This window comes from Azolla caroliniana, unplaced genomic scaffold (genome assembly GCF_043228905.1).
Source record: "Azolla caroliniana isolate FFs.n. ecotype wild unplaced genomic scaffold, voAzoCaro1.0.p SCAF_5, whole genome shotgun sequence".
In the NCBI taxonomy this organism is placed as follows: domain Eukaryota; kingdom Viridiplantae; phylum Streptophyta; class Polypodiopsida; order Salviniales; family Salviniaceae; genus Azolla; species Azolla caroliniana.
Window position 1 is genome coordinate 6,694,053 of NW_028230440.1, and position 131,213 is coordinate 6,825,265.

The window sequence follows — 131,213 nt, forward strand, 5'->3', positions numbered from 1 at the left end:
AACTTTGAGAAACATAATAGAATGATTTCTCAAATGGCATAATAATAGAGAAACTAGAATATGCTGGAAATTTTGATATATGGATAAATTATTATTTTCAAAAACTAATGTAGTCAATGTATGCCTAATAGTTTTAATTAGTTTATCAATGATATTGTAGCTTAATCTAATATAAATAGTATACCTTACTTATGAAGCGTTTAATTTATATAGTTGACATTAATTGATTATGAGAACAACGAGAAAATTACCAAGAGCATTTCTTGTATGATGTAAAACATGAAAACCTAGAAATATTCTTGACATTTAGATGGAGTGATACATGTTTTTTGCTTTGGGAGCTAGAATGTGTATGTAGTTCATGTGTGGGTAGTTTTTGTGTTTGCTACTATTAGGACTATTAAAAAAGAGAACTTGCATTGTAATTTGTTATTGTGATATGGCCCGATAAGATTGATTTGTAGAGACGAGAAGGTCATGTGTTCAACCTAGACGTTTTACCATGGCATACATAAAAAAATAGGTCCAATAAAGAGGTATGGAAGTCAAAGCTTCAATCCAAGCCCTCATGGTTGCAGTTTAAAACCTTTTTCTTGATTCACTCTAAAGGGTTGTGTGATCTTGCAATGTTCTGTGAGCCATTCCATTCTAAAAATAGTATTCTAAGTTTTGAACAGAGAAGTATATGTTGCTTGAAGTTTTGTTGTTTCAATACATATGTCTTCATGTTATTCCATGTCTTTGTACTCCAAATATAACATTCCATTAAACGAGATTACTGAACATTTCTAAGTTAGCTAGAATGTAGGCAAGAATATGATCCACGATCGTGGATTGGATTAAATGAAAAAAACATATTACATTCCACAAATTGGATGAATCCATAGTTTAGGATTACGATCAATGTCATGTATTGCTTCACTAAACACAAGGGCTCGTCTTTGAATTGTCTACAATGTCAGGGACACTAAAGATACTATATGATTAATTTCTTTGTTTATTCTATATGTATCTTGCTTCTGCATAGTCTAGGAATTTTAATTGATGTCATTCAAAAAAACATAGGAGTTAAATTTTATGTCATCAGGATGCCCAAAGCGTTACCATTTTCATCTTCTATTTATGTCACTGGGATGCCCATCACCTATATCATGCAATGAACTTTTATGAAAGTAATTTAAGAGAATGAGTTTATGATTGTCACAATGAGATGTTGTATAGGTTTGTCTCATATTTGCAAATTTGGACCGAGGCCCATAAGTATTGGATATAAAGCAAATAATTTGGACAACAAAGTCTAATGATGTTGATAAACTCTCATATAATAGCAATAATAAATTGCAATATGGTATTATGCAATGAAGGCATGGTAGAGGATGAATGTCACTTGTTCTTCACATGCTCGACATATAGTGCAATTCGTTCAAGATATGTTGACATACCAAGAGGGAGTAATAACTTAAGTGCCATACTTAATACACCACTGAGAAGGTTGAGCTCATATGTGTATGCTTTATTCACACATAGAGACTTTGTGCTTCAATGTATGAATACCCCTTCTTAGGAAGGAGACACATATCAAGAACACATGTATACTCTGGTCCCATTGGTCAAAATTGGCCTCTTTATGGACGATAAAAATTCTAATTCTAATTCTAATTCTCTATGTTAACAGACAAAATTATGTCAATTAATGTGTATGAAAAACAGTACATTAGTACCGCAATTGAGTTGATGTCACTACTACATGAGCAGTGGGACATGTTGAATTGACAATAAACAAGAAGAACACTCCATCGATGAAAGAATTTCGACTTAATCAAATAAAAAAAGCACCACATCTCTCTCAAAAGTAGTTCGTATATTAAAATAATTATGACTCATGAAGACAAGATGCCCATAGACTTGGTTGGGACTTGGAAGTTCTCTTGTTGTTCTAGGTAACTTTGTGGTACCACTCCACGCGGACTAAAAAATACAAACTTGTTTTGCATCCCTCAATTGTACCATAGACCCTCTACCTAGGGTAGTCAAAGTGTTGGGTTTTTGAACAAAAGCCTATTCTCTCTTTCTCTTTCGTACTCCCCTTCATTGTTGTTAAAAAGAACACGCCTTGTATTACCTTTATTTTGTTTTTTTGTTTTTTTCCAAAACCACCTTGTATTACCTTTAGTTTGTTTTGTTCCAAACTTGAATCATATACTTAGGAAAAGACTTTGAAATACCTATGCCTTGTTCTTTATTTTCCCCTAACGCCCATAAGTATTTGTTGTTTCCCCTAATGTTGTTAGTCTAACATGAAAAAGCAATTATATGTGCTATTTGAGTAGTTACATGATTAAGTAATCCACTTTTTTTCTCAATTCTATATGTGCTATTTGAGCATTTATAATGTTGATGATCTTATTCACTTTTCATCTCTTTTGACGTTGAACAGGTGCATTTGGTAAAACAAAATAACATTGGGGTATTTAGGAAAATAACAAGTAATATAGAGTTTTGTTATGTATGCATAACATATTTGAGGGTAGGTCATTAATATTTATGAAACATAAGTGAAGGGCATGTTCACTAATGTTAGAAAGGGACTAATATTATTGTATCGAGGGAATGATAGGTGTGTGTAATATCATGATTTTGACAACCAATGGATGGAAAATCTTTTAGAAAAGCACATCTATTCAAGAGGCATAGGAAGAAGCATAGAATGAAGTTATGAAGCATTTGCATTCGAGAATGATTTCAATCAAACGTGTATGATAAATCATCTCAAAGTTGGATTGGAATTATAAGTTGGACAAAAAAATAAAGATTGGAATTTCAAAAAATCACTATGGTCTATATTATATATTGATTGAATCAAATGTCAACACAATTGAAAGTTCAAAACTTCGGAATTACTTAACTACTAAATATTAGAAAACACGAACATAAAAATCAAATAATTCAAAGACATAATTGTATTGATGATGAGCTCATCTTGCAATTATCGATGTTCTCATCTCACAACTAGTGAAGGTATCAATTTCTTCACTTTAGAACTTTACAAAAAAATGAGTATGAACTATGTATAGAGATTGAATCAAAATATGTCATTATAAAATATAATCAAATGTTCAAAAACTCATAAAACATATATTGGAGAATATGAAGAAAACATGACACCAAAGAGAGAGAGAGGGAAAGGTGAGAAAATGAGGATTTGAACCCAAGACATACACGACAAAAGCTCGACAACTTACCACTAGGGTGAACTAAACCCTAATAATGAAAAGCCAAAAAACAAAAACAAAAAAGGAATATGTATTTCTCTTTTCAAACCTTCGTTTCCAAACGTTTGTATGGTTGCACGAACACGTTTATTACGTTCTATAAGAATTATAAATACGAGGTCTAGCTGTCCTCGTAAAACACATCATGTTAGAAGGCTGAAGTCTTGAGACACAATAGTGCAAGCTAGGATTTCATCATGATGATCGTGTTACCTCTTACAAGGAATTGGTTATCCTAATATCCATCAATATAGGATGTCAATGGTAGGTTGGCCATGTCTTGAACATAGCTCAGGCATGGTCGGGAGGATTAGGTTCTTCTATCCAATATATTCACCTTTCTTTTACTTCAATTTGGTCTATTGATTAATAAGAGATTCTTAGTAAGTTACCCCTATATTTTATGACATGATTTGTGTTTTGATGTTTCCACAGACTTACAATTTATGAATAGTGCATGCATTCATTTGTATGTTTCTTGAATGAAAGAATATTGATTATCAAATGGGATTCACTTCTTTTTTACTCAAAGATCATGTCATGCTTATGTTGATAAAATCAACTTACCCCATATCATTTCTTGTCTACTCAAATTGAAAGGCATGTGTAAGTTCATAAAGAGGATTGACTTCGTATAAATTATTTTTAACTTGAACTTCACATCATGCTCAAGTTGATAATGTGAATTTATTGACTTAAATAATAATATTTAATAATGCTAGAAACCATTGCTCGATTTGATTACCCTAGAAAGATTCTTTAGAAGATCATTTGCTCAAATTGTTCAAAATTCAAAGTGCAAAAGAATTAATTCAAAGTTTCAAGTTAAAAAAATGCGAGATAAACTTCACTTCGGTAATTAGCAAAGATGCATAATTATTCACTACATAAAGTGAGACAAAAGTATGAAGTTTGCATCATACACTTATAAGTTCATTGATCTACTAGTTAAGTATAGAATGCAATGTTGTAGTTAGTGGATCCATAGTGACAAGCATTGGTATGATAGGGCCCACTAGGAAAAAACCCTTGGCATGTAGAGGGGGATTGGACAAGACAAGATTGTGAGGCACAACCAAAGTTGGAAGGCGTAACCTTCATACCAAGGTTGAACCCTACAAGCATTGATAAATCATAGTAGTCATTTCCCCAACCACCACCAATGGTGATCTCAATTTGCGTGACCCTTGTGGGCGGTCCAATGTTGCATGGGCCACATCCATCTTTGATTGCACAAAGTGTTGTTGCATGCCAACTAGGTGTGGCAAACACATGCCATCCTTGGCCATGTGACAATACTTTGCAACCTCCACCCACTTCACTAGGTACCCAATACCTTGCACATATTGTCTTTGTTGCATAGTTCACGAAGTGTAGGTTTGTGCATCTCACTCCTAACAATACAAAACATTGCACCATTAATCAAAGCAAAAGTAATCAATATGTATTAATTTTGAAGGAGATTTTCAAACAAAGGAGCGAATTTAGGGTATAGTTTATGGGGAAATGTAATGCCTCAAATTTGCTACAATTTTGACATGCTAAATCCAACCATTCGGAAACAAATCCTCATTTGCAACTACTCATACTAAAAAGGAAATTATGCATGAATTTCTATCATTTGAGTGTAGTTAGTAGTTTTTGTAAGTTTGGGGTAAATAAAGGTGGCACACTCACGAACTTGGGAAACAAATTAGTGGTTAGTTGTTCTAATAATGAGAAAAGTAGCCCCAATATAGCAATAATGAGTGAACCAACCTCAAAACCTTAGCATTCATAGATTTATAATAATGAAAGTGCATCCTACATTGATCTCCTTAACATTAGTTAATATTTATGACAAGTTAGTAGCTAAGCTTATTCCAACACAATAACAAGCTAGTTTTCATAATTTTGAGATAAGATGGCTATGGTTTTAATTCACAAAAACTAGGGCCATGTGTGTGTGTGTTAGAGAGAGAGAGAGAGAGAGATTCCCATGCAGTATCACTATTAACGAAGTAGTGAAGATAGCAAGGGTTGTATTATCATCTTGTTTTAATAACTAACATTGATTTTGAGAGAGAGGGAAACAGAGAGCACTCAATTGGTAAGGTTGCTCAATGGAGACCAAGAAGTCACGGGTTCAACCCCTACATTCCACAATGGTATCTAGTGAATTAAGAGATATGTTTGACGTAATAGAGAAGGAAAAAATCGGGTTTGAACCCAAGACATGGTGCTCATAGTGCAACAACTTACCATTAAACAATTAATATAGAGAGTGCTCAATTGGTAAGGTTGCCTAATGGAGACCAAGAGGTCACGAGTTCAACCCCTACATTCCACAATGGTATCTAGTAAATTAAGAGATATGTTTGAAGGAAAAAATCGGGTTTGAACCCAAGACATGGTGCTCGGTGCACAGGTAAGCTAATTACAATTAATATAGAGAGCGCTCAATTGGTAAGGTTGCCCAATGGAAACCAAGAGGTCATGGGTTCAACTCCTACATTCCACAAGATGGTATCTAGTGAATTAAGTAAGAGATATGTTTGAACTTTGAAGTAATAAAGAAGGAAAAAATTGGGTCTTTTGAATCCAAGACATGGTGCTCGTTAACAATTGGCAACAGTTTGGTTCGGTTTGAGAGGGTTCAAACCAAACTGTTTAAAATTAAACTTGAACCAAACCGAACCGAACCACGAAACCATTAAACCGAACCGTTAAACATTTTTCAAACCATTAAATCGTAAAAACCGCGGTTTCATGGTTCGGTTTCGGTTTTCAACATAGGTCAAATTTTTAATTTAAATTTTTTTATAATATTTCCTTATTTAAAATTTTTAAGATGTTCCTAAAATGTGAGAATAAGGTCTAAAGATGAAAAGATTGTTTAAAAAAAAATTTAAATTTTTTTTTAGAATTTAAAAAAAAAAAACCGTTAAACCGAACCGAATCGTTCAAAATTTTAATTTTTTAAAATTGATAATATTTCCTTTTTTAAAATTTTTAAAATTTTTAAAATTTTGAAGATGTTCCAAAAATGTGAGAATAAGGTCTAAAAATGAAAAGATTGTTTAAAAACAATTTTAAAATTTTTAAAATTTTTTACAATTGTTTTTTAAAAAAATAAAAAATAAAAAACCGTTAAGCCGTTAAACCACGGTTTCGCATTTCGGTTCGGTTCAAACTGAACCGTTGCTGATTGTTAGTGCTCGTAGTGCAACAACTTACCGCTAAGGTAAGCTAATTACAATTAATAAAGAGATAAACATCTTTTTAGATGAATAACTAATCACAAAATGAAGAAAGACAAAAGTGATGAAGAAAAAGCCATTATTGTTTTGGCTCAAAATTGAGTAACAATCGACAATGGCAATGGTTCGGTTTGAACCGAACCGAACTGCGGTTTAATGGCTTAACGATTTCAACAGTTTCGTTTGGTTTAGGTTTAGGTTTTTTAAAACGGTTCGGGTTCGGTTTGGTTTCAACAGTAAAAAACTACGGTTTAAATGGTTTAACGGTTTCTATTTTTTAATTTTTTAAATTAAATTATTTTTTAAAATTATAAAAATAATAATTATTTTTTAACAATCTTTTCATTTTTACACCTTATTCTCACATTTTAGGAACATCTTGAAAATTTTAAAAATTCTAAATAATGAAATATTATAAATATTATAAAATTAAAAATTAGACCTATGTTGAAAACTGAAACCGAACCACGAAACCACGGTTTTTACGGCTTAATGGCTTAACGGTTTGAAAAGGTTTAACGGTTTCAAGGTTTGGTTTAGGTTTCAAAAAATTTAAACAATTCGGTTTGGACCCTCTCAAACCGAACCGAACCGAACCATTGCCGATTGTTAAAATTCAGCACTCATTTGAATGCCTTATGGACTTATGTGGTGTTTAAAAGCATTGATGAAAAGAAGTGGCACAATGACAAATTATGTAAGGAAAGGTTGCAATGGTCCTCTTTCTTTTCTTTTCTTAACAAGTGAACTCTACTCAATTCTCACTCACTCACACTCACAAATTTTAAGGGTACAAGGAAACACAAACGATGAGTGAATATTTCACTAGTACCACCATTAGTGTTTAGGAAATTTTAAACCTATGTTACTCCTATAAATGGGGCTATTATGTACGATTGTAAAGAGAGGTGAACAATAAAATAATGAAGAAATACGATAGTGATGAAGAAAAAGCCATTATTGTTTTGCCTCAAAATTGAGCACTCATTTGAATGACTTCTAAACTTATGTAGTGTTTAAAAAGCATCGATGAAAAGAAGTGGCACAATGACGGATTGCGTAAGGAAAGGTTGTGATGCTCCTCTTTCTTTTCTTTTCTTAACAAGCGAACTCTGCTCAATTCTCACACTCACAGATTTGTGTTAATTGCTTTATCTTAATATGCATATTCCTCTTGTTAATAAAAGCTTTCATATCCAAGTACTTATTAAGTTATTAGCTTATTCCTCTTAAAAGAGGTTAATCTCTCTCTCACTCTCTCTCTCATATTGTAATTAACTTACCTTAATGGTAAGTCTAAACTTGGTCTCCCTTGGGCAACCTTACCAACTAAGCTACATCCATTTGGGCTCTCTCTCTCTCATATTGTAATTAGCTTACCTTAATGGTAAGTCTAAACTTGGTCTCCATTGCGCAACCTTACCAACTGAGCTACATCCATTTGGGCTCTCTCTCTCTCTCTCTCTCTCTCTCTAGTGAAAACACACAATAAACAAACAAACCCACGTAGTCATAAAAGATTATGCACTAGAACCTAAAGGTTGTGGGATTCAAGTCTGAAGTAATAGGATTTCATTACAATAATCTATTATATTTTAGTTTAAGATTGTGAATGATCATAGTTCAGTCCTAAAAAGAGGACGCCACAAATCAGTAAATAGGATCTTATTATAATAAGCCTATACATCCATTTCTCTAGATATATGGCTTTTTTTTCCCCAAAAAACTCCTAGAAATATGGCTTTATAATCTGCCCAAATCTACAACATGACCAATGTTAAAGGGAATGCACCTCTTTATTTGGTTCCCCTGAAAATACAGCAGAACATGACCAATACTAAGAGAATTACACACTTTATTTGGTTTCTTTAGAAATATATCATATGACATGTTTTGTTGGCACCAATTCCATGCAAAATAATGATAGCTATCATTTACAAGTAAACATCTACTCAGAGGATTTCAAACCTCATATTGTTAATGTTATCACATTCATATTCTTCATTGTCAATAGTGCTAACATTCGGAGAGCATTCAAAACTCAACTCATGACTATTTGTAAGGTATGAAGCATCATTGTCACTAGTGATTGAAAAGGATCTACAACATATGGACATCTATTAACTATTAACCATCAAGTTCCTAAAAATGAACTCATAAATTCACTTTCCACAACACAAAGGTTATAACTTATAAACAATAGTGTTTCAATATTGACATCAAGTCTAACATGTTACATTCCTCAGGATCCAAAATGGTTAGTTTAGACTTGAATCACCCACAAATTAACGACTTAATTCATAAACAATTCAATTTGGCTTGGGGATTCAAGGGTTCAATTAGAGCCTTCATAAATTGATGGTTTGCATTTTACCCATATTCAAACGGTGACTTTAACAATTTGGAATAATTTAAAAAATGATATCAAATGTAACATGTATTATAAGTTTTAACTTTGAATGTGTGCAACAATGAAATATATTCTATGTCAAGTTTTTGATGCACCATTACAATGATCAGAATTGACAAAAAAGAGCAATTGACATTATGAAAATGATCAAAATTACCTCTAGGCTTCAAGAGTCTTACTAGCACCCAACCTATGTATTAACCATACATTAATGTGCTATCATTTCATACGAAGGGTAAATAATATAGGAACAACATGATTTACTATCAATCAATCATGTTGTGTTGCACTCACATATTGTTGCTTGTGATAACTTGCACAAAAATAAGCCCCGACACTAACAACAAACTAAGGTTACTTTCAAGATACAACACATACCACATACAAGGCCAAACATTTTAACAATAAGACAAAAAAAACAAAAAACAAATCATTCATTGGAAATAGATTATATATGTTCACAAAAAATAGGATTAATCCTCCTCCAAATTGATCGAATCTTTAAACTTCCCATATAGGATTGTCTTCAATTTAGACATTTGTCCCAATATGGCATCTTTCTCTTCCTCTAGTCGATCCATCTCCTTCTTATTTTCTTCCTTCAACGTTTCAAGCCTTTCTTCCACTTCTTCACTAGGCATATGACAAAATACCTCACCAAGTTGATACCTCACTACATCTTCATCAACTAAAATCAATTCATTTGTCGCATCTTCAAGATTTTCCATCAATTCCTGCATTACAGATGTCGTCATTACTCAAGCAAACAGTATGCATATGTTAACCAGGATCTAGTCAAATTGGTAAGTGCTACTTCTGTAAGTTTTTCACAGGGATAAGTATCGGTCTATGATTGGAAGCTTCTTGAGAAACAATGAAACACTTGTAAGCTTTGCATTTGCATGTTGATATAGTAGTATAAAGATTGAAATGCAACCGATTTCCCACCTTTGTGTAGACAATTATTTTCATGCCCACAATCTCAATGTCTCGAGCAAGAATAGTTATCAAGACATTTGGTGCTTCATAGCGTTTAAGTGACTGAGAGGTGAATTCAATATATGATGACATACAAGATGAAGCCATCAAAGAGATATTACTTGATCGCAAAATACTCAAAGTTACCTTGGTTGCTCCATTGTGCTTGATAGGGACATCAAGTCTTAGATACATTGTTGTAAGTTATTGGAGAGATAGACAAATTCATTATTTTCTTTGTAAGTCAAATAATATGAACCTATGAGACCAAAAATATAGCATTTTCACATAGTACATGTCAAAAGTGAGTAGCAACTATCGATGTTCAAGAACTTTACTAATGAATGTCACAATCAAGAGTACGGATTGTGACTATGAGAGAAATTCATACAAGGATTGGGTTTGGTTGAAGATATGTGGAAAGTATAGTCTAATGTGATAAAAGGCATAACATTGTATGAAAGTTTGATAATTAGACTCCTGAAATTGTTTAGGGCACACTATGGCAAAGTGTACATAGTTGACTACTCTCATCACTTGTGCCCCAACACCCCGTCTCACATCATGAGTGTGAGCTAAGTTGCATGGAAACAATAGTTTGGAGGGCAGACAACGGGATCGGCTCTAACATGTATCGATATGTACGGTTTCCCCATTCGGTGAAGAATATGGTTTTGTTGTTAAGTGCTACATGTGTAGTATGATGGGTGAAACATGAGCCTCCACATTTTTCCCATGTCATAATACATTGGTGTTACAAAAAGGCCTCATTCCTAGAGGAATCTATTGATGCATCATGAAGAAAGTGTATTGCATCCCATTTTTAGAAAACAAAATTTTGCTTGTTTCTAATTTGATTCTAGTGAGTCAACACGAGGGACTTTATAGAACCTTAAGCATGTATTCAACAACGCTTTCTATAGCAATGATCTCAATGGGTAGTAATACCATCTCAAGTAGGAGGGTATATGGCATTTGTTCCTTGACTTGGAAAAACATTCTAAAAAATGCTCTTGAACATTTTCAAACTCTTTCAAAGTGAACTTAGGGATGTTATGCCCTATACTTCCACCCCATAGAGCATTGGTGTCACTGAAAGTGTCGAAAAGGTATTTCTTGAGGACCCAACACTTAAGTTTTCTGTGAGTGCATGTGTTCTCAAATGCATAATATGCTCTCCTTCTGGCCTCTAAGCAACGAATACCTCAAGGCCAAGATATTTAAAGATTTTAGTGGTTTCAATGGCTCATTATTGTACGTTATGCATGGTTTATTCTTATATTGGCTCTTCCCAAGCGTAATCTTTTTGAGAGAGAGAAAGAAAAATATATTAACATCTTTTAAGAGGCCAAAATGGCCTATAAGACCAAATAAGCGATTACATCTTAAGTGTTGTCTCATCTTTGAGAACAAATCAAAAATAAAATAAATATTACACAGTAAATATAAAAGTAAATAACATGAAAAGAAAAGAAATAAGGGAATCTGGTTTTTGGCACATGTGAGATCCTCAAGTTAGGTATATTGTAGCTTTTGTCTTTGAAAGATCTCTAGCATAGGTCAATCCAAAATGGAAATGTCTCCGGAGCGAGGGAAGCAACCTACGATGGCGGGAGATAATGGCTTTTATTTGTCGATGACAAGGGTGTTGAGGTCGTGGTACATGGGGCCGAGGCCTACGTGCACGGCAAATTGCCATTGCCCGATCAATTGTAACCCCTTTGTTATGTCCTGCTCTGAAGCCCATTTGTGTATCCCGGGGGTGACTTTTAGCATTAGGAGTGATGGGGCTAAAGAAAGTTGTGATTGTTCTTTGTGGATGAGCTTGTGTGGTTGTATTCTTCAACAAATTTTCCCGATATCTCTTGCTCTAGCAAGAAAAGTCCTAGGCATCGTTGGTCCTCATATTCCATTACCTTGTGTAGTGGGCCAAAGCCTTGTTTAAAGAGGCAATGGTATCTCCCTCTGATTTCATAAAAGACACTACAATGACAAACATAGTGTTCTTCAGATTCCACTCCTTGATGACACAATTGGCAAATTCTCTCTTCTAGAGGTAGTCGTGTATATTTGACTACCTCAATCTGTAGCTGATGTGATGAAGTTCGCAGCTGCCCTATCACACTACGCAGCGCAGAGAGAAAGAAACAAAACAAAATGTCATATTGAAGTCTGCAAAAAAATGACCGATGTGACTAAATATATGTTGGTACATCCTCAAGCAAAGGTTCATATCGAGGTGGAAAAATGACTCCATTGGATAATTATTCCAGTAAGAAACCTTCTGCCACAGATTTGAGGAAATTTGGTTGCATATATTATGTGCATGTGCGTACCTCACAAGTGAAGGACAAAGCTTGATTGTAAGAGCAAGAGCGTAAGGCCTATGGATTCTATGATCCAATTGGAAAGAAGATTGTAGTTTGGTGATAGTCCATATAAGTCAAATAATGGAAGATTTGGTCGCATATGTTATGTGCACGTGCCTCACATGTGAAGGACAAAGCTGGATAGTAAGAACAGGAGTCTAAGGCCTGTGGATTCTTTGATCCAATTGGAAAGAAGATTGTAGTTTGATGATAGTCCATATAAGTCAAATAATGGACGATTCTAAATAATACTGTAAAAAACCCCAATGTGGAATATGGCTGGGGCTGGAATAGGTGAATCCTTAACCCAAATTGGCTTTAAAAGTAACATTCCATTCTGAGTGGACAAGTTGGCTCTACAACACTGGATTGAGTTTGTTGATTTGAGGATCAGGCAGAATGTTGTGGCAGGTCAAGGAAAATAGAAGCACAAGCATTATAAACATCATGTGGATTGAATTGACACCCTTGAAGAGGATGAGGATCCAAGTTTGATGAAGGTGGCAATGAAAGCATCTAAGTGGAAGAAGGTTACGGAGTCTGAGCTGAAGAGTATTTCAAATAATAGACACCAGGAACTTGATTGACTGCGAGTTCCTGGTTGGACAATCTCCTTCTTGTAATCTTCTTGCAAGAATAAGAGATTGACCAGGCTATGAGGTTTTCACCTTCTAGTGTGTGATATTACTTCAAACAAGGAGCCATTAATAAACCAATTCCAACTTGGCCTATGCAATGAAATAAAGAATTTGTTCCTTACTTTTCATGAAGATCCCAAATCCATTACAGAGGCTATTAGTAGAGCAATGTGTTGAGAAAATTGACATTTTGAGCAGCATTCTAAAAAACCAACAACAAAATATTATATCCTATATCAGTGCAAATTTTTGTCTCCGCGACATCAACCTGACCTTCAAAGTCTAATCAAGTGCCCAAACCCACTCATATTGACAGACCTACACCAGTGAATATCATGGCAAAATGTCATTATGGATCTTTGTCTGAAAAAAAGATGTGATGACATTGAGCAACCCATGTTTGTTTGTATTATGATGGTCCAAGAGATATATCGATGAATTGACTACACAGATTGAAACGTGAAATAAGCCAAGCAAGTGCTAATGATAAACTTGATTCCAGATCTCCAGTTAGTTCTAGGGGGCTAGTAGGCCAAGCGAACAGCCTGAGTTTGTTGGACTTGAATTTTTGAGCCAACTAGAAGATGTACAATAAATGAGTAAGTTAAACTAAAATTGGAGCCATTTGGTTGGGCAACCAAGGATATGTAGTGCTTGTTCGTAATATTGGTTTAGTGTTCCCAACACTGGCTGGCATAGTTATTGCAGCACAAGTAGAGCTTAGCACATCTAAGTACATCTAGGTTGTTTGTCTTAGATTCATGAGGCAACTCTAGTTTTATGGATCAAGAATTTGCCTTGATACAAATCCTCTTGAATAAGCTTCCCCATCTAGAATCTATAATATTCATAGATAGATACTCTATTAGAAGTGAGGGATATAGTTGAAGAGTTTGAGCTAGTTCCCGTGGTTCTTGGTGATTTGACATGTGTGATTTCTCTCAATGTGATTCACAAACCTCAGCATTCAATTGTTCTTGGTTTGGTTTGGTTTAAGCTCCATAATCTAGTGATTGATTGGACAAAGGAAATAATCAAGGACCCTCAAAGAAATACCACTCCAAAGTTGCTCATTTTGATAAACCAGATTCAAGACCCCATGAAATCTCGACTATTTCTCTAAGAAGGGATACACAAAGAGGGATTAAAAGAGGAAATATTTATATTTGAGATGTTGGCAACTGAATGCTCCAACCAGCAGAAGTTTGAGGCTAGCCTGCCAACAAAGTATCAGACATTCACATTTGTTCTCCTAACAGTATTTTAGGACACTCCCAATGCATCAGCCTTATGATTGTCCTATTGACATACACCGAGGGAAAAAGCTACCATGGGGGGGATTTCATAATTTGTCGCCATCAGAGCTAAAGGTTCTTCAAAGATATATTGATGAGAATTTCACAAATAGGTTTATCATAAACTCTAGATCGCATGTTGGTGCACCCATCTTCTCTACTAAGAAGAATGACGGTTCTCTTTGTTTGGTCAAAGATTATTGAGGATTGAAGAAGGTCACCATTTGAAACATATATGCTTTTTGGTCTCCTGAAAGCACAATGATGCCTTTTGGTCTCATGAATGCGCAATTTTCTTTTTCGTCTCATGAATGCACTAGTAGATTTCAAGATATGGCAAATGATATCTTTTCAAGACCCATTTAGACATCTTCACCATAGTTTATTTGGTGATATCTTTGCTCTATTAATAAATCCAAGTCGAGCACGATTTCCATGTTAGTCTTATAGTGCTCATGGGAATATGGATTCTATGCCAAACTAAAGATAGAACCTCTAGGGTATGTAGTCTCAGCAAAAGGTATCTCTATGGATCCAATGAAGGTCGAAATAGTTCTAGATAAGCGAACAGCACATTTGGTATGCGATATGTAGTGTTACTTGAGATTTTGCAAATTTCTACGACAAGCTCATTATGAATTGTTTGAAGATCATGTTTCCTCACACAACCTACAAAACCCTAAACCAATCAATTACTTCAACTTCAAGTGCAACCAAGGCATATGACAACTAAAGTTGGTGTTTACATTTGTCCCCATTTTAATCCACATCAACCTAGCTAAGACCTTCATCATGAAAGCTGACACGTCTGATTTTACACTTGGAAGTGTTTTGTCGCCAACCAAGGGTGATGAGCAATGGGTAAATGCATCCAATTGTTTCTCATTCCAGAATATTCAAAGATATGAAAATCAATTACATGATCCATGATAAAGAGATTTAGATTACCATCCATTCTTTTGAGTGGTGGCACCATGTCTTGAAGGGTTCTCCCTAGAAGATAATTGTCTTTACTGATCATAAGAATTCCGCATATCTCCAAAATGCTCAAGACTTGAATAGAAGACAAGGTCATTGGACCCAATTTTTGATAAGTTTAAGCTTTTTGATCATGTATCGCACTAGGCTACAACAAGCAAAACCAAATGGCCTATCTTGCTGCTCCTATTTGGCACCTTGTTGGCCTCCTTTCATTGATGGAACAATTCACAAAGAGGCACATTTCCTACCTTGCACCAAGTCTATCAATTGTAAGGAAGATAACATAGCTCATTATGTTTGACATATTCAGCACTATGGTTTATTGAATGAAATTTCAATGATTGTGCACCACAATTCAACTGAAAATTTTGGAAGCATTTGAAAGATTTTCGGTTTTCTTGTAAGAACTGTTAACCCAATATCCACAAAGTAACATCCAAACCAAGAGTACAAGTTAGTAGTGCATTATCTTAATCATTTCATCAACCACCACCAGGATGATTGGTTTGACTTCTAAAAATATGTGGTGTTTGTTTTCCACTGAACATATTCCATTCTGGCCAAACACATATCATCATCCTTGCGGGACAATGCTTGAGAATCCAGAAGATTCTATATCTAGCAGTTGTGGATTGTCTAAATCAACTCTAGGAGATTTAGGTTTTGCTTTCTCATCATTTGCACAATGTTAAGGCTGCACACAAGTATATTGCTAATCATCACCCCCTCAATTCCTCATTAGAAAAACATAGGTTTAGAAATGGAGTTCGTGATTAGTTGTTGCCATGTAATGTGAAGATCATCAATCCAGCTGACAAGCTCGTTTACCAATGGTCCATTTGTGATCCTTGACCAAATCAATGATGTCACATTTTGTCTAGATTGTTTCTATAAGGCAACCAGCTATGTAGAGCACCAAGTTGTGGTCTAGGAAGACCTGAGTGGAAATCTAAATTCCAATTGGGAGATTGATTCAATAACATGCGATAACCAAGTGTGCTGATATCATGAGAGAACCTCGTGTCCCATGTCAATCATTGAAATCCAATACCCACTTCATACAAGAGCTCATTCAGATGAGAAGAAGCTGCAGTAATGTCGATCAAGGGACAATTGTGTAGATATCTTTATGAAATAAACAAGTACTTAGGACTTGTGCAGATAAAGTAGCTATGCCAGAACATCCAAGTGGTGCAATAGCAGAAAGCAGATGAAGAAGATACAAGCGACAAAGGAATTCAAACCGAATAATGAGGCAGATCGTGATAGGACTGTTGCCTACAAAGAAGCTATTATGGAGCATCCAATGGAAGAATATCGGCAGACGAAGAAAATGCAAATGATGCAGGAATTGGATCAACCAAATAATGTGGGAGCTCATGGAATAAAGATAAAGCTAGAGTTTGGGACACCAAGCAATGCGGATGATGCAAATATAATGCTTAAGTATTTGTTTTAACAACTGCCAATAGACCATTCTTACAAAGAGGGTAGAAGAGTTAAATGTAGGAACCACGTTAGTCCTTATGATAAGCAACATAATATATTAGAATCTTAGTTTTGAGATCTTCAGTTCCAGTCCTTGAGTTGAGTTGTATCTATGTCAATAATCTTCTTAGGAGTACATGAGCTATTCGTTGTATCCCTTTAGTGTAGTGGCACTCTGGCAGTTATACTTAATATATAGCATCTATTTCCCCTATTGTATTTTGGTGTTGGTCCCCACAACCATTATCTGATATGATGCCAATGTCAGATTAAAGGCTAAAGCAAATAAAGGAGTAAAAATCCTAGACCTCTAGAAAGTTCATTTTTGCGGGAGGGCAAGTGAGTAATGCAATGATTCATGTTTAGAGTGTTTATAATCTCACACATGTTTATTTTCCACTATCAGAAAGGGGAAATTTTTTTATCTTGAGCCTTGACTGCATTCCACAGTGCACATCAAAGAAAAAAATTGTTTCTAGGAACAATGAAACAATTGTTTTCTGGGTAGAAGTCTTGCAGTGAGAATGCGTAATGATTTGATACTCAACAAGTCCAACGCAATTTACTAGAGGGAAAGATTGTGGATTATCGGAGGATGGCACACTGCGTGAACTTATTCCAACAGGGATGGATTTCCAGCTAATACTTAGGCCTATATACAGCTATTGTTTCTCCAGTGGTTCAGTAGTGTTCTTCTGGATTAGTAAGAAGCAGGTGTGCATGTGTAGTGTTCTCTTGGGTTAGTGGTAAGTTATAAGTGTTATTGACACGTGTTAGCATACATTGAATCTCATTATATTGCATCTAATGTCTTGTCCCCCACAATCACAAGTTTGAGTGAACGCATTTTTCGATTACAAGAAAATACTATATTTCCTACATTTTATAATTACTTGCAATTGCAATTTCTGATATGTGTATAAAAGACAATACTTTCACAGTTGAGAGATTTCGAGCATAATGCATAGTGTCTATAAACAATACACAATTAGAGTGTATGTGTTTTAATATGAAGAGAAAATCCAAAATCTCCTAAAGATTCTATTCTACAACTGAAAAGAGAGAAACAAGGAAACAAGGAAAATAATTAACCTTTTTCAATTTGATGTCATCTTCGAGGTCATGCAATTTATTGTTTAATCGACCAAACGTGTTGATATTCTGCTGATCTTCCCATGTTACCTCTGTCTCTTTTCCTTCACCCTGAGAAGATAATAAAAACTTAATAGTCAAAATTGAAAGCCTGGATATGGCAAAATCCAGAAAAGAAAATATAGATCTTAAAGCAAACAAAACAAAACCCTAGACATGGAAATAACAAAAACAAACACTGGATTAAGACTTTAAAATAGACACAAAACTTATAAAGCAACAAAAAACAGCAAATTTTGAGGCCAAAAACGAAAGCCCAGACATGGAAAAAACGCTAGATTTTAATACAAAACAACGAAACCGGCAAATACAAAATAGAAAAGAAAAAGGTGACTGGAGGAACGAAGAAATCAAAGAGCAAAAAGAAGAAGAATGAATGAAATTTCGATACGGAGAAAGCAAAAATGCAAAGGGAGGAAAGAAATCCCTATGTATGGAGAAAGCAAGCAAGAGAGAGAGGAAAGAAAAAAGAAAAAAGAAAGAAACAATGGCAAGAAAGGCCAAAGAAGCAAAAAGAAAAAGAAAAAGAAAATGGAGTCAGAGAAGATGCAGGCAAGGCAAGGGGATGGGGATGGGGATGGGGATGGGGATCCGTTTACCTGCTGCATTCTTGCGAAATGCAGAATTCGCTCCTACTTCTGACTCCTTCTACCTCTCTCAATATTACGCAGTGAGGGGGAGGATGGGGGGGGGGGGGGGCTGCTATATCACACACAAACACTTCTAGACATACATACATGCATACATATACTGTTATACATATATGTATATGTATGTATGTATGTATGTATGTATGTATGTATGTATGTATGTATGTATGTATGTGTATGTATGTATATGTATGTATATGTATGTATGTATATGTATATGTATGTATATGTATGTATGTATGTACGTACGTGCGACTCGTGTCTACCTGCTACCAAATAATAAAGAGGGCTGGCGAGGGAGTCGCGGCCATGGATGGTGCAAGGCACTTACTTGGTTGAGGGCGCCTACGATCTGGATAAAAAAAAATGTCACCAGACACCTGACCTATCATGATAGCGAGACAGATCAAAATCTGGAGTTGGGAAGTATGGTGTCCTTGTCTCCGGTATGTCCAATGCAAGGATGAATTAGGGCATAACCATATAGAATCATCATAAATCCTTAGATGGTTTTGAGAGAGTCAATGATGTTTTGAGGACTTTGCAACTAGCGAAGCATCAGATTTGGACATCACATATGCCATTGGAAGGTGTTGATATTGCTTATTGGGGTGCTTATGATGGAAGGGGATGTTTTCTATATAGGACCCTCAAACATCTTGCCACACCATGCCACCCATGCATCATATCTATCCCATGATGTGAACTCTTACCCTGCTTATATACCAAGCTTGCTCAATTATAGTGTCATATGCACAATAAGGATCTAGGATGCCTGAAAGACGCCCTTTTTGGCATCAACATTAACAATCGACAATGGTTCGGTTTGAACTAAACCGAACCATGAAACCTTGCTTAACGGTTTAAACAATTCGGTTTGTTTTGGCGGTGAACGGTTCAATTCGGTTTTTACGGTTTGATGGTTTGTAAAATTTAAATTTATTTATTTTAAACAACCTTCTCATTTTGAAGCCTAATTCTCACATTTTAGGAAAAATCTTTAGAATTTTGAAAAAAAAGAAATCAAATTTGAAATTTGAAATTTGAACTAAATTGAAAACCGAACTGCGGTTTAATGGTTTTAACGATTTGGATTTGTACCTCATGGTTTGGTTTAATGGTTTCGTGGTTCGGTTTAGTTCAGTTTAGGTTTCAAAAAATTTTAACTGTTCGGTTCGAACCAATTTTGTTTGGACACTCTCAAACCATTGCCGATTGTTAATCAACATTCATCACCATTAGATGGCGTCCATAGTGATCTCCATTCTTATAGAGCTCCTGATAGCAACTCAAATAGTATCATCTAGGGGAGAACCAATAGAAACAAAAAACTATTGTGCCATAATTGTACAACATGCTTAATGTATTTATGTAGTGTCGACATGTAACTTGTTACGTGCTTTTATGGTTCAATGTTTATTTTTCACCTGTGCTTGTTTATGTGAGTTTTATCAACAATTAATTATTGTGAAGGCAATGCCAATGTCCAACTGATTTTGTATATCTTCATTGAATTAGAAGAAATAGGGAATGATTCCTGTTGCAAAATGGTGAGCCCCTAAACTTAATGGGAATGGTTTAAAATTTAGGAGGGTGACCCATAAATTTAGAAGAAATAGGGCATGGGGTATGTTTTCCATATTGAATAGTGGTATCTCTTTACGTTTAACGGAAAATATAGTAAATATCAAAATTCCAAGAAATGTATACTTGCACATACAAGATATGGATTGCTATTGAGAATTTTGCGCTCATGAAAAATTTAAATTCGGAACTAGAGAGTGCTGGAATGAACATAGTTTATGGATTTCAGAGGATTTTGGCATGTCCTCAGTAATATTGTTTCCATTCTTTTTGTGTATGATTAAATGTGACAATTGCAATTGTTTCCTATTATGGTTTATAATGTTCGATATTTTTGTTCATATAATGTATCAAAACTCTTCTCTCTTAGCTCGTCATATGGTAACTTGTTCTTCATTTTAATTTTAGTATACTATGTTGTCTTTCATTTAAATTGTTTATATTTTCAAGCCATTCAACGGAAATATGTTTTAATGGTTTTTTGTACAAACTTGTGTGTAGAGTGGTATGTATTTGTTTTTTATAGCAAAGTGTTTACATTTACATATTATGTAATTTTTTAGCAAATATTATGTGGTTTTTCGCGAAACTTTATTTATACCAATTTATAGACAAGTCATAAAATGGATTGTGCATATACGTATGTGATAGAAATTAACGTTCTTATGACTTGTTTGAAACATATATTTATTAAACAAAGAATATTTCCACGAAACAAGTTATTCTTGGTTATTTTTGTAATGTTTTAGAGAATCTTTGGAAGGAAGTTTGTAACACTATGTTCCCAATTGAATTATGTTTGAGGGGCTTATTATGAATATAATCATTAATCAACGAAATTTACAAAGTCTAGATATAATGTATCATTAGTTCCCAAACCGATTTATGCAAACCGCTTTGGAACCGGTTTAGGGACCGGCAACAGTCGGCAACGGTTTAGTTTGAACCGATCCAAACTGCGGCTTAACGGTGTCGTGGAGGATTCTAGGCTCAAGGAGAAAACTTGCCGACCGCGTGTGAACGAGGGAGTGCACGGATGCACATGAAAGGGGTCTTATGTATAACCAATTGTAAATATTGAAGTAACAATAAGTACAAGATAGAGCATTTTAATAGGTACTTTTATAATCCACAAAAGAGGGGAATTATAGTGAGTGATGGGAGTGAATCGTGGGAGAATCAATGACAGAAGTAGTTGTCATAACAACCTAATGTAATGTTGATCCTCCCTCTCCTTGGAGCTATAAAAAAGGAAGGGAGGGTGTTTGTTGGGGGACAATTGGTTTTAGAGGGGAAGGTGTTGCCGGATTGGGAAGTGAAGTGTTGTAGGTTTTTTGCTTTGTGCATTCGGCTAGGTAGGGTGAGGCCTCTGCTCGTGTAGGAAGCCCGTGTGCTCCTGACCAGAGGCTCACTAGTCTGTGTGTGTCTATCGAGCTCGAAGCTCTACTAACCGGACGAAGGCCATGTCTTTGTATTCTCTCTCTGTCTTTAATTGGTTTCTGAGTTTTTGTTGTATCCGGGGTGCTTTTTGTTGTTCTGCCCTTTGTGTTAATAATCGAATCCTTGTTTTTTGTAACTGGAAAGCCAACATCTTTCCCTCCTCTATTTTGCGCTTACTCGTTCGTGCCTGAGAGCCCGTGTGCTCATATTCCGGAATATAGGACAGGGTCGGATCGGCCGCTGCAAGCCTCAACTGCTGCTCATTCTTAAGCTCCTTGGTCCGAGACCTTGGTGGTCCCACCCTAGCCAACCCGCAAGCCACGAACTTCCACAACAACAGTTTAAACGGTTCGGTCGAGGTTCAAATTTTTTTAACGTTTTAGTTCAGTTTCAATAGTTAGAAACTATGGTTTAAACGGTTTTATAGGTTTTTTAATTTAAAACATTTTTTAATTTAATTTAATTTTTTTTTTTCAAAAGAAAGTATACTTCCATTAGTATTTAGAAAAGTCATAACAACATACAAAAATTTCCCCAAAACATCTTTATAAGATGTTGGTTGAAAAAACAAAAGTTTTGACTCCACCATAGAGTAAAAGTAAACAATTAATCTGAAAATTGTTCTATAAAAAGCTTCCACAAAGGTCTACCAAACGAGGTAAAATGCAATCTATACCCTTTTGTTATGCAATCAAGAACCTTCAATCTCCATAACATGTTGCAGGCTGTAAATAGCCATCTTCTTTCACCCGTTCCGGGTGATATCAAGGGATGTTCCATTCAAGATCCCAATACCCTCTGTTTTTCTCTTTGTTTGATGCCTCGAGAAGATTGTCAAGGCCTCCATACTGAATGCAAACTATATGTCCCCCTGGTTTAAATATTGTGGCTTGCATACTTCCATTGTCCAGTGTTATAAGCGTGTAAAGCCTTTGTCTTTTTTTAACCCACAGAATTGTTTGATAAGTTGGCACTGTCCATAAACATTCTGTATTAACACAAGTAGTTAATCTAAAGTTTTCCTCACCCACTCTCTATAGTATGCTTCGACGCCACCACCATCTTCACTCATCCTCATAACAAGAAAAATGCTTCATACAATCCACTTCAGCCATCTTGACGATTAGCATGTTGCAGCATCTTGCCAAAGTCCACTAAAATCTTGCATAATCAACAGAACTCAGTATAAAAATTTCCTCACCCACTCATGCTATTCAACTTCGACCCCACCACCATCTTCACTCATCCTTATGTCATAAAAATTCTTCCTTTAGTCCACATCAGCCAACTCGTCGACTAGCATCTTGCCAATGTCCACGCAAAACCTGTAATAATTTAAATTTTTTTTAAAAACAATCTGTTCATTTTCAAGCCTTATTCTCACATTTTAGGAAAATCTTTAAAATTCTGAAAATTTAAAATTCAAAATAATGAAATATTTTAAAATTTAAAATTTGAAATTTGACCTAAGTTGAAAACCAAAACCGAACCACGAAACCGCGGTTTTAATGGTTTAACGATTTGAATTTTTTGAATGGTTCGGTTTAACGGTTTCGTGGTTTGGTTTGGTTCAAGTTTCAAAATGTTTAAATTGTTCGGTTTTGACACTCTTGACCTAACTATTGCCGATTATTAGGGATCGGTTTGGAACCCCAAATAGGTTTAGGCTTAACCGGTTTGGCTTGGATAAGGCCAAACAGGTTAAGCCTAAACCGAACCATTGCATATTCCTATATATAAGGGCAACACTCTACACTTAATACTATAGATGAATTACCATGGTACAAAGTAATTCCTTGGCTTTTTGCACATATTGCGTAACATTCTTTATAAGGTCAATCAACAAATGAGATGAATTATTACAATAAGAAAAAATACTTAATAGTATAGATGAATTATCATGATAAGAAGTAATTCCTTGGCTTTTTGCACATATTGTGTAACATATTTTATAAGATCAAACAACAAATGGGATGAATTATCATGATAAGAAAAAATACTTAACAATATAGATGAATTATCATGATAAGAAGTAATTCGCCTTGGCTTTTTGCATCATGTACACCTCCTCGCGCGGACAAAGCACATCAAAGTGCACTATCACTTCATCCGAGAGCGCGTTCTAGCTGGCAATGTCGACCTACAACACATTAGCACCAATCTTCAAACGACCGACATCTTCACTAAAGCCTTAGGAGCCGACAAGCTATGGCAATTCATGACCGATCTCGGATTGATGATCCCTGACCTACCAAGCTTGAGGGGGAGTACTGAAGACATTGTGCAATAACGCATGGATTCCGCAATAACGCGTGGATTCCGCAAACCGCGCACACTACGCAATAACGCGTGGATTACGCAATCGTGCAACGAAGTTGCGAAGAGCCGATCTACCACGCAAAGCCGTGAAGAAAGACGCAAGCCGAAGCGCAGACTTCGCAACTACGCACAACGCAAGCTGGAGCACGGATTCCGCAAGTCCGCATAAATGCGAGTCGACGCGGACTCCGAAACGCGAGTTGAAGCGGATTTCGGATACCGTCTGAAACCGACCCGACTTGACCTTATCCTTTACTTTAACAATATAGAAGATTTATCATGATAAGAAGTAATTCCTTGGCTTTTATGCACATATTGTGTAACATTCTTATAAGGTCAATCAACAAATGGGATGAATTATCACGATAAGAAAAAATACTTAATATTATAGATTAATTATCACAATAAGAAGTAAATCCTTGGCATTTTGCACATATTGTGTAATACTCTTTAAAAAGTAACGAAAAAACGACCCAAGGTGGAACTACCAGCCCCCAAGCTCCCACGCTGGTTGTTTCCAACCCTCACCTCCCACCTTCCCTCCCTCCATTGAAGGCTAGAGGATCGGGCTCGTGCTAACCAACGATGTTTGCGACTAGTTTATAGCTCTAGGTACCTACTTACATTAAGTAAAATGTCTCATATTCTTGAACTTGGCGGGGGGTGATTCTCCGATTTATATATAAGCCATCTTGTATAGTCTTCCTATAAAAATCTCTCCCAACTAACTGGAAAGTAACTCCTTTTTGGAAAAAAAAAGTCAAAATCACCAACATGGTGACTTGTTAAAAAATGTCACCATATAGTTGATATTGTCTAAAAAATATAAGATGCATTTGTTGTTCTATGCTACCTTTTTTTATGTGTTGGCTATTGAAAACACATCGAATATTTTAGACCATTGAATGGACGAGTCATGCTTAGATCCTTTTGTGCAAAAAGACGGAAAGATCTTTTACTATCTTCAATCTCTCCATATGCAACAATAATATGAATCTGATTTGAGCATATATGTCAATACAATATGATACCATCAATTGGCCAATACATGAAACAAGAAGAAATCCATAAGTAGCACTTATTTTAATATCGTATACACTACACAACTTTATGATATACAAAATGTGCCAAAGAGTATATTCATATATAGAATGGGCCACTTACAAAACGGTTAATGCATATAATTTTTTTTGCAAAAGAGTATATTCATATACATGATCAAATTATACAAAATCTTCCTAACTAATGGGAAAGTAGCTCATTTTGATACAAATGAAGTTGCGAATCTCAATATGAAACTCAACATATCTTTCCTAAATCCCTAAACCAAGATAAATACAAATAAACAAAAGAAGAAAGTACATACAAGGTGGAGGTTTAGGTGCGGGTGCGGGTGCAGTTGGTCGAGTGTAGGTGCAAGGTGGAGGTTTCAAATATTCAAAAATAGGGGAAAAAGTAAATGTGCAAGGTTTTAGCAATGTTGCAGTTGTGCCCGTGTTAGGTGCTCCACGATCTCGGGTTAGGTTCAAAGGACCGAGTAAACTTTATAGAATTACAAGGACCGGGTTAGGCGCAGAAAATTACACTGCCCGGGTTAGGTTACCACACTATGGGTCAGGTAATCAAATGGCATCATCATTGCATGAGTTAGATGTGACAGAGTCTCATTAGAGCTTGGTTGGCTTTTAGGCGCACACTTTTTATGGATAGAGATCGAATAGTGCAGATCGCACATGCCATTTGAAATGTGTTGTACACTGTCCATGACCGTGATATCCTCACCAAGTCTAATTATTATTTGGTAGCAAATAGAAACGTGGATGTATGTACATGCATGTATGTCTAGACATTTGAAACCCCCAACCACACCTCCCCTTCCCAATTGGTTACTTTCTTTCCAACAATGTGCACTTTGCATCTCTCAAAGAAGAATTACACCATATCTACCATTCATATGATGATACCATAATGGATGTCACACACTCTTTGGGGACTGTAATGCATGATCTAAGGATCGAACAAACAACTTTGTTGGATGTGAGCACATGGGCTAAGGAGAAAGTCGTAGTAGAAGAAGTTGGCGGTCAAGTTGATTTGATTGAAGTAACACAACATAACAAACTACTTTCTGCTGCCCTTTGTGGCGCCCATGGATTCACGATATACAATTGTTCATCCTAATGTCCAAGATTGAATGCTTTCATATATTGGAACTACTCAGGGAGGTTCATGATTACTTGATGGGATCCCCATCTTATAAAAGAGTTCATTATCTCCCGTTGTTATATTGGCTTGGCAAGAGATCATGCATATCCATGCCTTGAGGTGAACAGGGATGCCAAAAGGATGTATATATGCTAAAAACAAGATTGGCCATGTGAAATAACAAGCAAGAACAATATTCCAACACCTTGTGAGGAAGAAGATGGTATGATTCCCACAATTTCAAGAGTTTGATATCAGGTCCTCGAGGTTTAAAGGCTAAGCAAAGTCCATCAATCATCATTTGATGCAGCTCGATACACAACCACTTGAAGTTTCATTCCAAACCATCTAATACACATGCTAAGAAGTTGGCCCAACAACATTCTTTGCTTTTGTGCCATCTTATGCATTGGTCTCAACCATTAGTTTAGACCTTTGGCCTCAACCTTTGATCTTGAGGGTTGAACTTTAGGATTTGACTTTGTGAGGATTCAAGATAATTCTACTCACTAAACAATTCTTTCAGCACTCAACACATATTGAGTATGACATCGATGTTTGAATCAATGATCACATGTCTATGTAGGTTTAGTGGATCGAACCTCCATTTTTAGAAGGAGTAGATGTAGGACTATCTTGTGGGGAAAGGACTTAGGTCGAGTGCAACATATCCTTAAGACAAAGATCACATGGCATAGGGCATATCAACAATTGTATCTCTCTAATGACAATTACATCCCACAAATTTTGGAGAGATTCAACATGCATTCGACCAATTTTGCAATGACATTGCTACTAGCCAACCGTAGACTTTCTGGAAAGATTGCCCTACATCAAGTTACGAAAGTGGGATCATTTGAAGTCGGTACCATATGCACCAATTATTGGCTATTCAACTGTAATCTGACTAAACTTAGCATGTATCTGACTAAACTTAGCATGTGTGGTGGGCATAACTATTAATAAGCAGATTTATGCATAGCCCCAACTGACCACAATGGGATGCAACGAATCATAACTTCATAAATGTATTTGAGAACATGGTATGTATGTGCTTTGCTTGCCTGTCCATCGTTTCTTCCAAGAAGACGAAAGGAAGAACAGAGAGAATGAAGAGTAATCAAAGAAAGAAGCAGAAGAACAAAGAAAGAAAGATCAACACAAATAAGAAAGAAAGAACAAATGGACTTAGAACCAAAGGATAGAAAGTCAGGTTTTCTCTGAGGAAGTATGGTGGATTCTGGAACTTAGATATGAGGTTATTATGCCTCCCTCATCATCCATTAAAAACACTTCCTATGCTCTCATCATTTGTAGAAAGACAAGGAATCATGTATGTACATTGCATTTGTATACCTATATATCGAGAATTGGTCTCGATTCTCACGGATCTCTACGAAACGACCTTATCTGGATGTTATCTGATGTTGATAGTAGGTACGAGGCTCATCAACTATTCAATCAATCTGTATACGGGAACACATTTTCGTGGAATACCCTCATTCGTGGTTATTTTAGAGGTAAAAATCTGCAGCTTGTCATACATCTGTATCGACAAATGCAAAGAGATTCATCGTGGAATCCTAATAATCATACTTTTGTCGCTTTGTTAAAAGCAAGTGGAAAACATAAGGATTTGCAACTAGGCATGGAAATACATAGTGAGGTTTCTTTGGCAGGTTTACTCGGAAAAGATCACTTTGTTTCTAGCTCCTTGATCGATATGTATGTCAAATGTGGTTCAATCACAAAAGCACAAGAGGTATTCAATTCTCTCTCTTGTCGAGATACCACTTTGTGGAATGTGTTAATCACTGGATACATTGAACATGGTTGGAATGAAGGTGCTCTTGGACTTTATGATAAGATGAAATATGAGGATATCGTGCCAAACTCAATCACATTCCTCTGCTTCTTGAAAGCTTGTAAAAGTATAAGAGACATAGAGAAAGGTCAAGAAATACATAGTGAGATTGGAAGAAGAGGAATGATGGACAGCAACCTTTCTCTTGGTAGTGCCATGGTTGACATGTACTCTAAATGTGGTCAAATAGGAAAGGCACGTGAAGTATTCGAAAAACTTACCATTCGAAATGCGATTGTATGGACTACGCTTATAGCTGGATATGTAGAGCATGAGCACAGCGAGAAAGCTCTAGAGTGTTTCGAACAGATGCAACGTGAACATATTCATCCTGATGCCTTTACATTTGTTTTATGTCTGAAAGCTTGTGGTAACATAAGAGCAATAGACAAAGGGTGTGAATTGCATGATGATGTTGAAAGAAGGGGCTTGTTAGAAGGCAATGTATTCCTTTATAGTGCATTGGTTGATATGTATGCTAAATGTGGATGTCTTGCAAAAGCACGAGGAGTGTTTGACAGAATCCAAGCAAAAAACACTGTTTTATGGAATACATTAATCTCCGGTTACGTTCAAGTTGGAGATAATGAGGAAGCCTTACAATGCTATGAGAAGATGCAACGTGAAGGCTTGTCACCCGATGCAACAACTCTCTTATGTACCTTACAAGCTTGTGGTAGAATAGGAGCCATGGAAAAAGGTATAGAAATTCATAATGAGATTAATAAGAAAAAGCTTTTAGAAATGGACCATCTTGTTGGCTGCGCCTTGATTGATATGTATGCAAAATGTGGCTTATTGGAGCAAGCACAAGGATTGTTTGATATGCTTCCCAATCATAGTACAGTGTCATGGAATGCATTAATCGTTGGGTATGTCGATCATGGATATGGGAACAAAGCAATAATTTGCTTTGAAAAAATGCAACGTGAAGGTCTCTCAATAGGACTCGCATCATACTCTTGTGCATTGAAAGCTTGTGGCAGCATAGGAGCTATAGTAAAGGGTCAAGAAGTTCATATGGAGATCGAAAGAAAAGGTTTTATTGAAAGAGATGTTATGGGTAACTGTCTTGTTGATATGTATGTAAAATGCGGTTGGCTTTCAGAAGCACAAAAAGTGTTTGATAAGCTTTCAGTTCGAGACACTATCTCATGGAATACAATGATGACAGGATATGCTCAATTTAGTGAAAGTGGAACCATTTTCCTTGTCTTTGACACAATGTTAGGAGAAGGTATGAAGCCTGACCCTGTTACATTTCTTCTTGTCCTCAATGCATGTAGTCGAACATGTCTATATAAGAAGAGCCAAACATATCTTGAGGCAATGAGTACAGTTTATGGTATGATTCCAGCACAAGAGCACCATTCTTGTATGATCAATCTTCTTGGCCGAATAGGTCAATTAGAGAAAGCAATGAAGAAAATTGGAAACCTTTCTCCTCCTAATCTATCAACATGGCATGCTTTATTGGGAGCTTGTAGAAGTTGGGGAAATACAAACTTTGGACTGAAAGCTTTTCAATATGCAGTAAATTTAGAGCGAAGTGGCACTTTGGCATCAAATATATGCCGGGTCTCGTTTTCAAGCAATACTAGGCAAGGGGGCAGAGAAAGACATGTACAAATATTTGTGTGAATAAGTGTATACATTTTTTGGTTAAGTGCACCCAAATTTTCTTCTCATCCAAAATTGGGTCACATTAGCTGACCAAGATATACAGGTGATCCCAATCCATGCATTCCATGATTTTATTGGATCACACTACGCACACCAAATGATATGTGCATAGAAGCTCTCCATAATTTTTGTTTACAAGCATGCACACTAATTGTTCGCTCCTAAAAGGACTTCATAATAGTGTCATTGACATGGCGAAAAAATGATTGCCTTGTCATAATGCTGATAAATAAATGACACTACTAGCTAAAAAAAATTTCCATTCCATTTGTATAGATGATTTTGAGATGGACATACATTGATTAACTGTTTGTTGACCTTCATAAATTGTGAGTCATGATGTCTTTGCAGTCAACCATGTGAAATGCAATTCACCTCTGATATACTTTTGTTAAGAGATGAAGATCTTGCATGGCTTTTGACATACTTGTACTTGTAAGTCCAAACAATAGTGTATTGTTTTTTATCCCACACATTTGATGAAATTACCTATCCAAATGTTAAGATAGTTATCTATCAATACAATGGCTTGTTACTCTATATGCTTGTAGAATAGGGAACATGCTATCTTTAAAAGGAAAACATGAATGTGCTTGAGAAAAGTACATATTTGTTTGTGTGATAAATATGTCATATCTCATGGGAACATGTTATCAAATAATTATCCTTCCACTTGTTAAGCCTTTGTAAGTTGTGTTTGTTATCCATTGATAAAGGCCTTGTTAATCTATATGCTTGTGGAATGGGGAACATGTTACAAAAAGTAAATATCTATGAATGATGAATGTCATATATTCAAAATTGGACACTTCCACTTATAATTTTCTAAGCAACCAACCACTTAGCCTTGTAACTCTTTATTGTACTAAGGTCTTTGCCGCTTAGTGCTATTAATTATTTTACTCATTTGGACATCATGTTGCTTGAGCATAATTACTAGCGATTCTAGAAGTTCACGCATGATCTTAGTTATGCTTTGTGAGCAAAAATCTTCCCTTATTCTTCTTATGTGTGGGATCACCTACATCCATCCACCTTTCACTCAATTGATGCCATACATATGTTACATACATGTGTAAGTGTATAGTTTGCATATAGCAAGACTCTATCTTAGCAACCATACCAACCATATGGCCCCAATAGCAAGTGACTAAATGAATCATGTGTTGTAATAGAATTAAGTCTATCCATCCATTTTGACATCTTGTCTGCTAAGTCATGGTATTTCATTAGAGACTTCAAATTATCGCGCAAAGATGTCATCTCGTTTATAAGAGAGAGGACTCCACCACATTTTATCAATTTGGTGTCTTGATATGGAGCTTTATAAGAGTTAAAAGTCATGATGAGAAACTAGACATGATTATTAAAGGGAAATGGATAAGACTATAACACATGTTGAGGAAATGATGCAAATATTTTAGAACGTTGAGATATATACAAATCTTATAATGTAAACCATGATTGGCTACTCTCAATCACCCAAACTTTAAGTGTGTTCACATCATAGGATAGAGTAGGTCACTATAATAGAGATAAACAAAGAGAGGACTCCACCACATGTTATCAATTTGGTGTCTTGATATGGAGCATTATAAGAGTTAAAAGTCATGATGAGAAATTAGACATGATTACTAAGGGGAAATGGATAAGACTATAACACATGTTGAGGAAATGATGCAAATATTTTAGAACATTGAGATATATGCAAATCTTATAATGTAAACCATGATTGGCTACTCTCAATCACCCAAACTTTAAGTGTGTTCACATCATAGGATAGAGTAGGTCACTATAATAGAGATATACACGGACAAACATATTACAACACTCTTTGTGCAGAGTGTATCAGCCACACAAGGCTCTTGGCATCTAGTATCACACAATTGTAGCGCCGCCCATGCTCTCGCAACTTTGTTCCTACTCTTTGTTACTTGCTACTTAGAAGCTCTATCAACCCTTCGTTATGTTCACCTCAAATTTTCATAATGTTTGCCCTAAGTGTATTTATACTCATACACATATCAGACTATTTACAAATGTAGCTCTTATTATTATTATATAATGTATATAATAATTAATTGGGCCGACCCGACTTGTCGACCTTGTCTTCACTTGGAGCCTCCATCAATGTAGTCGACTATAATAGTAGATTCTCTGTTTCCTCCAAGAACCAGTTGACAACCCTGTCAACTCGCTCGTCAATCCGACTGACCATCTAGTGTTCGGCTTGTCTTTGTTCGACTGCCAACTTCTCTCATAGACTTCAATTGTCGACTTCTCCCATAGAAGGGACAAATTCCTAACAAACTCCCCCTTCACTTCTATGGGCAAAATCAACTAGTTCCGTCTTCTATCGACAGACTCTGAGTCTGTCCATAGGTAGGTTCTTCGTGAGCACGTCGGATCCATTATCATCAGTATGGATCTTCACAAGGGTAAACTCTTCCTCATCCACCTTCTCTCATAACTAGTGATACCTTCTCTGTATGTGCTTGGTCCAAGAGTGATCCGCAACGCTCTTCGCTAGATGTATGGCACTCTGATTATCATAGTGGAGTACGAATCTTTCTTGTTTCATTCCTAATTCATTGAGGAAATTCTTCATCCATATTAGCTCCTTTCCTGCCTCTATCATAACCATATACTTTGCCTCTGTGGCCGACAACACCATGTAGTCTTCTGCAGTCTTGAATGCCACGACACTACTCCCCCTGCATAGATCATCACATAACCTGATGTGGATTTGCTTGAGTCTACATCCCCCGACATGTCTGAATTGGTAAAACCTTCGAGCACAAGTTTTCTAGAACCATACCTTGAGGTGCCTTTCAAGTACATGAGTATCCACATTACTGCTGCCCAGTGTTCTCGACATGGATTATTCATATATCAGCTCACTATTCCAACATCAAATGTTATGTTTGGTCTCGTACAGACCATAGCATACATTAAACTGCCAACGTCCGTGGCATATGGTACTTTCCTCATCTCGGCCTTGTCCTTTCCCCTTTTGGGCATTTTCTTGGCATTCAACTTGCAGTTTGTTAGCAATGTAGAACCGATTGGCTTCACTTTTGACATGTTAAATCTTTCTACGACTTTTGCGGCATACTTCTCTTGTGACAACCATAGCACCTTCTTAGTTATGTCTCGAATTATGTGCATCCCTAGGATTTGTTTGGCCGAGTCTTTCATGGTAAACGATTTGCCTAATGCTTTCTTCAAGGTCATGATCTTCTTTGTGTCCTGTTCGACTATTAGCATGTCATCTACATATAATAGGAGATCAAGAAGTCAGCTTCACCATACCTTTTTACAAACACACAATGATCAACATGTGTTTTATGGAACCCATGTTCCAGCATGAAGGATTCAAACTTCTTGTACCATTGGTGTGGAGCTTGTTTCAAACCATACAAGCTTTTCTTTAGTTGACACACCAAGTTCTATTTTCCTTTCTCTACAAAGCCTTTGGGCTACAACATATAGATTTCTTCATCTAATTCTCCATGCAAGAATGTTGTCTTGACATCCAACTATTCAATTTCCAGATCCATATTGGCAGCTATGCTTAGAATAGTTCGGATGGATGTCATCTTCACGATTGGTGTGAAGATCTCATCAAAATCGACACCCTTTTTCTGTTGAAAACCCTCCACCACAATGTGGGCCTTATATCTAGGTGTTTGTTGTCTTCTCCAGTTTTTACCTTGTGGACCCATTTGTTTCTAAGTGCTCTCTTACCTTCCGGTAGCTCAACCAGGTCACAGGTGTAATTTTCATTCAAGGAATCCATTTCATCTTGCATTGCACTCAACCATTTCTCTTCGTGCTCATCAGCTATGCCTTCATCATAACATTCTAGCTCACCTTCATCAGTCAAGAGGATGTATTGACTGGAATATTGTGTGGGTGCTCTCCTTTCTCTGAGTGGATATATCTCATGCCTCCCATTGTTGGCTCAGGTTTGGATGTTCTTGCTGACTCTTCATTCGGCTCAGGTTCATAAGTGTCAATCGGTTGTTGAAGATCAACCAACTACGACTTGTATTCCTCAATCGACTTCAGTAGGTTAGTTGACTCCGACTAATATGTATTTGTCAGTTGCTCCAAGTTAGCTAATTCTGATTTGGCTTTGCCTATTGGATGTCTCCTCGCAGTTAGCTGTGTCGGGTCGACTATTCCTGTGTTCAAGTTAGTGGGAGTCAAATGGGAAACATGTTCTGACTTTTGTTGTTTCTAGTCCTCAATTGCCTTGTCTTCCATGAACACAATATCCATACTCCTCACCACCTTCTTATCAAGAAGATCCCACAACTTGTACCCGACTTCATCCTCCAAGTACCCCAGGAATATGCATGGTTTCGACTTATTGTCGAGCTTTGGCCTATGATTCTTAGATACATGCATATATACCATGCATCTGAACACCCTCAGGTGTCGGTAACAGACATCTTTACCTGTCCACACCCTTTGTGGGACATCACCTTTCGGAGGCACTGAGGTAGACCTGTTGATCAGATAAAGAACCGCGTACATCGTCTTAGCCCAATACCATTTTGGCAGTTTTGCATGCGACAACATGCTCCTCACTCTTTCCATGATAGTTCGATTCATCCTCTCTACAAGCCCATTCAGCTTAGGGGTCTTAGGCATTATGTTTTCGAGCCGAATACCTTGGGACTTGCAATACTCTTTGAACTGTTCTCTGTACTCACCACCATTGTCGGTTCGAACAACCTTCAACTTCTGACCCGACTGTGATAGGACACCCTCGTCCTTCCTTCTCATCTCCTTAATTAGGATACTTGTCTTTACCACTTGTAGAGACATGTTTTCTTCTTGACATGAGGTACTAAGAGATACCACTAGGTTCTCCCAGCTGTCCGACAAGGTACATAGCAGAAGCAAGGCCTGCATTGCATCATCCAATGGAAACTTTGCTGCCTTAAGTTGATTCACCAACCCCATTGTTGAGAGAGCAAGCTCAACATGATCTGGATCGGCTAAATATGCCAAGAGTGTTACCCGTTACTTTGGGTGAACACCTTCGATAGATCTGCGACTATCGGTATTCAAGGGCATGGTACGTGAAGGCTCGTAACAGAGACGTCGAGAGAGAGAGACAGGGCTCAGAGAGAAAACACTAGCGGGGTCTTGATAGACGTGGCGGCGTTGAACTCATCGGTATGGATCAAAGCACAGACTCATGGAGCAAAATGGCACAAATAAGATCTATTAATATGACAGAAAAAGATTACATAACACGGCCTATGGCCGGTGACCTTACAAGTTTATCTAGTTACGATGACCTAAGCTAGTGCTTCCGCCTATAGTTTAATTCTCCCTCTCTCTAAGGTACTGGTACTCGTTTAAATAACTTTTTCCCCTAATACACAGCCGAGCCGTCGGTGGCTTCCTAATTTTACATTTCTGTTCTCTGGACAACACCTGGCACGCCCGTGGGACAGGACCTTGTCCGTCGAACCCACGACTTACAAAATACTAACAATATTACAAAAATTGCCTTTTAGGCGTGATCCTCGTTTCATTCCTCTTTTAAGATGTCGAGGATGCTTTCGGGGTCCGGGGTGGTGGCAGGGTGGTCTGGTTGGACTGTCGGTGCGGGGGGTTGAGTTTGGTCCGGGGGTGGCATATCTTCTCGGACGTCCGCCTCAGGTGCGGCCGATTCTTCTGGTGGGGGTGTGGGTTCGTGGGCGCTAACCTCTACTTCGATAGGATCTGGTACCGTGTGGGCGTCCATGGGATGTCTGTTGGCCGGGACAAGGGTCTCCAGTGCCGTGTCCGTGATCTCTTTGCTGGAAGGTTCTTCCTTCTGCTCTGTGGCCGTTGGAGGGCTGGTGGGGATGGCTGCGAGTCGTTCTCGTTCGAAGGTTTCTGCTTCTAGGCGAAACAACATCTGACCGTCATTGAAGTCCTCCATTATTTGCTCGATTGCCGCGGTGTGAGATTTTGCCAAGGACTCGTAATCCTCAGTTAAATCTCCTTCCATCGGTTCTCGGCATTGGCGCGTAAAATATGCAATTCGGCAGCTGGGGCTGCCCATTCGTCTCCTGCGCGACTTAATGTTTCCTCGACCTTTTTGGTAAGGTGTTGGCGCTATTTCTCGATCAGTATTCTGATGCGTGTCTCATCCATGCCAGGTTGTGCTCGGATGGCTGCTAATTCCTGTTTTAAGCCGTCGACCTCGGCATGAATCTTCTATGTTCTTAGCTCATAGATGGCCTGAGTGTTCTTTGCATCCGCGGTTACGAGTTGGAGAGCCTGCTCGTAACGCTTGGTGAGTTCTTCGGTGGCTTGCTCCTGTTCTTTTTGACACGTGGCCCGGATTTGTTCCCGTTCGACGATTCTCTCTTCTTGTAGGGTGAAGTAGGAATCCGATAATGCGTCTTTTTGCTCCGAAAGTAGCTTGCATTTGATGACAAACTCGTCAGCCATTTTTAAGGGTCGTACGCTGACTCTGCAGCTCGGCATTCTCCGCGATCATCCTCTCCTCCCATTGGCGATTTCTTTCCTCCTGCCGCTGGTTCCAGTCTTTTGCATTGTCGAGCGCGGCCTGTAGGTCTAGAACCTCCTTCTCTTTCTTCACCACTGTGGCTGCGTATTCCTCCAGCTTGCTTTTGAGTTCGGCTTCCTTGCCCGCGGCTTGCACTTGTACCCGGCCCAGTGCTTTGTTCTGCTCGTGTATCCTTTGGTCGGCCTGGGCTCTCATCTCGGCCATCTGCTTGGAAGCTTCTTCTTTTAGGCGAGCCATCGCCTCTTGATGCCGTTGTTCGTGTCTCTCGGTTCGCCGTTCTTCTTCTTTAAGCTCCACACGGTAATCCCGGAGCGGGGGTTCTGTCTGGGTTGCCACCTCCTTGGGTGCACGAGGTGGTGGTATCTTGGTCTTCTCCATGGGCGTGGGCGCCTCGGTTGTTGTGCAGGCATCGACCATTTGTAACGAGTCTGTTTGTGTACTGGCATGTACCGTTAGCATTGAGTCGGTGATGGTGCTTGCATCCATCATTGTTATGCGTGGAGGCGCTGGGAGGGTCTCGGTGATCGTTACCGGAAGGCTCAAGAGTTGTTGTTCCGGCCGGTTTTGCTCCCAGGCTGCCAGCTTCTGGTTCGCAGCGTGCCATAGTTTTGTAGCCATCTTAGCCTGTTTTTGGGTTATTTTTATCTTTCGGGCCATGTCTTTGGCTGCCCGCGTAGTGCGATCCAGGTCCCGATATGCCTCGATAAGGGCCGTGTTTAACTCGGGAACCTCCATGAGGAGAGCGGCCTGTTTTGCCTGCTTCTTCCTCCCGATTTTTTGTAAAGCCCTGTCCTCCTGGGGCTCAATTTCACCTATTAGCGCGCATTGAATCATTTTTGTTTCGGCGTGCTCTTCCGCCATTCGAGCGGCTGCCACGACTTGGGCTCTGGCGAGGAAGTTGACCAGCTCGAATGACGTACCGAGGCGTAGGAGCGCACTAAATTCGTAAGCCTCCGCGGGGAGGTCCTTATACCCGAGGACTTCATCCTCCGAGATCTGCATTGTTTGCCCATGCTCGATCGTGCCCTGGTTCAGCGATGCCTCCTCAGGGGTGATGGCCAGGTTGCTCTATCTGACCACTAAGGCTTGCTCCTGTTGTGGCTCTTTCTGTTCTTCCGAGGACTCACGGTTGAGTCGTCTTCTCTTGCTTGGCTGTGTTTGGGGTTCCGGGGCCGGTAGTGTCGTTTCCTCCGCCTGCTTCCTTTTCTGGGGTCGTGGTGGTGCCGCCTGCTGTGTGTTGGGGTGTGGGATAGGTCCTGGGGACGTTACCGAGGGGCGCGACGTTGGGTGTCGAATGGTGACGTCATCGGCTGTGTTGTCTTCCGCAGCTACCTCCTCCCATTCTTGGCAGGTCTCAGAAACTGCCCGTTTTTGTTGGGGTTGGGTGGGTGGTGGTGCAGATGCGGGTTTTTGGTCGGCGGCAGGAGATGAAGGCGATGTGGGCTCCTCCCATGCTTCGTGGCTGATGGAAACGAATTTCTCTCTCTGCCTTCGTGGTGGTGGTGGGGACGTGAGTGTGCGAGGGGAAGGAAGAGAAGAGGGTGGGTATAGAACCATCAAAAAGTGGGTAAGAACAGACAACATCTTCTTACCGGACTGAAATGAAGCTAAGGTGGCGCAGAGTCCCTCACCTATGATGATTCCCCAATCAATTCTGTTTCCTTCATACGCACTGATGATGATGGCTACCTTGTTCTGCGGCATACTCGTTGGGTTCGTATTTACGAACGCATACTCCATTAATATACGAGCAATCTCCCCGAAAGCTTTGTTGGGACCGCCATACGTGCGATATGCCTTCCCTGAGGCTGAGTACTCACCGAAATACGCCTTCATCTTTGATGCCGGGGGTATGTCGACCTCATGGTCCCCTCCCCGTTGTAGGTCCAAAACAGCCCGAAGCACGTTGTTGGTGATGGCTTCGGGACTTATACGTTTAGCCATAGTTTGGGCATCTGGGTGCGCGGGGGCATCGATGATCTTCAGGTAACTGCCCATTCCTCGTTCCTGGAGCCAGGCGCGGGTTTCTATTGAGGCGGTAAGAGGCATGTTGGAGATGGAGACGGGGTTCGACTGTGTGGAAGCGTGAAAAAGAGTGATGAGGCGAGGGCGAGACACAGGAGGAACAACAGGCAGGGGAAGTCCAGCAGAGGGGTTATGAGAGCGAAAGAGAGGTTGAGAGCAAGAGCGTTTAGCGTGGTGAGGGCGAGACGAGGTTTCTGAGCTTGACAACGATGGAGATGGGGAGCGATAATGGTCTGTGCTGCGTTTTGGAAACGGTTTTAGTAACTTACTCCTAGGGTTTTGTGCCTGAAGCAAATCCTGAAGATTCTAAGTCGTGGGTGCCATAATAAGTGACTAGCACCACGTGTCCTGAAGGTGAGTGGGGTGCTTCTAGTGCTTTGCATGTGCTTAAATAGGTACTAAATGAGTGGTGGTGAGGGGTGCTCCTAAAATTGTGGGTGCCTAGGTGGGTGGTGTAGGTGTAGCTAATCAGTGGCTAAACTATGGTTAATCCTACCTACTACTACTTTTATTAATTTCAAGAAGGTGGGTGAGTTCTTATTCAGGGGGACACGTGGCGTCCTCCGTGGTGGTCTCCCGAAACTCGTTTGTGCCGTGTGGCTTGGTAAACGGGTTGGGTGGTGTAGTCCCTCGATATGGTCGAAGTCAGAAACCATTGGCCCAGCTTTTGACAGTGTCGCCGGCGAGTGTGCCGAGCTGGAACGTCCCGTTGAACTCGTCGATAATCCAGAATGGACCGGTCCACCGAAATCTTAATTTTCCCGGCATTGACCCGAGTCCTGTTTGAAACAGAAGAACTGGTTTGCTGATGGTGAGCTCCTTCTCTAGCCCGTGTCGATGTCGATCCACGAAAGCCTTGCGTTGCCATTGTCGTTGCCGTTGTTCGAGTGGGCCATACTCTCTATCCTATCTTCGCTGAGTTCGAGGAGTTGTTCCAGCCAGGATTGCTCGGATTGGGCCTCGGGGAGCCGTGCTTTGACTTGAACTCGGAGGCTCGGGACTTGGAACTCGACGGGCATTACGTCTTCTAACCCGAACGCCATTCGAAAGGGGGTTGATTGGATGCTTGTTTTGAAAGTCATACGATACGCCCACATCGTGCTCTGGAGTTTGTCATCCCAATCGGTCCTGTTTTCATTGACGATCTTCTTCAGTATGGTTTGGAGGATTTTATTGGTCGATTCCGCCAAGCCGTTCGCCTGCGGGTAGTATGGTGTGCTTTTCTTGTGCACCACCGCGTAGTGGTGTGTAAGCTCACGTATTATATGATTGATGAAGTGCCCACCTTGGTCACTAACGAGCTCGATTGGGCATCCGTAACGGCACCAGAGGTGCTCGTACACGAATTTAGTCGTGAATGCCGCCGTGTTATCTCGGAGTGCCTTAGCCTCGACCCATTTGGTGCAGTAATCCGTGGCAACGATAATATACCTATTCCCTGTTCGGGCCGCGGGTGGTTTGAAAGGGCCTACAAAATCCAAACCCCATTTTTGAATGGGTCCAACTGAAGAATCGGCTGGTGTGGCATCCGTGACTATTCCATTGGTTGCCCCAATCGTTGGCACAAATTGCACTGCCAGCAAAACTCGTGAGCGTCTTTCTTCGTTGTCGGCCACCACAATCCACTTTGCCAAACTTTTCTTGCCGTAGAATCCCCGGCGTAGTGCCCCCCAACTACTCCTTGGTGGGCTTCCTGAAGAACGGCGTTCTTCTCGAATTGCCGAATCGCTTGGCGCCATATGCCGTCCGAGCCTTTCTGGTAGAGAATGTCTGAGACGAGGCAAAAATTCCGGCTACGCATTGCTAGGCGTTTTCTCGTGTCAAGGGTCATGTGCTCGGGAGGTACACCGGTGGTGAGAAAATGGGTCATCTCCGTGATCCATTCATCTCCGTTATCGTCTGGTATCGTCGTCAGGTTAAATAGGCTGGCGTCCGGTAGCTCGTCGTACGTTGTTTTCGCCGGTTCTCCTGACTCAAGATGGCTCAAGTAGTCGGCGACGGCATGTTGTACCCCGGGTCGATGTTGTACCCCGGCAAAAATTCCGGCTACGCACTGCTAGGCGTTTTCTCGTGTCAAGGGTCATGTGCTCGGGAGGTACACCGGTGGTGAGAAAATGGGTCATCTCCGTGATCCATTCATCTCCGTTATCGTCTGGTATCGTCGTCAGGTTAAATAGGCTGGCGTCCGGTAGCTCGTCGTACGTTGTTTTCACCGGTTCTCCTGACTCAAGATGGCTCAAGTAGTCGGCGACGGCATGTTGTACCCCGGGTCGATGTTGTACCCCGGCAAAAATTCCGGCTACGCACTGCTAGGCGTTTTCTCGTGTCAAGGGTCATGTGCTCGGGAGGTACACCGGTGGTGAGAAAATGGGTCATCTCCGTGATCCATTCATCTCCGTTATCGTCTGGTATCGTCGTCAGGTTAAATAGGCTGGCGTCCGGTAGCTCGTCGTACGTTGTTTTCGCCGGTTCTCCTGACTCAAGATGGCTCAAGTAGTCGGCGACGGCATGTTGTACCCCGGGTCGATGTTGAATCTGGAAATCAAACTCTTGTAGTAGGAGCATCCACCGAGCCAACCGTCCGGTAAGGCCTTGCTTATTGACCAAATAAAGAAGGGCCGAGTGATCCACGTGAAAGGTAAATTTTCGGCCCAAGAGGTAATGCCGAAATTTATTGATGCTATAAATCATACCGAGGGCCTCCCGCTCGGTGGTGGAGTAATTCTTTTCCGCGGTCGAGAGCCGTCGGCTAGCGTAGTACACGGGCCTATACCAATTCGGGGGTGTGCATTGCATCAGGGCACTTCCGATGGCGATGTCCGAAGCATCTACGAAGACATGAAACAGTTCGGACCAAACCGGAGACTGGACCACCGGGGCATGTGACAACATTCGTTTCAGGGTCTGATAGGCCGTGTCCTCAATTGACGTCCATTGGAAAGGAAGGCAATGGACTGCCGCGTGTAAGGGTGTCGCGAAATCGGCCAGGTGTCGTATCATTTGGCTCTGCCACCGGATTTGTCCCAAAAAACAGCTTAGTGCCTTAGCGTTCGAGGGTGCGGTGGCATTCAGGATTGCCTTTACTTTATCCGGGTCCATAGCGATGCCTTCTTGACTGACAATGTGGCTGAGAAGGTTGCCGTTGGTGACTAAGAACGCACATTTCGCCGGGTTTAAACTCAATCGAGCTTGGCGACATCGGCCCAGGCAGAGTCGTAACTGGGTCATGTGTTCTTGTCGATGGCCATACACGGTGAAATCGTCGAGAAAGACTTGCATGAACGTCGGGATGTAGTCATGAAAGATTTCGGTGATGATGCGCTGGAACGTAGCCGACGCCGTTTTTAGACCGAACATCATAACTTCTGCTACAAAAACACCCCATTCCGTGACGAAAGCGGTTTTCTCCTGATCCTCCGGGTGCATTCTTATCTGGTTATAACCGCTGAACCCGTCGAGGAAACTGTAGCATTGGTGGCCGGCTACCGTGTCGAGGACCCTATCCGTGAATGGGAGAGGGAAACCGTCGGTGACTGTTGCGGCGTTAAGCTTCCGATAGTCGACGCAGACGCGGATTTTTCCGTTCTTCTTTGGGACCACTACGATCGGGCTCAACCATGTAGCCCGTTTAACAGGGCGAATGAAGCCCACTCGGAGTAGTTTGTCAATTTCCTCTTTGACTTTAGCGGCATAGTTGGGGTTCATCCTGTAGCGCCTCTGCTGAACTGGCCGAGTGTCGAGTAAGATGTGAATTTGATGTCGGTAGTATTCAGGATCCAGCCCCTTCATATCGGTGTAAGACCAAGCGAAAACATCCTGGTAGCCGGTGAGTAATTTTACGAGGCATGCTCGTTCTCCGGTTGGTAGATTATTGGCAATTTGTACCGTACGGGGATTCTCGTCCGAACCGAGGTTTATTGTTTCCAGGGTTGATGCTTTCACTCGTTGTGAAATGGCGAGTTCGCGTTCGAAAGCCTCCCGAGCATGACGTAGCTCGGCAACCGTGGTTGCATCTGGTTCCTCCTGGGGTGGTGACTCCTCCGTGACTTCCTCGTCTTTAGATGGCTCGATGGTTGGTAAGGCATTGATTTCGAAGAGAGGGATGATCGTGGGATGATCATCTAGGAAGTCATCGACCTCCTCATCGGCCAACCCGCCGAGCATATGGACCCCTTCCGCGTATAACGGCGAAGTGTTGAGGGCGACGGGCACTCGTTCTTCAATGATAATTCGGACTTTTGTCTTTCCTCTTCGGAACGAGATCATGTTGCGTTGCCAATGTTGCTTGATATTCATTGTACGCAACCATGGTCGACCTAGTAAAATTGGGTAGGCGCCTTGTGTCTCCAGTCTTAGCACGACGGCCGAGATCGTGAACATGTGGCCTCCGAGTGTGAAGTCGAGATGGCGGATTAAACCAATGGGGCGAACTGAGTGGGTGTCGGCCATCCGAAGCCAAAAGGGGCATGGTTCCCATTGATTCAGGCCGAGGTTGAGACACGTTGACTCGCTAATAACGTTTACGCCGGATCCGTCGTCGATGATGCATCCGTGCAGGTCTTGTCCCTTAATGATGATTCGCACGGCTGGGTTCTGAGAATCCATGAGTGGTGGATTGGTTCCTGCTTCGGTGAGGTGTACCGGTGGCGTCACGGCCTTAGTATTGGCCTGGAGTGCCGCCAGGGTGTCCCGAAATCTCGGCATGAGTGGTAGCAGTTTATGTAGGGGCAGCGAGATGTGGGAGTTGGTAAGAACATCCCATAGCTGGTCGTCCTCCGACGACGTGGATGGTGCCGAGGTTTGTGGTACTTCCCTGGGCCCATCCCTCATGTCAGTTTGCATGCGTACGGCATTATTTTTATTGGTTGTGTCGACCCATTCCTTTGTTGCCTGACGTACGTCATCCTGGATTTGTCACTGAGTAGTCTGCGCTTTACTCCGGGTAGTGACCGTTTGAACATCGGCCATGATACTGTTCACCGCGGGTGCCTTGCCACAATTCGTTGTCGGACATTGCGTGGCGTAGTGGCTTGGTTGATTACATTTAAAACATGTCACATTGGTTGAGCTGCTGGTGTCCGCTCTGTCTGTGTGTGGAAGCTGTTGTTGTTGATTCTCGGTCTCGTTTGGTGGTGGGTTGTTCCGAGGTGCGTTGGAGTTGCGTTGATCATTTTGAGGAGCGTCCCGTTGGCGGTTGTCATTAGGTCTTCTATTGTTGCGTGTGTTGCGGTCGCCGTTTCGCCGATCAATGCGTGAGTTCCTTTGGTCATACCGGTCATCGCGATCGTCATCATATCGAGCATAATCGTCGTGCCAGTCATCGCAATAATGATCACGGCGGTTATCACGTCGATAGTCGTCGTCTCGGCGCCGTCGATACGGGGATCGCAGTTGCTCGTTATCCTGGTCTCGATAGATATATCGCTCGTCCTGCCGAGAGTATGTATTTCGTGGCTCGATCTGGCGGACCGGTGCCGCCGTTGTGCGGTTCAGCATATTATATTCGCACTGCTCTACCGTGTGAGCTCGAGACTGACAGATCAGACACTGTGGTCGGTGGGGACATTCGAGGGCCAGGTGCCCTAATCCTGAACACGCAGTGCATTGGAGGGCTTGGCGAAAGCGATTGTCCTCTTGGGGAAGAGCGTTTTGCAAGGATGTCATCGAGAAGGCCGTGTCGTGCTGGTTCCGATCGAGGGTGAGAACGTGCGTTATGACTTGTTCGATAGTATGGTTGGCGAAATTTGTAAGTGCCAGAGTCGTTCGTAGAGGCTCTCGTAAACTGGATAGGAAAGTGTCCGGTATATGTTGTGCCGAGACATCATTGGCCACTTGTCTGTAGAGATCCTGGAACCGGATTGTGAACTGCGCGACCATTTCGTGCGGTTCCTGGCATATAGAGAAGAATTGCCGGAGCAGTTCCCTTTTAGGCACCTCGCGATGAAAAAGTTCAAGGAACTTTGTGCGCACGATTTGGAAAGTGGTGGCCTCTCCTATTTCGAGGCGAGAGTACCATCGTGCGGCCGGTCCATCGAGGGAGAGTGTGAACTCGGCAATCTTCGAGGCATCGATTTCGGCCGGCGTGAGGCGGTGTGTGGAGTGGTTAGCCTGCCACGTGGATATGAAGGCACGGACATGTGACTCCACGTCTGGTCCGTCGGTGTATCGTGGGTATGGGTACGACATGATGTCGTATTGTGGGTCTTCTGGTAGCACCGGAAAAGGGTTTAGTTCCGGTTGATTGACCTCCGGAGGGCTCGACGGGGGTTCTTGTGGTGAATCAACTCGCGATCGAGTGTCCAGTGGCGAGGATTGCACTGGACAAGCCTTTGATTGATTAGGAAAGGATTGGTCAGTGACCGCCGAGTCGGAAGTTCCTTCGACTAGCTCAGGGCGTCGGGCGGGTGGCCGAGACCTCGTGGTGCGAGAGGGCGCCGTAACGGCGGCTGGTGGTTACCTTCAACGAAGTTCGCTGTGCACTCACAACTGTAACCGGGCGTGCCAAATTGTGTTACCCGTTCCTTTGGGTGAACACCTTCAATAGATCTGCGACTATCGGTATTCAAGGGCGTGGTACGTGAAGGCTCGTAACAGAGACGTCGAGAGAGAGACAGAGCTCAAAGAGAAAACACTAGCGGGGTCTTGATAGACGTGGCGGCGTTGAACTCATCGGTATGGATCAAAGCACAGACTCATGGAGCAAAATGGCACAAATCAGATCTATTAATATGACAGAAAAAGATTACATAACACGGCCTGTGGCTGGTGACCTTACAAGTTTATCTAGTTACAATGGCCTAAGCTAGTGCTTCCGCCTATAGTTTTCTTCTCCCTCTCTCTGAGGTACTGGTCCTCGTTTAAATAACTTTTTCCCCTAATACACAACCGAGCCGTCGGTGGCCCGTGATACTCGGACTCGGCGTTTGCTAATTTCCTAATTTTACATTTCTGTCCTCTGGACAACAAAGAGCCGGATCGGTGTTTGGAACGAAGCCAAGTCAGTGTTTGGTAAGGTGAGCTGGAGCCATGTGCGAACTGGTAGGTCATTGGAGGCCTACACTCCTAGTCTAGTACGTAGTTATGGTTCTAGTAGTTAGTGTCAATAACTCGGTACAAGCATTGACTTACTTGTCATTACTTCTATCAGTCCTTTTAAGGACTTATATAATAGTGCCCACTGAGCACATTGTATATACAGAGTATTGAGTTTATTTTGAAATAGAGTTTATGTTCTGCTCTCTCTGTCACTCCCGCGTATTGTGTATTCTCAAGCTTCCATTGAACCTTCATTTTTGTCTTTATGTTGCTATTCGGCTGAGCCGGTTGTGTCTACACTTCTACACATAACTTTTACATGGTATCAGAGCGCGGGGGTTATAACATCCTCTGATGCCGACAAGACCTTTCAACACATACCAAGACCTAACACCCAGTAAGAACAGACAAGAAGAGAAATGGATAGAGGAATGTCTAGCTCGCTTCTGATGGAGAAGCTCGATAGAAGCAACTACGCATCTTGGTTGTATAAGATGCACCAATACTTGCTTGGACATGGATATTGGAGTTATGTCGATAGACCGGCTTGGGAACAAGCGACAAGCAAGGTAATGTACTGCTTTGCGTCCAGTGTTAGTGATTAGCTACTTAGCCACATCCAGGACAAAGATGCCAAAGGAAGCGTGGACAAACTTGAAAAGGGTTTTTGCTACAAGCACCACGGCCCAGAAGCTGCAACTTAGACAAGAGTTGAGCAATGTCCGGTAGAAAGACATGTCAGTGGCCGATTATACAACCCAGATCAAGGAGATTTGTGACTCCCTTGCCTCCATCAATGTGACCGTCGAGGAGGACGAAATGGTGCAGGTCTGTCTCAGGGGCTTGGCATTGAAGTTTGGAGCATTCTGAACGGCGGTTTGCACGAGGGAGAATACGCCTTCGTTTTTTGACTTACAGTCAAAGCTCCTTGTAGAGGAGAACCATGCGGGTGTATCGACGAGTACGCACACCGACAACAAGTTGGTCTGCACAGAGGAAGATAGGTCCCATGGTCGTGGTGGACGAGGTGGGTCGGCACCCAACGGAGGTGGCCGATAGGAGAAAAACCGAAGGCATAATCAAAATGTTAACAACAGTTCTAGACCCTCCGGAAATAAGGGAGTCAAGGTGGCGCCGAAAACCGGCAAGCAAAGGCCGAAATGGAATGTCGGTCATGTGGTCGGAAGGGCCACAGAGAGAGCGAATGCTGGAAGAAGAGCTCTGATTTGAACAAACCCGGATCAAGTAGGGGTGACACTGATAGGCATCAAAGATCGCACTACGCCGAAGGCTCGGGAGGAGCCAAAAATGGATCGGGCTCAACCTTTGTGATGAAGCACAAGGCTAATTCGATGAAGACAAGCACCTCAAAACCGAACGAGGTATGGTATGATGATTCCGGAGAGTCGAACCATATGACGAGCCACGAGGAGTGGTTCTCATATTTGGAGAAACCGGAACAACGGGGGGGTCATCGAAACCGGTGACGACACCCCACATACTATCGAACAAGTCGGTGAAGTTCCCTTAAACCACGTCGAACAAAAAGGGAAGTTCATGAACGTCTTGCACATCGCAACAATCATGAAGAACCTGGTGTCGGTGGCAAGGTTGTTAGGTACGTTAGATACGGTGCGGATACCATATGTGTATAACGTATTAATACGCACATAGCACCTCCCAATTTAAAAATATGTTAAATACATTTTTAAAATTTTAAAAACTTATAAAATACATATTTTACGTATAACACGTTAACTACTTCTAGAATTTGAAAATTATTTACCTTTCTAAAAAATATTTGTAATATTGTAAAAAGCATCTATGTTTTAAAATTTACATTATAGTTCTACATCCTAAAATACCAGTTGTAATAATATGGATGTTGACATTTACTTATTCTATAATTTAGTGTAAGTGTGTAGCACGATGTTCTACTTCAAATTGTAATTATTTGTGATTATGCCTTCATATATTGAGGAATCGTCTACGATTATCACACTTAGGATAGGTTTCTATCTTCTTTTATCTCTTCTTCTTCTTCTTCTCCTTTTATCTTCTGTGATAATCACACTCAGGAAAGGTTTCTATCTTCTTCTTCTTCTCCTTTTATCTTCTGTGATAATCACACTCAAGAAAGGTTTCTATCTTCTTCTTCTTCTATCTTCTACGATAATCACTCTCAGGAAATATTTCTATCTTCTTCTTCTTCTTCTTCTTGTCGTCGTCTCTTCTATTCTTCTTTCTTCCTTCTTTTTTCTTCTTTTTCACTAATTTTTTTTTCTTTTGCTTTTTGTTACAATTTTACTTACATTTTTTTATAAATACATATTATACCTGTTTTTTCAAATGTATGTTAAATACCGTATTGGATAAATGTACATGACAATTGACTGAACCAATTATGTATAGTCGTACTATACCAATTAGGAGGTATTATATGTATTTAAACATTAAATACGCGTACGTAAACAACGTTGCCAAACATACATCTCCCATGCCAACAATTCCACATGCCCGTTCATTTCCCATCTTTAAAGATCCAAGATCTCTGTCTCTATAAGATGAAAAGCATTTCCAGTCAGGGGTTAGGTGGAATGACGCACCTGAATCGACCACCCATGTCAATCCCTCGCCGACAAGGTTCACTTCGTTTTGCTCTCTAATGAGCAACAACTCCCCCTCACTTGTCATGATCGTCGAGGTGTTCTTGTTGTCTCGTATCTTCTTCGGCTGAACACCATCGGATCCCCCTTTCTCTTTTCGGAAGTGACGACAATTTTTCTAGAAGTACCCCTACTTCCCGCAATAGAAGCATGTGGGCCTCCCCATTGACTTCGACCTTGTCCCTGACTTATCTCGATTTTGGGGACTTCAATTTTGGCCTCTTCCTCGATTCATGTCACTTTCCGTGACTAAGGCCTTTGGGTCAACAATGGACTCCATATCCTTCCGGCGAGCTTCCTCGTTTAGTAAGGTTGACTTCACCTGCTCTAGGGATAGATGTTGCCCTTCCCGTTCGGCATTGCCCAATGTGACAATGAGTGTCTCCCAGTTGTTGGAAGAGATCCCAGCAACAATAATGTTAATACCTTGTCGGCAAGAGGTACTTCTAGAGAGGTGGTTTGATTCATTGGTCCTTGGAAGGCATTAATATGCTCCGCCATGCTAGTACCATCTTGATACCAGAGTCTCACGATTTTTTTGAAAACTGAGACTTTGTTCACAACGTTCTTGTTCTCAAACATTACGCCTATTTTCTTCCAAAGGACGTTGTCACTCGTCTCATCATCAAAGTTGTTGTATAGACTCATGTCTATAAAATACCTTATGTATGCGACCGCCTTCACATGCATGACTTCCCAAGTTGATGCATCAATCTTGTCTGGCTTCGTCTTGCTGTATTGAACCGGCAACCATAAGTCTTTGCAAACAAGCATATCCCGCATCTTCGACTTCCACACTGAATAGTTGAGCCGATTAACTTGAACAATCCACCAAAATGTTCGTCCATCTGCTCTGATACCACTTTGTTAGGATCGAAAACTTGCCACAACCAGTTTCTCGTATGTATATTTGGGTGCAAAGATAGTGCACAAACAAAAAACAAAAAACAAAAACTGAAAGAGACACAAGTATTTTAACATCGAAAACCCAAAAGGGAAAAAACACACACACACAAAGTTTCCTTCCGTTGCACGAGATCACCTACACTTGGTATCAGAGCGTGTGGTAGTTGAGTCATGCTTGTCACTTGTGCAACCTTAAAAAGATCACAACTTTGGCATGCATTTGTGAAGTCTAAACTTTTGCTTGCTTCCCATTCAATTCTAGGTAATCTAGGAGTTTACTTTATTTATCTTGAATATAGTTGACAACTTTGTCCAAACGCATTTTTTTATATGACTTGGCCATCTCAAGAAGTAAGAGCACGTATAACATCAATATCTTGACTTGAAATTTTGTGATTTAGTGCTTTTCAACAATTTCAAACTTTCTAGTGTGACTTGGAACAAGCACGAATAACCTCATCTAATCAATGGAAAGGAAGTGCATTGAATATGGTAAATGGGTTAGTCATTGAGTCTAACAAGCTAGTGTATAAGGGAATCCTTAGACAATATTTTAGTGTTAGTCACTTTACTTACTAAGCTACATTACTATATGCTCCCTTTCGCGAATATAAGCTATCGTTCTTGTTGTACCAACCTTACTATTATATATATATCTTCTCGGATTCATGGTGTATCTTCTTGTGATTTGTTTTTTTCCACAAGTTAACACTAGCTATCCACGAGTTATGGAGTTTGTTGTGGAGGCTGTGACTACCAAAAGAGGTTTGGAGGTTGCTTGGATGGTGGTAGGACAAGGCCACACTTACCAATAATGTTGGAAGGGAAGCTTGACAAGATGAACTATACACTATGGAAGTTCAACTCCTATGAGCTCTTGAACATTCTCATATTGGAAGTTGAGCTGATGGGAGTAATGGATCCAACCATGAAGGACACAAACACCCCATCTGCGGCAAAATTGTGACAATAAAAAAGCTGAAATAAGAACGCTCTTTCACCACAAGAGTCAAAATCTAAGATGATGGGAGATGAATATCAAGAGTGAGATAGTAGCCAAGCTATGAGATGAGTGTCAAGATTGCGGGAGAGGGCTAGTGAAGAGATGAGTGTCAACAGTCAAGAATTAAAGGATGAGGATCGAGAGACGAGAGATGAGAGGAACAATGACACCTATGACATGAAAAATATAAAAAACAATGCCATAAGAGATGCAAGTGGAACCTTGGGTTTGAGTGAGTTTGTGGAAGTAGGGGGGTTTGCGATGGTGGATGGAGCCTTCAATTGGAGTGGCTTACAAAGGTAGATGAAACATTAGATCAAAGTGGGCTTCCATGTACCATTTGGACCATGACTTCATCACCCTGGTTACCAAAAATTGGTGCTTTCCTTGGTTCAAAGATCTCTCTGTCTTGGAGTGGCCCATGTTGGAGAACTTTCAAAAACTTTCGTAAATAGACGATCTATTTAGTGATATTTATTTTGGTTTGTTGTAACCTCTTCTTTGATCTTATTGACCATTTTTCCCATTAAAAGACGTTAACATAGCTACCTTGTTGGTGACGACCACCTACTAGCAAACATAGCCAATTGCAGCGACGAATTCATTGACGATGGTGACAGTGGCCCCAAGCGAGCTACAAGCCCCTTGACAATGGCAAGCCCCATCACAACCAATGCCCAATGGCAACCACAACGCAATGGCAACTACATCATTGATGGTATTAGGATATTGACACATTAGGGTTCGGTAGTGGCATTTTGTACATTGGGCATAATTATTTAGAGGTATGAGATAACTATATAGTGACATAACTATAAGAGAAAGGAGAAAGATATATCCTTAATATAACATGATCAGTCAAAAAGAGCATATTCTTGATGTAATATTGTAAGATGGGAGGGCAAAAAATCAACCCACGATCCTACATCTCTCTCTGCGGTCATCAGATGACAATGGTCTCACTACCATCTTCCTCGTTGGTGATGGCTCGTACCCTAACTTGGAACATGCATTCCCATATGTAATAGTTCGATTCTTTTCATCTACATTATGTGGTTCATTCCATAGGGGTGGATTCACCGTTGCTCCACCCCCAATAGTGGCTTAATGAAGAAAAGAACGGAAAGAGAGAGACACAATATGATATAGGTACAAGTGGGGGAGACTCAAAAATTACAAAACAGTAACATTTTATAATCTATTATATATTATTGTTACACCAATCATGATGAGATAAATAATACCAAGAGAGGCGCATTTATTGCAAACTCCTCACCATAAAAAGAGCACATCTAGAGCTTCAACTATTCTAAAACTATTTGTCATAGGTTCCACAATACCCTGAAGTCCATCAAGCAACTTGGTCAAAAGGGATAAAACTAGTACCTTGTTTTCTAGCAAGGCTAATCTAGCAATGTCAAAAACACATTTTCTAGAACATTGTGGAAAGCATTATGGAATGTTGTAAAAATTTCTAGAAAGTTATGGAAGGTTGTAGAACAATATAGAAAGGTATGGAAGCTTCAAGCTAAAAGTCTAGTGAGAAATGTGATCATTAATGAACGTTTATAAAACCATAGGAAGAGAATTGTCCTATAGTAGATTACCATGAGATAAATTCCCTTTCCATCATATATGATGACAAGAGTATAAAGACAGTTATTAGGGAGCAGATCATCATATTTATTGATCATAAATAATTATATTAACATGATGTGAGTATATTTATTCGACATCCAATATGAGATGGTAGGAACAATATATGTTAAAACAAATCAACAAGGAGAGAAGAGAATTTCAAAGCTCTATAGATAGTAGAATGTACACAACGGTCCAAGTTAGAGAACTCTTCTTACGGAAAAACAATGTTGACAATAAACAAGGCAGAGGTGTGACCAAAGGAAGCAACCCCCCTAGATCACCAAGTGACAAAGATACCAAAGAAATACAAAATAAATAAGTCCTGATACATGAAACAATGAGTATTAATCATACTCAACCCTTGTTCCAAATGAAACAAACTTGAGGTGTAACAACAATATCAAAGACCAACTGTTTTAATCGCCTAAGTAAGTGCATAAAAGGTACAAAGGCAGTGAATCAGGTTGAACATCAAAGGTGGCAGCTCCACTGGCAGAATGCTTTCAAAACCAATTTACTCAAGCAGGACAGAGGTGAGTGGAATCTTGTATTTAGGTATAAAATCCAGAGATATACAAAGGTCTCTACCGAGAAGACAGCTTTCTAGGTCTCTACCGAGAATGTGTTTGTAAGCTAATTTTTGCTTCCCCCCACATAGACATTGATCAGCCATTTCCCCCCACAGATGGCATGTTCTTGTCAGTTCCTCCCTCCTAAGCAGAACATAAAAGGTTGTGGGTTCAACCCCTATATTCTGCAGTGTTTAGGAATTTCGGGCAATGATGAGATTTGAGCCTTGATGCATGGATTAATACACATATGTTACTATTACAGATGTACTATCTCTAAAAGAAGAAAAAGAACTATGAGACTGGACAAGAGATACATTTGAAAATGTCGTATCCTCTATGGAAGATTAAAGAAATGATATGTGTATCACTGAATTCAACTGAAGTGAGCAAATCTGCTAAATGAAATTGAAAATTATGCCTTCCAAACCTATCAGTGGTCATGTAACCTTGTGTTGTGGATTGTTAAAGAAACAAAGAAATTTTGTCAGCTATGTAAATGAAATGATATATAGAATAATATCTACAATTGCTTTTGTAATGGTGATAATATCCAGCATATTGTGCACCAGTCCTAGCAATTCTACAAAAGCACATACATTCGGATGTGTTCTTAGATCATTTGCAGACAGGCTTGAAACATGGATTCACAACTCTACAATGGGTCATCCATGTATGAGCTATTTGAGAAGAGGAGTTGAGCATGTAAAGCAGAATAAAAAGTACCTGAAGTGAGATTAAGCAATCCGCGAAAACCCATACAAGCATCAATACATCTATGTTGAGTAACACTATTCTTCCCTATGTGCATGCATGCTTTCTCGTCTTCAATATAACCTCTTCTTGACCCGAAATGTAGAGCATCTTGTTTGGTGTTGTCACACACTTTTCTATATTCCCCTTCACGTCTAGGCTTTTGTATATTCCCAGCATCCTTACGCCGCTTTACATGTCTTTCAACTTTTTCTTGATCCCTTTTCCTCTTTTGTTTACTCATGGATTTTTTATTATTATCACATTTGTTTTTCTTGCCAAGAGGTCTCTCTTTGGATTTGGAACACAGGCTTCTGTCTCTTCTTCCACCTTGTATCTCTACTTTTTCTTTGACTTTTTTTACTCCATTGGTATTCTGTTTTTGTCCAGAAACACTCGTCTTATTTCTTTTCCATAAATTGTAGGCAAGTTTTCTGTTCTTCCCATCCTTCAGCTCTTTTTTCATGCCAGCCATGAAATTTCTAAAGACATTCTCATTAATATCATCTTCATGCACAATCTTCTTTTCAGAAACTTTGCTTTCCTAGAAGGCTCATAAACATTTGGAATGTGTTAGCAGTCTAGTCAATAAAATAAATTAATGAGATTGAAGAACTCATCATTACATACCCTTTCTATATCATGTCCCAGTTTACTGCAATGCTTCATGAGATTCCTTGATGCAAAATAAGAAATCCCACATGTCCCACATTTGTAAGGGTAAATTGAAGCTGGCCTCCCTTTGCTTTTTGACGGTCCTAAAGATAGAAACTGTGTAACATTCAAGAATATACCAATTACAGATTATTGCACATTTATTTATTTCTAAGTTTTTTTTATACTAGAAATCCTACCTTTGGATCAGCCGTATGCCCAGACATGGATATATGCCTTCTTAAGGAATACTTATTAGCAAATACCCTTCCACATGTAATGCATAAAACTACTTCTTTTTCATTTGATTGATTGAGAGTACTTGCATATTGATTTTCCTGCGAAATACATTATCAACTAGAAACTTCATGATGAATACAAATATAAACATATTCAAACACCAAGGAAAGTGGCATACTTTGCCACAAGCTGGAGTTTCTAAACCAGCAGTTGGATTTAGATCAACTTGATCCAACTCCTCATGAGAACCATTCATGTTGATGAGAGAACCAACATAGGCAGTTTTTGAGAGATTTCTGCAGTGACAATGAACCTTGACTATCAAATACAAACAAAATAATAGTAGTAATAATCTTTTGTTTTTCATAAGCAATCAGTATTACTACAGGTCAATTGGCCAAAATCGACGTGCTTGCAAACATAGCAATGTATGAGAAATATTACAGAGATCTTTAAAGAGTCTCTAAGTGATATACATACAAGAAACTGGTGTTGAGGAACTAGGTCAAGCTTGCAACATTCGCATCACGCAGCAATATATATGACGTATTTCAAATCATAAACAGTCTTTCAAAGTCAGTACTAGAAGCAACTGTGGAGGCTTACAAATGCTACTTTGTAGCATCTATATAACATTTAAAGTGCACAGGAGATAATCATCCCTAAAATTAAAGAAAATGACACAGGTGTTCTTGAGCAACACAAGTACCAGTAGACACATCCATAAGTGAGTTCAAGTTCTAAATTCACAATGAGGTATCCATGCTTAACTCTTAAATGTTCAAAATGCACTAACATATTTGTACAACACAAGACAAGATTTAGCCTATCTAGGAAAGTTCATACTGGATCCAGAAAGGAATTGATGAAAGCCAGAGAAATTCTAAGGTACTGGAGGAACCAATCAGATTTTGATCAAGTTTGCCTAACCAAGGTTCTAAGAAGATAAGATTACATAGATTTTGGAGGATTTGGGGGACAGAAGCTAACCTCCACATTATCTTCCTCTCTAAGAAGCATTGTAGTGTATCAATGTTGTGTAAATCACAGTTACATGTGTGTTGGCATGGAACCACCAGGGTTCTTAACCAGTAGAGAATCATAAATTGGAAGCAATTTTCATACGACAATGTTACAAGTAGAATAGTGCCATTCAAATAGCAATCCTTAATAATATGAGATATAGAATATTACGAGTCAAGGTGGCTCAACCCCTTAATATTCACAATCCTGAGAATTTAAGATAAGAAGGCCCAGGTTACAATAAGTGAGAGCTTGATTATAAGGAAACCATGAAATTCAAATGAGAAGAACATTATTGAAACTTCTGCATTTTGTAGGCCATTGTAATTAGGTTGAAAAGGAAGCTTGAACACCTAACAAGAATATTAGATTAATCATACAAGATGATTTGTAGATCCTCAATCCACAATCACTGAAGATTAGTAGTCTTTTTTTCTGTTGCCAATTTTCCTCCTAAAACTAAGAAGAAGCCATGGGAAACTAGTCTAACCCCTTCTCTAAAAGCTTTTTCATATTGCTCTTTTGTATGTTGTACATTTGTAATATTAGAATTCATTGCAAGATTTGCATGTACGACGGTTTTTTTGTGCTTTTCTTATGAGAATATCTTTCCACTTTGTCATGATCACATCTTCCGTTGCTTCAAGTGTAGATTTCATTCCCAACATTCGCCTTCATTAGCATCACTTTTTCTGCTTCTAGATTCAGCATTTTTCTTCTATTTGAAGGGAAGACGTAACAAGAATTTTAAAACAACCAATGCATTTACGGACATGAGAGAGTCCTTGAGGCAAAACCGAGTCCTGCATCCTAAAATGGATGTTAAACTAACACTAAGATCACTTGCACAATTATGTGGGTGTGAACATTCATGCACACACAACTTTGTTTAAGGTCATGCGAGACATGCCAAACATCAAGGATAATCTAATGGAATTCCAAAATAGTCATGATAACCAACAAACAAGAAATTATATGGGTCTATAAGCCTTAGCTAATGTAAGGCATATTCTGTTCCCAAGGTAGCATGCTTATTCATGCACTACATGTCATAGTTTATAAGGGGGCTTTCACCCTAGTTGATCTCAAGAAGATCAACATAAGTATTTGGGTAGATTCATAGCTCTGATCGATACATTTAGTACCTCGTTCTCTAGCTTTTTATCTATTATCCTATTCTTATTTCCGTGTTCGTCTTCCATCTTGTACGTATGTTCCATGACCATTTGATCTTCTTCCTTTCTAGCTAGCCACCACCATGTTGAATCATAGCAGTTCTACAACAAGTACAACTCGGGAATGTTGCACCTCATGAGTCCCAAACCACATTCAATCACACGTTCTAGGGACTAAATAACTCTTTCGGGAAAATTTGATGGCACAGGCCCACCTGCAAGGGTTCATCAATCAGATGTGTCTGGTCTTAACAACTTCAAGCGGGTCAAGGTCATCAACTCCCTCCTAACTAGACTAGTGTAAACATGGTTTGCCCGGATGGCATATTCCTTGCTGCCGCTAGAAGATTTTCATGCCTCCCTCACCGTGTTTAGAGCCACCTTTCATGAGTTCAAAAAACATCAAGACTTGGTGAACAAGCTCTACAACCTAAAACACGTGGCAAGCACCTACATGTGTCATGCATTGGAGTTCTCCCAACTAGGATGCCATGTAGATTGGGACAAGAACTCTCTTTGACTAGTTCCAACGAGGGCTTACAACTTTGGATAAGATCCGTTGTAACCTAAACCCTAAACCAAAATGGACCCTATCCATGAAAATCAGGTCAACAGGGTCATAAGTGGAGTTTGGAGTTCAAAATGGTTTTCACCTCGTATTTTGGACCCTCATTAAGCTCAATAGGAGGTGGAGGAACCACATGAAGTATTGAGGTATGTGTCGGTAGGTAAACTCCTTCCGAATTCCTTCTTGTCAAAGGTATGTTGTGAAGGCATCGGAGTACTCTTTACCTCCACCGACCGAAGGCATCGTAAATGCTGGCTTGTTTCCTTTTTTACTCCACTTTTGAAATTTTGGAAGTGTGCGAACACTTCACTCTTTTGCCACATTGGGAAGATCCAGGTGTGCCTGGCGCAGTCGTTGATGAACGTGACGTAGTACCAGCATCCACCGAAGGTTACGATTTGGGCTGGTCCCCATACATCTAAATGTATTACATCCTTCGGGAACGGTTATCGATGTTGTTTGTCGAATTGGCAAACTTCACATACGCCTACAATCTCCTTCTTAGTCAAAGGTCGGGGGTCCAATGATGACTCCTTTCGACTGTATGCCCTATAGCTTCTGGAGATTGATGTGGCCGATTCTTTTGTGCCATAGTTTTGCAAACATCGGCTTTATGGCCCTTTGCGAACATGGCCGATTTTATCTCATTCGACTCGAGGATAAACCTTTGGCCTTCCCTTTGACCACGAGCAATGAGTCAGCCTTCCTTCTCAATAAAGCAATTTCGTGGTTGAAACGAACTTGCATGCCTTGTTCCACGATCTTGCCGACCGAGACCAGATTTTTTGTTATGGTTGGCACATGCAAAATGTTTTTGATGTTCGCCATCTTTCCCGATTGGAACATTGCCGCCATGTTGAATGGGGTGAATTGTGCCATCCCTACTTTCCACATTGTCGGGTCGTTCGGGCTTTCGCAACTCTCCGAACCAATCTTCATGCAACGTCATGTGGTTGGACGCACCAAAGTCGACAAACCATACATTTTTTGGACTAGAAGTGTTTGTTGAGCCAAATGTCTACATTGAGTTCACTTTGTGCCTCATTACGAACATTCCACCATAGTCGTCGTAATCTAGGCTCCAAGCCAGTTGGAAATCGTATTACCTTTTGGAGAACCAATGTAACCAAAGTGATACTTGTGGATGGGAAGTAAAACTAATGTTGTTCAATGCCATGGTAACTCAAGTATTGCTTTATGGAGTAGAAGTATGGGGTGGCACCATCTCTCTTCATGCATGGAATGAGATTGAGAAAATTCAAAAGATGTTTTTAAGGAGGCAATTAGGAGTTAAATGCACTACCTCTTACCAGGTTATGCTCTTGGAAACAGGTGTTCAACCCATAGAAATATTGGCACTCCAAAGAGTATATAAATACACTACAAAAGTCAAGAATATGTCGAATCATCGATTACCACATCTTACTTGGAATGTTGGATGTAAGCTACAAAAGAATCATAAAGGAAAGATTCTCTCATCCGGTTGGGTTGTTGACATAAGGAAATGGTTTAGAAGATGGGGTGTGGATGATCTTTTAGAGCTTTCGGGCAATGCTATGTATTATGTAGTGATTGAGGAAAGGTTGGTGGAATCATTAAGGATGAAGTGGGAAGATGCTAAGAGAACAAAGCTAGAATACTACATTGAAAATGTCAACCCTGAATGTTGGTCTCAATATAAAGCAAGAATGTCTATTGATCGTATCCAACCTTATCTCATTACCAATATGAGTGGTAATGTTCGTAGAGCCCTTCGCACTTGATCTCACAAGTTAAGTATTGAAGTTGCATCATGGTTTCAAAATGTAACGAATTTGAAGACATGTAAATCATGGTATCAAAATGTAACGAAAATGAAGTTATGTAAATTACTTGACATATAGTGCAATTTGTTTCAGATATGTTGACATACTAAGAGGGAGTGATAACTTAAGTGCCATACATATTTAAGACACCACCTAGAAGGTTGAGCATGTGTATGCTTTATTCACACATAGAGACTTTGTGCTTCAATGTATGAATACCCCTTCTTAGGAAGGAGACACATATCAAGAACATATGTATACTCTAGTCCCGTAGGTTAAAATTGGCCTCTTTATGGACGATAAAAATTCTAATTCTAATTCTTATTCTAAGCAAAGTTTGAGGCATAGTTAGTGAGTTGTCGACTCATAGACGCGGACTCACTCATAGCGACCGACTTTCCCATAGTATCCACATTCGATGGAGTTGTTTTGTCAACTTGGTCCAGCATAATGGCTCCCCCTCCTATTGAACATTCCTCGTGTGTTTCCGACTTCTTGCCGGTAATGGGAGATGTGTTCATGTATCGGACCTCAATCATTTCAGCCTTGGTCGAATCGGCTTCTTCTTACATGACCACGCCCTCTTCCTTTGTTTGAATTCAAGTAGAGCATATGACATTCAGATGTATTGCCCCTCGTTCGAACGTGGTTTTCTTCGACTAGAGGGAGGATTCTTCCTTGCGAGGACAGTCGTCCTTATTGCACCAAAACGGGGTGCTAGGCCTCCAAGACATATTTGCACCATCTCATCATCGCCAATGTTAACATTGATCGAGTCGAGGGAATCGTAAAGCTCCTGATCTTCAAGGTGTAGGTCGTGATCGACATGTCCTGTTGTTGAATATTATTCAACTCTTGGTGGAGTTGAAGTTTCCATGCATTCGTGTTGGCCGCAAAGATCTTCTTGAGGTTCCCCCACACCTCCTTCGACGTTTTGGCCTCTCGGATAGAGCCGAGCATGAGATCATGAACGCACGATGCTAGGCAATACAGCACACGGCTTGCTACTTGTTCCCATGCTGGGTAGTCGGCGTGTGCTGGGTTGGGTTGAGATTCTTGTGCTCCTTCAATTATAGTTCCAATAGTCTTGGCCGACAAAGTTGAGTTTTTTTTCCCCTCATCTGAGCCTCACCTAGCATCTAGGGAGGAGTAGAAAGACCATGAGCATCTACTTAAAGCTGCTGCAAATTGTCCAGTTGTAGCCCACGAGGAAGATATCCATAGCCTCACATGCCACCATTGTTTCATCAACCACTCCCCAACTCCCCAAAGAGTCCATCTTCGATGGGAACAATTACTTGGATCGGGAACTGCGGATAAAGACCTTGCTATAGTACCATCATCTATGGAATGTACTCAATGGTAGTGAGAAAAAACCACCGGTAACTTCATCTTCTTCATTCATATTAGTTGTTGGCTTCTCGTGCTCATGCTTTCCTCGTGTTTAATATTAAACCGAGCATCGGAGACAACCAATGAACTATGGGCAGCCATCAAAAACAGGTATCATAGAGCTAACCATACTCAAATGATAGCTATTGAGAGCCAACTAGCAAATCTCAAGATTCATGACACTCCAAACATCAAGGATCAAATCAGTAATTTATTACTCTCCAAAAGGAGCTAGTTTCCTTGGGAAGCAAGTCAACCAAAGTTGAGTTTGTGCATCGTCTAATGATCAAGTTGCCTGAATCATTCTCAGCCTTTTGTGACACAATTTCTCTTCTTCCCAACACACCTGATATGATGTCTCTTCCCAAGAGATGGCTCGTACAATGCTATCTCAATCTGATCTTCCTCTCTCATTTTGAGGTGAAGTTGTCAACATAGCAGTCGACATCATCAACTACTCCCCAACAAAAGCAATTGTTGCAATGACTCCTGCAGAAGCATTTACAAGTGTAAAGACCTCAATTTCTCATTTTAAAGTCTTTGGTTGTGATGCTTATGTTCACATTTCAGATCATAAAAGGACTAAATTTGAGTCCAAAACCAAGAAATGCAAGTTTCTTGGTTATAGCACACAATCTAACGCCTACAGGTTATGGGATTTAGAATCGAAGTCCCTAGTCATCTCTAGGGATGTTCATTTTGTGGAGTTTAAGCTGGATGACTCTAGGCTTTCACCTGAGTCTAAGCAGCAATGGAAGTTGAACTTAATTCCATTGAGCAGAATCATACATGGGAGCTGGTCCCTCGACTTGAACATAGGCAAGTCATTGGATTGAAATGGATTTTCAAGACCAAGTACCATGTTGATGGTACTTTGGATAAGCATAAGACATGTCTAGTTGCAAAAGGTTACTCATAAGTGGAAGGAGTGGACTACGAGGAAACTTTTGCTCCAACAGCAAAGTACACCTCTATTCGATGTGTGCTTGCACTTGCTGCTCGCAACAAATGGCCCATCTTTCAAATGGATGTCAAGTCAGCCTTCCTTAATTTTGACTTGAAAGAGGAAGTTTATGTAAAACCTCCAAGTTTCGAGATTTCAAAGCGGAAAAACATGGTCTACTACACAAAGCCTTGAATGGCTTAAAGCAAGCTCTCAAAGCATGGCATGACAAAATTGATACCTTCTTTCTCTCTCTTGGGTTTCAGCATTGTTATGTTGTCTTTTCCCAAGATAATTTGTTATGCTTGTCATATTATATGTTGATGACCTTCTAATTACAGGGTCCCTTCTAAAATCGAGCAGCTCCGCACTAACCTCAAAACCACATTCGAAATAATTGATCCAAAACTTCTCCATTACTTCATAGGTATGGAGGTCTATCAATCACATGGTGATATCTTCCTCAACCAACATAGGTATCTCGGGCAACTCCTTGAGACCTATAGCATGTCAAATTGCAAACCACTCTCTTGTCCAATGGATCCAAACTCAAAGCTATCTTGTGAAAACAATTCTCCCATATTTGAAGATATCACGAGATATAGAAGGTTAATTGGGTCTTTTCTTCACTTAACTTACACTAGGCCTAATTTGTCCTATAGTGTGAGTATTCTCAACCAATTCTTACGTGCTCCAAGACAAAGTCATTGGCAAGTAACTATTCGAGTTCTTAAGTATTTAGCCAACACACTCCACTATGATCTCTCTTTAGAGGCGGCATTGAGCTTGTTGGTTACTAGGTTGTTGATTGGGCAGGTGATATTGATTCTAGATGGTCCACATCTAGCTATTGTTTTATGTTAGGCTTAGGCCTGATTTCTTGGAAATTAAAGAAGCAAAACTCAATTTCGATTTCATCAACAGAAGTTGAATATCGAGCCTACTTGGATACTTGTTGTGAGTTGCAATGGTTAATGCAATTGTTTTGTCACATTGGCGTTTTGCAAGACTCTCCTGTTGAAGTTTTCATCGACAACCAAAATGCCCATGCATTGGCACATAGCTCAACGTTTCAAGGTAGAGAACAAAACATATTAAAGTGCACTACCATTTTGTTCGTGAATTAGTGAAATCACAAGTCATCAACTTGGCATTTTGTCCTACTAAAGAAAATGTGGCTAATTTGTTTACTAAGCCACTTCCAAGGCAAGCCATTGATCAGCTCCTCAATCGTCTCAATGTTGGACCGTCGTTCTGGAGCTGAGAGAAAGGTGTTGGAGGGTGGCAGCTCCAAACCTGCACTCTCTTTCATCTTTATTATCTCTTTTCTACATTCTCTCTTCCTAAATTCTTCTCTTTCTAAAATCTACAACTCTTTAAATGCCTTCTCTCTGTAGTATCTACAATGCTTTAAATGTCTTCTCTCTATTCCACTTTTTCCAAGATATTCCCTCTTATTCCTAGTTTATTGTACATGTTTGGTAGTACAAGAGTCACTTAACTACCAAACAACCATTTCACCCATGTTCCCCAATTTTGTATAAATAGGTTATACCAGCCTCTTTTGTAAAGACTTTATTTTTGCTTCTACTTGCAAACAAGCTCTACCCTTTGACTGTGTCTCTATTCTTTGCAGCCAATTTTGCTACTACTGTCTAACAAACTTCTCATAGCTTGGTTATGTCTATTTTGTTCCAACAATTGTTCCACTATTGCTATTAACAATTTTTCTCACAAATCTATTATAGATGTTATTAAACACTGCATTCCAAAACAAAACCTTCCACACTGCTAACAATCCGCTCAACCATATTGGTATTAGAAAGGTTTGTGTTCCAAATTTGTCTTAGGTCAAAATGAGATTTTATTTTTTGTACCCTCACATTGATAACAATCCGCCCAACTATATTGGAAAGGTTTGGGTTCCAATTTTGTCTTAGGTCACAACAAGAATTCATATTTTGCACCCTCACATTGCTAACGATTCGTTCAACCATATTAAAAATGTTTGTGTTACAAATTTGTCTCAAGTCAAAACGAGAATTCATTTTTTGCACCCTCATTAAGGCATCTTAGAATAAGTTATACACTTGTTAACAACTCTACTATTTTCTTTAACCTAAGAAGCATCCTAATATTAATGATTATGTGACTATCAAGTTACCAATAGATATAATGAATGACAAATATTTCCACTAGTAAATTTTTTATTAAATTTTTCATTATGGAACTAGAAACTAGCTAGACCATGGGCTCCATAGACCAATGAAACAAGTGTTTAAAAAAATTGATATGATTCTAGCTTATAGGAATAATAACTTCCTATTATGGAGTTTTCTCCAAACATATATCAATTGGAAATAGTCCTTTGATATTGATGCCGTATTTTCGCATTATTTTCGCCACAAACCTTGATCAATATTAAAATTCATCTTCATGAGTTATACATTGTATAAACTATCAAAGAGATATGCATATGTTTGCACTAAACAAGTTACTATTTCTCAATACGGAGCATGATTTTATGCCAACAAGCCTTGGCAACGTCATGTATTTAACTCTAGACATATAGTATTTCTATTTATATTTCTAAACTCGTTTTGACCTAAGACAAATTTGTAACACAAACCTTTCCAATACAATTGAGTGGATCATTAACAATGTGAGGGTGCAAAAAATGACTATTAAATGTATTATCAAACAGTCAAGTGTAAACACAGTAGGTTTTAGGGTTCCTACCTATATGTATTAGAAAGGTAGTTATCTTTTTAACCAGGAAGGCTTGACTTATATTAAGACTATGTCAATGTGGCTATGACTATTGTTAAGCACGTGTGATTCACACGAAATCCAAGGTACAACAAACATCAACCCTCAATAGTAAGGGACATTGAGGAGGTCCAATTTCGTCTCACATCATTGCTAAGGGGTGATCGGGTAGTTTCACACCCCTCTTTCCTTTATTTGGTCTATATTTCTTTATGTTTTGTTGAATTAATTAGTTACACTCTTAATACTTGTACACCACCACCTCTTGCATGTTGAACCTACAATGGGCTTCATGGACCAAGAGTTTATTTCCCAAAGCAATGCGGATGTATAAATACAATTGTATGCACATGCACCCTATACACATATCATAAGAATACATACAAACACATACACAAACATGCACACATATACATGTACCTATATATAGAACATTAAAAATAGGGTGTGCACACCCCCTATATGCATGCCATACACTTATACACATTGTATGCATACACATATGGAGGATTTCAAACTTTGTTCATCTGAAAGTTAAACTTACAATATTATTGTTAACGTTGCATAATTCTTATATGTGGGTGGGTGTATGTACGTAGCAATGGGCACGATTCAATTTCCAGGCAAAGAAACCAAACCAAACCGTTTATGAACTCTCAGTATTTAAACCAAACCATTTAAGAAAAAGTTTAAACCAAACCATTTAGGGAAAAGTTAAAACCAAACCAAACCATTTAATAAAAAAATTTAACCTAACCACTTAAGTCAAACTAATTAAATATCTAAAGAAACAAAAATACATTAAATTAAATCAGCATTTAAGTTAAATTAATTAAATCAATAAAAAATCATTAATTAAACCATTACGTCAATAAACTATTAAGGTAAAAAAAAAGTTAACCAAAGACCTTTAAACCAAACCGGTAAACCTATAAACCCGAGTTTTAGAACCGAACCGTTTATCGAGAATCCAAACCAAACCATTAAATTTTTTTGGAACTAATAAACCGTTAAGCCATGGCTTAATGGTTCGGTTTGGTTTGAGCTGAAACCGTGCCCATTGCTATATGTACGTAAGCATATAAATATTAAATTATTATATATAAGCTTCGTTTAGAACAAACCTGAGATTTTGTTGAGCAAATGTGATGATGTTAATCTTCTTCTTTGCAACAAATTTTGGTGTCTCTGTGTTACTTCTGCAAACCCTACCCATGGTTTTTTGTCTATTAGAATGAAGAAGAGTGGAAAGAGGATTGCTATCATAAGGATTATTAATTATGGTGTCATTTCCTTTGTCTAAGTTATGAACCTTTTTGCAAAGATGAAGGATTAAGTCCCGAGGAGAGAAGGTGTGGTTTTGTAGGAAATGCTTAAGCTCTTCAGAAACAGATGTGGAAGAAGAAGAAGAAACAAAAGAAGGTCGGTAGTGGATACGAGTTGCTGATCTGGCATAAGTTTGTTTATGACTTCCTGAGCTTTTATTGAATAAAGATTTGTTGATGGAAATGTCTAAAAGAATCTCATCTTGCCATGAATAGAAGAACGGAATGTGTACAGAAGAAAAAGTGGATGATAATGGTGATGGAGCCAAAAAAGGAACAATGAATGAAGGTGAAGATGAACCATATGAAGGAACAACAGAAGATGATGATGATGATGATGATGATGATGATGATGATGATGTTGTTGTTGTTGTCTGATCCTCATACATTAGATACGACAAGCTTCTGAGCTCGTCTTGGATAAATCCTCGCAAGTCCAAAATGTGGATTATATCTGCGACCAAAATCTCTTTTTGATTTTTCTCTGTTGGTTCCTCTTTTTCTTCTTCTTCTTCTTTTTCATCTATCCCTGTATTGACCCACGCCTCCATACCATTAAACTTAAAACGAGTCTGTATAATTTAAGAAACCACATTGATCTGGCGCAGAAGAAGAAGAAGAAGAAGAAGAAAATAACCATGTTAAGAAACTGTTTGAACTAAAAACATGCACAGATGAAGAAGATGGAAAGATGGAAAACGAAGTATGAAGGTGAAGAAGAAAACGCCTTGTCTGATGCAGAATATTCTCAATTATGTTAAGAAAACATCCACATATATATACAGAGGACGAAGAACAAGAAATGCTTGATTAGTCAAAGAAACCGTGGGCATACACAAGAAGAAGAAGAAGAAGAAGAAGAAGAAGAAGAAAGGCTCCATTATGCTAAGGAAAGCATGGACATACACGGAAGAAGAAAACGCTTTAACATGAATCAATCCACGACTTCGCACCATTTAACCTTAAAAGGCAACTATTTCCTGGCAAATCTATCTGTATGTAAACGCAGAAGAGAAAGGAGGAGACCGAAGAAGACGCATTATGTGGGAGGAGCGGCCTTACGCTTCGTACCTCGGCCTGCTGTTCTCCTCCATGCACCTCCTGCATCTGCACCTGCATCAGCACCTCCCATGTTTCTGTGTTCTTCTTCTTCCGCCTCCTTTCGTTTTTCTTTGTGAAGAAGCGCTGAGGACAAAGAACACTAAGTAGTCCTTTGTGGGGGAAGAACCAATAAAAGCATCAACATATGTATGTATGTACATACATATATATACATATGTTACTATGTACATATGCATTAAGATGTTGCATAATTCAATCAATCAATCAATCAATCAATCATCCACATGAGACAAATTCGAAGACCCTGCCTTCCTTGTCCACGAATCCATTCATGCATTCCATGCAAATGGCTCGTGGATCAGTACAAGAGGCACTTTAGGTATGAGACACGCATTAAAGAGACATATTGACACATAGAAGGCCAAAATGCGCCAACCCTAAAAATAAGAATTACAGATCTCCTGCATCCACTAAAGCTACCAACCTTCGTAGGCTGCTTCGCGTTGACAATAGTATTAGCTTTGAATACATAGCACCTTCGTAATGAGAATCGAACATTTTGTTGTATAGTCCGATGGCAAATGTAAGCATGGTGTTGTGAAGTTTATCTTTGTGCGTTTGTGCATTGTGAGATATATATGAGTATATGGATATATTATTAATTGTCCACATGAGACCGATACAATCTAGAGAGAGAACTATCATGAGTGGGGGAGCATGTGTTGTGGAGAGTGAAGAAATCAACATTAGCGAGGGTGTGGAAAGAGAGCAAAAACAAGAGGAATCCATGGAGGAAGAATATATCATAGGAATAGTCCACGAGATGATAGGAAAGAGGAAGAATAAATCAAAGAGGACATCCATATTACATGCAATATAGACTGAGAAAGAGGAAAATAAGTTATGTTGGAAAAAATGTACGACAATGTAGAGCAATAGTTTCTACCATAAAGATGAACCACAAGCAACTTGATACTTAACTACTAAAATCAATTGAGGCATATGATGGAGATTTGTAAGTTGCAAAAAAGGGCACAAAGGGAAACTAGCAACGAGGGAGGACATGTTCAATGCCCAGAGAACGTGAGGATGTTATTCTTGGAGGGTGATGTGGTTTAGATTGTGACAATGATACAATGCCAAGTAACATGGTTGAAAATCATAGTCAATGTGAAGATAAAGGACACACTACCGATAGATTAGATGACCCAACACAATATCGAGAGGACAACTACAATGCAATGGAGAAGGTGCAAAAGGTTGACGGAAGAAAAAATGGACCGAAAGGAAAATTAAAAACTAAAAGGGTTGTAAAAACTTGCATGGGGATTTGCTAACAAATGTCCAATACTTGACGCCATCATTTTATGGTATGTGCCATATAAGCAACCCCTTCACCACCAACCAAGCTCTATCTTCAATTAACACATGTTGGAGTCCATCAATGTTCATCACAAGTAATTTTTATTTCCCATCAAGTAAGCAATATTCCCATTATTCATCTTCCACCAAATCTCAAACAAGGGCCATAGGAATAGGATATAATTATTGCCAAATATGGTCGTATGTAGGAAATATATGAAACTTCACTGGCACACTTTTGAAGGCCACTAACTTACCCGTGTGACACAAAATTAGCATTTTGCACACTTCCAATCTAGGCTTCACACATGATTGAATTCAATCTTGAGACTTTCTTTTCCACTCCAGCACAATAATCATGAGGAATATAATTGATTTATCGTTCACACGTCCGCAATAGCCACTCGAGAAATCTCAACTTCATTGCCATAAGAGTGCTAGGTGATGAACCATGACATTTAAATGACCACAGGCTATTGACCACATCCCACAATGAAGTTTCAATTGTGGTTTTATGGTGCATGATACCAACCTTTTATCCACGACAATGTATGATCTCCTCCCAAGGTTGAGTCCTTCTACGCATGTATTTTAAGATGACGAATTGTTGATCACCATATCAATATGATATTCCTATTTTAGTATTGTTTCCCCCAAAGTGCTTACGTGCATACATGAGACTATGCAACCCAAGACAATCATGGTCTTGATTCATTCTCCCATGAATTATACTTTTGTGTCCTTTGTCAATTAATCAAGAGATTTCTTGGTCTATGGTAGCAATGGCAAAAAATTAAAAATTGCGAGAATCATTATCACATATTGTTGGCATAAAAGGCCGACTCCTTCCACATTGTATCCTTAGTGTGAACACATTCTCTAGTTAGGGCTTGAGTTTATAAGCTCAAACATAACATTGTAAAGAAGGTCTTGGAGTGAAAGAGTGAGAGAGAATAAGAACTTCCAGTGAAGCTTTGAAATTGTGTCTATCTTCTGTTTCTTTTCTTGTTACATATCAATGTTGTTTGTTGTACATCTTCTTGAAGGTCCTAATACACATTCTTCCACATATCTGACCATACACTTTCAACACATATATCAATTCAACTCGTCCACTAGCAAATTGTCAAGCTTGAGACTTCCAATATATAAATTTATAGATAATTTTACCCAATATTGAAGTTAGTCCTTGAGAGGGTAAGACATCGACATGAATAGGATAACCTAAGCAATGACAAACATTACATGGTTCAAGTATTTGGCCATGTCATCTAGTTAGCAAGTGCCTTGAATGCATCATAGAAACACAGACTTGTGTATATTAACGTATTACCTTGACACTGAGGCAAATACATTCTACAATTCTATGTCTTTAGTTATATAATCAACAAGAACTTTCAAGAACATAAATTGAATCATATGCCAATGCTTGAGGCTTGAGCCATTATTCATTTACCCAACAGGAACAATTTCCCCACATTATGGCATGTTTTGCATCCTAACAAGAAACATGTCAATAGTTGTCTTCTTCGTTTATGTGTTGGAAGTGTACATGAGTTGTTATAAATCATATTAATTAAACCACTAAAAAAATGGGCTCTCGTAAAACCATGTTGAAATGTTGGAAATTTCGCCATTTCTTAAACAAGGCGAAAGTGACGAATATTTGAGTAGGAACCACGTACTACACTTTAGTGGTAAAGGCCTTTTAACATTTTTCTTGTTATAGCATAAAAATGACTATTGTTGTAAAAAACTATCCATATTGCATCATCAAAATGATGCTTATGCAACTACTTTGGCCATTGAAACCTTTGGAATAAAGTCCTATCCAAACAATGCTCGAACATGAAGGTAGTGGGATGTAGATAGACATTAGATAGGAACGATGCATCTATTATGATACCCAAGTAGGGAAGAAAATGAGAATTTGAGCCAATTGTATTTGTAAAATTAAATCAAATTCATGCATATATCATCAATATGTTAACATGTCATTAGTTGTTCACTCAATTTGGACATTTGAGACGCACATTCTTCGATACATTCTCTTACAAGCTACTATATAATAATGATCATTATTCAGAAATATGCTCAACTTAGATAAGGTTTCAAGATGCATAAACTATCACCTTCATGCATCCATTTTGCATTAGGGAGACCATATCAAATCAACCATTTAATCAATACAAAAACTGACAACAAAATGGACATCAAATGGAAATAAAGAAAACACTCATGTAAAACATGCAAAAACAGACGAGATGACCTTTGAACCTCAATTGAGATCCTACAGACTTAAGAAGCCGTAGAATGACAAGGCAAGCAGACAAGGTGCACATGGTGTGCATTACCAACTCACGAAACTCGGGTCTTCATAGGCGATGAAATCTCGGAGGTTTCTAGGCAATGAGATATGGTAAAGTGCCAAACGTTTCCACTGACTAACATGCAGTTTTTGAACCGCGGAGATGGTGCCTCAAATATGAAGGTGTCATTATTCATACAACGAACATGCCATGAGACCCCGCAAGAGCCCATAAAAAACTAAGACTATTTGAAGGTACACGGACGAGAACTCGAGTCGAGACGTGAGTAAGAAGAAATCCAGGATTTGGAATTGGATTTGGAATTGGATTTGGGGGAGTCCAGAAAACAAACATATGGGCGATTTCCATTTCTTTGTGAATTCTGTTTTGTCTCCGAGACCCAGAGAGAGAGAGAGAGAGAGAGAGAGAGAGAGAGAAAGAGAGAGAGAGATCTGCAAGCTCAAGAGTTATCTGAAGAGAGGCAGGGATGGATCAATTTGCCTCTTTGATCGAAGACTTATCTGCGGAAATTCGAAAGCAATGGGTGCAGAGTTCCCCCTCTCACTCTGTATCCCATGGGAGCATCAAGGATTCCATTCTCGCATTCTTCCATGCCGTGGATTGGACGGTAAGAGTACACACACACACACACACACACACACACACAGAGGAAATAACCTCGTGTACCTTTTTTTCATTCCTTAAGAATCTATACATTACATGTTCGAGATAGAGAAAGAGAGAAACAAAAATATATTTACTGTCTTTTTAGAGGCCCAATGGTTTATGCGTGAAAATGTGCTATTGGGGAACAAGCAAGTTGGATTTAAATATGTAACAGTGTTCATAAGATTGGCTTGAGGTACCATATTTTCCAGTAATCCAAAGCATGTTATTTTGCTGTGAGCTTGGATGGACTGAAAATTTTGTCCTCGAAAGATCTCTGAAGCATATGTCTTAAGCCTTCAAATATCTCCAACATATGGCCTAATCCAAGCAGGAGCGTACTCTGATTGAGGAATCCACCGTTGGTATAGGGGGATAAATGGATTAATTTGTTGATAGCAAGGGTAAATTGGTTGTTCAGATGGATGTGCACTAGGATGTTTTATTGGCTGATATATTGTAACCTCTTTACTGAATGTTTTAGTTGAGTTTGTAATTGCGTAACCACATTTCATAACATAAACAATATAAGGGAAAGTTTAGTATTCCTCTGATTCCACATCTAGATGGCATAATTAGCAGATTTATTCCTCCATAGCTTTGTGTTCATTTTTGCACGTCTTGTGGCTTTCATATCACATTATTGAGTGAAAGAGAGAGAGAGAGAGTTGAGAGAGAGTAGAAGAGTGCTTTGTGATTAATTCATCATGCTATTCATGTAAAAATAGCATCATCATCCTATGGATTGGCATTATGGTGCTGATGCTTGTTCTTTCATTTTCCATTTTGTTTACGTTATAACTTTTTCATAAGGGCGAAATTGCCTACCAGAAAGAAAAGAAAACGTTCCATGAGATAGATGTCAACATTTTTACAAATGTATGCAACTTTCATAATAGTATCTGATTGAAAATATGATAGATGGTCTATAAACAAATTAAATAGAACTCATAAATTAAAAATAAACATTCTTGATCCAAAGGGTTACAAGGGGATGAGTTATGAATCCTAGGGCATATAATTATGAATTTTATCTTTTCGAAACAGTCAGGTCATGATGAGCTCCCCAAGCACACGAGCATTTTATTTGTCAGAGTTTTGTTGCACCAAAGTGTTGTAGCTATTTACAGGGTGACTCCGCTAAGGCTTATTTGTGTGTTGAGGTATGGGGATGGACGTGGATAAAGCTGCGGCTATGAAGAAATCAGTGGTGATTATTTAGCTGGCTGAGTTGGCTTGTCTCCTATCCCTTAGAAGATGTATTCCACTTCTTCTCATGAGTTTCTCCTTGTAGAGTTGGAGTTTGATCAAGAAGAGTCTCTCAGGCACCTCTCGTTTTTAAAGTCCACGATTTGTTGTAAGGGTCCCAAACCTTCCCTAGATAGGCATCGGTACTTGTCTTGTTTCCTTTCGTTTCAACCTCTAAAGCTTAAGCCCATTTGGGAAGTCAATAACCTTCTACGTTTTTAGGCTAGTACAGTTTTTTAGGGTATATCGTACATCACTATGTGAATAGCAACAGTTTCCATCATTGAAAAATTCTGGGAATTTGGTAATGATATGTTACCTTTCCAGTTAATGGAATATTGATCTCCTACATTGACATGACGTAGCAATGTGTTTACCAGGGTTATTTGGGGAAATACTGAAAACTTAGGGTCATTTGGAAATTTCCCTATTACTTTTGTCGGCGCTACCTTGGATGGTGTTACCAAAATAAGTCCAACACCCATGGACAACTCGCATCCTCTTCTTTCTTTATTCTTCCTGCATTTGATGCTCGTATACATGATTGTAGTGTTTTCTTGGTTACCCTAAGCAAAGAATATTGCAGTCTTTTAATGGTATATTCTGATTTCAATATTGTATTCTAACGTGTATGAATATATTCTATTTTGAGTATAACATCACAATACTACCGTTACCGGTTCTGAATGTTTTTTGGCTACCTTTATTGCTCATGAAAAAAACATCAAAACAAGAAAGTAGTTTTGCATAGTAGTGTTGTCTTCTAAAAGAATGTAGTGACATTTAGGTTATAAAACATGCTATATCCACATACAAATTATTTTACACAAAGATGTTAATACTATTTACTACTGTATTTCAAATACGTTGTATCTACATACTCTTGGGTTTCAAGCTAAAACATGATATAGCTAGTTTGTATTGTTCTTATTTTGATTCTTTGCTTTCCCAAATATCCAGACTGATTTGCATTTGGTTGTCAAATACAGGAGCCCTGGTTGATATCCCTGCTTTGCTTCCATGTAATCGTATTTATCACAGCAATCAAAACAAGGAAGAAGAATGACATCCAAACTGCAATATTCTTCGCAGCTTGTAACATTTCGCACACTCTGGTTATATGCATAAAACTAACGACAAAAAAAAACACTGGAACACTGCCTTCAACCTTTTGGATATTTACCAAGGATACCCCTATTGAGTAGTAAAATTTTGAAGACTGAGGAGCACATATATTCTTATAAATATCCAAAAAGTTATGGTATTTTGGGTTTTTCATTTTCTTTATTAACTATCTTATGAACATTATGTTACTTATAATGTTTCTTTGTAGTATCATGTGTATATATGGCGGAGAGGTTGAATAGGTGGCTTGCGCATAGATGGACATTGTTTGCACGACAACCCTATTTTGATCACCACGGAATTTTCATGTCAACTGTCTGGTCGGGCCCTTTATTACTTGTATCATGTTTCATTCTGGTAAAATCATGCTAACTTTTATAATCCCAATGTTTTTGAAAATGATGTTACAGAAGGAAAACCATACAAACATGTTTCAGATTCTCGGATATTATAAAAGCAAACTCGGACTTTCCCAAATTTGCATATTATATGCTCGGGCAAAAACTGTTTCCTTGTTTAATGAAAAAGATGGGTAGAGAATATGAAGGATGGAATAAATAAAAGAAGATTTAGCGAAAAAGCCTAGAAACATAATATCACATGGTAACCTCTTGTAAACAAACACATGAGAGGTTACTGTAACACAATGTAGAAATATTTTCATAAACTTCTTTTCAGGTTAATGGTAATGGCCAGAATGAGAAAAGCTTTGAAGATCAAGTGAAAGTGAGTGGAAAAACATAACAGAATTGTCAAACTAAATTTTAGAAGTGAATACTATACTAGAGAAGGTAGAAGAATATCAAGGAATCACTTTTTACCAATCATTTAAATATTATTTTGACAAAGATCTAGGATACTACTTTAAGCTTTCAAGATCAAGTGAAAGTGAGTGGAAAAACATAACAGAATTGTCAAACTAAATTTTAGAAGTGAATAATATACTAGAGAAGGTAGAAGAATATCAAGGAATCACTTTTTACCAATCATTCAAATATTAGTTTGACAAAGATCTAGGATACTACTTTAATTAGTGAAAATCAGAAGCATTGTTATGATTATATGGATTTCCCAACGATATTCTGTAATTGTTTCTCTAATCACCTTTTTTATGAGATTAGGGAACCCCTTTGTTACCAAGAGTGTAATATATATATAGAGAAAATTTTAACTAGAAGCATATTTTAAAAAAATCCGCCATCAATAAAACAGATTGACCATGATCAGTGCATGTTTATTTATTTATAGGTGAATGGCTTGTTATCTGTATCATCATTAATGATCAAGTGGAAGAGAGCAGAGCTAAAACACAGAGCTCGAATGGCCACCCAAAAACAGGATTGATGAGACAGATGCTATGATTATGAAGTTCTATACATGAGATGCTGGCATTATGCAGCTGCGTACTCATAAGCACATCATCTTTTCATTATCGAGCTTTCATCGAAACATAATTTTTGTTAGAAGTTTGATGTCAGAGTTGGATATGTTATTGGAACTCGAAGAAAGGAGATGCAATTATTTAAAGTACGATAAATTGATCGTAAGGCATGTTTTTGGTTGTTAAGCATAAGAGATTTCTTTAGTAATATAACGAAGAGGCTAGGCCATGACATTGTTGAAGAACTATCTGTTTTCTATGTTGTTTTTGGAGAGAATCATAGAATAGAGAGGGCTCTCAACAGAATACTGAAAAGCAATTTGAGAACCCTCATTCTTGTTACACCAACTACATGACAAATTAATCAATGAAGATTCCTAACTTTAATCCAAGGGCTCTCTGGAATGTGTTAATGTTAATGCAGTGTGGATAAAAAATGTATGCTAATGATTTGCACTAGTAATATGATATATTAGTGTGCATGTTAATGTGAACTTTGATGTAATATGATATAAAATTATTTCATGAGTTAATTTGTGGGTTGTGGGTGCTAATGTGTTAGCATAATTTTTTTGGAAAAGAAGAAGGAGAAGAAAGTGTTAGCATAATGTGTATTAATGCTAATGTTAACATGAGTGTCAGTCATGGATATCACTATTAATACAATGTGTCAACATGCATTTAACATGGGTGTTGCAATTTATGTGAGGTGTGGAATTCTTAACGACCTTGTTATTGTAGTGCTACTATCAAAGTAAATATTTGTGGTGTTAATGTAAGGTATAATTCCCAAGATCCTTTTAGAGTTCATACTACAATAATCTCAATACTAATAAAGACAATATCTTGAACTTCAGCCAAACAATACCTTTTAATATCCCAATATCTTGAACTTCTACCATCTATCCACGCCCCTTTGATGATGCATTCAACTAAGCTATTTAATTCAAGTTTTAAAGAGGTTACTCACATTATGTGTATACCTGTAATTGCAAGTTGAACGTAAATTTCAGACATAAATGGCAAAGAGGTATACATAGTCACTACACATGATCCAATAATTGACTAATTGATGCCAACTACGCTAATTCCAATGGTTGGATAAGAAAGTTTGCACCTTATTATTGTCTTGACATATGTGCCTAATTACAAGAATGATCCAAACCCCATTAACTTAAATGAACAAATTGGTTGTGGTTGTTCAAACCCATAGACCTTAAGGTGCGGGGATTAGCCAATTTGCATATTTATTTAAGATGCATGATTTAACAAAGGGACATAGCCATAAGAAGCCCTGAGGGAGTCATTGGTTGATTATGAGTGATGGATGTAGTAATTTGATAGCAAAAATGGAGAAACATAAGTAATACGTCGGTAGGTGAAGAGATTATGGAGCCAATTTAATGTCATTTGAGTAGATTAATATACTAGCAAAATTGACAATAATTTAGAGATTCAAAATGCAACATGCCACTTAACGGATCAACATATGACTCTAATGATGCTGATCTTGATGGTAAGAGTTGTGAAGAGTAGTTAGGCTATCTCTTTAATAAAAGTTGTGAGCATGATGATGTTGGCGTTGATGGTAAGATTTGTGAATGGCAGTTAGGCTATTTGTTTAATAAAAGTATAGAGGGTGATGATGTTGACATTGATGGTAAAATCTCTCAAGTGTAATTAGGTTATTTGTTTAATGAAAGTAGTGAGCGTGATGATGTTGACCTTGATATTAATATTCGTTAAGAGTAGTTAGGTGATTTGTTTAATGAAAAGAGAGAAGTTTTATCACCATCCATAACCATTGCTTTATTTCTTGATACTAAGAGATTTGTTGGTAAGGAGCATCAACCGATATTCATCAAAAGTTGATTGATGATCTAAAGCAATTAGCAAGGTAAAAAAGTGAAAGAAGATGGCAAATTCACAACATTTGTGAGGTGGATATCAATGGCTATTAGCTACATCTAGGTTCTCTTTATCTAAAACATGTGCATGGAACATAACAAGATATAAAATTCAGCTTTTTAGGCATGCAAAATTAGCAATGTCAAGATTTTTATCAATAGATCGTCCATTGAACTCTAATTCACTACACCTAACATTTTGGTGGCACTATGTGACATCCATTGGTTTAGTTAGGTGTCTTTGGGAGTATCATCCCCATGGCATACCTCATTATCATGACCTCACTATATTAATAATTGGGCTACCAATGAAGGGAATTCATCCACACAATCATATTGCAAGCATACCATAAGAATAGAACAACGAAATCGATAACAAGGTGATCTATTTCTCGAAGTGCACGCTTTCTCCTCTATTGTTGCTTCTCCTTATAAGTGCATGCAGTGATTTTCATGTACTCTCCTCCTCATTAGACCCAATCTCTTGTCTAATGGTCAAGGTATCCTTTGTTCCAACACACTAGCACTCTCATATTGTGTATTTCTAGTAGTAGATTTTATAGGGCCCAATTATATAAGTGAAAAAATAGTGAAACATCAACTCCTCTTTGCATGACTTTATCTTTTCAAAACTTTTGTTTTCCTCTTATCGAGTTAGAGTACTACTCATATTTCAAAAAGTCGAGAATAAATATCTTGTTTCTAATTGAAAATCATTATATGAAAACATTTAAACTATAAAACTCAAGACCGAAGGAAAATTGCAACTACTAATGAATTTGGTGGGCCAAAATCATGGTGTTACACAAATGTTGTCACATGATAAAGCAATGCTTTTAAAATGGAATGATGGATAATTAACACGACAAAAAGCTAACTCTTTGTACAAGAAATGATCCTTTCTACACAGATTTTGGAGATACTTGATGCATCAAGATATACAAAGAAGAATTTAAGTTGTACAACCAATTAAACACTAGTGATGGTGAGGGAGTATAACCAAGAAATATCATGGAATATCCTTCGAGTTGATGTTCAATCCTAAAGGGTTTCATTAATTTTAGAATAAATGGAGGCGAAGAAGGTCAATATTATATGCTAGTTTTAAAATAAAAGTGCAACTAAGTAGTGAAACTTTATCTTAATATTACACTATTACTTTTGTATAATATCTACAACACCCTACAAGAACAGAAAGGGAACAAATTTTGATTGAGCACATGGGCATACCCTACAAGAACTTGAGAAGAAAAAGGAACAACTTATGTTGAACACATGGGCATACCCTACAAGAACTTGAGAAGAAAAAGAAACAAATTTGATTGACCACATGGAGAAGAGAAAGGAACAAATTTGGATTGACCACATGGGCATACCCTACAAGAACTTGAGAAGGAAAGGAACAAATTTTGACCGTGCGATTGGAGTTTGAAATCATTGTCACCTTTTTGAAATATATATAATGTGGCATAGGAGTTGATTGGAGTGTTCTTGGCTTTTTGCCACCCCTCGAAAGAATGAATGGCCATGTTTATGGTTGTTCACTGGGTTGGAGTTTCGAATTTAGTGTAATTTTAGTCTGTACAATCAATGTCTTGCCCCCACATTCATACATATGTATATATAGATATAGATATAGATATAGATAAACTCTTAATGTCTTTTCACTACCAACTGAATCTCTTTGTTTTAAGTTCAACCGATCTCAATCAATAATTAATTGCAAGTTCAACCAACGTCAATCAACCGTTATGCACGACCTTATAGAACAACAACACTATTATTTAATAAGGTCAAGCTTGCTTCAAAAGGGAAAGTTGAGTACAATGACGGGTTTTCATGCCCATGTGCCTACCCTTGTTTTCATCTGAGTTCACACGCTAGATGGACAATCTCCCTCAACAATTTTTGCATGAGTAGCTCCTATCACCCCTCGAGTTTTAACTTTTCGACAACAATGTGATAGTTCATAGCATTTCTCACCTTCATGACCCTTGAAGAGCTCCTTCATGGCTCTTTGGGTTTAGGAAATCCCATATTTTCTCAACTCTCCAAGTCGAAGATTACGTCATTTTTGTGCCTTGAAACCATATGAAAACTATATTAATTTCGCCCAGTTGGGTACCAAAACCATATTAATTTTCACGATTACGTATTCGAGGCCTCCCGGTCTTTTTTTATGTCTCCCTAATTAACCACAAAAGGCAATAATGCTTCATCCATGAAGTGGGTTTTTTGTACTGGCAAAGTGCACATCCATGAATTTAGATAGAACCTAGGCCTCGATAACAACACAACAACGAACGACCCTTCGATATGCATGTATTTCACAATCCCATGTAGCCAATGACCTTCAGTGAGACGATACCCCCCCCCACCCCCCACCCCCAAAGGATCAATCTAGGTCCTCAGCTACATAACCTCTCGTCTCTTCCGATAGCCAAGTGTCGGAATGATTGATCTAGGACCTCGTGCATAGCCTCTCGTCTCTTCCAATAACCAAGTGTGGGAATGATCAATCTAGGTCCTCTCGCGCAACCTCTCGTCTATTCCGAAAACCATGTCATTCTACGTTCTCTCACATAACCTCTCGTCTATTCCGACAACCATGTCATGGTCCCTCATGGTCTCTGCCCTCCTCCTATACATTTCTTCCACGCGATTTGTCATGATCGGTTCTAGCATATTATTAGATCAGGAAAAGCTCGTTGATCGCCATTGCCAAATGCTGACACGACCACAACTGTTTTTTTTTCTTGGGGGGGGGGGGGGGGGGGGGAAGGGGACTCTTTTCTCATCTTTCACGCAAAAATACAAATATTTAGCTTATATTCTCAATAAATCATCGTGCCCATCAGACAGATCTGAAGCTCGCCATAGCCATAGATCTGTGCAATCAGTGTCGGATGTGATTTGACAATAAAAAAGAGAAACTGAAACAGGCGATGCCACCATAACCACACTAGCCAGCAAATAATCTACATTCATTAGATATGATACGATCCAAATACGAAATTAATCATAGCAAACTTTCACTCATTAACTGAATCAACAATTAAAACAGAAACTACATGCATTCAGCAGGCAAAACCAACAGACAGATCACCATGGCCAAGCCTGTGTCTAACCATTTCTTACATTAACGAAATAGAAACGAAGATGAGATAGAAACCATGTCAGAAACATATTCATGAATACAAAAACTGTGTCTGATTAGCAGAAGTCATCAATACAACCCTTGTCACCATCATCACGAGGAGGTAAGTCAAGATTATAAATAAAAAAAGAGCTCACACGTCCTCTTGCATAACAGATGAGAGAAAGGGCATCCATCGCAGAGTGGTATCACAGGCCGAGTGTTTTTAATCTTGTACAAATAAGCAGCTGATACTACTCTGATTTTATGATGATTGGCGAAGTTCAGGCGTCCTTTACATGAAGTGGTTACAGATAAAAACAATGAAGAAAGATAGAACGAAAAATCAAATCTAAAACAAAGAAATGAGAAGTAGGCAGGCAGATCTCTGACAGGACCTTGCTCACGCCATGATGATGATGATAAATGAAGAAAACTGAAGAATTGTGAACTGCATAATCGTGATGAATGACAGATGGAGATGGTGATGGTGACGATATTAAGATGATGGATGAAGATGACAGGTGAAAGAAGGACGGCGCGGTCTGTGACCTGCGTTAATGTGTGCAGAGATTTAAGTTATATTCCATTCATCTGCAGAAAAACGTCTCTTTTTTTCTGGTCCACACAAAGAAGAAGAAGAAGACTAAGAACGCCATTGATCCTTGGTCTGAAGCTCCCTCACTCACACTTGAACTAATACTTGGAACACGTCTTCAAAGCGCAGATGTTGAAGCAAGCCATTTATTACACTGCAATTGCTCAGATTTCATAACATTTGCGTGGAATGGTGAGCAATGAGGGGGGAGAAAGCATGGATTCGGGGGAGAAGAAGAGTAAATACTAGACACGGCAGGTGATTGAGACGATCCCCCCATATCTGACGACGTACCTGCGGTACAGAGAAAGTAAGAAGAACAAGACAAGGATGAGCAGCAGCAGCAGAAGAAGAAGAAGTAGGAGAAGACAGAGAATTGAATTAATGTAAACAATGACGGGTTAAATCAATACCAGGAGGAATGAATCGTGTCTGCAGAGGAGCTGCTGCTGCTGCTGAAGAAGAAGAAGAAGAAGAAGACAGCGATGGTAGACGAAGATGATGATTGGAGCTATGGCGATTCTCTTGTTGCATGCCTTCTTCTTCTTCTTCTTCTTCTTGCATATCCTGTGTGGTTTCTCCTCCTCCACCACCTCCTGGCTGTGCGATTTGATCTTGCAATGGGATTTGGTCTTCTCGACTGGTCGGATGCTCTTCGTCTTGAATTGGATTGAGGATGGGCGGGAGATGCTGTGGCGTCTGATGGCACAGAGGATGCGTCTTCTTCTTCCTGTGGGCGACCAGGTTGCATTTGAAGGCGAATTTCATGCCGCAGCTGCAGACGAGCGGCTCCCCGCAGAGCTTCTGGTGGTCCCTCAGATCCACCTCGATGTAGAAGCGCTTCCCACACTTGCTGCAGGCGTGCGCCTTCTCCCCCTCTGAGTGCTTCCGCCCGAAATGCCGCCTCAGCTCGTACAGCCCCACGAACGCCCGCTTGCACAGCGGGCACCGCGATGGTATCTTCTTGTTCTGCCCCGCCTTCAGCGATGGCGGCACTGTCGCCAGGGAATGATGAACCTCCACTGACGCAGGAGCAGCTCCATCGCCCCTCCTCATCCCGCCCACTCCATCGCTCAGATCCTTCCTATTGCCACTACTGCTCTTCTTCTTGCTGCTGCTGCTGTTGTTGTTGTTGACGCCATTGCCGCTGCAGTGCGTCTTGTGATGCATCCGCAGTGTCTGAGGATTCTTGAACGTTTTCAGACACCCGCCGTAGCCGCATCTGTACGGCCGTCGGTTCTGTATAAGGTGTATGGGCACGATCGACGCGCATTGCTTCTTCTGCTCCATCGACTGCTTCTGTACGAGCTTCTGAAGGTCTGCCGAAATGGCCGGGTCGCACACGTTGAAGAAGGCCTGGAGGGAGCAGCGGAGGGCTAAGGAGTCGGATGGCTTCTGATCTATCCGGTGATGCTTCCGCTTCTGCTCAACAGAAACGGCGTGGCTCTGATCTGAGCCTGCGAAAAGCGGTTCCAAAGGGAGAAACGGCAATGCATTTCCTTGCAGGGAAGAAGACGACGATGACGAGAGTCCATACTGTACAGAAATAGATTCGAGAGGGGGACCATACTGTGAAGAAGAGGGAGATGGAGAGGAAGATAAGACGCCATACTGAGCGGAGAGAGAATCCAGAGAGGAACCGTAGGGTGCAGGAGAAGGAGGAGCCGAGGAAGCTTCTGGAGCCTGATTGTGAGCGAGATGATCTTGGGGTGAAGAAGGGAATGGGCAGATGATGGATTTGAGGGTACTAACCAGGTTCGGGTGCATTGTGGGTGTGGTGATCTGAGTTCCCTCAGAGGCTTGGCCGACGGAGGAGCCATGGATCTGGGATTGTGCAGAAGCAGCGGCTATGGAGGCCACCATATCCAGGGACAGGGGGACATTACTGTCGAAGAGATGGTGAGGAGGCATGACGAGGTCGGATGGGTTCAAAGGCACGGAAGATTGAGGGGCTTCTTCTGCAAGGGATGGGGGAGGAAGGGGAGGGTGGGATTGGGGGGAGGAGAAAGAGAGGAGGAAAGAGCAGGAGGAGGAGGAGGAGGAGGAGGAGGAGGGATGAGAATATGAAGAAAGAAGAGGGGGAGAAGACATGAAAAGGAGACAGAGCGGCGATGGCGATGGCGATGGCGATGGCGGAGCTAGCAGTGTATGAACACAGAGACACAGTCACAGACACACAGAGAGAGAGAGAGAGGTCATAGAAGAAGACGAAGAAGAAGAAGCAGAAAGGAGAAGAGAGAGAAGGGGAGAAGGAAAATGCGGACTAGGCGCCGCGTGGCAGCAGTAAAAAAAAATATTTATTTTATTTCATTTTCTCGTTTTATTTTTATTTAAATTTTCTTCTTCTTCTTTTTTATCTTTTAAAGAAATGAAAAAATGAAAAAAAAGAGGAGAAATAAATACAAAAAATCTCTGCCCTCCGACACGAGCCCCGATGCCGTGGCCTCCTTCCTTCCTTCCTTTTGGGTTAAGTAGTAGTGGTGGTCTTGTTTTCTGTTTTCTTTTTATTTGTCGCTTTTCTGGTTTCACACTGTGTCCGCGGACAGCTCGCCCGCTGCTTGTGAATGAAGAGGGCACGAGCTCTCTCTCTACACATATATACAAAATAATCAGCTGCGTAGACAGAACAGACAAATAGACAGACAGACAGACAGACATCAACCATGTCATGTGTTGTGTGTGTGTGTGTATGTGTGTGTTTGTGAGATCCAATGATGCCTTAATTTCCGTTATTTTATTTACTTCTTCCTCCTTTTTTGTCCTCTTCTCCATCCACTTCTATGCCATGCCAGTGGCCACCACCACCTGGTCCCTCCACCACCATCATTGCCCCACAAGAGTTCTCGATGCCCGGCATAGCCCGAATGCCTGTCGGGGCTACGCTGCCTCCTTATGGTTGAATTTCACTTAGCATGCATCAGGCTCAGCACAACACCTTCCATGTTGGTCGCACTGGCTTGCTTCTTCCCTTCCATCTGAGACAAACCATGGACAACGACTACATAATGGCCTACATCCAACAAAATGCCCCTACGAAAAAATCCATGCAATTCCAATGGGTTTATCTCATCTGCCAACTATGAATGGGTTGGCCACTTCATATGGATATTCACATAGTCATCATGGGTTGTTATGGGTCAAGAAAACGTCTCTCATGCCTAATATTCGATTCACACTCAATAATTGTACAAAAATCAATGCAGACATGTTCACATGTCCTTGGGAGCCTTTTGAAAAGTCCATGTTCATGATATGAGGACTTCTTCATGCTCGGGTTACAATTGAACTCCTAAAACGATATCCATGAAACATTGGGGTTGGTGGTGAATCTTCAATTGATCTAAAACAATCAAGGTGGCCTACTCAAAAAGCCATGTATATATATGACGGGTTTTTTGTTGGTTGGAACAATTTAACAACTACCTAAGTTTTAGTTTAAAAATGCACAAATGGAAAACATGCACATGCAATGTTTTTTCACTGGTCACATAATCAAGACGAAGCAAATTACCCTCTTTAGCATTCCATGCAAATGTCTTAGGCCAACCCAAGACAAGTAAGGCCTGACAACAAATGTTTGAGTGAGTAAGAAGGAAATATACGGCAAACCCCCAGTATAACCATAACGCTATTGGAAAACCTTTTGAAGTAGTGAATTTGATACCTACACATTTGGATGCTTGTGTATCTATTTAATTGGCAGTTGCTTGCATCATTCATGAATGCTCTACCACTACCCTTTTAACCAGTAGGTTGGTGTGATCTAGACAAAGTGACAATTTAGAAAACCTTTTGACTCACAATGCAAAGTTTTGTCTCTTCTTCAAACACCCAAACATCTCCCGACCCCTTGCCCCCTTATCTCACACACACAAACAAACTTGCTAAACATCCAAACATATTTTTACGATTTTTGTTTTGTTCTTTTTACTCTTCAAAATATGAGAGCCATAAGAGACAAAAGGCACTCGTTGCATGTAGCTTGTGTTGAAGACACGACAATGACACATAACTCTCCACATTTATAGCCATGAGAAACGTGCAGGTGCCCACTAGCCACTAGCCAAGACTCTCCCTTAAGTCTAGACTCTCAACCTTGCGGACACCTTCTTTCATGAGTCCTCCTTTCCCACATTGTACTATCCATCCCGATATATTCTATTTAATTTCTATATCACTCAATGTTTGACTTTCTACCGGCTTTTTGTCATGTCTCTATTAGTTTAAATTTTCAAAACGATTTCATAGATTGGGAAACATGGAGTTAGTTCTTTGTGGTTCCAATGTCAAAACTTAACATTGGTACCATTGCATGGTAAAACGTAATATGAACATGATCCCTTTATACGTAATGAAACACATATCGGACATCCTTGTCAACTCAGTCTAACAAATTAGCGCATAAAATTGCAATATCACATGAAAGGACATTTGTTAGTTTTGGATGAATGCAACTTGCAGTCAATAAATGGTTTGGAAGATGGGAGTTGTTATGCTTCCTTTATGAGGCCTAGATCGATTTCTAAGTGAGTGGTGCCTTTTTACAATGCCAATGTATCACAAATCACAACCCTAAGTGATTTGTACACATAAATAATAAAAATTAGAGCCCAAACCTCTGCCTACAATTTCATGGCATCTCTTCCATGTGAATTAGCTCACATTTTTTGGGTGTGAAACAAGAAACCCTAAAAAACAAAACCCAATGAACACATAATTGTGAAGAGAGAAAGTCACGTTTTAGCTCTTTTTTGTAGTTCTCAATCTTTCTAAGCTTGAGTTTAGTTCTTCTAAACTCTCTCCCTGCTTTATCCACTTGATTACTCCTATTTAAACACAAAAGTCTTAAGTTTCACTCTTAAGGACTTGGATTCTCTTGTATTAAGTGTTGTAGTTTACGGTATCTGATCAAAGTGTGTTTGGTCGTCCGTGTCTTATGTGCCTTTTAAATTTAGCGCATAAGTAGTGTAAAGAACCGCATATAGAGATTTGTGTTTGGTCGTCTGTATCTATTTTTGTGTAGCGGAATAGAGATGTGTGTGTGTATGTGTACGTGAGAGAGAGAGGGAGGGATATAGTCGACACACGATAGAAGTTACATCTTATAACACATAGTTATGTTAAATAGTGGTGGTGGTGTGTCCACACACTTTGTAGTCTTAGGAGGTGTTCACACCATAGGGAAGTTGAGTTTGATTCTCAACAAGTACGTCTATTGACTAAATTTGTTAAGTAGGTTAGTCTCAAGAGTAGTTAGGAATTATCGTTTAGTGGTTATATCTTACATCAACAAGTAGATGCAAAGGAGAGATCAGAAGCATAGTAAAACACCAAGAACTATAACACACAAAGTTAGCCATTGAAGTACAAGTGATTTAGTGGTGACAAAGAATAATAGTAATTAACAAATATTAGGGAGTCATGAAGCCCAATAGCTAGTGGCGAAGGGCATTACTATTAGGATGAGAATCATATATTCCTTTTGGAGCAAAGGTTTCATTTGGCTAGTTATGGTGGGTGGATTGTCTATATGAGTTGGTTTGTGATGAAGGAATATCACTTTGAGTATATGTTATTTTTGTATAGTTATAGAGAAACATAGTCATTGTATGTTTACTAGTTACCTAGTGGCAAGATATATTTAGACACTTATACGAACAAGACATGCTTCTCAAATTGGAGTGTCAAAATCCCGTTTCCAATGGTGTTTGCTTAAAGTGATGCATTGAAAAGAGAACATGTTCTTACAAAAGAAACAATTTCTTCTGCGAAGTTCTCATAATTTTTTGGTACACCAAGATTTTGAATAACTAGTTCATACATGAAAAGTACACACATGTCAAACAACATATTAGAAATCACACTTGAATGTTGTTAACACACATAAGATTAAGAATGGATAATAATTTCTTAATGAAAATTTAACGATTAAAGAGCAAAGAGACTATTTGAGAAAACATGGCATCAAGACCACAACCAATGATAGGATAGAAATTGTGAAACGTACATGTAATGTATGAGAGAATGGCAAAACTGATTAAGTGGCACCCAAAGAAAAGAGAAGAGAAGAGAATGGCAACATGTGAAAGAGGAATGAGAAAGGCACCATGATAACGCGTAAAATTATAAAGAGATTTGCACAAGAAAAGCCGCAAAAAAGATAGAAAATCTATGCAAGGGATAATATAGAAAAAGAGAGAGGGGGGTAAACTAACTTGGTTTTTGCTTATTTTCCTAAATGCCCCTAAGGTTTTACATATTTCATTAGAGTGATTTGTCATCCACCTTATGATTGGCAAGATAACACTAGCACAAGGGGGTGGTGGAAGGGCATAGGAGACGTTACGAACATAGGGGGGTGATCAAATTGTTTAGCATGAACAAAGAGCTATATTGTTAGAAAATGATAGATATGGATGGGTTCCAAGGATTAGCCAAAGAGCAGCGGGGGCGACACAACACAATGTATTCACGGGGGCAAACATATGCCTTATGGGTCTGGAGTACCCACCTACTTCATCACATGTGGGGGGGTTCGTAAAAAGCAAACGAACAGAAATAAATAATAATAATAAACGGGATAGAAGAAAAAAAACGAGAAGGTATGTAGTGAAACAAATAGGGAAAATAATGATTTTTAAGGGGGTATTTTTTAACAAGCAGATAAGAAGAATGGAGGGGGGAGAAAAAGAAGACGCAAAAAGCAAAAAGCAAAAGAGAGAGGAGGAGAGAGAAAGTGAAGAGGCGAGTCCGTTGAGTTCCCAACCGAGAGAGAGAGAGAGAGAGAGAGAGGGGGGGGGGGTGACAGAGAGAGACAGAGAATGGCGCGCTGCTTTTCTTGCTTTTCTGGCGGGAGAGCTGACGTGGCGGGGCCCGTCGAAGCATCCGGCGACGCACATGCAGCGGGCGGCGAGGATGACGGCAGCCCGCACGTGCGGGACCCGGCGGTGGAGGCAGAGATCCGACGGCTGGTGAAGGAGGAGATGGAGGAGGTGCACGCGCGGATGGAGAGGATGAAAGGCGACCTGGCCAAGGAAATGGGCTACCCACTGGCCACACGCCTCATACACGAGGTGTCCTCGGTCTTCGATGCCACCGTCCATAAGACTTCTCTCCGGAACCAGCCCAACCCCTGGGGCTGGCTCCAAGGTAGCTACGAGTTTAAACGTGCCCTCCACGACCAGTCCGCTGCCCACATACCCGTCGACATGAAGTCGGTCGAAGCCATCTCGTACAAGGCCGCCCAGATCATGGCCCATTCCAATAGTTGAGCATCTTCTCTCTTTTCTTGGACATTAATGACATTACGCAACGCCCGTAACGTTAGACTTGCATCCAAAATACACCTTCACCAAGAGGAGCTCGCGACCATCAACGGCACTATCTTTTGATGCGTTTAGTTAGTGTTTCGAATGGGGTTAGATTTTCTATGGGGTTGAGGTTCTTTTAGAGTTTTGAATGCTTTAAAGCTTGGAGTTTTTTGTTTGCGGTTATTGATTTAGGATTAAAATTTTGTTGTTAGGCAACCACGTTTTAGGGCCTTAATGTTTTCAATATTTCGAGGTTTAGGAATATAATTTTCACCTCTTACTATGAGAAAAATTCCATGTTTCTTTCTTGAAATTTTACTCCCAACTTGTCATGACAATGATTTTTGACCCAATTACTAAAATTTAATGTTCTACAGAGAAAATTGTTAAGAGCTACCCTGAACAACTCTACATGGAGATCAAGAGCTTTAGAGACAAGGGTTACATGGATGCACTTGAGAGTAGTGACCCGGATCTCCAAAGTTTCCTCAAGCTATCCAACTTTTTCGCAACAACATTTATTGCAAGGCCTCGACTACTACAACTCACAAGCTTCATGTTGCAACGGATCAGGGAAGAACTCTCCATATATTGGCACACATGGGATAAGCTTCCCTTTAGTTGGATGGAGAGGTGGCATGAAGGGGAAGCTTGGTTCCAAGCTGTTATGGAGTGCTTCAACGAGATAAATGCAAAGGGAGAGGTTGAAGTCGGAGGTCGCCTACCAAAAACAATAATTGATTTGGTTAGAGAGTTTGATTGCGTGGAAGAGAACACGAGAAGGATTTATGGGGGTAGGTTAATGCATGTATTTTAAGTGTGAATGGCCACGAAGAAAACACTTCTTTGTCCAGATAGTCATAGGAAAACAACCCCTCATGTTCATATGTGATTGGTTGTTGAATGGGCAACGATAAAAATCACAAGTGACAAACAATAATGCAAACAACAACAAAAATCACAATCTACAAATAATCTCATCGACAACAGGAAATTGCTTCATGTATGATTGGGCAGGAACACATTTGTACCCTGTGATGCATTTTTAGACTATCTAGAAAGAACATGAGCATGAAATGCTTGAATGGAAACATAAATAGAGAGAGAGATGATATTTTCCCATCATTGGGAGGCAACAAACTTGATATATGGGATCCATAAAGAGGGTTACAAGGATGTTCCCTCTTTTGCTCTAAATGGTGTAGTGGCACATCCTTTTTTTTACTTGTAAACCCCCTAAGAGGGGGAGTGTGTATATGGTTTGTGTTCCACATCAACATGTATCCGAACATTTGTGTTGCTTATGTATGATTTCATGGATTCACGCGATGACTTCGAGAATTTCCAATCATTACAGCCAATAAGAGTAAGGAAGTTGGCTCCTTTGAGCAAATAATTCACCAATTTGAAGAGATGAAACAATCTGAGTTGCTCACGCCTCAAGTTGCACGACTCAATTTTGTTTGCTATGCTCTTCTTGACAATTCGTACGAGATCAAGGCCCGATACATTGCCTCGACAAAACAAAAGCAACACGAGAGGTATAAATACCTTAGCTTTTATAATATGTAACAAACTCCAATATATGTTAATAATAACGGAACCTTGAAGTTTATGTAAATGTATAGAATTGTACTATTATAACATCCTTTTAAATGTTTGATGTAACTATCACAATGATTCATATATTTACATAACATAGGAAATCGTCTATATCCAAATCACTCAATTCTATTAGTGGAGCCAAATTGAGCATTAATTCTCGATCGTCGACCATGAGTCTTCCAAGCCGATGAAACAACTCCAGCTCACGGTGAGTTACATCTTGTCTTGCTTTGAGAATTATGTTTGTAACGTATTTGACAATAACTTAAAAAAGAGGTTGTCTTGTAATTGCAATGCCCTCAAATCAATCCATTCCAAAATATGTGGATTTTGAGGGGTTCGATGATTAACGCACCTATAAATCCCTCATCCCACCCACACAATTTATATGTTTAAGATACAATTTGAAGAAATTCTCTCATTCCTAAATATTAGGTAGATCACTCACGAGAATCTAAATAACCATTACACACATGTCGTGATTCAAGCAAATGATTGTATGAGCACTATTATCTTTTGGATGATCTCGTTGTGAATACATGTGCCCATGCTTTTGCTAAAAGCTCACACAATGGCGATCGACTACATATCAATACTTTAAGTTGTGCCATTTGTTGTAGCAAGAATTGCACTTGTCAATAAATATATAAATGAATACCTACCATGTTCGTCCATGTTTGAAGGGATGCCAAATATATAATTGAATCATGTTGAGTATTTGTGATTTCATATATTTTGTAATTGACAATCGATTCCTCTTTGTTGTGTGAACAATGTACGGTAAAAGGATGACAATTACTTTTTTGTAACATGGAAAAGATGATACTTTTGAAGTGCCTTCGTATCTATTGCGGGATATGTGACATTGAAAAACAATAATATAAGATAAGAAGAATAGGTCTAAAATGGAAATTAAGTTCCTATGTTAGACTAAATATGACGCCTTTGAGCCGATGATTCTTCAAACTGGTTGTGTAATTGTATTTTTCATCTATGACTTTAAAGTTTAAACAGAAGTATTCTTCATGTACTATCCCATGAAAATCAACCCAATTCTTCTCCACACTTCTAATCAACGACATATACCCACTTACTGAATAAATGCTATTAACAAAAAACAAATAGAATGTATAACTATTATTGATGCTTGAATAATATATCTTGTTGCCCTTTATGTGCAACTTCTTCGTTTTCACTATATGTTATTGAGAATATGTTAATATGCACGACCTCAAACTAAGGTTATCTAGAGTTTTAATAACATTAGTTGTCGTATAGCTCATTGGGCACATTCACCTTCGCTTAAAAAAATGCAAACATAAATCTGTTGAATATGTGTTTGTGTGTAGTTTCCCAATGCTCATAGATAGCTTGTAATGATTATTGAGAACAACAAAGTATTATAGAAATAATCAATTCACATATGATGAAAGCATAACCTTTTTTAACATAAGCATTGAGTTCTTCTTTGTCATGGAAGCGCATAACATCATTAAACATGCTTGATGAATGGAACACATGAAGAAATATGTAGGGAAAACAAGACACTCAGTCAAACACAACCATCACAATAAATGTTGTATGGCCAAAGAATGTTAGTTGTAAACCTAATCAAATTGTGACAATGCTAAACATTATACTGAATTGTGACAATGGTTCACTCCATACATGTATTCCTTTCACAACACAACATTCCTCTCAACTATGATATTTATTGGTGACCTTCTTCAACATCAAGAATCGCATGTGAACTCATCGCCTATTATGTAAAAATGAGTTGGTTTTGGTTTCATAAGTCATACTTGACCTTCGAGGATGACATTATACTATATGTATCTCAAACATACAAATGGAGTGAGATGCCTCCATGGGTTATCTCACTCACATGCTCTCACGAGAAAAACAAAATATTTCAAAACACCAATCCTCCTTAAGTTATATGAATAAATGTTTCATATAGGAATATATATAGTGGGAGCCTGAGAGGAACAATGTGTGTTAGAAAAAGGGGACTATCCAAAAGAAAGGGAAATGAAGGATAAAAATGCACGAGAACTTATTAGCACAAATGTACAAACTTATTAATGAAGTGTCAAAGAAGAATTAGGAACTAGTTCCATATTGGTCAACAATCTTGTCATTAAGAAAGAGCACTAAAGAGTTATTGTGGGGCACAATGTCCCCTACCCATTGCATTATCACGAAAAGAACAAAACTCATGGTCCTTTAAAAATGTGATTAGTGAGCACAAAAGAGAGAGGGGACCCACGAGAGAGAGAAGAAGAAATATGTGAAGGCATGTTGGAATATGATGTTATCCTCGAATGCCTAAACGAAAGGCCAAATTTGTGTTCTACTTGATAGTTCAAAATAGTAGAGCTTGAATGGGCGTGTTGAGATAATAGCCTATAGGCTTAACCATGTGCACGATACACGCTCCTTAGAGCATGTGTGTGTAGAAGTACGCCATTGACTTGATGAATGAGAGATACATTTGATTGAGTGAAATAGATTCCTAATATATTCCACTAATTTTTATGTCATTACTATATTGTTCCTAACTTCTACATGTAAATTCATAAAAGAAGTATATAACCAAAGCCACTCTCATGTATAAAGTGGCTTTCCTTGATCTGTAGTTATGTTTGGCATTATTTGCAACTCGATTTGTATAATCATCTCTAGTTCTTTTGCACAGTATTGAGGTATGAGGGTTAGTCTTTGACATATTTTCTTCATTGTTTGTGTTTTATTCTTGTAGCTGTTTGTTTATATAAGAGCCAGCTTATACATATTGACGTGGTTGACCATTGTTATCGTAGTGTATTTACATAGCTCATGTGTGAAATAAGTTCATTGTTGTTCACTAGGAAGGTGAAAGGAGGAAGACGAAGAGAAGAGAGAAAAACTATCAATAAAATGAACACGTAAGTGGAATGGACACCTTAGATACCCCACTCACCCTCCCTCCATTACTAGATTGTTCATGGATTGTTTAGAAGTTCTATACAATCTAAGTCCATTTGTTATGTAGAGTGTTGGTTATCTTGGAATAATAGTTGTTTTATGTTGAGTAACATATTTAGCTTAATTGTATAATCATCTCCCATTTTTGCTGAGTCAACACATTTTGTTAAATCTTATGTATTCTCTTTTTCTCTCCTCTATATAACACACAACACGAACGCACATATATATCTTATTTAATATATTCTCTTGCGTAGGACTACATTATATAACTATTGTCACGCTAATCTCCTTTGGAGTTTTTACATTAGCCTTGAAAGTGGAACAAACATAACTGAGAAGTATGTCTCCTCCAATCTAGGATGCAACAAATGTTGATGCTCAAAAGTCCACTCAAATAAGCGACTATCACATCAATCACCTCTGGTGCAAGTGATTTAGAGTCTTCATGGAACATAAGAAGCAAGTCTTTCACATAATTGCAAAGTCCTCGTTGAAACTGATCCAGCGGTGCTTCCTTGTCCAAGGGGATATCACATTACAGAAAGGTGAAAATATTGTGTGTATGTTGAGCTTGGATAATCTCCTTGTTGTAACCTCCATAGCTCGTTGATTGTTTTCATTACACTATCAATATATGTCGAGCACACTTGAAACGCACTGATAAACCCCTTCTCCATTAGTGGAACAAACCACAATGATGTTATATGAGTTAGCAAAGATCGAATTGTTCTAACTTGAATTGTGTTGGCTGGGTATCAACTGAGATGCAAATGAATTACTAAATGCATATGGATTAGAAATGGTCGAAATTGAGACCACATACGAGTTTAAAGTTTGTAAACTTGTTTGGAAAGCTTGTCATGTTGTCGTGTCTTCTCAATACTCTCCTTATTGTAAATCTTCGAGAAGCTTATGGTTCTCTTGTTCTAATGTCACAAATTTGGTTGTGATGCAATCTAGAACCCTAAAGTATTTGTTCCATTTGATATATTCCAATGGCTAAAGAGCGAGCATGATAGTCATGTTGCTTCATGTTTGGCAAAGGGTCTAGAAGCCCGACTCAATATAAACCTGACAATGTGCACACATTCATGGTTACTATGGCATCGTTCAAGGGTGAAACCTGGTGGTGTAGCTCAATGTTGCACTAGATGGATGATGACTTTCTATCTCGATGTGTACGTGGAATGCATGGTCCATGGGACGACTTTCACATGGATGGAGGCAAGAGAGAAAACCTCCAAAAATCCAGGATTATGTCTCGAAAGGTCTAATTAATTGTACAACTAACTGGATCAGAATTCCATGGTTTTGTTGACACTTCATGCATTAGGCTCAACGAGAGCCACTCGCAACTTCGCTCAATGAAGTGAAGCAAAGAAGAAGAAGAAGAAGAAGAAGAAACCTTAACGAAACCCTCATATAACTAAATACATAAGAACTTCGATGAAAACTCTACCTTCAGGCTTCAACGAGTCTTTAGTTTTTTTGGAGATATTAAAAATTTGAAATTTTAAGAGAGAAAAAAAGGGAAGAGGCATTAATTTTAATTTTCTCCTTCTTTCCGGTCATCATCCTCAGTACAGGTTCCATGGAAGCTTCGCGAATAGGAAAGAATCTTTGCAGATTTGTGAGGCACAGAACTGCACAACGTGTCGGATCGGTCTCTGTCTCGGCTATAGGTAATAATGGTTTCTTCATCTTCTCCGTTATTTCGTTGTCGCATCTCAGCCAAAACAAATGGCTCCTTCTTCTTCTTCCTTCACAATATCGGAGAGAATACTTCCTGTTTCTTATCAAAACGAATCGAGAAAGACTCTTTTTTTTTCAACAGCTAATGCCGTATTCTTCATTTTCTTCTTCCTTTGAACACATCTCAAAGAAAGGCATGTTAATCGCAAATACACTTTCTCAGCTTCTTCTTCTATCTTCTCCATATCTCTCTAAAAAAATTTGCTGCCGTTTTCAAAAGGAAACAATAAACTCATTTTAATCTCGGAAAATGACAAATCCTTTTTGTTTCCAAAAATTCAGGAAACTAATGTTTTTTTCGTTTATTATTGTTTATTATACACGTACTCTACGGGTCATCTCCGAATCTATCTTCTAACTTCTTTTCCGCAGGTAATGGTTTATTCCGTCTTCACCAGATCTCGTCAGAGAATGCATTTTTCTCTCTTCGGCAGGTCTCTCAGTTTGTTTCTGTTTCAAAGGGAACAAAGAAAGTCATGTTCGTAGATACGCTTGCTCTGGTGTGCATTTTTTCTTTCCTTCACATTTCATCATATAATCCATAATCCATTTGTTTTCACCATCATAATCCGTTCGACTTCATTGTCTTAAACAATTTGTTTTCATCATAATCCTTCTATTTCATCATAGTTCATATTTTCAATCACATTGCTTTTGTTTTTTTATCAGTCTTTTATGTCTACTTTTTTTTTGCTTTCTCTTATAAGGTTCGACGTCTCGAGTCTCAAGGATTAAATCCAAAACAAGCTGAGGCCGTAACTGCAGCCATTATTGAAGTTCTGAATGACAGTATGGACAACGTCTCACAGACATTTGTATCCAAGCCAAATATGCAAAAGGTCAATTTCCAAGTTATTTAAAAACATTGATGTTCAGAAATAGCTTGAGGTTATGCTAATATGGTACGCTATCGTTTTACCATTTGAAAATATTGTCGTTGTCAAAAGGGATCGTGGTTATGCCAATGTGAAATTTTCATATCATCATTAGAAAATATTGCTGCTCTTAAAAAATCGATCAAGTTAGGATTCTGTGGTACATTATCATATATTGTCATTTGATAAGATTGTCGAAATATTATCATGTGATACATGTTTGTATGCGCATTATAAAAGACGCTTTATGATTATGCATGAAATGTGATGATTCAATGTATATATAATCTTGTCACTATTTGAAAAGATTGTAGATATTCAGGAAGAACTGCAGACGTGTTCTGAAATATGATAAATGATATATCATCATATGGTCGTCTGAAATATAGATATGCATCAGTTATATTATCATTTGAAAATAGGATATGTTATGGAGTGATTATGTGATACGTTTTCATAAGTGGATACACTATGAAGTATGACTATGTGATACATAACCATTTGATTCGTTGATAAGATTGTAGCTATTTAGAAAAAGCTTCGGTATATGCTATGAAATTGATGTCAAACTGACTCATATGATGATTTGATACGTAACCACATTATCATCCAGAAATAACTAAAAATTATGCTCTAATGTATGATTACATGATATGTTTTCATGTGTTGGGATGCCCTATGATTTATCATAAGAATTGTGACTTAGAAGAATCATTAATGAAGGTGTTTTTACTGTCTTGTATTGACGAAACTAGTTTTTTTGGAACTTGTGAATGACGTTTGCACTTTAAGTAGCCCACACTATTTTTGAATTTAGTTCGTGTGTCATGCAACAGAATGAAATGATTCAAGATGCTGCACTCGCAAAGCTCACATCAGAGATTCGAAATGCCCAGGTCTCTCTCTCTCTCTCTCTCTATCGCATGTGTTTGTTTTAATCTCAATATATCTGTTTATGGTTTTAAAATGTTTAGAGGAAGTGATAATGACTAAACTTTGTTACTTCCTATAACTCCCTAAAATTCTTTGTTATGTTATCTTCTTTTCTGATCCTTTCACCTCATTTCTTTGATGTCCTATCAATGATATACACATTCGTGAAGTACAGGATATTTCTAGGTGTACACAAATTATGATCCTCCTAGGGTGTAAAAGCCACAAGCTGGCTTCGTGGATATTATGTTTGTGCATGTGAATGGACCCTTCACGGATTAAAACCATAGAGTGTAAATATATACTTTGTGCACCAACACATTGCAGGTAGATACACACCTTAAAAGATTAGCTCTCTCTCTCTCTCTCTCTCTCTCTCTCTCCTTTTCATAATCATTCCTGCAATTTATATTGCTTATTCTCTCGTGTTCATTGCTGTCACTTTCGATTTGCCTTTTTAAGTGGTATCAGAGAAAGGGTGCTGTAGCTTATCCGTGTGTGCCTCAATCAGCTTGTTGGACTATAGGCGGAGCTATTGGTGATTGTGTGGTAGAGATGTGCAAAAATTCTATTAAACGAGCTGAGCCGATTTGCTAGTGCTGTTGTGTATTGATTGGTTTGCTGATTCAACTTCTGTACTGTCTGGTTGTGTTTAAAATGATAGCGGTTTATTGCTGTTTGAATTATAGCCTCAAGTGTATTTGTGTTATATCCGTGATTTTGACAGAATGGCTACTATTTCTACCATTTATAACACAAAGTTTGATGGTCAATGTTTTGATATTTGGAAAGATTAGATGCAAGGTATTCTTTTCTTGAAAGAAGACGAAGATGCCTTGCAAGTAATTTGGGTTGAACAAATATCTGACTAAGATTGGGCAAAGATAAGCAAAAAAGCATTTTGACCTATATTGAAATGGGCGTCACTTATAATATCCTAACATATATCAAAGGCTTGTATATTGGTTATGCTAGATGGGAGAAGTTGAAGACTATACATATGAAATCGCTACACTCATCAATCAGGTGCATTAGATGTGGAAGCTGGCTAGCATTTGATCGGATGAGTCCAAGCTAACCTATTGCAGTTAAGAGTTAGGTGAGAGTTATTTTCTTGATTATGACCCTGCCAGACTCATGGGAAACACTAGTGGTTCTTTGGGCAATAATCCTAGTCTTGCATATGATGGGTGTGAGAGGAGATATTCTCAATGAAGAGATTAGACGAAAATTCAGTAGGAAAGGCAATGAGTGGCTCAATATATAATGTTCTGGGCATGGTTGATAAGAAGCAGAAGTAAAAGTAGAGGAAGCAAAAGCAGTGCAATATTACATGTTACAAGCAGCCTGATTGTTGGTACTCTAAGAAGGAACATGAAAGAAAGAAAAATGCATGAGACTAGGAAGACAAGGTTGATGCATCTAGGAAGGTCAATGTGACCTCTAGTGTTGTCAATGAAGAACTGCTTGATGGAGATGGTAATGCATGTTGTGCTAGTTGTGACGCCAAATAAGCTTGATGTGAGCTCTACAAAGGGCACCCTTATGGGATATGGGGATGGAGGTCAGATGGGTTACAATATATGGTTACCTTAGTCCCAAGAATTTTACACAATCGGCATTTAGTGTTTGCTGGGGTTAAGTTGCTGAAAAATTCTTTGGTCTTTGATGCAGAATCTAAGCGAGTCAAAATTTAGTGTGTACAGCTACCCACGATGTTAAGGAGAATGAGCTTCATGATGCTTTACTGTAGGCTGAAATAGATGATCAGCCAGTTAAGAAGTTGGTCAACAAAGAGGTGCTCCTGAAGGTGCACTGGACAGCAAGATGCAGGTTCTTGTCAACAAGATGAAGGTGCTAAATGGCATGAACAACATGCTAAGCATGTTTTTGCAGCATCTAGAAAATGCCAAAATTGATTAGGTTATCAATGCAGGCAAGCCTCTTACTTATGAAAAGAGGGGACTCAACAGTAAGGGGGAGTTTGCAATGTTAAGCTTGGTGTGCAGCATCCAGAAAATGCTGAAATGGAATTGCCTCTTGATATGGAGCTAGTGTTAGAGAATTTGAGTAATTGGGTATATGACCTTGCCCCATCAGAGGGCAACTGCATAGATATGACCCCCCTTTGCATTATGTAATACCATCAAATGCAGGTGAGCCTCTTAAGAAAAAGAGGAAGTCAACAGTAAGTGGGAGCTTGCAATGCGAGAAAAATTTAGATCTTTCTATCCAAATGATACTTGAGATCTTGTGCCTTTGCCTAAAGGAAGTACAAGGCACGATTCATTGCCAAGGGACACATTGACTTCTAAGAGATCTTCTCCTGTTATGTCTCAACAGTAACGGGGAGATTGCAATGCTAAGCATGAACAACATGGTAAGCATGGTGTGCAGCATCTAGAAAATGCTGAAATTGAATTGCCTTTTGATATAGAGCTAGTGTTAGAGAATTTGGGTGATTGGGACACAACCTTGCCCCATCAGAGGGCAACTGCATATATATGACCCCGCTTTGCATTATGTAAATACTGTAAAATGCAGGTGAGCCTCTTATGAAAAGAAGAAGTCAACAATAAGTGGAGGTGTCCAATGCGAGAAAAAAGAACGTCTTTGCATGCAAATGATACTCGAGATCTTGTGTGTTTGCCCAAAGCAAGAACAAGGCACGATTCATTGCTAAGTGACATATTGACTTCTGAGAGGTCTTCTCCTGTTACGACTCAACAGTAAGGGGGAGTTTGCAATGTTAAGCATGAACAACATGGTAAGCCTGGTGTGCAGCATCTAGAAAATGCTGAAATTGAATTGCCTTCGATATGGAGCTAGTGTTAGAGAATTTGGGCAATTGGGTACACAACCTTGCATAGATATGTTCCCTCTTTGCATTATGTACTACTGTAAAATGCAGGTGCTCTTATGAAGAGATCTACATGAAAAAGCCTGAGGGGCATTTAATATGCAAACTGAAATGCAGATTATATGGACTAAACTAAGCACCACACCAGTGGTATCAAAAGTTTTATGCTTTTATGCTCTCTCATTAGTTAATCTCAGCCATGCAAACTGTTGTTTATGCATGAAGATGTATATTGAAAGAGCCCTGTTGTACTTGATTTAGATGTAGATGATGTATTGCTACTTGGAAGGAGAAAGGCTTGTCTTGATTTATTGCTCTCACTCATTGCTAAAGTCAGTCTTTCTATTTGAAGTATTTGGGAAACACAGCATAATCTGGATATGAGGATCAGCAAAAATAGAAAGAAAAAAATGCTGATTTCTTATTATGAGAAATGGACATTGAAATAGTACATTTTACTTGGAGATCTTTTGCCTTCAGGTATATTAAATTGAATAAAACCAATAGCCAAAGAATGAGATGGAAGAGAATGCAATGAAGGGAGTTCCTTATGCATCAGCTTGCGCTCTTTTATGTGTGCTATGGTTGCCACTCTTTTGGATATTGCTCATGTAGTGGTAGTTCTCAGTTGCAATATGTCTGATCTTGGTAAAACACATTGGGGGCTGGCAAGCTCACCTTTAGATATCTTATGGGTACACAGAAAGTCTGTATGCTGTGGGCAGGTTGCAGTAGGCTAGCAGAGTTACTACGATGCAAACATGGCAGGCTACATAGATACTCTTTACAGTTGCCGGTTGAGCAGTGTCTTGGTTCTGTAGATTGTAGAAAATCTTAAGACGGTGTACAAGTGAAATTGAGTATATGTTAGCTATTGAAGCGCCTAAGGCAAACTGCTAAATGTCTTGCATGTTCATCAATACACTGATGTTGAGTTATGAAAGATGGCATAGTTGGATGGAACAAAATCAAAATGTAGATTAATTCTGCATATGTTCTCCATTAAATCCATGTCAAGGCTTGCAAAGATGGATGGATGTTTGGGATTTGATAAACTCAAACAATAACTCAAGTACAATGGCTATTGTTTCTCTAATGCACAAGTAACCAACCATATCATATCTTTCTCTCATTGACAATCCACCCGACCACTAACAAACCATACCAAATCCATGATAACCTAAGATGGATGGACATTTTATGAACCTTTATAAAATATTTAATGATTTGATGAACATGAGAGAGAACTCCAAAACAATGTTTAATGTCTCAGCCCTTGAAGAAGACTACAAACACTATTCAGTTATATGGGAGTTGACAACCTCAAATCCTTGGACATCCACCAACAAAATAATGTATACCATGGGTTATACAAACACACAAGGAAAGCAAGAAGGCTATAGACTGAAATGGGCACATTTTTATCAATGGCTAGATACAAGTGGATCCAACTCGGGCCCTAATAGACATGAGTTTATTCATTGTGCTATGCGACTTCCCTCCCAAAGGATCAAACTATGCAAAAGTCTAGGAATCATGCTGCTGTCTGGTCTGAGAGCATTATGCAATACTCAAGTCTAGGAAAAGTATACCGCATAGAGGGATGTGTGTATGACTTGAAAGACTTGGCAGTGATTCACATGTCTTTGGAGAACTTGGGATCATGTAGGAGCTCCAATGATTCAAGATCAAACAACATATTGCATTGATTTTAGTGGTCTTAGTGGGAGAACATCTGATTATATCCTTGATGCAAACAACTTCAGCCCCTCATTCAATCGGCTGCTTTACCCACGTATTAGCAGATAATCATGTCCAACAAGGACTCTACCATCTAGACACCATCAATAGTTTTCCTTACCACACATTGCCCAAATGCCAAGTTCTTGGAGTATGCCACAAAGTTAGTAGGATAAGGAATGTAAAGATGCGTATCAACTACTTTATACAAATCTCTGCCTTATGCAAAGCTTATGAGCCCTTACACCACAAATAACTTGAAAGCAAATCTGAACCCTTATGTGCCAATATTTAGATTTATTTAGAGAACACCAAACCTCAACCTCAATGAGAGATCCGCAACTATGACATTTTCATGCAGAATTCATGCATCATATTCCCCACCCATCCACTTTACCACAACCTTTGCCCTACTACCTTTACATTTTTCACTTCATACAAGGTTGAGAAGGCTGTATCCAAGGTTGAGAAGCAAGGATGCCCACTCTTTCCTACCCTCTTTGGATTGATTATCAACAAGCAGCAGACTACATCAAATGTAGAAGTAATGAAGTGATCAACGTATTAGGTACACCTGCCCACATTCTTTTTTATGTTGATGACATAGTCTTGGTGTTTGAATCTCATGCATGTCTATAACATCATCTCAATGCTGTAGATGGTTTTTGCTGTGAAAATGGGCCCACAGTAAACTGAAGGAAGACTAAACACACGATTTTCCACTCATCCGTTCCGACTTGCAGACAAGCTGTCTGCTTGCTATATGTTGCAGTAGTGGATTCCTATGCATATCCAGATTGCACATTCCTAAGGATGAATGGGTGCTTCTCTATCACGCAGGCCATCAACGATCAACTTGCTTAGGGGTATGCACCTCTAGACATGCGCACTTCTAGTAGCCTGAGAATCAAATCATAGGGAGTCGATCCACACCTCAATTGACAACATGTGAAGGAGTCACACTAGAGTGGGCAGAATAAAGGCAACTACAATGTAGTCCGCGGGTACCTGGACATAACGCGCCTGAGACATACTATTACCAGATCATGGAGATACATTGCTTGATCTTGTAATTTGTCATAGCCTTGTTCCACCGCACAAATGCAATATCCTGTCATCAATACTGAATCCCGATACATATTAGTTATGCACTTCATGCTTCTGACTCATCGTTATGGAGCTTTATGAAATGTAGAGCTTTTATTTTTGTTTTTATATGAATACCATGGAGACAAAAACCTATCAGGCACAAGCCCTATCAATCACATTCTTCCAGATGTCCCTCTGTAGATTAAATTCTTCTGTAAGGGCTTTATACATAATTTAATCAATGCATAAAAATCAATAATGATGTTTAAACTATTCAACATCTAATACTTGTGATTGCTATTTTTGTATTCATTCACCAACAGGAGTATAAAGTGTCATTATTACATCGTGAATTAGAGAGAATACAAACAGATGTTGAAAAAATGCGGAGTGATTTAAGGTCTGTTGAATATGTGGAATCACCACATCTATTATAGCTCCTTTTCCCTCTCCTTGAATAGTGTCCTTGATAATCAATGCCAGGTATGAAATCGACAAGGTCACGGCAGCCCAGAGACTAGACATCAACCTGGAAAGGGGGTAAGTTATCTGATTATCTTACTGCTTTATCTCTTAACTTTAATGTATTTAATGTCACATGAGAACTCTGGTTTTTTCAGGAGAACTAGAGATGATTTAGCAAATCAGAGTGCAGAAACATCTGAGTTGACAAATAAGCTTGATAGAGTAAGAAGTTTAAACAGTGTAGTAAAGAGTTATAAAAACGTCTAATATTTTGTAATATTCAAATGTCAATGGTATGAATGAGCAGGAAATCAATGCCTTGAAGACCCAAGTTGAGGCAGCGAAATATGAAGTCATCAAATACGGTCTTGGTAATATAACTGAACTCCAACTAGCATTCATATTTAACTTAACAAACAGGTTTTGATTTACTTTGCTTTTGTGTACAGTATTCTAGTTCAATTCCAAATTATCACTAAGAGTTTTTCTGCAAATGCCCCTGGTCAACCCCATAAAAAAGAGAAAAAAGCAGACCAACCATACAATTGCTCAAATTATCATTGCTGTAGAGGGGGGGGGGGGTTGACCAAGAGCATTTGGGAAATAAAGAAAAACCTGGGTATTTATAATTTCTTTCCTTGGTTTTATGTGTCTGGAGTATCTGGTTTGACTCATGTTTCTCTGGTTGGGATACGTGTAGGTACCATTGTCTCTTTAACTGCAGTTGGCCTTGGTCTATTGCGCATTCTAATGTGATAAAAATTGGTTCCATAAATATTGGGAGCTGTTCATTGATTATCCATTTTTTTCACCGATTTGTATCTAAATAATTCTGAATTGAGGGCATTTTCATGATGCTTTTGACAAAAATACGAGATTACATTTTGTATGATTTTATTTTATTTCTTAGAAATGGCACCCATTGCGAAATGCTTGAAAGTTGAAGCACAACTTCTTTTACAGAAATTATAAAAACATGCTTCATAGTTTCTTTCCGGACATTCCAAAAAGTCATATGCCAGGTCATATTGCTAAATTGATGCCTATAAATTATTAACTGTAAACAGCCAAAGTTAAATCAATTTATAATCTTTGAAAGTAAGATGTCCGTTAGACATTTGATAATCTTTTTCATTAGCATTTTAGAGATTTGCTTTTAAGCAAAGCATATGAACATACAAAGTTTAGAACTGTTATCAGCGTATAGCATTTTGTAATATCTGAGAATGGGATGGTATATATTTCTAATTTCCGCTTTGTTTTGTAGCTCATGGTTTGCTTGCACTGTCATAGAGTCGTTTTCATTCTATGAACGAAGTTCAATGGAATTTTGTGTGACTTATATCGTAAAGAATATGATAAGGATTGGTGCTTGGTGAGAATGTGTCATGCGCTCATAGATGCATCCAGCTCGATTGAGGTCCAGGATATCTATACGTTTGGAAGTAAGAGAGATATTGCACAGATTGTATGGCAAAACCAGATAATGAAAGTAGGTGGTGGGCAGCCAATGGCACTAGAAGGATTTGGGTAACATGAGCATCATGATGTTATATTGATTCTCCAACCATAATAAGGGCGCTATAGTATCATCATTGAGGTAATGTGATGTTATAATTCTCCTACCGTTATGCTATACACTGCTAAAGTCTAGGTCAAGATTGTCAATTATAAAAAATCTCTATTAATAAGGAATAACAGTCCATGTATAGTGTAGGGAAGCTGAAGGAAATTACACTCTATTAAAAAGGTGACAGTGGGATGTTGGAAGAAAAGGAAAATTGTGATCTCGTAAAAATAAACAAGCAAGCTAGGAAATAAACCATAAGAGAACCTGAACCTAAGAATTAGATGGAGGTTGCTGTAGTTGCACTCTAATTAAACAATATCATTATAAAGAATCAATGCTGACAACCATTTTTATGAAACCAAACTTTTTCGTAATCATAGTTTGTAATACATCTAAAAAATTTGCTATTCGACACAATTCTAAGTTTAAAGCTTAGGAAATCTCATGATAGAGTCTCTCTTGCGACCCATTCCAACATGAAACGAGTGTACATATAGTTGGTTACATGTTCCAATGTGTTCCAACATGGATGTTGTATGGGCATGGATGGAAAACAATTGGAGAAGCTGGAAGGTATTAATATGAATTGGACCTTTGCAAATTGAAAGTACTAGATTATGGAAAAGGTGATAGATGAGGAACCCCATTAGAGTACGGAACCCCTTATGATATACTACAAATGCAAGGGTACATAAGTAAGGGCATGAAATAATATGAGTACCATAACAATCTACTTGTTGAGGCTTGATTGTCGATTGATTTTACGTAATTAGCTTTTGTTGTAGGCTATGTTGACTCAACATCCTTGTAGAATAAGCAAAGGGATAATATTTGAATAATCCACACATATTGATGTATAGTTTTGGATAGATAATCCAAATTATGTTTAAGAACTTTGTGAATCTTGATAATCATAGGGAACATAATTCAATAATTCAGATCAATTTCTTCTTTGCCATGAAGTAAAACATGTGAATTGATTTCCACTATAATTTGCAGTGTATATAATGTGGAATTATGGGTTATTAAACTTTTTCCCACATGAAGAATAGTACAGGATATCCGATTAGTTTAATTGTAGGATAAGAGAGCCACACACATTAAAGTTTGAATGTTTATGATTATTGAAGCGACCAAAAGATGTAGCAATAAATTACCTCAAATATGTAGATTGTTAAATAGACTGTTTCTTTGTTTGTCAATGGTAAAACGCTTAAGAATGAACAAGGTTAGAGTAAAACATCTTCATTATACAAAAAACCTTCATATGAAAATTGTAGGCTTCTATAGTCAAAATTAGATTAAACTAGAAGCCTTAACTTTGACAAAACATATGTAGGTAATTTTGAAAATAAAGAAGCATGCCTTTTTGAATTTGAACTTTGATTAATTTCAAGACCAATGTACCACAAGTTTACTAATTCATGAATAGTTGATGGGTGTCCATGTGTGATCCATTCATGATTGTCATAGAGATTGAAAGATGGGAATCAAAAGTTCTTAATCTTGTTGAGATTGGTGAGGAAAAAACAAAATTCTACTTGACATGGTTTGTAAATTAAAATTAAAATGAAACAAAGACAAATACAGTCTTTGCAAAAGGTTTTTGTTTTTTATGAAGTCAAAAGCAAAGAAATGATCATATGTGGAAAAGGGTTCAACCAAAAGACATCATAGATGATTGAAGAAATTGTGTCATTTCATCATCGATGACATCATCACCAACTTGCCTCTAGTGGCCTTCCATGCTTTTCACTTTGGTATGAACACAATTGTTTCTTATGTACAATTAACTAACACCATCTTCATTATCTTTGAAATTAATAAGTTGGGTTTATAACATGACCCTCAACCATTGTTTTGTTGGACATCGACTTCAATAATAAAATGGATTGTTTCTTCCCCTCTTCAAATATAGCCATAATCATATTTTCCACATTTCTATACAAATTTAGGGAGCCTAATTGCATAAAGTGGTTCATGCATTCCTAAAAAATTGACGGATTTTTTATTTGCAACCGCCTACTACCCATTCCTAACCCAACCTAAGTGTATAGTTTCTAGATGTACGACCTTAAAGTCAACCACAAACCATATTTTGTAGTACCTTTTTTTGTACTTGTTTGCTGTGATAAAGTTGCATGCATATCATTTGCAACCAAAGAAAAATGTCACATGGACCGTATAACCCACTGCCTTTGTAATGATAACATACGAAAGAAATCTTCCAATACATTAGACTTCCACATCTAGGCTTCTATTCATAATCAATGATGTGTCTTTCTTTAAGATCTTGCCTTAAGGAGGGCCATCATGGATATTTTGTAATGTCTACTATCCAGCCATTTAAATTGATATCGAGGATTTGTCGTTTTGCTTAATTCCTTCATATCTGGGTTTCTCTCCTATCGTTGCCCTCACAATTTTAAACAAGAAGACAAAACAAAATATCTATCTCTTGGTCTTTGGTCTTCACAATACGAAGGAAAACAAAACTAACAAATTATTTGAGACAATCAATCTTTCTCATTTTTATATCTTATCCTTTGATTGAATGGTCCGTTACAATAGTTTATAGTTTATAGTGGAAGTTGCAATCAACTCACCATTTTCTTAGATTGTTCTATGATAATCAGTTGTATATGTGTAACCTAATTTGGGGTTGAAGTATGTTGTTACCTTTGAACCTAATTTATATTATGGATGTTATCTTAGAACAACACATAAGCTAATCCAAATTTAGGTATAACATTTAACATTGTTTTTAGCCTAGAAACAATTCCCAATTTTGCAATGAATGAGAAACAAGTGTCATTCATTGAAAGGGAATGTAGTACCCAATTTGCGGCAATGTGGCTTTTTCCATGAAGCTTAGGAGACTACCAAGCATGTCCTATGGTCTTGTCCCTTCACTCAACAAGTATGGAATAAAGTCATGTCTTTATTCCTAACAATCAATGTCAGTTGCCTATTCTCATGGGGATCAACGATGTGGGGAGTTTTACATTCCAACTTGATGTTGTATGAGGCAAACGATGTTCATGAGGCAATGACAGTGCATAATAGAAGATTGATATTAGCTGGTCCCTTTCATTAACCTCGAAAACAGGTGCGATCTGTCCACAGTAATGTTATGGGCATTATGGAAATATCGATGTAACCGACTTTATGATGCAACATACATTCATCTCTCAGATGTGCTGCTTGAGATATGGGAGAACTTGCTGGAGTAGTCTGTGGCCAGTATGATAATATGCAACAACCTCGAAAGCAGATTTGGAAAACAGTGACCACAGTAACGTTATGGGCATTATGGAAATATCGATGTAACCGACTTTATGATGCGGTAGACATTCATATCTCACATGTGCTGCTTGAGATATGGGAGAACTTGCTTGCAGTAGTCCGTGGCTAGTATGATAATATGTAGGGTTCACTAGACAATGTGAACAAGAGAAGGAAAAAGCTTCTTCACTTATGGAAAAAGTTGCCCCTGTTTACAATGTCAACTCAAGAGCCGCAATGGCATTATCGACTTCCATAGACTCTTTCTTGAATATCAACAAATGTCAACACCTTCTACAAAGTTCGATATTTGGTCCTAGGATTATTTTACATCATTGTATAGGAAAAGTTGTAACCTCTTGGGCAACTAGGTTCAAATTGTAACCTTCAGGCGTTTGTTCTTAATACTATTGAAGAAAATCTTTAAAAAAGCGAGATGAGTAATTGACCATGGATGTCAAACAAGGTGAGAATTTTGGTGTAAACGATTTAAAATGTAAGTAGATACATATAGCTAAAAGCGGTGCCCTTTAGTGTCAGTTAGTATGAGCCGACTCCTGGGGCCTAAAACAAAGGGAGGGAGGCAGGTGAGAAGGAAACAACCAGCGTGGGGGCTGGTAGTTCCACTCTGGGCCACTTCCTCCTTGCTTCACCATAGGCGTGTTCTGCCATTTCTGCTAAAAACACAAACGGGCAGTGACCACGTCATTGGAGTGGCTACAAACCTCGCCCAATTACCCTCGTATGCAGTTGATAAGCGCGAACCATATATCCATGATCACTTCCTTCGGGGGCTGTACCAGATCTTGGAAGACCTTTAGGCATCGTGCTTTCTAGACATACCATAGGGTGAAGCCTACGATCAACATTCAAATTTCAAGGAACCTTGGGTATGCGAACAACAAGCCTCTCTCAAAACGAATCTTGACGATTTTGCCTCTCATGCATACATAGCACCAACTATCCGCATTGAAGGCGTCCGTCCACCTATCAACCGAGAGATCAATCCATGCCGCAACGCTCCACGATGTTGTTCCTTCCATTTCACATGCTGCAATGGATTTGTTTATTATGATATCTATATATACATTAAACTTGTCATTGCATATATGCACTCTCAAAATGGAGAATGGAGATTTGAATGACCTTTCGAAGTTTTGAGAATACTAGTAAGAAACATGTCCCCATGCACAACTAGGTTGAAACATGGCAACGATGCACATATTAGCCCCAAGAATTTATCGATTATGTTGCTTCAATCGTTCCATGAAAATTGTAAGTTGGTAAATGGACATATTTAAAAAATCACCTAGATCTTAAACCAAAATTTAATGCTAATGTTTATTTCTGTTGTCTAATGGGGTTTATGGAATACCATTTATGCATACAACATACAAAAGTGGATTTGTACTACAAATTTCATAAGCAACATCGACTAGAAGAAATTTAGCAATACTTTAAAAATTGTAAGGAGTTGATTCGAATGATATGATAAACAAATGATCTCGATTCACCTCATCGTAATTTGTAAGGATCTAATATATCAAGTTGTCTCTTTCAACGTGAACTTTGAATTGGGTAAATATATATATATATATAGCGTGACAAAGCTACCATGTGTTTTTTCTATCATCACAACAATCTAATGATGCATGCATTACATCTATTGTCAATAAAGTTGTTTATGCTCTATGATAAAGACGTGTCGTTGGAAACAACCAAGCAAAACATGAACTTGTTGGACATTCTAGTGCAAAACAAACTTCAAGTCTTTGTTGTGGATGTTGGCATCCTAAAGCATGTAAAGAGGATGTTATCACATAGACTCATAAAACACTCTAATGCAAGACATATCTCAAGGGTTTGTTATGAATGGTTTGCATCCTAAAGCAAGTAGAAACTATATTTTCACATAGACTCATAAGACACTGTAATGCAAAACATGTCTCAAGTGTTTGCATCCTATAGGCTATAGCAAGTGGAGACAACTTGCATACTCATACAAAATTGTTAAGAGAAAATGGTTAGAATCTCGCATTAAGCGAAAACCAATGTGCAAAATGAGTAGAGTCATCTCATATTCATTTACATTATTGGTGGCATTATAAGAATAAGGGAGAGAAAAGGAATAAATGAATTTTGTTTAGTAGAAAATGTGGGCAGTGATCTCAAAGTAGTATTTTTGCTCCGAGAAAATAGAGCATTATTGAATACCTACTAGCTTATACCTCATTACTTCATTTTATGTGCAAATAGACATTTATGGAGAGAAAAATAATTGTGGTTTACTCTAGTATTATGCAAAAGTGTCTTACAAATCTAAACTCAAACATTTTGCATGTGCTAGATATACTATTAAGGCAAAGAGAGCTTCCAATGAGGGATGATAAACATTTGGTTAATTGCATTTATGTTTCAATTTTCAAATCACTTAGATAGATTGACTGCTTGAGTAACTTCTAATTAGTTATGAGAAAATATTGATGGTATGAACATTTAGAAAAAAATCCATTAGCATAATATCTAAACCTTGTTTCCAAGTTGGTTATGTGATCACACTTGTCTTTGTAGTGGTTTAGGAGTTGTTCCAACTTCATGCATTACTTCTCATTTGTACATATAATGCGTAATAAATGTTTTCCCTAATTTTGTGGTTCAAACTTCACTATATGTACATATGGACAATAAGATGACGCAAACCAAATAGGTCAGAGTTGATTCCGAAATGCAATGTGTGAAATATATATAACGTAAAGTGTGTACCTCAAGTATTATGAGAAGTATATTCCTCCCATCCTAGACTCAAGAAAATAGATAAATTTCCAATAACGACCTAGGGGCATAAAGAATAAAACCAAGTGGCATGAAGAATCTTTGAAGTTTTAGGACATGCTTGTCATGAAAGCCTTGAATGCACGTGCATGTGCTCACCAATACTATATGAGAACCCATCAAATTGAATAGTGTGATGAAGACAAAGATAGATTTCCATTCAAAGGAAGAAAACGAACAAAACAATACATGTGAAAGTGCAATATGAAAGCATTGCATTTTACATTATTTACCACTGAGCTCACACACATGAACATGCATACATACATACATATTACAAACACAAGTTTACACGTGGATACCTTGACATAAATGGTTTTTTTCACCAACAGAAAACTCTCTTCATGGTAGAGGAATAGGTATGTAATTCAAAAAGATCATATTTGAATATTATAATACTAAACAAGGTATGCATTCACTTATTTGCATTTTCATGGCTTTATAGTATCCAAGAGCATGCAAAGTGATCAATTATTTTACCTTGCAACTTCACTTTCCACAATGCAAATAGTTGAAAACAATAACACCACCCTCCTACAACCAATGCTTGAAAAGGCAAGGATGGTGGTGACCATGTGGTTTTGTTGTATTATCATTGCACATTCAATATATATATATATATTATACGAGATCATGTGTCTAAAATTTTTCCTTCTAATGATAGGGAGGAAGATCTTATAATATTATTTTTGGTTACAAGAAAAGAACATTGAAAAAACTAAATTGGTAGATTATGCATTTCCTCATTCCTTTCTTACGTTTCTCTTGTTGTCTCTCCTCTAAAACTAAGCACCATCAAATAGACACAAACACATTCCCTCCTACCGTCTAAATTAATGCACAATTGTATAAATGAGACATATCCACTATATTTGACATTATCTCTCATTTACATGCTTTCTAACAATTTCCACATACCATTGACATTGTTGCCAGTACACCATATTGATTAATCATCAATAAATTTGATGGTGAGGTAGATGATCAATGCATGCTATCATCGTCAATTTGCTCATGTAATACCAACCACTTATAGCTCTCTAGCCTCTAGGTTCTCATAAATAAATGTTGCATCTCTGGAATTTTGAATTGGAAGCGACACCTTATGTTACTCTTAACTTTAATGTAATAGTGCCATCGAAAATAATAAAGTGTAGCTCATTGAATTTCTCCACTTTCGTTTAAATGGACATTGGTCTACTTAAATCCAAAGTTAAATATGCAATTGCTAGTGACTATCATAATGCCAAACCATTCAATGCTCCTAATGATACAAGAGAGACAATGTTAGGGCCTTACATTTTATAAGAAATGAAAATGTTCTCATCATGGAAAGTTAAGATATTTCGTGTTTTTCCAAAGGCCTTTCGATTTTACCCTGACCAAGAATACCCACACTTTAGCTACTCATTACATGATTACTTGCTTAATGTTAGCCGATGCTCAACGTACTCATGCTCAACGTTCAAATTTGGAGATGAAAGACAAGTCAATGAGTCCCGTATAATTATGAAATTCATAATCAAGCAAATGTTGTTGAGTTTCTAGTGTTGTTGATATAATTTGGAAGCATTTTTCCAATGACATTAGACTACCAGAGAGAATCCCGATCGGATTGTGTCATTCAAGTGAATGGCGTGAAAGTGATAAATCAACAAAACTCAATGCTTACTAGTGTAGTTAACATGGATAGTACATCCACATTGACAAGAAATTGTGTTGCTAATAATATTTGAATAAGATGCATTCTTTTTAAAAAGAATTAGACTTCACATGTCAAATTGACTCGTCAAAACTAAAGAATTATTCAAATAATTATTCTACCGCAATAATTATAGTGCATTCTATGATTGGAACTTCACAAGCTTTAATGAATAGTTGGCTTCTTGATTATGAAACTCTACCTACAAGTTTATTTGTTGCCATTGTTGTCGATGAAAAGCATGCATGACCATACTCTTAAAGAAGTTCATGATGGAATAGGCCCATTACTTATATGGATGGCCTTTGAATGACTATAGTTCCTAAATGGCTAGAGTCTATAAATAGACCTAGGATTTGCCAATACATGAAAGAATGATTCTCCTTTGTGGATCTCTTGCCCTATATCTTGATGGGCATAAGTTAGTTGTATTTATAATTGCTTAGAGAGAAATACTAGCATTGTACATGTAGTCGTGTAATTGATTAGTGGATATCTGACTAGAAGAGTCCTACCCAAACAAAAAGGAGGCGTCTCTTCCTCACACATGAACAAGATCCTTCATGTAGCTAACAACATAATGTCGATTGAACACACACAACACATGTAAGTTAAGTCCTATTTCTATTAGCACACATAGCAATACTCTTTATTACTTTGTAGACTAGTACTAAAATAAACTATAAGCTTATTGAAGAGGGATCAACAAACACATGAGCCATTGACTTCTTCTAGCCTAGCCTTTGTCAGACAGACCCATATTCTTTGCTCTGTCTCTCTCTTTTTCTGTCTCTAAATGTGGGTATCATATTAAGTACAATGCAAGTAAATGGAGACAAATGCTCCTACTTTCTCTCCCTACATTAGGGGGTTGTATTTTAGTACAAAATGTAGACAATTACAAGCTTGCATTATACAAGGTGAGATGACCATTACCTTTCTCTTTGTTATACCCATCCAACTTTTTTATGAATTTGAAATAGGTTTAAGTGGCACTAATTCACTAGAAGCTAGTGCGAGAAGTAGGGCTTGAGAACATGATTGGCACCGACATGTGGTCTTCTCTCTCTCTCTCTCTCTCTCTCTCTCTCTCTCTCTCAGGGGCCATGAGAGTAAGTACTGACAATAAAAGGAAGATTAAAAAACATGCAACATGATGTGAGCCCCTCCCTTTTGTATTGATGGGTACATGCACTAAATGGGACACATGGAAACGTGCTTTGCATTGTCTCACACACACACACACACACTCTCTCTCTCTCTCTCTCTCTCTCTCTCTCTCTCTCTCTCTCTCTCTCTCTCTCAAATAGTGTTGTACAGGTGCAATACAAGAATGTGTAATGCAAGTTGACCCTCTCTATCTATGTGTGTGGAATGTCATATACATCATTATCCTCTCTCTATTAAGCGCATTTTATGAAAACAAATGTTGCATTTCTCTTTATTTCCGAGAATTCCCTAGCCGCGACCCTGTAGAAGAGAGAAAGGGGAATGAACCGATGCTCTTTCAGGGATCGGCATTCTGGCAAGATAAAAGAAAACATAACAATTGTTAGGGGAGATTACATCAAAAGAAGAAGAAGAAGAGTAGTAGTAGTAGTAAAAGGGGGGGGTGGGGGGGGGGGGGGTACGACTGACATTTCTCATTAACCATTACAAGCGAGAACGATAGCAAAAACCATAGGCCATCTATGTGAAGTGCGTGTGTAAAAAAGTGTGGTTGCACAAAAGGTAAAGACGATGACGCGAATGGAACGCAACGGCCTGTCTATTCAATATGGAGCGCGAGGTTTTTTTCAATGGTCGACCAACAAATCCATTCATGTATTGAATGGGTACATGTGCGCACACACACATATACACACATACACACATGTGTGGTATATGGACATAATAGATGCACGTGGACATAAAAGTCCATGTATGTACGTAAGGCATGGTGGATGGATGAGAGAGAGAGAGAGAGAGAGAGAGAGAGAGAGAGAGAGAGAGAGAGAGAGAGAGAGAAGAGCATTACCCTTGCCCATGCCCCCTCTTCCAGGTTTGCCACGTGTCATGGTGGTGGGGACCATCCGCCAATGATTTGGTGCCGTGCCACGTGGACAATGACAGACTGTTGCGGCGTGGCCATCCTTCCTTCTCTTTATTATTATTATTATTATTATTATTATTTCCCCCCTTTTTGTTTCCTGCAGGAAAAAATAAATCGAAAATTTGTTTTTGTGTTTTTTTTGTTGGTCTTTCTTTCTTTGTTTCTCCGCCTTCTTCCTCGCTATTTACTTTTTCTTTCATCCTCTTTGTGGGGATTTCTGTGCATCTATTTATATTCATATTTTCATTATTAATTTTGCTTATGAGATGAGTTGATCACCTCTCTCTCTCTCTCTCTCTCTCTCTCTCTCTCTCTGTATCTCGACTTAGGTTCCATCTGTGGCTCCCTTTTCTTCTTCTTTTTGTGTGTGTGGGGTGGGGTGGGGTGGGGTGGGGTGGGGTGGGAAAGGGAGAGGCGGGGAGGTCTCTTCACATCCAAACTTTTAACTTTCATCCGATCAATCCATCCATCAATCCAATCATTCCATCAAATTGACTGTAATCATCACCTCACTCACTCGATTCGATTCAATTCAATTCAATTTCATTTCATTCAATTCAATCCAATTCCATTCCATTCCATTCCATTAAACTCAACCTACCCATCCATCCATCCATCCATCCAATCCATCCATCCATTAACATGGAAGCAGCCACCAGAGCTCCTCCTCCTCCTCCTCCTCCCCTCGTCGAACAACCCATCTTGCCCCCGGGTTTCCGGTTCCATCCCACCGACGAAGAATTAGTCATTCATTATCTTAAGAACAAGGCTTCTTCCTCACCATTGCCGGTTCCTATCATTGCAGAGATAGATCTATACAAGTTTGACCCATGGCAATTACCTGGTTGGTACCCACTTCAACTCCATTCTTCTTAAATTCCCATCAATTTTCAGTTTCATGTTTGGTACTTCATTTCCACAATCATTTTTAAAACACACTTTGGTGCTTAGTTCATTCCCATTGTTTAAAGACAACTTTGGTTAAATGTTTGCCATTATTTAGAGCCAATCTTATACTTACAAGTACTTAATCTCGATCATTTAAGAGTGACCTTGGAATTTGACCTCTATCATTTTAATTCATTTCTTGATTTATTCTACCATTTAGAATCCTTTTTTTCTTTTTTTTTTACTTAAATGGGTTGTTCCAATATATGCATCTCATCTTCTCTTCATGGATTGGAAATCGCTTTAAATTCCTCTTTGTTTTCATCAATCATGTTGGTTGTTATCATTTCCATAGTTTGAGATCACTTATTTGTGCATGATGGGTTGTTAGGAACCATATTTCATCTAGACCCATTGTTACTTGATGACTTCCACCATCAAGTTATTTTGTTTAGAGACCATAGGACAAGCTCTAATTCCTCTTTGTTGGTTCATGGTGTCAACTCAAGGAATGGCATGTTTTGGGGAAAATGAATGGTACTTCTTCAGCCCCCGAGACCGGAAGTATCCAAATGGTGCACGACCCAATAGAGCAGCCGCGTCAGGATATTGGAAGGCGACCGGAACCGATAAACCTATAACTAGCTCCGTCGGCTACCATAAGGTCGGTGTGAAAAAGGCTCTAGTTTTCTATAGGGGAAAACCACCCAAGGGCATCAAGACAAATTGGATCATGCACGAATATCGCCTCGTGAGTGAAACAAACTCATCGAGACCAACGCTTCCCTACGGATGTCGGAAGTCTCTTAGGGTAAGTTCATCAACCTAACCATCCTCGCTCATTAAATATGGCCTTGTGTCTGTATTGGAGTTTGTGTATGCGTGTGTGAGAGAGAGAGCCTAGACGGATGTAGCTCCTTTGGTAAGGTTTCCCAATGGAGACCATGGTGGACATTGAGCCTTGATGGATGTAGCTTCCTTGGTAAGGTTGCCCAATGGAGACCAAGGTGGACATCGTCTTCGAACCCAAGGTGTAGTGCTAAATAGAGAGGTTAGAAAATTGGGGTTCAAACCCAATATCTAGTGCTAATACTGTAAACAATTTACCACTAGGGTAAGCTAATTATGATAAAAAAACAAAAAGAGAGGATATTAAGATTTTAGCACTACATCTTAGGTAACCACTAGGGTAAATGTGGATGTTAGTAAATACATTGCTCACCCTTAGGGTATGTAAAAATTGTGTAGAAGAGGAAACATAATGAGCAAAAGCATAGAATATAATTTGTTTAAAAGAGGCCAAAACTTCGGAATTTGACAATTTCCCTAGCTATCAAGTACAAGTAGTTGGATCTCTACCCCCAAGTATATGGGTAAATAAGTATGAGTGTAATGGAAAAGTAGATGATAGAAGGTCATGCCATCATACACTATATTTGGTAGAGTGATGGCATTGAACCTAGGTGTAGGTGATAATAAAGAAAGCATGAGTGCATAGGCATGACACAAAAAGAAAAACAATAGATAAATGATATTGTATCCTATTCTCTAGTCTCTTTTTTGGGGGGATTAGAGAATCACTTTATGACCAAACAGATCAATATAGTTTCAAGAAAGATTGAGCATAATATTTTCACAATGCTAGTTGAACAACGCCCATTTTCATAGTTTATCATAAAAGGACTATTGCATTTACATGAACTTTTTCTTGATATTTCTTGCAGCTTGATGATTGGGTACTTTGTAGAATCTACAAGAAGAACACACAAGCATCAAGAATTGATGAAAGCATCAAGGAGGATGACAATACATCAGCTTGTGTAGAGCAAGTTCTCGCATCTCTACCCAACACACAAGATCATCGAGTCGATAGTCTTCCAAAAATGGACTCATTTTGTGGTTTCAATGATGTTGATCCTTTCTTTGAAACCTTCTTATTGGAACCTGATTCTGCATCAAACTATGCAATTCTACAACAACAACAACAACAACATCATCATCATCATCGTCATCAACATATCAATAACATTAATGGAGTAAGATTCACACCACAATTAGACGCAATTCAACACAATCTTTCATCACATGGAATTGTTCCAAAAGTTGAGCATATTGATGTGAGTGGTATTAGAGGGGCTTTCAATCACTCTCTTGTGGATGAACACACATTTGAAAGAGGCTTTTCAGGTCTTCCAAATCTAACACAAAAGTATTCACAACCACCCAAATCACAACTTAACCCAGGGAACCTCGAGACTTGTTACAAGTGGCCCTTGTGGCAAGAAGAAGCAAAGGCATTGTGAAGGAGAAATAAATATAGGTATCACATACTTGCATAGGCTAAAATGCCGATATTGCAAAGATAGTCACTTATACATGATTGTATAGATTTTCTAAACATAGTTCATTGTCGAATATTGTAAATACAACATTATAGAAAAGGTGTAAAGAATTCTAGGTCCGTTATTATACGTTTCTAATCTAGAATTTTTGTACACATTATGTATTTTGATTTTTTACATTTTTACATGGAATTTTAAGATGTAGTATTTATTTGAGCATCATGTTATTAATATATTGCTGACATTATTGTTTAATTGGGCACAAGGAAACATTGTCTAAAACGTGCCCTCATTTAAATATCTATAACATATTGTCTCGACTCTCAACAATGTAGGAATAATAGAAAATGAGCAATTGATGAAATGCCAAAGGCTAAACATTTTGCGGTCAAGTTGCTTTATAATAGGCGTGTCATTATGATGTGGAAATGATTGATATTGACTTTCTACATATAAAACCAATCACCATAATACACGAGTTTTGTTTATTCCAATAAATCCAAAAGAAGAAGAAATCTTTCAAATATTAAAGTTTTAAGAGGTTGACACTTTTTTCCATCAATCATGCATCATGCCGAAGTCCATGTACATATATGCATTCATCGACATAACACTTGTATGACCGAGCACCATTGAAAGTCTCACATCTTAATGAATTGTACAATTTACTAGGATAACATTTGTATATATGTGCATCTAGAAATTATGAGCATTTTAGCATCCCATTCACTTGACTTTAAGGCCATAACATGAATAGTTTCAAATTTCGTAATTCCGTTTCCCTGGCTCGAAAAAAGTTTCTTTATCAACATCCAAATATCACATGTCATTTAGCTAGATCAAACGATTAAAACTTGAGCGCATATATAGATGCGACATGACAACGTGAAAAATTATAGTGGACAAGAGGTGAATAGAAGCATTCAACACAAAACAAGTTGGTAAGTTGGTTATAACACATAGCATGTGAGTACATATTATCATGGTGCTCAAACTACCCATGGGAGGGATAATTTAGAGGCAAATTGTGAAGCAATACTTTATGATGCCCTTTCCAAAAGAATCATGTCAATACTCTATATGAGTGTTGCCTTGTTCCCTACACACAAGGTGACCTCCCCCAACCAATCCCCTAGCCACCCACCCCTTCGTGTGAAAACATAATTTGTATTAATTGCATGTGAAAAACACTACAATGTAACTACAACTTATTTAGTGTTGTAGTTACATGAGTAACAATACATATTTATATTCCATTCTTGACTCAATCTCAAATGATAACATTGAAGTGAGTCCAGACTCCATTTTTGCATTCAATAATTGAATGTGAGTTGACTGAACTTGAAGGGAGAGGAAAACAAAGGGCGTGTCACATATAGAAAGAAATCTAACTTGAAAAATGTGAAAACGTTAGTGGATCCATGGAGGCAGACTCATTCAATGACTTGCTTGGGAAAATGGAGAATGTCTTCGAGCTGAATCTTCTTGGGATTAGGATGATTTTGGCAATTCATCAATGAATACAACAAAGTGTTGTAATAGATGAGGTCGAAGTAAACAAGAAGTACAAGATGGTGGAAAAGAAGGTGAAACTTGTGGACTTGGCTCATTTTCCAAAAGATCATTAGCAATGGTGTGTTGATCCAATATTTCTGGAGCAAATAGTGATATTTATAGTGCCACATGTACAGTCATGGAACCAACATCCAAATTTGGTGCCAACAGTTCACATATAAAAAGTTATACACCAATTGAAAGAGAGTGGCGGCAAGGAGAAACTTGAAGCCAATATGTACGACGATGTCATGTCAAGACATGGGTCGCAGAGGTGGTTGACCAAGAACATATGGATTCCCCCACACTTGATCTAGAGACTTGGGCAGTTGTGTCCGAAAGACAACGTGAGATCCACGACATAGAAGGTGACGGCAGGGATGCGAAGGTCCAAGCCGATGCAAATAATGACGTTGGGGCAAAGGTGATAGGGAAACTGACAAATACATATGGAATCCTCCACACTTGTTCCGGAAGTTTGGGCATTAATCGATGTAAGACCCAGGGGACCGAATGTGGCGGCGAGGAGGTTAAGGTCAAAGTTGCTACATGTGCTGAAGAGCCCAAGCAAAGCACAAAAGGTGATGGAGGGCCAAGCGGGCCAAGAGGATTTGAAGGGTGTTCCTCAAGATATTGATGTAATATTCAATTTGAAGGAGGAAATTATCATAAAGATCGAGGAAGTGATGGTCAACTCTAACATGAGAGGCTACCACGAAGACAGACGAAGTGGGAAGAATGCAGTGTGGCCGCTTAAGGACCTAGAGGTGAGCATGCACTTGAAAAATGGAATACAAAGGGTAGTCAACATCGATATTCGAATTGGGCCCTAGAAAGACAAGCATGGCATGAGAAAGGATGACTAGAGGAAGTTTGATGACCAAGGAGATGGTCAAGTCGAAGGCGGCACATGTACGATGCGTGAAGGGTTATTCTCGAGAGTAGCAAAGGGGGGTATGACGACTAGTCATGGCAATGCAAAGAGCGATCGAAGAATATGGTGGATCAGGTGGCGACGATGGTTCGGGTGGAAGGAATGGACATGCTCAAAATAGAGGGTACTACGGATGAAGGAGAATAACAAGCACCGGCAACTTTGGCACATACCGGGGGATGTGCAGGTTTGTAGGGGGTGAAAGTGTCAGTGTACACATCGTGAAAAATGTACGGAGTGTCCTAATGAATAGGCATGGAGAAATAGAAGAAAATGTTTAAAAAAACGTATGTGCATACACAGGGCGTGATCTCCGAGATCATGCGTTGTTCTTGCAACATCCACTCATCGAACATGATCATCATGTTGATCGCCTCTTGTTTATTCTCCATCTCCTTGCCGCCCGTCTTCACATCGGGTTCACCAAATGTGTTGTGTCGTACAACACCGGATTGTTGCATGAGTCGGTTGGAACCGTTGACATTTTCTAACTAGGTGAAGGAATTATGAATGGATTGAAAGAGAGATACAGGAAAACACATGAATTTCAAGAGTATAGTATATCAAATTAATCAACACTTAGGAAAAAAAAAACCATTTACATTTTGCTCTCACCCTTATATGTGATGGGAGAGGCTAAGTATAACTCGCCACATGGCATATTCATGCTTTCTCTAACTATAGTATTCATGCACACTAGTAACTGTGCATGAGTAAGTTTCTTTGAATTTATATTTGATGATAAGCTCTTGTATATGTTAAATCTATAATTATATCTTGTGATGAGTTAGTGCCTTGGTAAGGCTTGGGATTGTTAACATGGAGGTATAAGGTTTGAGTCTTGCATTGTGCATGTAACATATGTGTCTTTTAACATTTTTTTCTTAAACCTATTTATTAGGGTACTCCGTACATTTTTCACAATGAGTACGAAGTAAGCTACAACACCGATCCATATCCTTGGCTCCACGATAAACTCTATCATGTATAGGCATATTCTGGTGTTAAGCACTTGGAAATCACACAAGGAAATAGACATGATGATATAATGGTTAAAGAAAGCAAGGGTCAATAGTTTGATATGTAGCATGAGCTTTGACCTAGGAAAATTGAGAATGGGTGTGGTGTCCCTAGGTTGTCCAACCAGGATACAATTCCCAAACTAAACTAGGACTGACCAAGGGGCCTAGGCACAATCCCAAAAAGGCACCATCTTTGGTTGCAGGTGTGCCAAAGAAGTCCCAAACAAAGTTCAAACATACCCAACTGGGTTTAGGTTGGGACATTGTCAAGCCCAAGCAATCCCAAACAGAGTTGGGACAATCCCAATGTCCAGTCCCAATAACCATGTCTTGGCCTATGGCTAGGGTAGGCCAATAGCCACCTCTTGGCCTAACAGCTAGGGTAGCCCAACATCCACCCCTTGGCTTATATATATAGGAGCTTCTCCTCATTTTCATTCATTCCCGACCTTTGAGTTCTACTCACACCTCTTGTAAATATTGAAACTCTCTCTTGTCCCTCTACATTGTTTTGGGAGTTGTCCCAACTTGACTTGACTGAGTCTCAAAGTTGTTAGGTACGTTAGATACGGTACGAATAGCATACATATATAATGTATTAATAAGTTGTCGCGTTGTTACGCGCGTGCGTGGAGAAAGACGGGACCGCGGGGGTCTTGGACTAGGGAGAGACGGAGCGTAGGAAGTCGTGCTTCATTGTTTCTGGGGCATCCCGGAAGCACCTCGGAAGCACCCGAAGGGAGAGAGAGAGAGAGAGAGAGAGAGAGAGAGAGAGAGAGAGAGAGAGAGAGAGAGAGAGAGAGAGAGAGAGAGAGAGAGAGAGAGAGCGCGCTTAACACCGACTCACGCACACACACACACACACACGCACACACATCCCAACCTGACTCACGCCTTATGTACAGAAAACGCAGGAGAGGTTAAGCACCCGACGCCAACAACGACGCGAATATACACAGACAAACGTATATATATTTATATATATAAAGGGAAGAATACATTCCCGGCGTCGTAGGTTACAGTAGTCGTCAGCTGCTAAGCCGCTGTCGGGGAGCTCTCAGCTCGTCGCGCCGAGCGGGGTCTTGCACAGGAGGCCGAACCAAAGCAAACCCTAAGCGAACACGAAGGGGAAGAGGAAGGAGAAGAAGAAGAAAAAAAACCTAACTCTAAACCTAACGGTATACCCTCTAATGCAAAACGGGCAACCCTTTCACAAAGGTTGTTCCCTTCCTTTTATAGAACAAGGAAAGGGATGCGTTACAATGTGGGACAAATCCCGCCTTCCATGGGATCGTTCGCCCCGACTTGACTACTCTTTGGCACCATAAAGGCGCCCTCGATATTCACACTAAATGTACATGGGTGTGTACACATGCTGCACCCCGCCGATGTAGCCAATGTTTCCCGGTTTCCGCCTCTAGCCGAAATTCTTCACGACAACGTGTATAATACCTCCCAATTTAAAAATACGTTAAGTACGTTTTTTAATATGTTAAATACTTATAAAATACGTAAAAGACTTATATTTTACGTATAGTATGTTAAATACTTTTAGAATTTGAAAAATTATTTACCTTTCTAAACAATATTTGTAATATTGTAAAAAGCATCTATGTTTACACAATTTTGTGATGTACATTATAGTTCTATATCCTAAAATGCATATAAGACATTTGAACATTTCACATCCTAAAATACTTATAATATGGATGCCGACATTCACTTGTTCTATAAATAAGTGTAAGTGTGTATCACGATGTTCTACTTCAAATTGTAATTATTTAGAATTATGCCTTCATTGATTGAGGAATCATCTACAATTATCACACTCATTATAGGTTTCTGCCTTCTTTTCTCTCTTCATCATCATCATCATCATCATCATCATCTTCTATCTTTTGTGATTATCACGCTCAGAGTCAGGACAGGTTTCTTTCTTCTTTTCTCTCTTTTTCGTCTTCTTCTTCTTATCTCTTCTGTTCTTCTTTTCGCTTCTTTTTCACTATAATCTTTTTTTCTTTTGCTTTTTGTTGGAGTTTTATTTACATTTTTTTATAAATACATATTATACCTATTTTTTCAAATGAATGTTGTCGTAAAGATTTTCACCAACGGTGTGAAAATTGAATGGAATGTACAAAATCGAGTGTGGTTCTTCACACACGACATAAAACAATAATAGTGAAGATAGTATTTTATACTAGTTTAATATCTTGGTACAAAAAGATGGAGGTCCTCAAGAGCTTCCGAATGTACTTTATGACATTTGAAACAGACAACTAAATGTCAAGTTATGTGAATGTAAAGTTTGAGAAGAAGAACAGAAAAACAAAATTGTGAGATATCTCACATAGATAGGAGAACATCACGATTCAAGAGTATATAAGTAGAGGCATATCTCTTTATATTTCATTTATGTGTTAGGAGCACAAAAAGGTTGGGTTGTATAACTTGGACGAATGGATACGGCCAAGTTATTCAAATAGTATTTTCGACGGCGACGGAACCAGAACCAGATGGCGATCGAACAGAGCTGGCGACACGACAATGGACAAGATCAGATTGAATCGGTCGAGACAAACGAATCGGTCGGTTGATCGTGGTGCATGGTGTTTTGAAGATTTTTAGTGTAAATACAAGACCAAAAGCCTAGTAGTATTTTGTGTTTTAAAAGAGATGTGAGCAAGGCTTGAACCTTGCACCTCCAAGTTGAAAGTCAATAGGCTTACCATTAAGCCAAGTTATATCTTCAAAAGCTTTAACATGTAAATTCTCATACATGAGTGACATGGTTATCATGTTACACATGTAATACATGAGCGCCAAATGGCAAACATGCATCTCATGCATGTCTTGCACCCTCACAGGCATCATGTGCACGGGGGCATCTATAAAAGAGTGGTTGGAGAGGAAAAACGGGCTATGTATTAATCAAGAAATTAAGAGGAAGAAAATTCGTTATCCCATTTTTGTGATGTATTAATCTTGTCTCTCAAATCTAAAGTCAAGTGTTCTATCTTATCTCAATCTCTCTCTCTTTCAATCTATCTTAAATACTTTCTCGCTAAAGCTAGTGCAAACTTCGAATCCTTCCGGTCCAGAACCCCGGCGGTTTCGCCTCACGATCCGCATGTAGTGACAGATCTTCACGACAACGTTAAATATTGTATTGGACAAATGTACATGATATTTGACTGAACAACATTAAGGTATAGTGCGTACTATACAAATTATGAGGTACTATACGTATTTAAACGTTAAATATGGGTACGTAAACAACCATGCTGAGTCTTGATTCATCCCAACTCTCCAAACCCCCGGTTTGGTTTGTCCCAATTTTAGAGTATTGTAAGCTTTTCTCTTAGATATAATATTTGACTGAACAACATTAAGGTATAGTGTGTACTATACAAATTATGAGGTACTATACGTATTTAAACGTTAAATATGGGTACGTAAACAACCATGTTGAGTCTTGATTCATCCCAACTCTCCAAACCCTTGGTTTGGTTTGTCCCAATTTTAGAGTATTGTAAGCTTTTCTCTTAGATATAATATTTGACTGAACAACATTAAGGTATAGTGTGTACTATACAAATTATGAGGTACTATACGTATTTAAACGTTAAATATGGGTACGTAAACAACCATGTTGAGTTTTGATTCATCCCAACTCTCCAAACCCCTGGTTTGGTTTGTCCCAATTTTAGAGTATTGTAAGCTTTTCTCTTAGATATAATATGAATCCTCTTTTGTGTCCCAATCGTGTTTTGTATGTGTTTCAAGACCCTCATAAAGTAGGTGCATAACAATGGGACTTGATGTTGGTTTACGATGGTAGCCTCAACAATTGACACAACTCATTGCGAAGTTTACAAAGTGGTGCTTTGGTTTTTATGTGGTAATTAGGAAGAATGATAATGCAATTTACAACCTTTCACATATTGAGGGAAGATGATTGGTTGTGCTTGTTGCAAGGAAATGAGTCTAATTTTAAAAGTGATATAAAGAGAGTGTCGAATACGGGTCTCTAATGGCCGTATTCACACAGTCTCTTTCGACAATCTAGGTTTAGGACATTTTTGTAAATATGTCAAAGGGCAGTTAGTATATAAAGGGCTTTGTAACCTAGCTAATAAGGTTGTAGCTATTCTTAGAGAGAGTTGCTGCCTCCAATGTATCGTAATCATTCTTTGAATAATACTGTTACATTGTATGCCTCTCTCTCTCTCACACACACACACACAGATTCTATGTTGTATCTTGCTTACACATGCTAACTCGATTATCTTTATCTCAAGGTGTTGTTTATGTTTCCGCATTGACGGCGGCTTTAGTTCTCAACATCTGGTATCAGAGAGAAGGTTCTTCAACTCAATGTCAACCATCATCAGTCTTCAACAACATTCTTGCTTCATCTCCCTTGAAGAACCTGAGTTCAAGATCTCATCTTGAGAAGAGAAAGAAAACATAAGATTTACACTCCACCAAGCTACATCACTCTTGAGGTAAGCTAGTTGGTTGTACCTTGCTTCTGTGGTTGGAGCCGCTAGGAGTGGAATCTCTATCAAATCAGCCACGATCGTGCTTTACCAGGTTAGACATTATCTACTCACTTGTTGTAACCTCTCAAAGCAGATCCAACTCCAGGGAACAACCCCAATCTATGTTTCATTCGGTTGAACGACACTCGTGAGGACCAATTGGCTCCGTCCCTCTCATCGTTGTAGTCACCCGAAGCAAGATCGGCCTGGATAATCGGCACATAATTTGTGATCGACATCTCGAAATCGCCATTTGACATCGAAGCGGCAAACTAGAGTCCAACTCGGTTAAGTTAATTGACTGTAGTCACTTCGAACAAAATCCGCCAATAGTTGAAGTCGATTCGACTTGTGTCCAAATCCAACTAAAACAACATTGAGTGAGCCAGTCGGCCGCTATTCATATTCGACTAAGGACAAAGTCTAGTAAATCGACACAGATAGCATCAACATCTGGCTCGTCAGAGATGAGTCTAAGGAAGTTTCAGGAATCAAACTTCAACTTCTAGAAGGAACATATTCAAGACTATCTGATAGTTAAGGGTCAGATAGATCCAATTGAGAACGAAAACCCTCTAGAAGGAATCAATCCGAATGAGTGGACGAAACTTGATAGTGTTGTCTGAGCCACCATTCGGATGCAACTATCGGAATCAGTGTACTTCACAATGCAATTGTGTTCGGCTACCTTCCAACAATGGAAGACACTTTCGGAAACCTATGAGAAGAAAGTTGCCGCCTCAAAGATATATTTGATTTGGCGCCTCTACAACTTGCGGATGAAAGAATCTGACTCGGTCCAAGCACACTTGAATGAGTACGAAAGTTTAAGCTCCCAAATTTCGGCTCAGGGGACGACAATCGAAGATGAACTAACAGCAAAGTTGCTCATGAGTAGTCTCCCCCCTTCGTGGGAAACTTTCTTCACTACTGTGTGCAACGCGTTGTCGCGAAGATTCGTGCGTGCGTGTGCTACTCAAGCGACCACCGGGGTCTTGGACTGGGGAGGACATTCGCGGAATTATCGGAGAGATGACGATCAATGTAAGATTAGATGAAATTGTTTTACTTGAGAAGAAGAAAGATTTTACACTTGAGAAGTAGAAAAATATGAAGAAGATAAAGACAAATATAATTATATTGATGATAATGGTGTTGGTGATATCACATATTGAGCCCCCCTTACACAAGCTCAAGTAGAGGCTTTTATAGGTCTTTCCATGCTTGTGATATGCACAAAACCATGGGCTATGGTTTTGTGCACACGGTTTTGCTTATGTCATGCACAAACCATGGGTTTAGAACCATGGTTTTGTGCACATGGTTTTCTAATGGTTGTTTCATCTATAATTCATATATGAAAAGTAAATACATAAAATCTACACTATATGATAGTTGTCCTAGTGGTAAGGCAATTATCGTGTATCTTAGAGGTGCAAGGTTCAAACCTTGCATGCACCCCTCTGTATGAACTCAAGTGCCACTAGGCCTTAGGAGGCTTATTTGCTAAGTGTATGTGCAATGTTGCACATCCTTGGTTTATTCGTCTCACTCGGTTTCACACCGTAGCCGAAAATCGTCACGACATCGTCAACTACTATCGTTAAGTAATCTTTAGTCACTAGCGCAATCTTGACTGAATCAACTCGGATAAAATCATTTGCAAAAGATTCGACCAACGACGCTTACGTTCGATTAAACTATTGAACAATCGAGGAAGAAGTTCTTCTCGATAGCCGAACAACTAGCGAATTCAGAGCAAGTCCCGGAAAACCGAATCTACAACTACTGCAAGAAACCCGGGCACATCAAAGCCGATTGTCGTGCGCTCAAAGCCAAGAATGATAAGGCTCAGTGAGTTGATCAAAAGAGTGGTCGGCATGAAGAGGTCAACTACGTCGACTCTTCAGCTGAAGTACTGTCGAATGACTCAAACATATTATCCATTGAGAACCCAATCGAATAAGAAGTTCTGCTTACGATTGAGGAATCAAGTACATGGTTGTTGTCATGACTTTGACGCTTCACGATATCAAAACAATGTAAAAAATCTATAGAAACACATTTCCCATCTGGAGCTGATGACAAGGAGCATGTACAATTTTTCGGTTCGTGAATCGGAGTTCAGAAGCTCAAGATACAGCCTCCAGAAAGATTAATGTTAACTTCACGATCACTTAGGACACAAATGTAATTATATCAAAAATGGGGAGTTCGAAATTAAATGAAGGTGATTTTGTAATTTATCAATTGTAAAAGTATAAAATAGAATTTGTAAATAAATAAAATAAGTATAATAATATTATTAAATAACCACCCCTACATGAGGGGGTTTGTCAACAGCCTCAAGAGGGTGGTTGGGCGGTTGACCCCCATATAAAAGCCACCCCAATGGTGGCTATAGAGAGGAGAAGGGGAAGAAAGGAAGGAAGAAGAGAAAGTGAGGAAGAAGCTCGCAAGGGAAGGATGCAGAGGTCGCTCAAGAAGTGAGTGGCCTGTTGAACAGAAGACAAAAATTAAAGAAAGGGAAAGGGAAATTGAGGAAATGGGGAAGTTGAAGTGGTTTATCTCAAGGTTGTGAGTTTGAGTTCTACCAAAACAATCTTTTTTTGGTAAACAAGTCAAACTCCTCCCAAAACAATCTTCTTTTGGTAAACAAGTTTTGTAACATAAAAATAGGGAATATAAAGACAAAGAAAGTTAAATTAATTGTTGAGAATCAAGCTCAACATAGTGCAATGTGTAAACACACCTTTTAAGAATCCATGATTACTCAAAGGTCAAGAGTCACAGCACTACTCTCTACACATTAACTATGTGTCATATAATCATATTCTATGACACATAACTAGTGAGTTACATATTCCCCATGACTATGAGTCTTCACATTCCCCAAGAGAGAGAGTGGTTGTTGTAAAGTTAATGAAGAGAGAGGGTGACTCTATATAAAGCATCCTCCTCATACTTCATACTAAGTCGGTTGTGACTCCTTATTATGCTACATTTTGTAATTCTTATTCTACTTGTGAAATATACACCTTCTTCTTGAGTATTCCTTTTTTCTATCTATCTTGTGTTCTCTCATCTCTCCTCTAAATCCTCTCACAGATACACATAACACACATCTCTTCTGCTACACAAGAATCATACCCGATTCTTTACATTATTATAAAAAGAAAAGTGTTGAAGTAGTTGATTTAATAAGCCTTACATCCAAGAAAGGAGAGGAGTTGAGTTTGAGTCTTGCCAAATAACATTTTGGCAAACAAATATTGTAACTGTGTTTTTTACAAATAAAATTCTTTTCGCAACAACGTTGCATCTATCTTGCCTTCTTGGCTTCTTGTCATCGCACCATCACAAAACCCTGGCAGTTGCGACACACAACCACAATCTTTACGACGACAACGCCCTACCATGTGACTCCTCACAGATCCCAGTTTCGACAATATTCGGTTCGATACTCTAACTCAATACAAGTCGGAAATTCGCAACATTGTGCTATCATCGGAGTCGGCATTGTAGTACTTAATCTCCCCGGTGGTTCTACATTAGTATGACAGAATGTCTTACATGTACCTGAGCTCTCAAGACCTTTGATCTCAGTCGAACAATTGTATGAAGACGGCATTTGTGTCGGCTTCTCACCAAGAGGGTGGACACTCCACAAGGGGAACCTCTTGCTTGCCCAAGGATCGAAAGTACATTCATTGTACCCACTATACCTCACACTTAGAGAAGGTGACTTGTTCCTGGTTGATATTCCCGTGTCTTCACTATGGCATGGACAACTCGGACACCTCAGCAAGCCTGGCATAACGCATTTATATAGAACTAGATACATTGCCAAACTCTCCTTCTCCGATCATCAATTTTGCGAGCATTTCCAATATGGCAAACAGATAGTTGCATCACACCCGACATGAGCATCAAGAGAATCAAGTCCACTCAATTTGGTCCACTCGGACATTTGTGGCCCTGTGCCACATAATTCTCTCAATGGTGCCTTGTACTTCGCCAGTTTTATTGACAATTCGACTCGAAAGCTGTGGGCCTATCCGATTAAAACCAAAGACCGAGTGTTCTAGATCTTCTCCATATGGCTCTCTATGGTAGAGAACCAGTCTGGTCAAAAGTTAAAATGCCTTCTGACCGACAATGGAAGAGAGTTCAAGTATGAAGAATTCATCAGATTTTGCCGACAACGTGGCATTCGACGTGAATACACGACACCCTATAGTTCGAACCATAATGGAAATGCCAACAGCATGAATCATACCATTCAAGAACAGATAATTTCCATGCTCCAACACTCTGGATTGTCGGATGACTTCTGGGCAGAGGCCTTACTTATGGCAGTATACATTATTAACATGTCGCCGAGTAGGCCTCTATGACTTCGAATACCTCAAGAATTATGGAGCCGCAACAAGCCGAATTATGACAAGCTGAGGATTTTCGGATGTGAGGCATACGCCCTCATACCAAAAGAAGATCGCCGCAAATTAGAACCGAGGTCTAGGAAATGTATTTTCCTTAGATATGGACCAAACAACGAGATCAAATACTGACTTTGGGACCATGAGCACAAACCGATTTTCCGAAGTTCGGACGTCATGTTCAATGAGTCAACTATCCATAAGTCGGCCAAAAGGAGTATTGAAGTCTGAAGGGTAACTTTTTTCAAAGTGCCAACCCTTCATGAAGGCGCAACACATAACACGAGGTCGGCTTCATGGGTAGCCGAAACCTCTAGCACCGACTCAGCACAGCCGAATGACTTGGCTTTGGACCATCTGACTCTGACACCCGATGCGACTAGTCCATTCATACCTTGAAGATCTGAGAGATTGTCGCAACCCCCAAAGAGGTACTCTCCTAGAATCTTCTTTACGGATGCAAGCGAACCAACGTCATATGAAGAAGCATCGGCATCAGCCGATTCGGCCACATGGCATCTAGCGATGGAGTCAAAAATGAACTCCATTCGAGCAAACAAGACTTGGAACTTGGTTGAATTACCGAAGAATTGATGTGTTCTTCCATGCAAATGGGTCTATCGAATCAAAGAGACATTTGATTTAGTCGCCCCAAAGTACAAGGTCAGGTTAGTCACAAAGGGTTTCCAACAACAATATGGCGCGACTTCGACAAAATATTTATGACTACCCTTTGATTCCTAATTGGCCTAGTGGCAGCTGAGGATTCGGAGCTTATATAGTTAGATGTAAAGACGACCTTCCTCCATGGCGACCTAGAGGAGGAAATCTTCATGGAACAACCAAAAGGCTTCGTCACAGCAGGCCAAGAGCATCTAGTCTGTCGACTCAGGAAGGGTCTTTACGACCTGAAATAGGAACCGAGACAATGGTATAAGAAGTTCAATGACTTCATCCAATCAGTCAACTTCTCTAAGAGCGATGAGGACCATTGGCTCTTCCCGAAACAACTCGAGATGGGTCACCCATCTTCCTCATCATCTACGTGGACGACATGCTACTCTCCGGTCAGCATGCCAACGAGCTCGCCGAACTAGTTTGGCAATTGCGGTTGAAGTTTGCCATGAAGGAACTTGGACCAACAAGACACATTCTCAGAATGAAGGTAACTCGGAATAGATATCGACGACAGTTGTTTCTGTCTCAATCCAACTATATTGGACATGTCCTGTTCAACGCTTCAACATGCAATCGGCCAAATATGGTTCGACCCCGCTCCCAATTCGTCTTCATCTGCCTCAACGAAACTACCCAGCATCCAGTCCGGAGGGGGAAATTATGAAGTCAATACCGTATACACCAGCAATCGGCTCCTTGACGTATGTGATGATCGCGACACGACCTGACATTATTCACGCCGTTAGAGTCGTCAGCAAATTCATGCACAATCCTAGTTGATCACATTGGAACGCAATTAAGCATGTGTTCAGATACCTGGTGGGCACAAAAGTCCATGGCATCCTATTCGGTCAAATGATACTTCGGGCATAGTCAAATACACTGATTCAGACTTTGCAAGCTGCGTGGACAATCGAAAATCGACAATCGAATACTATTTCAAATTTGGCAATGGAGTAATATCGTGGAAATCAAAACTTCAGGAGTGTACTGCCACATCAACGACCGAGGCTGAATACGTAGCCGCATTCGATGCGGTGAAAGAGGTTTTATGGCTCAATCGGCTGGCACACGTTTCGACAAGTCGAATCCGACTCGGCTCCAATTGTCTACAACGACAGTCAGGGTGTTGTTGCTTTGTCGAAAATTCCGGTTCAGCACAATGCCTCGAAGCACATCGACGTGAGATATCACTTCATTCAGGACTGCGTCATTTCAGGGAAAATCGGCCTCAAGAAGATACCTACAACTGATAATGTCGCAGACGGGATGACCAAGTGTCTTTTGACAGATCGATTCAGATCCCTTCCGCACTAGATGGGCGTAATGAAGAATCAATTTGATTGAGTCAGACACTCAGGATGGTTTCGAACAATCATCACCGACAGTTCGAGGTTCGGTCTCAGTTCCTTCGACCTCGGCCAATTCTGCCCTTTATTTTTCGGAGTTTACTGGCTCGAACAAAAATCTGATTTGTTCAACAACCTTGTACAAATCTGTAATCTCAAACAGATTTTTGGTGTATATGCCCATTGCAGGGGAGTGTCGAATATAGATCTCTAATGGCCGTATTCACACTGTCTCTTTCGACAGTCTAGGTTTAGGACATCTTTGTAAATATGTCAAATGGTAGTTGCCCTAGCCCATTTAGTATATAAAGGGACTTGTAACCTAGCTCATAAGGTTGTTGCTATTGTTAGAGAGAGTTGTCTTCTCCATTGTATCGTAACCATTCTCTAAATAATACGGTTACATTGTGTGCCTCTCTATCTCTGTCTCTCTCTCAGATTCTCTGTTGTATCTTGCTTACACATGCTAACTCAGTGATCTTCATCTCAAGGTGTTGTTTATGTTGCTATTGTTAGAGAGAGTTGTCGCCCCCATTGTATCGTAACCATTCTCTGAATAATATTGTTACATTGCGTGCCTCTCTCTCTCTCTCTCTCTCTCTCTCTCTCTCTCTCTCTCTCTCTCTCTCTCTCTCTCTCTCTCTCTCTCTCTCTCTCTCTCTCTCTCTCTCAGATTCTCTGTTGTATCTTGCTTACACATGCTAACTCAGTGATCTTCATCTCAAGGTGTTGTTTATGTTTCTGCACTGATGGCTTCAGTTCTCAACAGAGAGCCCACGAATCAAGAACCCAAATGAAAACGATGAAGAGCAATCCAAAAATGAGAAAACTGCAGATTCAATCGACATTGCCAACATCACTTTGTTACAAAAGATTACTTTGGTAGACTCATTAGTGGAAACTCAAGGTTATTGATCGGTTATCTAATAAAACACGGGATTCAAACTTGCTCTTCTAAGTGAGCAACACTCTACCACCCACCCACTCTT

The 131,213-nt window shown here is 38.9% G+C and overlaps 9 protein-coding genes across 11 annotated transcripts; 5 read left to right on the forward strand and 4 right to left on the reverse strand.

The window, feature by feature from the left end:
* Nucleotides 1-4,124: 4,124 nt before the first annotated feature.
* Nucleotides 4,125-4,775, reverse strand: LOC147863954 (pathogenesis-related protein 1A/1B-like). The gene has a single exon (XM_087320192.1). It carries the CDS (start codon nt 4,689-4,691, stop codon nt 4,221-4,223), a length of 471 nt encoding a protein of 156 aa, XP_087176318.1. The 5' UTR covers nt 4,692-4,775; the 3' UTR covers nt 4,125-4,220.
* Nucleotides 4,776-9,336: 4,561 nt separating this feature from the next.
* Nucleotides 9,337-18,514, reverse strand: AIP3 (ABI3-interacting protein 3). The gene is made up of 3 exons (XM_087320005.1): nt 18,422-18,514; nt 17,763-17,873; nt 9,337-9,655 (listed from the first exon to the last, which is right to left on the reverse strand). Exons 1-3 carry the CDS (start codon nt 18,428-18,430, stop codon nt 9,395-9,397), a joined length of 381 nt encoding a protein of 126 aa, XP_087176131.1. The 5' UTR covers nt 18,431-18,514; the 3' UTR covers nt 9,337-9,394.
* Nucleotides 18,515-27,434: 8,920 nt separating this feature from the next.
* On the forward strand, nt 27,435-29,525 carry LOC147863956 (pentatricopeptide repeat-containing protein At3g03580-like). Its single transcript, XM_087319324.1, has one exon. The coding sequence runs from the start codon at nt 27,435-27,437 to the stop codon at nt 29,523-29,525; it is 2,091 nt and encodes a 696-aa protein (XP_087175450.1).
* Nucleotides 29,526-52,447: 22,922 nt separating this feature from the next.
* LOC147863957 (uncharacterized) lies at nt 52,448-65,747 on the reverse strand. 3 transcript variants are annotated; one of them, XM_087320057.1, is made up of 6 exons: nt 65,672-65,747; nt 64,400-65,123; nt 53,779-53,896; nt 53,561-53,698; nt 53,337-53,477; nt 52,448-53,250 (listed from the first exon to the last, which is right to left on the reverse strand). In XM_087320057.1, the coding sequence occupies exons 1-6, from the start codon at nt 65,730-65,732 to the stop codon at nt 52,609-52,611; spliced, it is 1,824 nt and encodes a 607-aa protein (XP_087176183.1). In that variant the 5' UTR covers nt 65,733-65,747; the 3' UTR covers nt 52,448-52,608. The 3 variants fall into 3 exon arrangements, with proteins under 3 accessions (XP_087176183.1, XP_087176182.1, XP_087176181.1); XM_087320056.1 differs by having other exon boundaries at nt 64,400-65,129; XM_087320055.1 differs by having other exon boundaries at nt 64,400-65,172; nt 65,672-65,734.
* A 3,979-nt stretch (nt 65,748-69,726) lies between these two features.
* LOC147863958 (uncharacterized) lies at nt 69,727-74,141 on the forward strand. Its single transcript, XM_087320441.1, has 4 exons — nt 69,727-69,961; nt 72,237-72,342; nt 72,581-72,729; nt 73,621-74,141. Exons 1-4 carry the CDS (start codon nt 69,821-69,823, stop codon nt 73,714-73,716), a joined length of 492 nt encoding a protein of 163 aa, XP_087176567.1. The 5' UTR covers nt 69,727-69,820; the 3' UTR covers nt 73,717-74,141.
* A 4,710-nt stretch (nt 74,142-78,851) lies between these two features.
* Nucleotides 78,852-81,500, reverse strand: LOC147863959 (uncharacterized). The gene is made up of 2 exons (XM_087319601.1): nt 79,808-81,500; nt 78,852-79,688 (listed from the first exon to the last, which is right to left on the reverse strand). The coding sequence occupies exons 1-2, from the start codon at nt 81,483-81,485 to the stop codon at nt 79,513-79,515; spliced, it is 1,854 nt and encodes a 617-aa protein (XP_087175727.1). The 5' UTR covers nt 81,486-81,500; the 3' UTR covers nt 78,852-79,512.
* Nucleotides 81,501-86,138: 4,638 nt separating this feature from the next.
* Nucleotides 86,139-88,646, forward strand: LOC147863960 (uncharacterized). The gene is made up of 4 exons (XM_087319602.1): nt 86,139-86,660; nt 87,082-87,498; nt 88,062-88,245; nt 88,407-88,646. Exons 1-4 carry the CDS (start codon nt 86,216-86,218, stop codon nt 88,498-88,500), a joined length of 1,140 nt encoding a protein of 379 aa, XP_087175728.1. The 5' UTR covers nt 86,139-86,215; the 3' UTR covers nt 88,501-88,646.
* A 4,178-nt stretch (nt 88,647-92,824) lies between these two features.
* LOC147863961 (protein FMP32, mitochondrial-like) lies at nt 92,825-101,988 on the forward strand. The gene is made up of 9 exons (XM_087319603.1): nt 92,825-92,961; nt 93,404-93,531; nt 93,739-93,870; nt 94,743-94,802; nt 100,852-100,928; nt 101,012-101,068; nt 101,149-101,215; nt 101,301-101,364; nt 101,694-101,988. The coding sequence occupies exons 1-9, from the start codon at nt 92,871-92,873 to the stop codon at nt 101,747-101,749; spliced, it is 732 nt and encodes a 243-aa protein (XP_087175729.1). The 5' UTR covers nt 92,825-92,870; the 3' UTR covers nt 101,750-101,988.
* A 10,905-nt stretch (nt 101,989-112,893) lies between these two features.
* LOC147863962 (NAC domain-containing protein 67-like) lies at nt 112,894-115,923 on the forward strand. Its single transcript, XM_087320115.1, has 3 exons — nt 112,894-113,318; nt 113,872-114,173; nt 115,087-115,923. Exons 1-3 carry the CDS (start codon nt 113,117-113,119, stop codon nt 115,663-115,665), a joined length of 1,083 nt encoding a protein of 360 aa, XP_087176241.1. The 5' UTR covers nt 112,894-113,116; the 3' UTR covers nt 115,666-115,923.
* The last annotated feature ends 15,290 nt before the right edge of the window (nt 115,924-131,213 follow it).

Bases quoted from the DNA above. Each gene is read 5' to 3' on its own strand.
- LOC147863961 (XM_087319603.1), top strand. From the start codon at position 92,871: ATGGAAGCTTCGCGAATAGGAAAGAATCTTTGCAGATTTGTGAGGCAC. The intron at 100,929-101,011 runs GTCTGTTGAATA...AATCAATGCCAG, and splicing joins AAAATGCGGAGTGATTTAAG to GTATGAAATCGACAAGGTCA. The intron at 101,069-101,148 runs GTAAGTTATCTG...TGGTTTTTTCAG, and splicing joins GACATCAACCTGGAAAGGGG to GAGAACTAGAGATGATTTAG.
- LOC147863958 (XM_087320441.1), top strand. From the start codon at position 69,821: ATGGATCAATTTGCCTCTTTGATCGAAGACTTATCTGCGGAAATTCGA. The intron at 72,343-72,580 runs GTAACATTTCGC...GTTTCTTTGTAG, and splicing joins TGCAATATTCTTCGCAGCTT to TATCATGTGTATATATGGCG. The intron at 72,730-73,620 runs GTAAAATCATGC...ATTTATTTATAG, and splicing joins TTGTATCATGTTTCATTCTG to GTGAATGGCTTGTTATCTGT.
- LOC147863962 (XM_087320115.1), top strand. From the start codon at position 113,117: ATGGAAGCAGCCACCAGAGCTCCTCCTCCTCCTCCTCCTCCCCTCGTC. The intron at 113,319-113,871 runs GTTGGTACCCAC...TGTCAACTCAAG, and splicing joins TGACCCATGGCAATTACCTG to GAATGGCATGTTTTGGGGAA. The intron at 114,174-115,086 runs GTAAGTTCATCA...TATTTCTTGCAG, and splicing joins GATGTCGGAAGTCTCTTAGG to CTTGATGATTGGGTACTTTG.
- LOC147863957 (XM_087320055.1), bottom strand. From the start codon at position 65,719: ATGCAGGTGCAGATGCAGGAGGTGCATGGAGGAGAACAGCAGGCCGAG. The intron at 53,699-53,778 runs GTATGCCACTTT...TGTATTTCGCAG, and splicing joins AAACTCCAGCTTGTGGCAAA to GAAAATCAATATGCAAGTAC. The intron at 53,478-53,560 runs GTAGGATTTCTA...AATGTTACACAG, and splicing joins GGCATACGGCTGATCCAAAG to TTTCTATCTTTAGGACCGTC.
- LOC147863959 (XM_087319601.1), bottom strand. From the start codon at position 81,485: ATGTCTTCTCCCCCTCTTCTTTCTTCATATTCTCATCCCTCCTCCTCC. The intron at 79,689-79,807 runs GTATTGATTTAA...TCTGTACCGCAG, and splicing joins GACACGATTCATTCCTCCTG to GTACGTCGTCAGATATGGGG.
- LOC147863956 (XM_087319324.1), top strand. From the start codon at position 27,435: ATGTTATCTGATGTTGATAGTAGGTACGAGGCTCATCAACTATTCAAT.
- LOC147863954 (XM_087320192.1), bottom strand. From the start codon at position 4,691: ATGGTGCAATGTTTTGTATTGTTAGGAGTGAGATGCACAAACCTACAC.
- LOC147863960 (XM_087319602.1), top strand. From the start codon at position 86,216: ATGGCGCGCTGCTTTTCTTGCTTTTCTGGCGGGAGAGCTGACGTGGCG. The intron at 86,661-87,081 runs GTTGAGCATCTT...AATGTTCTACAG, and splicing joins GATCATGGCCCATTCCAATA to AGAAAATTGTTAAGAGCTAC. The intron at 88,246-88,406 runs GTATAAATACCT...TACATAACATAG, and splicing joins AAACAAAAGCAACACGAGAG to GAAATCGTCTATATCCAAAT.
- AIP3 (XM_087320005.1), bottom strand. The intron at 9,656-17,762 runs GTTAATTATTTT...TCTGTAATGCAG, and splicing joins ATGACATCAAATTGAAAAAG to GAATTGATGGAAAATCTTGA.